General features: G+C 39.3%; 1 protein-coding gene and 1 long non-coding RNA gene across 3 annotated transcripts; one reads left to right on the forward strand and one right to left on the reverse strand.

Moving 5' to 3' along the window:
- Positions 1 to 50,368: 50,368 nt before the first annotated feature.
- LOC132399853 (uncharacterized) lies at positions 50,369 to 63,893 on the reverse strand. The gene is made up of 3 exons (XR_009514121.1): positions 63,766 to 63,893; positions 50,859 to 50,961; positions 50,369 to 50,539 (listed from the first exon to the last, which is right to left on the reverse strand). It is a non-coding gene; the product is annotated as an uncharacterized LOC132399853 (long non-coding RNA).
- On the forward strand, positions 63,787 to 109,238 carry kif3b (kinesin family member 3B). 2 transcript variants are annotated; one of them, XM_059980683.1, is made up of 9 exons: positions 63,787 to 63,885; positions 78,630 to 80,076; positions 89,476 to 89,577; positions 92,635 to 92,757; positions 95,036 to 95,154; positions 96,934 to 97,050; positions 98,454 to 98,559; positions 98,933 to 99,120; positions 106,067 to 109,238. In XM_059980683.1, exons 2-9 carry the CDS (start codon positions 78,682 to 78,684, stop codon positions 106,155 to 106,157), a joined length of 2,241 nt encoding a protein of 746 aa, XP_059836666.1. In that variant the 5' UTR covers positions 63,787 to 63,885; positions 78,630 to 78,681; the 3' UTR covers positions 106,158 to 109,238. The 2 variants fall into 2 exon arrangements, with proteins under 2 accessions (XP_059836666.1, XP_059836667.1); XM_059980684.1 differs by having other exon boundaries at positions 106,070 to 109,238.
- Positions 109,239 to 126,823: the final 17,585 nt, after the last annotated feature.

Consider the following 126,823-nt stretch of genomic DNA (forward strand, 5'->3'; position numbering starts at 1 on the left):
TGCTTATGCTTGTAAGAGATGTAGAAGATAAGTTGCAGACACGAGATTCCGCAGGTGCTGGAAATCCAGAGAGTGAGTGAGTGAGTGTGTGTGTGTGTGTATATATATATATATATATATATATATATATATATATATACACACATATATATATATATATATATATATATATATATATATATATATATATATATATATATATATATATATATACATACACACACACAATGCTGGAAGAAGTCAGCAAGTCAGGCAACATGCATAGAAAGGAATGATTGAGGGTCTTGGCCTGAAATATCGACTCCTTATTCCTTTCCATGGATGCTGAGTTTTTCCAGCGTTTTCTGTGTGTTATTCCAGATTATGAATTGATTGGTGGTTATGCTGTATTGACCTTCATTAGTCAGGGGATTTAGTTCAAGAGCCATGAGGTAATGTTGTAGCACCATAAAACCCTGGTTAGATCACACTTGGAGTATTGTGTTCAGTTCTGGTTGCCTCATTGTAGGAAGGATGTAGAGCTTTAGACAGGGTGTAGAGGAGATTTACCAGGTTGCTGGCTGGATTAAAGAACATAACTTTGGTTATGTTATAACTTAGGTTAGGTTATGACTGAGGTTGAGTCAGCTAGGGCTTTTCTCTTTGGAGCAAAGGAGGCTGAGAGGTGACTTGTTAAGAGGTGAATAAAATGATAAAAGGCATATATAGGGTGGACAAAGGTGACTTTTTCCAAGGAAGGAAATGACTAATATGAGAGGGCATAATTTTAAGGTGACTGGAGGAAAGTATACTGGGTATGTCAGAGGTGGGCTTTTTAATCACAAATAGTCATGGGTGTGTGAAAGCACTGCCAGGGTAGTGGTCAAGGCAGATACACAAGGGACATTTAGATGATTCTCAGATAGGGACATGGATGAAAGATAAATGGAGGCTCAATGGGAAGGAAGGGTTAGACAGATCTTGGAATAGGTCGCTGGGAACCATTTCTTCCTTTGCCCTTCTTACTAACTGATATTTTATATTGGCTCTTTCTGATTTTTCTTTCTTGACAATAACAATTAACACATTTAATATGATTTCAGGAAGAATGATATAAAATACACATAGCTGTCCCTAAAATCAAAATGATAATTTTTGGAAAAAGCTTCTCACATAAACTGACCATCAAAGAAAAGAAATACCAGCATAACAGAGATGTATTATATAAGGGTGAACAAAGGAGATGTCACTTAATTGGATTTTCAGAAGGCATTTGATAAGATGTCACTCATGAGACAGCTTAACAAGCCAAAATCCTATGATGTTACAGGAAAGATGCATGCACAGCCGAATGGCTAACAGATAGGAGGTAGAGAGTGGGAATAAAGGAAGCCTTTTCTGGTCGGCTGCCAGTGACTAGTAGTGTTCCTCGGGGTCAGTATTGAGACAGCTACTTTTCAAGTTGTTTGTCAATGATTTGGATAAAGGAATTGATGGTCTTGTGGCCAGTTTGCTAGTGCTACAAAGATAGGTGGAGGGGTAGGTAGTGCTGAGGAAGCAATGCAATTGCAGCAGGACATAGACAAATTGGAAAAATGGGCAAAAAAGTGGCAAATGGAATACAGTGTTGGAAAATGTACAATAAATGCATTTTAGTAAAAGGAAAAATAGTGCGGGCTATTATCTAAATGGAGAGAAATTTCAAGCATCGGAGGTACAGAGGGACTTAGGAGACCTCATGCAAGACTCCCAGAAGGTGAATTTACAGGTTGTGTCTGTGGCAAAGAAGGCAAATGAAATGTTGGCATTTATTTCAAAGAGAATAGAATATAAAAGCAAGGAGATAATACTGAAGCTTTATAAGACACTAGTCAGGCTGCACTTTAAGTATTGTCAACAGTTTTGGGCCCTGTATCTCAGAAAGGATGTGTTATCATTGGAGAAAGTCCAGAGGTTCACGAGGATGATTCTGGGAATGAAGAGGGTTAACATATGAGGAGCATTTGGCAGCCTTGGGCCTGTATGCATTGAAATTTAGAAGAATTTGTGGGGATCTAATTGAAACCTACCGAAAGTGAAGAGGACTAGATAGGGTGGATGTTTCCTATGAGGGGGATATCCAGAACTCAAGGGCACAGCCTCAAGATTTAGGGGCAACCTTTTAGAACAGAGGCAAGGAGGAATTGTTTTAACCAGAGTAGTAAATCTGTGAAATGCTCTGCCACAGACTGCAGTGGAGGCCAAGTCCGTGGGTATATCTAAGTTGGAAATTGATTGTTTCCTGATCAGTCAGAGCATCAAAGGATATTGGTGATTGTAGTGATGACTTACAGTGGACTGAAAAGCTTGAGCATGTTGATATTAAGAAAGAGAGTGTGCTGGAGCTTTTGGAAAGCATCAAGTTGGATAAGTTGCCGGGACCAGGTGAGATGTACTCCAGGCTACTGTGGGAGGCAAGGGAGGAGATTGCTGAGCCTCTGGCGATGATCTTTGCATTATCAATGGGGACGGGAGAGGTTTGGAGGGTTGCGGATGTTGTTCTTTTATTCAAGAAATGGAGTAGAGATAGCCCAGGAAATTATAGATCAGTGAGTCTTACTTCAGTGGTTGGTAAGTTGATGGAGAAGATCCTGAGAAGCAGGATTTATGAACATTTGGAGAGGTGTAATATAATTAGGAATAGTCAGCATGGCTTTGTCAAGGGCAGGTCTGGCCTTACGAGCCTGATTGAATTTTTTGAGGATGTGACTAAACACATTGATGAAGAAAGAGCAGTGGATGTAGTGTATATGGATTTCAGGAAGGCATTTGATAAGGTACCCCATGCAAGGCTCATTGAGAAAGTAAGGAGGCATGGGATCCAAGGGGACATTGCTTTGTGGATCCAGAACTGGCTTTCCCACAGAAGGCAAAGAGTGGTTGTAAACGGGTCATATTCTGCATGGTGGTCGGTCAACAGTGGAGTGCCTCAGGGATCTTTTCTGAGACCCTTACTCCTTGTGATTTTTATAAATGTCCTGGATGAGAAAGTGGAGGGACGGGTTAGTAAGTTTGCTGATGACTCAAAGGTTGGAGGTGTTGTGGATAGTGTGAAGGGCTGACAGAGGTTACAGCAGGACATTGATAGGATGCAAAACTGGGCTGAGAAGTGGCAGATGGAGTTCAACCCAGATAAGTGTGAAGTGGTTCATTTTGGTAGTTCAAATATGATGGCAGAATATAGTATTAATGGTAAGACTCTTAGCAGTGCGGAGGATCAGAGAGATCTTGGGGTCTGAGTCTATAGGACAATCAAAGCAGCAGCGCAGATTGATTCTGTGGTTAAGAAGGCATACGGTGTATTGGCCTTCATGAATCTTGGAATTGAATTTAGGAACTGAGAGGTAATGTTGCAGCTATATAGGACTCTGGTCAGACCCCACTTGGAGTACTGTGCTCAGTTCTGGTCACCTCACTACAGGAAGGATGTGGAAGCCATAGAAAGGGAGCAGAGGAGATTTACGAGGATGTTGCCTGGATTGGGGAGCATGCCTTATGAGAACAGGTTGAGTGAACTTGGCCTTTTCTCCTTGGAGCGACAGAGGATGAGAGGTGACCTGACAGAGGTGTACAAGATGATGAGAGGCATTGATCATGTGGATAGTCAGAGGCTTTTTCCCAGGGCTGAAATGGTTGCCACAAGAGGACACAGGCTTAAGATGCTGGGGAGGAGGTACAGAGGAGATGTCGGGTAAGTTTTTTACGCAGAGAGTGGTGAGTGCATGGAATGGGCTGCTGGCAACAGTGGTGGAGGCAGATAGGATAGGGTTGTTTATGAGACTTTTGGATAGGTGCATGGAGCTTAGATAAATAGAGGGCTATGGGTAAGCCTAGTAATTTCTAAGGTAGGGACTTGTTCAGCACAACTTTGTGAGCCGAAGGCCTGTATTGTGCTGTAGGTTTTCTATGTTTCTATGATATGGTGAGAAGTCAGGTGTGTGGGGTTGAGTGGGATCTCGAATCAGCCATGATGGAATGGCAGAGCACATTTACTGGGCTGAATGGCCTAATTCTGCTCCTATGCTTTATGGTCTTGACACAAAAAAACAGTGAAATATCAAAGACTCTCGAGAGTAGCCCCAAACTCCTAGAAAGGAGCAACATGTGATGTCCTTCATCAACACTATCTTATGGACAGAAAGATTGGAAAGTCAGTTTTGCCAAGCATCAAAGTCATTGGATGGGCAAAGATAGGTAGCTTATTTGTACTCTCCTGATGTTATCTACTACATTCGAGACAGCATCAAGCAGTGTTCCTAGAAAGCTTCATTTTGAATCACCATTGTATGAGCTTGGATGAGCATTATGGTACTCCCAAGCAGTTGGACAATCTACACCAGGAGTGCATGAAAAGAGCCACTTTTAAACAGGGTGGTGGTCAAGATTTTGAAGGCAGAGTTCTGCGGCAGTTTTTCTGAGTAGAAGAGCGACCAATCAGCAAGAGGGATTCATTAGAAAGGGCCAATAAGAATAATTCAAGTGCAAGCAGAGCAGCCATTCTTTTAGAATGTGTCAGTGTTTAGAGTGGCTTTGGCTCATCAGGCATAGGCAAGGTTAGGTGTAAGAGAGGTATGTTGTCTTGTAAATCTCTCTCTCTCTCCCCTCCTCTTCCTTTCTCTCTCTCTCTCTCTCTCTCTCTCTCTCTCGCCCCTTATTTCTTCAGTCCTCATCTGTTAGGGCATAGCAGATTAGTGACAATAGCTCCAGGGCAGTGCTCTGTACTGTGTGTGAGATATGGGAAGTCTGGGAGACCTCCATTCTCCCAGATAAACACATCTGCACCAGCTGCATCAAGCTCCAGCTCTTGAGAGAACATGTTAAGAAACTGGAGCTGAAGCTTGTTGGGCTTTGACTCATATGGAAGAATGAGGAGGTGATAGGAGCTACATGGAGGTAGTCAACCCGAGATTGCAGGAGACAGGTAGCTGGATGACTGTCAGGAGAAAAAGAGGAAATGCACAGCCAGGGCAGAGTATACCTGTGGCCGTTCTCTCAATAATAAGATATTACTGAAGGGGACAATCTACCAAGGGGAGTCACAGGGACTGGATCTGTGGCACTGAGTCTGGTGCTGTGGTCAGAAGAGCAGAGAGGTGAAGAGGACTGCAGTGTTGATAGGAGATTCCTTAGTCAGAGGAACAGAGACAACATTCAGTGGGCAGTACAGAGACACGAAGATTGTATATTGCCTCCCTGGAGCCAGGATCTGGGATGTCTCGGATCGTGTCCATGGCCTTCTCAAGGACGAGGTGTGCATCCAGCAGTCTTGGTACAGGTTGGCACCAATGACGTGGGTAGAAAAGGTGAGGAGGTCCTGAAGAGAGATTTTAGGGAGCTGGGTAGAAAGCTGAGAAACAGGACCTCCAGGGTAGAAATCTCTGGATTGCTGCCTGTGCCAGTGAGGGTAAGAATAGGATGATTTGGTAGGTCAATGCGTGGCTGAGCAATTGGTGCATGGGGAAGGGGTTCAGATTTCTGGATCAATGGGATCTCTTCTGGGAAAGGTACAACCTATACAAAAAGCATGGCTTACACCTAAACCCAAGGGGTGGCCAATAGCCTTACAGACAGGTTGGCTAGAGTTGGTTGGGTGGGTTTAAACTAATTTGGCAGGGGTATGGGAACCGGAGTGTTAGTGTTCAAGATGAGGTTGTTGGTTTACAAACAGAGGCAATATGTAATGAGACTCCAAGCAAGGAGAGGCAGATGATAGGGCAAAATTACAGTCAACAGGATGAGTTCCAATGTAAAAGATGGACAAAATTGAGAAAGGTGAATACAGGTGTTATCCTTGAATGTGCAAAGTTTATAGAATATAGTCAATAACTTCTAGCACAGTCACAGATTGGTAAGTATGATGTTGTAGGCATCACTGAATCATGGCTGAAAGATTATACCTGTTCAAGTCAAGTCACGTCACTTTTTATTGTCATTTTGACCATAACTGCAGGTACAGTACACAGTAGAAATGAAACAATGTTTTTCAGGACCATGGTGCTACATGAAACAATACAAAAACTACAATGAACTACATAAAACAAGACAAAAACTACACTAGACTACAGACCTGCCCAGGACTGCATCAAGTACACAAAACAGTGCAGGCATTAAAATAAATAATAAAAAAGACAATAGGCACAGTAGAGGGCAATAAGTTGGTGTCAGTCCACACTCTGGGTATTGAGGAGTCTGATGGCTTGGGGGAAGAAATTGTTACGTAGACTGGTCGTGAGAGCCCTAATGCTTCAGTGCCCTTTCCCAGATGGCAGGAGGGAGAAGACTTTATATGGGGGGGGGGGTGCATGGGGTCCTTGATAATGCTGTTTGCTTTGTGGATGTAGCATGTGGTGTAAATGTAATGGCGGGAAGAGAGACCCTGATGATCTTCTCAGCTGACCTCACTATCTGCTGCAGGGTCCTGCGATCCGAGATGGTGCAATTTCCAAACCAGGCAGTGTTGCAGCTGCTCAGGATGCTCTCAATACAACCCCTACAAAATGTGGTGAGGAGGAGGAGGGGTGGGAGATGGACTTTCCTCAGACTTTGCAGAAAGTAGAGACGCTGCTGGGCTTTCTTTGCTATGGAGCTGGTGTTGAGGGACCAGGTGAGATTCTTCACCAGGTGAACACCAAGAAATCTGGTGCTCTTAACGACCTCTACGGAAGAGCCGTCGATGTTCAGTGGGGAGTGGTCGCTCCGTGCCCTCCTGAAGTCAACAACCATCTCTTTTGTTTTGTTCACATTCAGAGACAGGTTGTTGGTTCTGCACCAGTCCGTTAGCCGCTGCACCTCCTCTCTGTAAGCTGACTCGTTGTTATTGCTGATGAGACCCACTACGGTCGTGTCATTGGTGAACTTGATGATATGGTTCCAGCTGTGTGTTGCAGTACCATCGTGGGTCAGCAGAGAGAACATCAGTGGACTGAGCACACAGCCCTGGGGGGCCCCCGTGCTCAGTGTGATGATGTTGGAGATGCTGCTCCTGATCCGGACTGACTGAGGTCTCCCAGTCAGGAAGTCTAGGATCCAGTTGCAGAGGGAGGTATTCAGGCCCAGTTGGCTCAGCTTTCCAATTAGTTTCTGAGGAATGATTGTGTTGAACGCTGAACTGAAGTCTCTGAACAGCATTTGAATGTACGGGTTTTTTTTTACCTCGTTGCTTAATGTCCAAGGATACACAGTGTATCGATAAAACAAACAGGAAGACAAAGGGTGTGGCATGGTTCCGTTGGTGAAAAGCGAGATCAAATTGCTAGAATGAGGTGACATAGGATTGGAAGGTGCTGAATCATTGTGGATGGAGCTCAGAAACTACAAGGGTGAAATGAGCCTACTGTGAGTTATGTAGAATTTACAAATTACAACGGGAGATTGAAAATGCATACCAAAAGGGCAATTTTACTACAGTAAGGGGGATTTCAAAACACAAATAGATCAGGAAAATCAGTTTGGTGTGGGATTCAAAGAGGGAGGAATTTCTGGAATGCCTACGAGATGGCTTTTTAGAGCCCACTAAGGGATCAGCTATTCTGGATTGGGTGCTGTGCATTGACCCGGAATTGATTAGAGAGCTTAAGGTAAAAGCTTAACCCTTGGGGAAGTGATCATAAAATGATTGAATTCATCCTGAAATTCGAGAAAGAGAAGCTAAAGAGAGGTGTATTAGTACTACAGTGGAGTAAAGAATATTACAGAAGCATGAGAGAGCAGTTGCCCAGAATTGGTTTGCAGGGATGATGGCGGAGAGGCAATGGCTGGAATTTCTGGAAGAAATTCGGAAGGCTCAGGACATAAACATCCCAAAGAAGAAGAAGTATTCTAAAGGCAAGATGACACCGCCATGGCTAGCAAAGGAAGTCAAAGCCAACAAAGAAGTCAACAATCACCTGGGGCACATAGTATACACCCCTGGGTTCTGAAAGAGATGGCTGAAGAGATTGCAGAGGCATTAGTAGTGATCTTTCAAGAATCACTAAATTCGGGAATAGCTCCGGAAGACTGGAAAATTACAAATGTCACTCCACTCTTCAAGACGAGAGGGAGCTATAGGCCAGTTAGTCTGACCTCAGTGGTTGAGAAGATGTTGGAGACGATTGTTAAGGATGTGGTTTCAGGGTACTTGGAGGCACATGGTAAAATAGACCAAAGTCAGCATGGTTTCCTCAAAGGAAAAGCTGGCCTGACAAATCTGTTGGAAATCTTCGAAGAAATGCCAAACTGGATAGACAAAGAAGAATCAGTTGATGTTGTGTACTTGGATTTTCAGAAGGAGGTGATGTTAGGCTGTCTTTAAAGAGGGTGAACCCTCGCCAGGCAGAAGGTCCCAATGGAGTACCTGGTAAGGCTTGGAAAACCTGTGACAACCAATTGGTGAGAATATTCAAGGACATTTTCAACCTCTCACTGCTACGGCAGAAGTTCCCACTTGCTTCAAAAAGGCAACAGTTATACCAATGCCTAAGAGAATACTGTAGGCCTCCTTAATGACTATCACCCGATAGCACTCACATCTACGGTGATGAAATGCTTTGAGAGTTTGGTCGTGACTAGACTGAATTCTTGCCTCAACAAGGACCTGAACCCATTGCAATTTGCCTATCGCCACAATAGGTCAATGGCAAATGCAATCTCAATGGCTCTTCGCATGTCCTTAGACCACCTGGGCAATACAAACACCTATGTCAGGACGCTGTTCATCATTTAACACCATCATTCCCACAATCCTGATTGAGAAGTTACAGAACCTGGGCCTCTGTACCTCCCTCTGCAACTGACTTCCTAACAAGAAGACCACAATCTGTGCAAATTGGTGATAACATCGCCTCCTCACTTATATTCAGCACTGGTGCACCTCAGGGGTGCGTAGCCCACTGCTCTACTTTCTCTATACCCGTGTCTGTGTGGCTAGGCATAGCTCAAATACCATTTATAAATTTGCTGATGATACAACCAGTGTTGGTAGAATCTCAAATGGAGATAAGAGGGTGTACAGGAGGAAGATATGCCAACTAATGAAGTGGTGTTGCAGCGACAACCTTGGCCTCAACAATAGTAAGACGAAAAAGCTGATTGTGGACTTCAGGAATGCTAAGACGAAGGAACACATTACCAATCTTCATAGAGGGATCAGAAGTGAAGAGAGTTAATTCCTGGGTGTCAAGATCTCTGAGGACCTAACCTGGTCCAAACATATTGATGCAGTGTAAAGAAGGCAAGACAATGACTACTTCATTAGGAGTTTGAAGAGATTTGGTATGTCAACAAATACACACAAAAACTTCTATAGATGTACCATGGAGAGCATTCTGACAGATTGCATCACTATCTGGTATGGGGGGAGGGGGGGCTACTGCACAGGACTGAAAGAAGCTGCAGATGGTTGTAAACCTAGTCAGCTCCATCTTGGGCACTAGCCTATAAAGTACCCAGGACATCTTCAAGATCAGTGCCTCAGAAAGGCAGCATCCATTATTAAGGACCAAGGGCATGTCCTTTTCTCACTGTTAACATCAGGTAGGAGGTACAGAAGCCTGAAGGCACACACTCAGCAATTCAGGAACAGCTTCTTCCCCTCTGCCATCTGATTTCTAAATGGACATTGAACTCATGAACACTACCTGACTTTTTTAATATATATTCTGTTTTTGCACAATTTTTAATCTATTTGATATATGTATATTGTAATTGATTTACTAATTTATTTATCATTATTATTTTTTTCTTCTATATTATGTATTGCATTGAACTGCTGCTGCTAAGTTCACAAATTTCATGACACATGCTGGTGATAATAAACCTGATTCTGATTCTGACATCTTCACAGGTAAATATAATCAATTGCAAACTGAGGTCACTTGGTTCCTGTAGGTGGATTCCTGTCTACAAATTAATGATATATTTGGGATCACTTTCCTCAAAATGATATCAGATTTGCCCTAAATATTCAATGCAGTGAGGCAGAAAAAGTCCAAAAAGATAAGTTGGAACTGTAACAAGTAATTAGATATAATGATTAAATAAATATCAGGATAACAGTTGAACACGTCCAAGCCACCACAAATATTTTTCACCAAATTTAGCACCACCAGGATCATCGATGTCAAGCAGACTGTGGGTGACAACATAATCTAGCAGCTGCCAGTCTTTGACCAGGAGTGCTGCTATGGCATCTCTTAAATGCAAACATCACTCCGCACTTTAAGAAAGGAGGAAGGCAGCAGAAAGGAAATTATAGACCAATTAGCCTGACCTCAGTGTTTGGGAAGATGTTGGAGTCAATTGTTAAGGATGAGGCTATGGAGTACTCGGTGACACAGGACAAGACAGGACAAAGTCAACATGGTTTCCTCAAAGGAAAATCTTGCCTGCCTAACCTGTTGGAATGGTTTGAGGAGATTATACATAGAATAGATAAAGGTGATGCAGTAGATGTCATAAATTTGGACGTTCAGAAGGCCTTTATCAAGGTGCCACACAGGAGGCTACTCACTATATTAAGAGCCCATTACTGGCATGATTAGAGCATTGGCTGATTGGTAGGAGGCTGCGAGTAGGAATAAAAGTATCCTTTTCTGGTTGGCTGTCAGTGACTAGTGATGTTTTTCAGGGGTCAGTGTTGGGTCTGCTTCTTTTTATGCTGTATATCAGTAATTTAAGATGATGGAATATATGGCATTGTTTCCAAGTTTACAGATGGTACGAAGATTGGTGGAGAGACAGGTAGTGTTGAGGTAACAGATAGGATACAGAAGGACTTAGTCAGATTAGGAGAAAGGGAAAGAATGTGGCAAATGAAATACAATGTTGGAAAATGTATGGTCATGCATTTTGGTAGTAGAGATAAATGTGCAGTCTATTTTCTAAATGGGGAGAAAATCCAAAAATCTAGGATGCAAAAGGACTTGGGAGTCCTTATGCAGAACACCCTGAAGGTTAACATGCAGGTTGAGTTGATGGCGAGGAAGGCAAATGTCATGTTAGCGTTCATTTCAAGAGGTGTTGAATGCAAGAACAGGGATGTGATGATGAGGTTTTATAAGGCACAGGTGAGGCCTCACCTTGAGTATTGTGATCAGTTTTGGGCTCTTCATCTAAGAAAAGATGTGCTGGCACTGGAGAGGGTTCAGAGGAGGTTCACAAGGATGATTCTGGGAATGAAATATGAGGAACGTTTGATGGTTCTGGATCAGTACTTGCTGGAATTTAGAAGGAGGAGGCGGAATCTCATTGAAACCTTTCAAATATTGAAAGGCCTATTCAGAATAAAGGATGTTTTCCATGGTGGGGAATTCTAGGACAAAAGGGCACCACCTCAGGGTAGAGAAGCATCCATTTAAAACAGAAATGTGGAGAAATGTATTTAGCCAGAGGGTGGTGAATTTATGGAATTTGTTATCGTGGGCATCTGAGGAGGCCAGGTCTTTGCGAGTATTTAAGGCAGGTTCTTGATTGGACCCAACATCAAAGGTTACGGGGAGAAGGCCAGGGAGTGGGGCTAAGGAGGAGAAAAAATGATCAGCCATGATTGAATGGTGGAGCTGACTCAATGCACAGGGTAGCCAAATTCTGCTCCTACATCTTAAGGTCTTAATTGTCTTTCTGACAAAAAGAGTTTTTGTTATGACAAGGTCATGTTCCAAGAATTTTCTTAAAAGAAGGACCCCACTGGCGTTGGTCATCCCTGCTCTGGCTTTGCCAGAGAATTGTGCCTCTTTCTGTCCTAGTTTAGAAATGCAATCCTGGGTTGATCCATTAGGATGCAGACCTAGGATTTTCAAAGGTCAGAAATGAAGTCCTTCTTGGCATCATCTGTAGCTTCCAGTATTGGGGCATGTGCCAGGATAAATGTGGAGTTTTGGCTCCATATTAGAGGGAACTGAATGGTCAACAAGGTGTTACATAATTATGAAGGTGAAATGACTGAGATATTAGGCTAGCTCATTCCTGATTACTAAGCTCACTCCACAAAGAGAATATTCCTCCTGGTTTATGTGTCCAGAAGAAGATGTATACAATATCTTGTTCTTCAAGCAGGCATCTCTTTCAAATTGTGACTCCCTTAGTGCAGCAATGTGGGCATTAAAACATTTGCAGACCTGAGCTATCATGGCAGAGGGGCACTGGGATTGCCCATGAGTGTCCTGACATTCCAAGTCACAAACTTTGTGTGGTGAAGTGGAGGTTACCTGTTCACAACTTATTTTAATATGAGGTTGCTTTTGCATATCAACTACACACTTCACAGAGCAAGAGGAGCAATTTCATTTGAAGAATATCACATTCATACTCAGATATTTGATGGCACATATGTAGGTGTTACCTGTCATGTGGACACACATACAGACCTTTGACCACTGTTCCCTTCTTGGGTTCTCACCTTCTCCTTGGCTACACTCTGATCACTTTCTCCAAGCTGGGCTAAATATCCAACTTCCTTCCCAATCTCTGGTTCTGTCTTCTCTGTCCCTGACTGCCTCTTGCCACACACCTAAACACGCTGGTTTCCAATCACCTGTTCTACATGCACACTTAACCACATTAGTTCCCATTTTCCTCTGCATGAACGGTCAAGGTTTGGCTATGCAGAGAGTTAAAGATTGTGTTAAGTCATAAGTTATATATAGTGTTGCCAAAAACCTGAAAACTGAGAAAATGTCAGAATTTCCTAAAGGAGGTTTGCCATTAATAATGTATGGTACTATAGAAATGAGAATAAGCTCTTGAGAAACATAAAACAGACTACAAAAGCTTCAATAGATATGTAAAAGACTACCAAAAATAAATATGGGAATAAAGAAATGTCAGAAAATTTAAATGTTTTATGTAATTTATTTATTTTATTTTTTTACAGTTCTTGACAAAGTGCTTGTGGGTTTGATATTTCCCATGGCTAGCGTGTCTGGAGCTAATGGTCATTGCCTTGAAATAAGGTATCAGCCATTCAGGAGAACAATGAGAAGAAATCTCTTCGCCCAGATGGCAGTGAATCTTCAGAAGACTTCTCTCAAAAAGACAGTTAGGTTCATTCAATCAGGAGTGAGATTAATATATTTTTGGATCTTCCTGGACTTGGTGATACAGGATTAGTTCACAGAAGAGCCATTGAGATAAAAGATCAGTCACAATCTTACTGAATGGCAGAAAGTATAGGTGACTAAATGGTCAAGGCTTGCTTCCATCTCATTTTCTTATGTATAAAACGGAAACTGTAAAAATCAGTAAATTATGAAGGTGGACAGGAAGGAAATGTGTCCCTCTTCCTGACTTGGGAGAAAGAAAATTGTTTTCCATTTGAAATTAAATTGGGACCAATTAGCACTTTGGAAAAACATTCAATTTCAAAGTATTTTTGTCTCAAAGAATTCCCTGTTGAATTTAATGGTTAGACTTCAGGAACTGTTAACTGGCAGATATAATTGTTCTTCTCTCATTTATTTACTTTATAATTATATGCAAAATCCACAGTTACAGGGGACAGTTTGAATGCTCCTCAGTTTGAATTCTCTCATGCAGCAGGTTTTGATGTGAACCTGATAGAATCCACTTATTTTTGATGCAGTGCAGTACAGCCAACTCGACCCAAGAAATGTGTGCAAAATTGTTCTTCTCCCAGTCAGTCTTCCAGCAACGTGTCATCTTTTTCTTTGCACCTTGGCTTGCATGAATGAACTTGCTCAAAGAATCTAAACCTTTCCATTTCAGTATATTGAAAGATGATCTTTTGGCAAACCTTGATATCTCCTCCTCATATTCATTTTAAAATAAAAATATTAGTTTTATTTATCACATGTACATCGAAACATGGAGACTTACAGTGTTTGCGTTAATGACCAACTAAGTCCAAAAATGCGTTCAGGGCAGCTTGCAAGTGTTGCCATGCTTCCAGCACTAACATAGTGGCTTTATATGAATGCAAATTGTTAAGAGAGCAGACACAGTGTCACAGAATTATCACTTGGTCTATTCATAGCATTGTGGAATAACTGTGGAATCATAGTATTCGGTATATTCAAATTATACAAGAACCATAGCCAGGCTCTGATTCAGAGAATAATGGATCTTGCCTATGCAACTAGTTGTTGCAAGATCTATTTCTGATGAAAAGGAATGTGCAGGTGAAAGGCTCGAACTTACTACCCTTCCTGTATCTCCTGTATCTACTGTAAAGAGGCTATTGAGTGTATTTTACATATGTATATTAACAAGAAAATGATGTGCTTACGGGCAGTGCAACACACAGTGTTGAAATTCAGTTATATAGATGCCATGTTTGGCTTGTGTAATTAGACAGTTCATGCAAAGCACAGTTCTGTTTTACTAAATCTGTGCTATGTGTAACAGACAAACCCATTGTTCCAGTCTTGGTTCTATTTTAAATGAACTTTCACTTGTCACAGGTTTCTTGCAAGAAATGTAAAAGAATGATCTATTTGAACGGTAAAGCGTAATTTTTTGCTGAACAGTGAATTGGCACTGTTTCTTCTAATTGGTTTAATTTGAGCTAAGTGCAAAGTGTATTGAGGTGAAGTTTTTTTTATTGCCTTAAAATTCCAGGCAATGGTGAGAAAAGAGTTTACATGTTTATTGAAATGTTTATTTCAGACATTTCAAAATAGTAACATGCACTTTTCGGTAATGACTTCTAATGCCTCGATAGGTCAAACACGTTTTGTGGCTAGCAGAGGAGGTTCAGAAGTTTCAAGTTTAATTATCATTCAACCATAGATGAACATTGCCAAACAAAACAGCATTCCTCCGGTGCCAAGGTGCAATACATATTACCAACGGTATGCAGCAAACTGCACATAGCACATAGAACAAATAGCACACATGGTTACAATTTTGGAAAAACATGCAGTCAAAAAAGGAGAAAAAAATAATATAGCCCAAGTCTCTGAGTTGTCCTGGTCCAGTTTGTTCTTCAACTGAGTGAACACTAGAGGGCAGCACTGAGCGAATACCAGACGGTAGCAGCGAGTGAGCATGGGAGAGCAGTGCCAATGAGGGGGTCCAACTCCCAACTCAGTATGAAATACAGCAGCACACAGAAGCACTGGCATCTCCTTCACCAGCCACTACCATCAGATGAATCCAAGCACCGTCTCGGCACAACAGTACACAAGTCCAGGTGTCAACACAACAATGGAATGCTGTAAGACCAGCTCCATCGCTATTGAGCAACTGGTTGATGGGATAGACCTGCAGCAATTGATACTCAGTATCCAGTAGTGACCTTTGATCATAAAAGAGATGTACAGGTTGAACAAATATACCTTTTATTGGACAGGGAGTGGTGGCTGTGTCCAAGTGCACCGCCATCTTACGGGACAGACTCAGTCCCATCTCAGAAGCATATTAAACATCAGCACCAGTTACGAACAGGACGCTGGTGGTGGTGTGTTCAGCAAGCTTTGCAGCTGCTGCTTTAGTGAACCGTGAGACAGCCTCCAACAGAAGAAAGAAACACAGTATTGTCACATTTGTAACATCAGCGATTTTTAATTAATTAATATTGTCAGCAAGTAAATATTCCTTTCGGACAATTTTAACAAAAGGTGATGTTGGAAAATGGGCACAATTGAACCATTCCTTCATTATTTTCATTGCCCATTTACTGCCTTCCATAAATTTCAAGGGAAAGGATCTGTGTTTATCAATGACTTTGTTAAGACATAAGAAATAGAACAGGTATGGGTCATGCCACCCATCAAACTTGCTCAGCCTTTTAACAATCATATGGTGTCACCTAAGTCAACTTTACTTCTCTGTCCATTCCCTTCTTTTTTTCAATTTCACTTGGGTCTAATAATCTCAAACTTAAAATTCAAGATTGTTTAATGTTATTTCTAGAATACAAGTGTAAGGGGAATAAAATCATTGCTACTCCAAATCTAATGCAGCACAAACAATGCAAAACATAAGGAACACAATAATAATATAAAGAGAACACAATAAATATAAATACATAAGATAGCTCATATATACATAGATTAATAGTATGTCCATAAAGTGACGTGAGGCTGTACGTAAGGTGACTGACAGGCAACAATAAAGTAGTGGTGGAGTTAGTGAGTGAAGGTGTTGTCCAGTCCTCCTGCTTGGGGAAAATAACTGTTTTTGAGTCTGTTGGCGTGGATAGTATGTAGCCTCCTCCCAACAGGAGTGGGAGAAACAGTGCATGGGATCCTTCCTGATGTTACAGGCCCTTTTCCAGCACCTTACTGTGCTTCTGTTCCTGGTGGTGGGTAGGCTGGTGCCAGTGATGCACTGGGTAGTTTTGCCACACATCGTAGTGCCTTCCTTTCTGCCAGTGTGCAGCTTCCATTCCAGGCAGGGATGCAGTTTGTTCGGATGCTCAGTGACTGAGCATCCATTGTACATTTAGGGGCAGACATCTATGTTCTCAACAAAATAAATTGCTTCACATTTCCCTCTCTTTTACTCTCACTTAAACAGTCTCTATGTCTTTGCACCCTTGTCATCACTTACGTTCAGTTCGGCTTGGCAATGTCAGCAAACTTGACCACGTGAACCTAAGTCCCTTCATGCAAGTCAAGAGTATTGATTGAAAATGGCCGAGGCTTCTGCACTTTTCCCTGTAGCACTGAAAATTATACAGCCAGCCAACCCTGAATATGACCCATCTGTTCTCCCTCTGTTGCTTTAATTCCTCTGTGTGTCAGCTGTGGTTTGGACTTTAGCATTCAGTCTGATGCATGACTCTGAAGATCAGAATTCCACTCCGGAGACTTGAACACAAAAATCTAGACTGGCAGTCCATTACCATACTGAGAGGGTGTCTTACTGCGGGGAGTACAGTAACAGTACAATAATCCAGCTTCCGATTGTTTGGAAATCCTGATGGCCCATTTATCAAAAAGGAATGGGAGCCAGGGGTCCAGAGTATAAGATGGGGGTGCAAACTGACCCAGGAGACTGAAGAGCCACCTTGGCCAGTCGTGTGGCTGATGTCTGGGACACCAGAGGTCAGGAACACAGGCAGGTTTACAACCGAAGCCGGGATCCAGAGTTCTTGCATATTTCCTGCTCCCTTTCAGACCACTGCAAAATTTATTATACTACTGTGTAACATTTAAAAAAAGACATAGAATAGTGTTTAGTCTGGAAAGTCTCCTAGAACGGCACCACCAATGTCCTAGGGGTGTTGGATTATTGGAATATAACTGTAGCCATCTTTTTAAATAAATTGTAAAAATTATTCTCCCATCTACTATTTCCTGTGAATGTAATAGATATTGTGAAACTATTTTCTAAAATGAGATCTATGTCCAGTGTTCTGGCCTACATTACCCTCAGTCAACAGTATTAAGACAGATTATCAGGTCTTTGTTTGAGGGGTCTTAAACTGTTACATCTGTTATGGTGAAAATTCACTCCCGGTGGTAGTGCCATACTTACAAAGTATCACTGATCTAAGGTCCTGTCTTCTCTTTCTGGTGATTGTGTAAGATCTCACAGCACTATTTTGCGTAGATCTGACAGCACGATGCGCAGATCCAGGGACCCAAGTTCAATCCTGGCCTTGGGTACTGTCAGTGTGGAGGTTGCATTTTCTCTTTGTGACCACAGAAGATTTCTATTAGGTGATCCAATTTCCTCCCACATCCCAAAGATTTGCTGGTGGATTAATTGACTGCTATATATTACATCTTAGTGTAGGTGGGTGGCAAAACAAATAAAAAGAGTTGATGTCCTGTGAACAGGAATAAACTCAGTGTTACATTAGAAATAGGTAGAGGAGGAACAGGACCAATGGGATTTCTCTGTTAGGAACTTGAGGGGCTGAATGGCCTCCCTCTGCATCACAATAAATAACTTAAAAGAAATATTCATGGAAGCTCAGTTATTACTTGTTATTAACTTTACGTTTAACGATTAAGTCGTTTCCTGGCAATGGAGACATTTACACAACTGTTCAGTCAAAGCACCTCCTTGTGGTGCTTTTTGGGTTGAAAGTTTTTGGGACTCCTTGTGGCCTCTTCTGTTACCACGTTGAAGCTACTCTCAGACTGAAGGAGTAACACTTTATATTCTGTCTGGGTAGCCTCCAACCTGGTGGCATGAACATCGATCTCTCTAACTTCCAGTAATTCTTCCTTCGCCCTCTTCCCTCTTCTTCTATTCCTTATTCTGACTCCTGTTATCCTTCTCTTCCCCTCACCAGCCTATCACCTCCCCTTGGTGCCCCTCCTCCATCCCTTTCTCCCATGACCCTCTCTCCTCTCCTATCTGACCTTCTTCACCTTTTCTACCTACAGTATTACCTCCCAGCTTCCCACTTTACACCCCCCATCTACCTTTCCCCTCACTTGGCTTCACCCATCACCTCCTAACTTGTACTCTATCACCTCTCCCCCACTTTCTTGTTCGAGCTTCTTCCTCCTTCCTTTCCAGTCCTGATGACGGCTCTGAGCCCAAAATGTCAACTGTTTTCCCTTTCCAATGACGCTGCCTGACCTGCTGAGTTTCTCCAGCATTTTGTATGTGTTACTTACAAAAACACAGCGACCCAAAAACTGAGCACTCTGTTTTCCATGTGACCATTTAAACTATTTGGACAATAGCATTTTCTCTGAAGGTCGTGTTTTTATTTATTTGCACTTTGGTGCTTATTTTTCATTTGACCATGTGAGATGTTTCCTTCATTTTTTACTAATGGAGTGAAATTGGAAGAAAATAAACTGCATTATATTTCAATAAATCTCTTCCTGTTTATTTTTCCTGGTTCCCATTGCCAGAATTGTACGTTCAAACCTCATTAAAACAGAACATGTAAACAGTCATACCAATTTCACTCTGCTTCAGTTTAGGAAGTATCCTCAAATTTTTGATGAATAAATTTCCTTTGCCATTAACCATGAGAATATAGTAAAGAAGTGAATACACCGGTGGGAAATAGTTCTATTAATTGTACTCTTAATATAATTTCAATGTTGGGATATATCCCTAAAATAATCAGAATATTTGCTGCATACTTTGTGCAGAAGGTGGAAAAGCTAAAAAGTTTTTAAATTGATTCTTTAATCTACAAAGCCAAGTCCAGTTGATGACAAAATGTTGGCTGTAAAGATCAACAACTGCAGGTAAATTTCCAGAAACGATCCAACAAAACAAGTTTCATAAAATACAACTTGAGTTAAAACCAACCTATATTAATAGAGGCACACTGACAGGCTCACCATCCACACCCAGTTTTTGTTTAGTTATTGAGTGATCCTGTTGTTATCTGAGGCCAGCATATTGAGTATCCATTCATATAGAAACCACATCACCTATGGTACAGTGTCAGAGGACTGAGTTATGAGGAAAAGCTGGAATAGGGTGACTTTAGAGATATGCACACTTGTAAACAGTACAGAAGATTAGATCCAGAACAGAAACTTAGCCAGAATCAAACAGGACACACGGTCAAAGTACTTACCAACAAACTTAGCACAATTAACAAATTTTCTTGAAATTAGGAATGATTGATGTATGGAATTGGCTTTAATGTAAAACTGTACATGGGGAAAATGCAATAATCAGCAATTATTTAAGGAGCACCTTTCTGCTCTAAAAAGAAAGGACACCAGGTTATTTCAAGATGGGCAAACAAATAGTGCATTTCACAGCTGTAACCACAGCATGAACATTCCCGATCAGATGATAAATTCAATTCCACTGACTTTCAAACATTAAGAAGCAAGACTCTGCATTCCAGCACTGAGTTCCTCCAGCATTTTGTGTGTGTTGTTCTTCATTTCATATGTTTTGCCAATGAGTTGAAGTTATTTGTGAACAGAGGAACACAGAAATAAAAGCCCCTCGTGCCTAAACACCATTAAATAAGGATGATTCTTTACCTCAGCACCACCTTATCTACTGACCTCATATTCTTTGGTTTACTTTATATCCAAAAGTGATATTCAAGATCGCTGTCTTGAATATACTTAGGGAGAGAAGCTCCAAAGATTCACTACATACTATGCTGACCATTTAGTTTAAGAATATAACCCATGGTTTTAGAAAGCCTATCCAAGAGAAACATTATTGCTGTTTTACCTCTGTCAAGCCTCAAAAGAACTTAATACATTTTGTTCTTCTAAACTTCGATGAATATTGACTCTGCATGTATAAACTCTCTTCATATGACAAACCTAGTATCCCAGGAATCAATCTGGTGAACATTGGCTACACTTCTCTACCCTTCCCTGACTAGTACAAACAGTACTGCAGTCAAATTCGACATGCAATCTTCCCCCTATATAGTTGGAGCAAGACTTCTCAGATCTTGGACTTCAATCATTTGGAACTTATGGCATTACTTTCCTAATTGCTTGCTTAACTTCCATGTTAATATCCATGATTTGCATGCAAGGACATTCAAATACCTCTGAAAAGCAACAGCATTCAGTCTCCAATAACTTAAAAATGACGGTGGATTTTTTAAAAAATCTGAAATGAATGACCTGATTTTTCTAGATTCAGACTAAGAGTTTCCAACCTGACATAGTAACTCTGTTTCTTTTTCCATATATGTTGGATGAACTTCTGAAAGATTCTAGCTTTTTTATTTCAGACTTCCAATGTTTTTTGGTGTTCAATTATATCCACCTTGTTTTCCAGCTGCCATGGCTTCTCCCATTCACTTAAATTGGATAATCTCTCAGCATCTTCCTCATACCGTGAGGTAAGCACAGTAGTGTAGTGATTAGCACAATGCTTTACAATACCAGCAACCCGGGTTCAATTCCCAGTGTAAGGAGTTTGAATGTTCTTCCCATGACCACATGGATTTCCTCTGTGTGCTCTGGTTTTGTACCAGTACCATTTGGTAGCTTAATTGGTTTTTGTAAATTGTCCTATGATTAGGCTAAGATAAAATTGGGGGATTGCAGGGCATCTTGAAGGGCTGGGGGTGGGGTTGGCTATTGAGCACTGTATCTCAATAAATACATATAAGTAAATAAGCAAGATATTTATTTAATTTCTCTGCCATTTCCTTATTCCCCAATGGAATTTCTTTGGTCTCAGTCTGTGAAGGATCCACATTAAATATTGCTAGAGCAACACACACAAAATGCTGTAGGAACTCAGCAGGTCAGACAGCATCTATGGAGAGGAGTAAACAGTCTCAGCCCAAAATGTCGACTGTTCATTTTCATAGATGCTGCCTGACCTTCTGAGTTTATCCAGCATTTTGTGTGTGTTGCTCTGGATTTCCAGCTTCACCAGAATCTCTCTTGTTTAATGTTAATAATATTACATTATATTTATATATATATAAGTGTATACAATCTCTTTTTAATGTTTCTTACAAACTATCTCTGAAATTTTAGTCTTCATTTCCTTTTCAATGCCTTGAATTCTGTAATTTTACTTGTCCTCAAATTTCTAAATTAAAATCATAAGCCTTTATTCTTTCCTCAGATATTATCTTTAACTATGTTTCCCATGTATTATTGCTTTATAGGGATAAATACAAATTGTAGACTTCATAGTATCTAATTCCATTATTTACTGACCTGCTTTTTTAGTTGTTTCCCAAACATTCATTGTTATCAGAGGCTTCACTGAGGAAGAAAGAACATCAAGGTGTTAACTAATAAAAACTAAGAAATCCAAAACTTAATATGTGGTGTCAGTCATTGAATAATTCCATTGATTTAAATCGATTGAGAATGAACATTTAAGACTTTATGGCCTTGTACAAATTTCTAGTTGAAAGCTGAAAAAATTCTGAGGTCTCAAGGTAGAATACACTTATGTAATTTTGCTTCTTCCATGCAGAATTTGCAAAAATATCAGCATGTACTTAATTTTCACTACTGAAACTAATGGAAGAGATTTTCGTTGATAGGCCTTAATAAAACCTAGAGGAAAATGTGTTTCAGTTTCTATTTGAATATCCAAAATATTTACCATTTTCAGTTACACGTCACTGCATACCAAAGAATAATTTATTTCAAACAGGCCTTACTTTGCTTCTCCCTTGTTTCCTTTTTAGAAGGCTATTTTACAATTATGTCACCGACACGGGAACAGGAGTAATTCTTCAAAGAAGTTTGACTTAACGGGTTGATGTGATTAATAGTTGCATGGGAAGTGCAACAGGTTTCATCAGCGTTCGCCACCTAGAGGTTTATGGCCCATAGTACATGTAGTATGCAGATTGTTTTCCAACAGGTGGAGCAATCCTATGCATTCCGGGATGTTTGCAGATGCTTTCATCAACTGCGACATTACTTCTGACCCATCATTCTGGCACAAATTGAGAGCATTCTTGCAATCATGTTTTAATGCAATTATTCATTCAATTATTCATTTAAGTCATGGGCAGCAATTGGTTTGGTTGGAAATTTATGATGGATGTTTATTTCATTCATTTTCTGGCCTAAAACAATTTTCTATAATTAAGCTGATTTCCATACTGATACAAAATAACCAGAAAAATAATGATTAAAAGTTTATTACTTAATGTTGTAAAAACAATTTAATGTTGAGCATGTAATGCTAGAGGAACTCAATAGGTCAGGCAGCATCTGTGAAGGAAATGGACAGTTGCCATTTTGGTTCAAAGGGCTGCAGAGAGTGGAATATGATTGGAAAGGGAGCTTGGAACTAAATCTGGGAGGAGTGGAGGGAGGGGACGTAGAAGAAAGAGTATATGGGTGATAGGCATGTAGTGTCAGTGGAAGAAGGAAAAGAAGTTTAGTGATAGGGGCCGGGAGAGAGGTTGGGTTGGTGTGGAAGGAAGTGGGTAGATCAGAAGGAGAAAGAAAATGGAGGGAAAGGGACTAGATATCTTGAAGTTAGACAATCTAATATTCATGATGCTGGGTTGTAGATGACATGCTGCATCCTAGCTGGAGTCATCACAGCTTGGTATGGCAACAGTCTAACCAAGACCACAAGGAATTACAAAGACTTGTGGATATGGCTCAGTTCATCAGGGAAGCCAGTCTCCCCTGCTGGATTCTGCCTACACTTCCTGAGGCCTTAGGAAAACAGCCACATTATCGAACACCACTCCCATCCCAGTCATTTTCTCTTCTCCCCCTTCCATCAGGCAGAGGCTACCAAAGCTTGAAAACACAAATCACAAGGCTCAAGAACAGCTTCTGTCCTGTGTTACAAGACTTTTGATCAGACCGCTGGTATGATAAAGGCAACTTCTTGATCTCCCAGTGTGGCCCTTGCACCTTATTATCTACCTGCAGTGTGCCTGCCCTGCAACCGTGTAACTCCATAATCTGTATTCTGTTATTGCTTTTTGCTTTTGCACTGCTTTGACAAACTGAAGTTTTGAAATGGTCTATATGGATGGCATGCAAACAAAGTTTTTCACTGTATCTCAATAACCGTGACAATAAAAATCTTATTCCTAATATGAGGAGCCACCCCTCAAGTTTACATTGAGCCTCATGCTGTCAGTAAAGGAGGCCAATGACAGACAGGTCAGTGTGGGAGTTGAGAGAGCATTTAAAATGTTGGTTTGGAAATAGGATGTGGAAATAAAGTGATATATCCTGTATTCCTTATTCTACCTTGATACTCTACGAACTGATGGCACAAGCACTGAATTCTCTAATTTCAGCTACTTTTCTCCCCTCTCTGTTCCTCTTATCCCTCCTTCTGATTTACCCAGCAAGTCCTACACCCACCACGCTCACCTGTCAGTCCACTACTCAACTCACACTATCCTCCCTCCCACTACTGTTCCTATCACCATATCCACATCTGCCTTACTTGCTTCCATTTTCCTTTCCTATCATATTCCATTACCAGCAGCCCTTTGTTGCCTCCACCGCCCAGTCTCTGTTACTATTTCTGCTTTTCCCTTCTCCATTTGCTCAACAGCACTCCTCGCCTAGATCCACCTACCACCCTCCTGTTCTTTGTGCACACCGCCCCCCGCCCCCTTCTCCTGGCAATCTCCCTTCCATCTTTCAGTCAAGATCAGGGGTTCTCCAACCTGAAGATAACGGACCCCGCGGTCAGTGGTAGGGATCCACGGCATAAAAATGGCTGGAAATCCCCCCCCCCCCCCCAAAACACCCCCGGCCTAGGAGAAGAGTCTGAACCCAGAACTTGTGTCTCAGCAACACCGGTCCACAGGCCACATCTCTGCATCCATAGCCATCGGGAGAAAACCAAAGGAGAGAAAAGCTAGCTGACAGCTCCTTCTTCTCATAGAGAAAATATTTCCTACGCTGCTAAGTAAGGAATTTGGACAATCTTCCTCTCTGCCCACCCTCAGTAACCAAAGTACTTAAAATTCATGCACAGATGCCTGTCCATTACTGAAATGTATGGATCTATTTCTTTTCGAGTGATGACGCCCCTTTGTACTGTGTATGGACTGATAACTTACCTATGCACTTATCCGTTGTCTACACATGCGGATTCATTTGCCCTCTCTCTCTCCCTGCAATGTGAATACACCAGTTAACCTCATCTCCCGCATGCATTCTTTTATTTTAATTGATACGTAGTTGGACAGACACAACATGTGGTGACAAGTACGAAACTGAATGTTAGCGAATCTCACCAATAGCAATGACAGTTATGGGACAACAAATTTCGGAGGACGAGACTGTGAGAAGAAAGAGTTAAATAGTACAGAGAAGGCGGTCACAGATCGGAACAAAGGGTCGGGCTAGTAACTGCACAGTACACAGTGAAAGACACACAACTAGCAAAGTTAAAGTAACATGACGATAGCCTTAGTTGGGAAAATTGATGAATGTGATGATGCTAATGAGACCACGGATCATTTATAAAGAGGTTTGAATTGTATTGTAACATGAACAACAAGAATGATGAAAAGAAAACAGCCTTGCTTCTTATCTTAATGGCAGCTGAAACATACAGGTTTTTATGCAACTTAGTAACTTCAGAAAAGTGAGTAAGCAGGATGTTTGGCTAAGTTGTTACAACTTTACAAAATCACTTGAGCCCTAAACCTCTGATAATAGCTGAGAATTTTAGATTTTTACAAAAGGAACCAGTCAAATGATGAAAATGTTTTCGAATACATTGCAGAACTGTGCAAACTTTCCCAAAACTGTGACTTTAGAGATGGATTTTTGATACATTAAGATACAGGTTTGCATGTGGCATACATAGTCAATGCACTCAAAAGAGGCTACTGTCAGAAAGAGATCTAACCTTAGAACGGGCATTGAGCATTGCAGTATCGTTAGAGACTTCAGCAAAGGATGCAGCAGAACTACAGAAAAGGAGGTTAGAATGTGAAATGCACAAACTGTCCCTGAATGGTACAAAAAGCCAGAATTGTTATTGATGTAGCAAATTCTCCCATGATGCAAATGACTATGGGTTCAAAGAAAAAGATTGCAGAAAGTTTTACAGACAGTCACATAGAGAGAATGTGCAAGTCAGACAAAAAGCACAACCAAAGAGAAAAAACCACACAGAATGAAAAGACTAGAACAGACTGCTTTCTAAGCTACTGTTAGAATAAACCTCCTTGATACTAAAGACCTATGCATGTAATAAAGTGTCTTCCAAAGGCAAACTGAAATTCACATTCACAAAGTGAATGTGCTATATGGAGGCCAAACACAGCAGTTAGAGCTTTATATATTGGGAAGTGGAGAGTAAGAACTTTTCGTACATGAATGGTTGAGAAAAATCCAACTGGATTGGCACTCATTCAAAGCTCTTTACGTGTTGGCAATAGGCAATGGCAGCCCAAACGGTAGCACTAACCAAAAACTGGCACAGCTGCTTAATGCTGATGAGAAGGTGTTTGAGAAAGGGATTGGTAAACTCAAAGGCATGAAGGCCAGAATTGAACTGAATGAAGCTGCAACACCAAGATTCCATAAAACATATCCAGTGCCTTAGCACTATGTCCTAAAGTGGATGCTGAAAAACAGAGTTTGGAGGTGTCTGGTGTTCTCTCCAAGGTTTAGTGGAGCAATTGGGCCACACTCATTGTCCCAGTGATCAAGAAAGGGAAGGCTGGAGCTGTTCACATATGTGGGGACTTCAATGGGAGCATCAACCATGTGCCATGTACTGCGCAGTATCCCCTGCCATGAATAGAAGACACTTTTGTGCCTTTGACAGGTGGGGAGAGGTTTTCAAAGACTGACTTATCACAAGCCTATTGCATATGGATATTGAGAAGTCAAGCAGGAAGTTTCTCACAATCAACACTCACAAGGCACTGTTCCAGTATAATCACCTCATCTTTGGCGTTGCATCAGCTCCTGAAATTTGGCAAAGAGCAATGGACCAAGTGCTCCGAGATATCTCAGGAACACAATGATGACATCATTGTGACTGGCAAGAATGATGAAGAGCACCTCCAGAACCTTGCTCACCAGGCTGATTGAGTATGCTTTGTGCACAAAGAGAGACAAATATGAGTTTTCAAGAATGAAATCTCATATGGTGGACATGTCATTGACAAGCATGGCTTACATAAGTCACAAAAAAAGATTGAAGCAGTACTGCAGGCACAGGAGTTGTTTTGTCACACACCATGAAAGATGGATCTAAATGTCCAATTGCATTTTCTTCAAGATCACTGACGAACTCAGAACGCAACTGTGCACAGATTAGCTGAGAGGCCCTTAGTCTGGTATGGGGAATAAAGGAATTCCACCACTGCCTCTACAGCCAAAAGTTTATGCTAGTGATGGATCAGCAGACTCTTGTGTCCATTTTCAATCCCAGGAAGGGAATTCCAGTGATGAGTGCTACCCAGTTACTACGTTGGCCACTTTTCCTAGGAGCCCACTCTAATGACCAAGAGTTCAAGGGTAACAAACAACACATCATCGCTGACGGCTTGTCATGTCTTCCACTGTTGGCAAACGTAGAAGAAAAGTCTTCATTCTGTGACACAGCAGAAGTCACAGCATTAGTGGACCAGTTGCTGGTAAAAAATTTGAAATACAAAGAGAAACAAGGAATGACCTGGGTAACACACACAAAATGCTGGAGGAACTTAGCAGGCCAGGCAGCATCTATGGAAAAGAGTACTGTTTACTTCAGGACTGCAGGACCTGAGAAAACAAGACGAGGAGTAGAGTTAAATGGTGGAGGGAGGGGAGGGAGAAACAGAAGGTAGTAGGTGAAACTGGGAGCGGGAAGGGTAAAGTGAAGAGTTGTGAAATTGATCGGTGAAAGAGATACAGGGCTGGAGATGGGGAATCTAAGAAGAGAGGACAGAAGGCCATGGAAGAAAGAGAAGGGGGAAAAAGCACCAGAAGGAGGCGATAGGCATGCAAGGAGATAAGGTGAGCCAGAGTAAAGGGGATGGGGAATGGTGAGGGTGATCATTACTAAAAATTTGAGAAATTGATGTTCATGCCATCAGGTTGGAGGCTACCCAAATGGAATATAAGGTGTTGTTCCTCCAACCTGAGTGTGGCCTCATTGCAACAGTAGCAGAGGCCATGGATAGAAATATTGGAATGGGAATGGGAATGGGAAGTGGAATTAAAATGGGTGGCCACTGGGAGATCATGCCCAAAACATTGACTATACTCTTTTCCATAGATGCTGCCTGGCCTGCTGAGTTCCTCCAGCATGTTGTTTGCATTGCTTGGATTTCCAGCATCTGCAGATTTTCTCTGGTTTGTGAAGGAAAGACTTGATATTGCCAAAAGTCTATAGTATCACCATGCAAGGACAGCCTGCTCATGGTAATCCTACGTTTCCACAGTTCTCAGTGAGATGAGACCAATTGTCTGTACGTCAAAGAACGCTGATGTGTGGATTTTGTGTTCAGGTTTCCTCTAAACTGCACACCAGAGTATTAGAGAATCTGCATGAAGGATACCTGGGTACAGTCTAGATAAAGAATCTCGCCCAGACCTACATGTGATGGCCAAGAACAGATAGATTGAAAGCATGACCAAAAGCTGTTCAGCATGCCACTAAGTTCAAAATGGACCCCCACAGGCACAATTACACCCGTGGGAGTGACTTACTTCACCATGGCCTGAGGTCAACCAACTCAGAAAAAACTGTTTCTGCTCTGAAGATTATCTTTAACAGAAATGGCTTACCTGAACAAAATGTGAGTGACAACAGACTACAACAGACATCAAAAGAGTTTAGACTAGTCATGAAGAAAAATGGCATCAGACATTTCAAGTCAGCTCCTCACCAGCCGGTAACAAATGGGTTAGCTGAAGGGTTTATCCAAACCTTCAAGAAGTCCATTAAAGTGATGGGCAAGGAGGACATTTCTCTGCAGCATAAAGTGGACAACTTCCTTTTTGTGTATTGGCACTCTGTTCATGTTCATGCAATGACAAATCAAACACCTGCAAAGTTGTGCATGAGCAGGAATCTGAGATCTCACATAGACCTCCTGAAACTAGATCTATGGAGTAAAGTGCAGAATAAACAGTTCAATCAGTTGCTAAGTGAAGCAGCAAGGAGCTTCGAGGTTGGACACAAGTCCTAGTGCATGATTACCAAGAAGAAAAGTGGACACCCAGTAGGATAGCTACAAGAACTGGACCACTGATGCACACGGTGGAGGTTGGAGATTGTAGATTGAGATGTCATGTGATATGTAGTTGTACAGACACAAGAAACAGGAAATCTGGAATAGTGACTGGGGCATCCTTACAGCTTGTTATGCCTGTATCATAGTGCCAGTATGAAACTTGTAGGCAGCAGTGCTGACCCCTAGAATTGGCCTGTGCCTGCAGGTTCTTGTAGAGCTCATGCACTAGTTGGGGCTACTACTACTAAATTAGGAATGTAACAAAGGTACGATTATCATCAAAAGATTATTTACTGAAAGAAGTCAAATCCCAACCTGAGACGGTGACTTGTACAACAATGTACATTAAACTACCATTAAGCTACCTCAACCTTCATTTCTACTGACTAGTTCTCCAAAATCAGCTATGAACTATTTACATGAATAAAATTATGTCAATAGTTAATTATTTACAGATATGTAATTGTACAATTCATAAAATCATTGGTACAGCACAGGATATTTGGCAGAATACATCTGTGCTAGGTCTCTGCAATAATTTAAATCTTTGTCCTTTCTCTATAATTTCTGAATTTGTCCTCATAATATTTTAGTCTAGTTCCCAGCTAAATCTGTCTCCATCACATCTGGGTGAAATGCATTCCAGATTCTGAACACATGCTGCATAAAAAGCTTTTTTTCCCCCTCGTGGTGCTATTAATTCTCTTCCCTTTTGTTGTACAAGTTGATAGGGTGATAAAGATGGGATATGGCATTCTTGCCTTTGTTAGTCAAGGCACTGAGCTCAGGAGTCAGGAAGTTATGTTGAAGCTCTGATTAGGACACATCTGCAATCTTGCATTCATAGGAAGAATGTGGAGGCTTTCGAGAGGGTGCAGAAGAGGTTACAGGATGCTGCCGAGGTTACAGTATAAGGCACGTAAATGAAGAGAGGCTGGACAAACGGGTTATTTGCTCTAGAGCAGTAGAGTGGTTGAAGTTCATAAGATTATGAGAGGCATAAAAAGAGTGGTCAAATGGAAGCCCTTTTTCCCCAGAGTCAAAATGTTTTATACGGGAACACTATCCATTGTGACCAGGCACTTTGTTATTCTTTACAATTCTACCAGATCTCCCCTCAAGCTTCTAAACTTCTCCAAAAAAAGTTAGCCTCAGCCTCTAAGATCTATTCTTGTAATTGTAGTCCCTCAGCCAGGAAATATATCTGAAAATCATTTTTGTACCATCTCAATACCCTTCCTAAAATAACATGACAAGAACTGAACATATTATGCAGCTGAGGCCAAACCAATGGTTTATAAAATTTCAGCATGACTTCCCTGACTTAATAATCTATAGCAGTTACTTGAAAACAAACCAAAACTGCTGAGACATTGAGTACAGGAGTTGACGCTGTATGACGCACTTCCAAATAACTGAGTCCCTAGTTGAAAAAAGTATGCTCAATCCTTGTTATGAAAGCAGCAAAGATGAACAATCTTATGGTGATAAACTCATGAAGCTAAATTAACAATGCGGCAAAATATAAGTAATTATCATTCAAATTAGCATAATTAAGTGAAGGTTGTAAATAGGCAGTCAACAAAAAACCTCACCTTCTGCTCACTCCCTTTCAACTAAACTAAACTAAGACAAAGCGTGAATATGTAACAATATTCATTTGCTTCCACCACACCCCAACCCACCTGACAAATTACTATAACCCATAACAAACACTCAACACAAAATACAGTGCAAACAGACAGAAAGTAGATACGTGGCTCCTACATCTCAGCTCTCATAATTATTATCATAATAACAACTACTAAAAACAGGAGACATGAAATCTTCAAGGATAAACATCCTAACATTTACGCAAATATCTTCTTTCTTTTTTCTTCTTCTGGTCAAGTCATGTAACAGTCATCTAGGCCAGAGGCTACCAGCACTTAGCCCATTACAGAATGATCTTTACCACCACTCTCTGCCAAGTCAAACTCATGAAGCTTCTGAAACTGTAGTTCCTCAAACCTCTGCCTCCTGTAGAAGACAAATGATCTTGGTCTTGATGCACACCTGCCACACAAATCCTCTTCTGTGTGGAAAGACATGAATGACTCTTCCCACAATCCATGAGTTTCAGGGTGCTGAGCCATCAGCTATAAGCACAATGTCTCCGGGAAGGAAATTGCATTTTGTACCTGACCATTTCTGACACTCCTGTAACTGTGATAATTTCTTGACCCACCATTTTTAAAACAAGTTTTGGACCTCTAAAACAAGTATTGGACCTGCTTCCATCTACAAAGAGCATAAATGTCTTCTTTATGGAACTCTCCTGGTGGTAAGAATGGTGAAGTCTCCAGAAGCAACAGATGGTTGGGTGTTAGTGCTTCTAAATCAATGGAATTGGAGGACAGCCATTGATAACAGCCTCCACTTCACTAAGGACTGTGTGGAAACTCTCTTCATCAAGGTTCTGTACCTTCATGGTGGTATTTTGGATATTTCACACAGACCTGATTAATCTCTCCCATGTTCCTCTATGATATGAACCAGCTGTGTGTGTGTGTGTGTGGGGGGGGGGGGGTGATTAAAAATCAACTTAATTCCTTTCTGAAGGACATCACTAATCCATGAATAATTCCACCTCTCAATGGCTCCTTTCAGTTCATGCTCATCTCCAATAAAGTTTGTCACATTATCAGAGTGCAAATTACAAACCTGTCCTTGTCTTGCTATAAAACGTAAAAGTGTACTAACAGAGGAGTATGTGTCTACAGAAGGTGCCACTTCAATCTGAACAGCTAGACATGTAAATATGATCCTGTAACTCTTCACTGTACTCCTTCAAAAATTCACCTCCAAAGGTCCAAAGTAATCCACTCCTACATGTGTGTGAGGTTCATCTGGCGAGATCCTGTCCAAAGGTAGATGTGCCATGTGCGGGTATCCTGGAACTGCGTGCCACTGTCAGCAAACAACATACTTAGACAAAATTCTTCTTCGCAAACACAAGGAAATCTGCAGATGCTGGAAATTCAGGCAACACTCACAAAATGCTGGTGGAACGCAGCAGGCCATTCTTCTTATAGCTTTACTAGCACTGGGAATCCAGTATTTTTGGTGCAACCTGGATAACATCTAGTTACAGCTGCCATGTCATACCTCTTGATGTACTTTTCTGAATGATGTCTGAGATATGGAGATCCTTTGCCAGCATACGTGATGTTTAGACTCTGCAGGCATGGCTGCCCTACCAAACCATCCACCAACTCTTCAATGATTTCACACTTTCTCCCTTTTGCAAACCTTGGAATTCATCTTGAAATCTCTTTCTTTGGCAAAAAAAAGTGATCTCCATTTCAGCTTTCTGAGCTTCTCCGCTGAGAGACAACCTTAGTCAATCTGACATTTGGCCTTCCCAATCTCTCTCTCCAAAGAATACCCTTGATATTCTACATCCAAGTCAGACTGAGCAAAAGTGAAGCTCAATTGTTTCCTCTTCTGACTAAGAAACAAGAGCAGGTTCTTAAATCTAAGAATCCAGGCCACTGTCTTTCTCAAATGGGTCCAAGGTGAGAAGTGATGCATTATACACATCCATCTCCTCTTCAATCAACATGGCATTCATTGTAACACTCCTCTTCGCTTCCAGATCATCTAACAGGAGTTCTCCAGAACAATGGGATTCACAGGTCATTCCTCTTCAGCTGAAGAAGATCCTGAGGTGCTGATATGCATGTTTCATTCTTCATATTCAACGCTCCAGAGGCCACATCTGCAGGTATGCTTGAAGTGTTTACATACCTCCATAGAGATGCCTGTGAGAACTTAAGAATTTCTGAAACCCTGTTTTCAATGAAGATTCAGAACTTGGAAGTTTCATTCTTGATATACTTCAGCAAAGAAGTACTGTTAATCCAAAAAACTTAGTCATGGATCTGCATGTGAATTTCTTCCTCCACAAAGTGTCCATAAGCTTGCCATTGTAGCAGTGATGAGGTCCACACAAGGGATGGAAACTGACTTCAATGGAGCTTCCCTTGATTTTCCTATTATAAAAGCTCTGTGCACATGACAGCTTGTGTTGTGCGACAGTTGGTAGATCACTGCACCATAGCTATCTTTGCTAGCTTCTGTAACTTCTCCAAAATCCAGGGGTTTCGAACATCTAACTATCTTGAATTCTTCCAGCCAGCTTGTCCACTCACGAGCAACAAATGTTGTTGTGGTGTCATCCTGGCAAAGCCCTTTCTTGCACAGATCTTGTAGGGTCTTCTTAGCAGAGAGCACCAACAGCCCCAAGATTCCTAAAGGATCATAGATGGAAGTAACTGTGGAGAAGATCTCCCTTCTGTTGAGTGGTCAACTTTGGATTGTGATCTTAACCATGAAAGTATCAGACTGAATTAACCATTACACAACCAGTATTCTCCCCATGGAGGGAATATCTTGATCTAAATCCAAATTCTTCATGTCTTTCGCTCTTTGCTCTTCTGGTATCACATCTGGTACACTATGACTGTCGCTATCTACTTCGTGAATGGAAAGCCGCCTTTAGCACTGATGCACCATCAATAACTCTCGCAGACATGAGGCGAGAGATAGGCTTTTATTAGCTGGAAGAGAGAGAGCACTATCAGCAGCAAGAGACCATCACACAACATCCTGGAGACTGAGGGAGGAGCAGTGCCTCCAATCGTCTTTATACAGGGGTCTGTGGGAAGAGCCACAGGAGCAGTCAGCAGAGGGGCGTGTCCAGACAGGTATATGTAGTTCACCACAAGCACAAATAGATACAAGGTCATGATAGAGACACACTGCTTCTTCCTCCACTGACACTGACACAAGGCAGTCATCATCATAGAAGCAATGCAAAACCTTATCCACCGTCTCGCAGCTGAACTTGTCTTCATTGCCTTCAGTGCATTTCCTAAGAGGTAATGAAGTTGCTCCAAAGAGACATACCACCATTCTAAAGTCCACCATATCTTAGCTGAGGCAGCATCAGGCCTCCATAGAAATCTGGTGCTGGTACTTTAACTTGATGAAACAATGATTTAGTATCTGCCAAGATCACGACTGGTTCTTTTCTGAAGCAGTTTATGGCTCCAATCAGATCTGGTCCCTGTAAAAGCAGAGCATTGAGTGATATTCCCTGAAAAGTCGCTCCACAGTCAAGCACACCACAAAATTAACACAAAGTACACCGCAGATGCTGTGGTCAAATCAACACGTACAGCACGTAGTCTCCAGCCCCTTGGTATTAACATTGAATTCTCCACCTTCCGGTAATTCCCTCCCTCTCCCTTCCCCCATCCCACTTTCACTCCGCCTCCTCCTCCAGGTGCCTATCACCTCTCTCATGATTCTGCCTTCTTCTACTACCCATAGTACTTTCCCCTTACATTCCTTCTTCACCTTTCCTGCCTATCCCCTCCCTGCTTCCCTTCCCCCACCCCTAGATCTTTTCTGTGATTGGTTTTTCACCTGGCACCTACCAGCCTTCTCCTTCCCATCCTCCCCCCACCTTCTTTACAGGGCCACTGCCCCCTCCTTCTTCAGTCCTGACGAAGGGTCTCGGCCCGAAACATTGACTGCTCATTTCCAAGGATGCTGCCCAACCTGCTGAGTTTCTCCAGCGTGTTGTATAACACAAAGTTTCCCTTTGCTGGGGTGATAAAAGCCATGATGTGGAATATACCAGACTTTCCCCTCACCATGTTCCTGATCCTCTGCTGGCACTCTTTTGGAATAACCTTTGGAGATGACAGCCTTCATAAAAGCTGTGTAGTCAGTGTGAAATGGCAAACCCTTCTTAAACCTCGTCTTTAGACACTGTTCTGCAATATTCCTGTTATTTGGCGTGTTAACCTCCTTCTCTCTCAAAGGTAAACTAATCTGGATGTGGCCAATTTTGCAGAATTCGTAACCAGCTCCATGAACTTGTGGCCTTCTCTTGAAAAACCAGGTTGCTCATCTTGAATGCATTCATGTAATTCTGCCTTGACTTGCCATTGTCAAAGACCATCCAAATTCAAAACTGTGATCCTGTTAGTAATTGTCAGCTCAGATTGTGCACAGTCTCACCCATCACCATTCAGTAGTCCGTTCCCAGTTCAACCCAACATTGTTCTAATTGTATAAAGTCCATTATTAACACTGTGAATCATTTGCAATGTTTTAGGCATGTTTGCCCCTATTGTCAGCTCAATTTCTGAATCAACCTCCGGCAAATGTGCATGACTCGGGTGAGACCATCCCTGGAGATCACTCTGACATGGAATGTTCCCTCTGTGGACAAGCATACTTCCCTGCTTATAGATCTTAGGTAATTCACGATAGTTTTCACCATCTAAGCCAGTCATTTCCAATCCTGATACAATGATTCATGACCTTCTCTTGACGCATGGTGTGTATAAGAAAGTGTGTCTTTTTCCTTGTGAAGTTAAGCTTGTACATGAGGACCACCGTGCAGAACACTGCTCTACTCCTTTGATCTAGGAAAGCATAAATTACCACGGTCTTATTACCCTTCTTAGACTTCACTTGGACTGAAACTATGGGAAGTTTATGATCATGATCGACAGCCTCTGTAAGGCCATTGGATACCAGAGCACTACTCACTGTTGTGTCTGATTCTTTCATGGTTTGTTCTGACTCAATGACCTTTTCATCAGAGTGAATATGAAGTATTGTACTGGGACGCTCGCCACTGCACAGCGTGCATGAAAGACACTTCCTGTAATCCTGGCTGATGTGTCCTGCACACAAACAATCAAAGCAGACACCATTTCCTTTAGGAAGGTAATCTTCTCTCTATGAACCCTTTTCTCCAACACCCCCCCCACCCCCATCCACATCACATTCCACAGGGGTTGTATTGAGAGCATCTTGAGCAGCTGCATCACTGCCTGGTTCAGAAATTGCACCACCTCAGATCGCAAGACCCTGTAGCGGATAGTGAGGTCAGCTGAGCAGATCGTCGGGGTCCCTCTTCCCTCCATTACAGACATTTACACTACACGCTGCATCCGCAAAGCAAACAGCATTATGAAGAGCCCCACGCACCCCTCATACAATCTCTTCTCCCTCCTGCTGTCTGGGAAAAGGCACCAAAGCATTCGGGCTCTCACTACCAGATTATGTAACAGTTTCTTCCCCCAAGCCATCAGACTCCTCAATACCCAGAGCCTGGATTGACACCTTACTGCCCTCTACTGTGCCTATTGTCTTGTGTAGTTTTTTTTTCTGTGTTGTTTTTACATAGTTCAGTTTTTGTACTTTTTAATGTAGCACCATGGTCCTGAAAAACGTTGTCTCGTCTTTACTGTGTACTGTACCAGCAGTTATCGTTGAAGTGACAATAAAAAGTGACTTGACTTGAATTTAATGCAATATGTGCTCACCCTTGCAGAAAAGACAAACCCCTTTGGTCGACAAGCCCATTTCCCTTCCATTAGTTTCAGGTTCAGTTTCAGCTTTACTTCTCACAGTGGCCACAATAGTGGCAAAGCTTCCTTTAGCCTTAGAACAAAGTCGTGACTTAGTTTTGTTCATACTTTTGCTTAATGCAGGTGACGAAGCATCCTGAATATTCCAAATACCAGGTCTGTAGCAATCTTTACAATCAATAATGTCAGGGAAAGTAGTGTTAGAGTTGTGCCTTTCTTGCAGCTCAGAGACCACCATTCTTCATTTATCACTAAGCATATATGGCAATTTCTTTATGACAATCGATATATTGGCAGGCATGTTCATCTCATGCGTGTACTGCACTTCTTCCATAGCATTGCAACAGCCTCTAAGAAAAAGAATGTGTTCTTGAAGAGCTTTCACATGTTCAGACTTGATAGGTACCCAAGAAAACATCTTTTGCATCTAGACAGATGCAACTTTCTGTTCAATATCAAAATATTCCTGTTGTAAAGCCTTAGCCTTTACATATCTTTTCTTAGGGTCCACATGCTGGCAACTTCTGACGCATTATCTTGGGCAACCCCTGGTGTACCGTTCAAGGAAATAGAGGCAGTCGTTATAGCTGTCAGTCTTGGCTTCAACATTTTTTTCCAAAAGCCTTATGAATGCATGATACTGCAATGGGTCACCATCGAAGATTTGAATCTCTCATTTAGGCAAAGATTGTTGTTGTGGCAAAAAGGTTGTTATTTCATTTTAGTCCCTCATAATATCAATAGCACTATTTTGACCTCTATTGTCTGAAACAAGAGAGCTTACATGCTGAAATTGAATGTCCCGATGAGCTCTTTTGAGCCTTTGGATATCACTTAGATTCAGAGTGCCTCATTAGCACAGGTTTAGAGTAAACACCCTGAACTATCTCTTGGGAGTCTTGTCCATGTTTCACTGACATTTGAGAAACAAATTAATTGACATTGACATTGGGCATTTTGTGATGAATATAGGAACTCACATCATAGGACTATCCTGCTAGAACATTCTTAGCACTTGCTGCACTTGAAACCCTTAGCACATTAACTTTAACATTATGTGCAGCAATTTCTTCCTCCAACTTTAGCTGTTCCTTCCTCCTCTGTAGCTCCACAGCCATTAATCGTTCCTCTTCCTCCTCCAGTATATTCTTGTCCTTCAAATAACTATAGATGTGCCATTAATGCAGTTAAATCAACTTCTATTTTAATGTGTGCAGAGGAGATAGTATACGAAGAAGATTTTCTTCCTGCAGCAGAACTTTGACTGCTGACATTTGTCACACTGTAATTCAGTTTTACAATATTTTATGGGTCCTCTGCTATCTGCATTGTCACAACATGGCTTGGAATTTGAAAAACATTGTCCAATGGAAGGTGAGACACATATTAATTTGTTGCAACAACACAACCTCCATTGTAATATGCTTGGGTCAACCATTGCTTCACATCTTCTACGAATGCACTACCATAGCCATCAATGTTTGAAAAACATTCATTCTGTTTCTATGACCAGTCATGAAGAAGGGTCTCGTCCCAAAACAGTGACTATTTCCTATACTCTATAGATGCTGCTGAGTTCTTACAAAATTTTGTGTGTGTTTCTTTGGATTTCCAGCATAAGCAGATGATCTTGTTTTCATTCTGTTTTTCCCGTTCGTTCTTGGGAGGTAATGAGATTAGCATATGATGTTGCTTAGCAACAGGTTCACAGAGATTAGTCAAGCCCTCAAGACGAGATTGCACTTGTAAGACATTTTCCTTATTTTCCATTATATTCTTAATAGGTGATATTAACCCTTTAATTTTGTTCACATTTGTTTTATACTTCTTTTGAAGACTTTCAATTCTATCTGCGAAATCCTTAACTTCTCTTTTGCAAGCCCTAACTTCAGAGCCGCTGACATCAGTTCCATGCTTCTATTCACTCATGTTACTTTCTCCTTATTGTGTAACTCATTATTAACTGTTTGTTCCTCAGAGTACCTTCTTAAATGCACCAGCAATATTCCGTTCAGCAAACGTAGGCAACAAACAAGCTGTCCACGCATCCATAGCACATAAACCAGGCCAAGCAAACAGAATTTAATTCAAATATCAGCAACCGGAAAAGTATTTCAACACTTCGATAAAACAAAGTGACAAACCCTCAGGCTAACACCATATGATCGAGCAATGGTCTCCAATGGAGAGGCAGCACTAACCATTCAAAACAAATTTGTGGTTCAAACCACAAATACACAGAATGAATCAACAAAAGGTCACAGATAATCCTACCACAAGCTGCTCCAGTTTCGCCAAGAGGCCTGTGGCAATCCTTTGCCATAGACTGATGTTCATTTGGTATAACTATTTCTTTTTTGTTGACAAAATGTAGTGATTACTTCAAAACCAACCAAAGCTACTGAGAGACTGAGTACAGGAGTTGACACTGTATGATGTGCATGCAAATAATGAGTTCCAAGTTGAAAAAAGTACATTTGGTTCATTATTACAAAACCAGCAGAGACAAACAATCTTATAGTGATAAAGAAACTAACAAGACTAAATTAGCGATAAAGTAAAATAAGAGTAATTAATGTTCAAATTAGCGTAATTAAGTAAAGATTGTAAATAAGCAATTAACAAAAAAATCATCAATAGCTCATTCTCAAATAAACTAAATTAAGACAAAGCATGAATATGTGACTATACTTATTTGCTTCTGTCACTCTCCAATCCATGTGACAAATGATGGTAACCCATAATAAAAATGCACAGCACAAAATACATTATAGATAGACAGAAAGTAGATACATGGTTCCTACATACTCTGCCTCTTTTGATAATCCCAGTTCCATGTATGCTTTCCTGAAAGATTCAGTAACTTGCCCATATTCCTTGTTCCCAAGTGCCTCCGCTCCCACAGGCTTTTTAAATTGTTTTACTCCATAGTGCTCCTCCTCATAATATGCACCACGGGTGCCCTCACCCACATCTCTTCCATTTCACACACGTCTGCCCTCACCCCTTCCTCCCACCACCCTACCAGGGAAAGGGTTTTTCTTGCCCTCACCTACCACCCTACCAGCCTAAGTGTCAAGCACATTATTCTCCATAACTTCAGCCTATCTCCAACAGGATACCACCAGCAAACACATCTTTCCCTCTCTCCCCTCCCCGCACTTCCTGCTTTCCGCAGTGATCGCTCCCTATGCAACTCCTTAAAGCATTCGTCCCTCCCCTCTTAACTGTCTCCTGGTATGCTTCCTTGCAAGCGGAACAAGTGCTACACCTCTTCCTTCGCTGCCATTCGGGGCCCCAAACAGTCCTTCAGGTGAGGCGATACTTCACCTATGGGTCTGTCGGGGTCATATACTGTATCTGGTGCTCCCAGTGTGGCTCCTGAATATCGGTGAGACTCAATTTAGATTGGGAGACCACTTTGCTGAGCACCTACATTCCGTCCACCAGGAAAAGCGGGATCTTCCAGTAGCTACCCATTTTAATTCTCCTTCCCATTCCAATTCCAACATGTCAGTCCAAGGCCTCCTCTACTGCCGCAATGAGGCCACAGTCAGGTTGGAGGAACAACACCTTATATTCCGTCTGGGTAGCCTCCAACCTGATGGTATGAACATCAATCTATGTAATGGCCCCGCCACCCCTCTTCTTCACACTCCTCATTCCCATTTCGCTCATTTACCTTATCTCCTTACCTGCCCACAACCTCCCTCTGGTGCTCCTCGTCCTTCCCTTTCTTCCATGGTCTTCTGTCTTCAGCTGTCAGATACCCCTCTTCTCCAGTCCTTTATCTCTTTCACCAATCAACTCCCCAGCTCTTCACTTCACCCCTTCTCCCTCTCGCATTTCACCTATCACCTCCCACCTGTATCTCTTCCTTAATTCCCACCAGCTTCTCACTCTAACCTCTCATATTTTTTCTCCAGTCCTGATGAAGGTTCTTGGCCCAAGATGTCAATGGTGTACCCCTTTTCCATGGTTGCTGGCTGGCCTGCTGAGTTCCTCCAGCATTTTGAATGTGTAGCTTGGATTTCCAGCATCTGCAGATTTTCTCCAGTTTATGGTTGAAATTAAAACAATTTGTATTTGATTATTTACTTCTTCAATGAGAGTATATTTTATACCGTATCTCAAATTTTTGGGTAGTGATTTGCAAATTCTGTAAGGGCAAATTTTCACTGCCTGGGAAGCCATAATGCAGGCATCATCTGTACTTTACATTTAATGTATCTGCCATTATTACAGTTTATCTGCTAATGCTGACTGCCCAGTTCACTGCACAGATGCAAGAGGTACTGCAGGTGCTGGAAATCTAGGGCAATACACAGAATATGCTGGATGAGCTCAGCAAATCAGGCAGCATTTATGGATGGGAATAAACAGTTGACGTTTCATTGACTGTTCATTCAATCCACAGATGCTGAGCTCCTCCTGCACATTGTGTGTACCTCTCCACAGATGCTGCTTGCCCTGCTGAGTTCCTTCATCATCTTGTTTGTTTCACTGCCACGTGACTGCTGTTTCTACCAGCTTATTTATATTTTGTTGCAATTTATTAGGATCCTTTTTGCAGTTCACAATACTGCCAAGTTTTGTATCATCCACAATTAGCTAATTATTTATACAGACATGTACACACAGTTATAAATCTAACCAAATGTATATTTAGTCTCTTAGTCTTGTGAACCATTATAGTGTGAGGCATACTTGACATCTGTGGAGTATCCACTTCAGGCATTGGTAATTCCTGTAATCACTTCTCCTGACAGGGTTCATATACATCTGATCTCACACATTGTACCGTGGGTGTAATCTTAACATAATCATTTCAATAATTATTTATAACTTTAAATAGTTATAATTATCAGAAAAACTATAGATTTTTCATTTTCTAAACTTCAATAATTAACATTAAACTTAATACTGTTAATACTATAAGATAGATAACTAATGGTGATGGTATAACCATTATTTTTAAATTTTGTTTTGGTTGGCTGCTTATCTGTCTGGAGCAGAGGCATCTTTCTTTCTTCTTTCCTGTTCTCCTTTTTAAGGCACATGGTCATCTCTTCTGGAATCTCTGGATTATCTTCAATGCTCTCAGTTATACCATGACCGCTTTTAGCTTCTTTTATTGGACTCCCGGTTAAACTGCATCAGACAAACATCAATCAGTCCATTCTTCATTCTGTTACTCACAGGATCTTCAGAACTTGTAAACTGCCTCCACATGGTAACGTAGTCCACCCTTAATCCTTGAACTTTGTTTGATTTAAAGTGCTGGACAACTCAATTAACAATAAAAAATCTTTTCAATGCTGAATTCTTTCCCAAAATTCTCACACCCCAAACATCTGCAGGAACATCATCTGTGCCAGATGTAAATGTAATTACCTCATCAGGCCATTTGCCTTCTTTTCAGACTTCGGATTCATGTAAGGGCACAAAGATCATCTTGAAAGTCCTGTGAATCAACTCTCTCAAACTGTTTAGATTATATGTTCTTTCTTGTTAGAGGATTATAAATATAACCATAACCCAAAAAAAAGCTAAGTCTGTCCAAATGATACTCAGCATGATAAACTAATGTTCATATAGGGAATCCCTCCTGGTTTACTTTCCTAGCCCATTTATTACCTTTCCTTGCAGATTGATACTGTTCTGTGAAGATAGTTTAGTAACTTCTGTAGATAATCTCCACATCATGATGCAATAATCATTTCCATTGCTAACCTGCAATGAAGTAGGCATTTCTTTCTGACAGACAGCCCAACAGCCAGCACTGCAAATTCCTGGATTTTGGAATATCCCACCAGTATTCTGTATATATCATAATAAGAGTATTCTTTGCTGATATTCCCAATTTGCATTGTCAATACACTTCTGGGAATATCACAATCCCAAAATTCAATATGGGATTTTGCCATGACTCTGGCTGTAGATTGATTCTGTACATGCATTGATTGAAGATCTGGTTTACCTTGATCAAGAAAAGCCTCATGTTTCACTGGTGATGCCACTTTTTAGCCTAAGCTTTGTGGTCCACTTTAGTTTAATTGCCATTTACGGTGCTGTCAATGTACAGTATTGTTGTCTGTATCTCACCTGCTCTCATAAAGAAAACCACCTAATCACTGTTCAGCAATATTATGCTCTCAGTTATACCATGACTAAAATGGACTGTGATTTATTTTGCAATCGTGTTTTCTTGTAAAAATTGTGTATTTTCACTATGGATGCCCAGTCCCTAAACAGTTCCATTCCCCCGTTCAGGAAGGCCTTAATAACTAGTTGCCTTTGAACAGTCCATGTTCAAAGCCTACAGTATATTGGTAAGGCTCCAAAACTTTTTCTCTGCTATATTGACAACTTCATTGGTGCTGATTTCTGCACCCATCTGAGCTTCTCAATTTCATCAACTTTCCCTCCAACATCTACCCTGCCCTCAAATTTACTTGGTTTATCCCTGGCACTTTTCTCCCCTTTCTCTGTCTCTCTGTCTCCATCTCTGGAGACATACTATCCATTGACATATTTTACATACATACTGATGCTCACAGTTATCTTGACTTTTCTGACTCTGTCACTTGTAAAAATGTTATTCCCTTTTCACAGTTCCCCAGTCCCTGCTGCATCTTTTACCAGGATGAGGTTTTACATTCTGGAACATCTGAGGTGTCTTTTTCTTTCAAAGAACGGAGTTTTTCTTACGCTAAAATCAATGCTGCCATCTCCCACAGCTTCTCCATTTTCCACACATCTGCTCTCAACCCATCCTCCCATTGTTATAAGAGGGTTAGAGTTCCCCTGTCCTTACCTAACACCAGTTTTCCTATCCAGGGCATCATTCTCTGTATCTTTTGCCATTTCTAACAGGATCCTACCACTAAGCACATCTTTCCCTCCTCCGCCACCCTCCACCATCTATCTGCTTTCCACAGGGATCACTCCCCTACGCGACTCCTTCGTTCACTCAACCCTCCCCACTGATTTCCCTCCTGGCATTTTTCCCTGCAAGTGCTACAAGTGCCACACCTGCCTCTTCACCTCCTCCCTCACCTCTATTCACAGCCCAAAACAGTCCTTCCAGGCGAGGCAGTACTTCACCTGCGAGTCTGTCGGGGTCACCTATTGCATCCAATATTCCCAGAGCAGCCTCCTATACATTCATGAGACCCAACAGAGATTGGGGGATCACTTTGTCAAGAATCTTTGCTCTGTACACTGAAAAAAGGCAGAATCTCCCAATGGTCACCAATTTCATTTTGACTCTCCTTTCCCATTCCAACATGTCTAATCATACCCTCCTGTACTACCAAAATGAGGCCAAACTTTGGTTGAAGGAGCAACTTCTCATATTCCATCTGGGTAGCCTCCAACCTGATGACATGAACATCAATTCCTTTATCTTCTGGTAATTTCCCCCTTTCCCTCTTTATCCTTTTTTTTCCATTCCCTATTCTAGTTACCCTCTCGCATGCCCATTACCTTCTCCAGGTTTCTCTCCTCCTTCCCTTTCTTCCATGGTCCAGTTCTCTCCTATTAGATTCCTTCTTTACTTCAGCCCTTCAACTCTTCCACCTATCACTTCCCAGCTTCTTACTTCATTCCCTTCCCCACCTGCCCTCCTTCTCCCTCACCTGGTCTGATCTATCACCTGCCAACTTGAACTCCTTCCCTTCTGCCCTCCCCCCCCCCCTCCATTCTGGCTTTGTTCCCCATCCTTTCCAGTCTCATAGTCTTGTTGTAGGGACTTGGCTGAAACGTCAACTGTTTATTGCTCTCCAGAGATGCAGGTTGACTTGCTGAATTGCTCCACCATGTTTTGTGTGTTGCTCAAGATTTCCAGCTTCATGTGTTCATTATTTGTTGAATTTATGTTTTTTTCCCTTATAAATGCTGTTCGTGTGATTCTCTGCACCTGTGAATCTGCCAGAAGTAATTTTTTCATTGGACCTATACATACATGTGCTTGTGAATCTGACAATAAATGAACTTAACTCTGACCTGTCCTCCTAAGTTATCTTTCCTTTTGTTGACACAAGTAACAGAACTGTGTCCATTGACGATTCATTGCCCTTGACTACTGTATCAGAGAGTACTGCCTTGACTACTGCCTATGACTTGGGTCTGGCAATGTTTGTGATCTATAGAGTTCTTGGTGACTCTGAACCCCACACATTCAGTCATCAGTTTCATTGAAGCCAGTGCTTCATGCAGTATGAATGGATTGTGGGCCTCTTCTTGACACTTCACAACAGCCTCTTCAAATTCAAGTTCAAGTTTAATTGTCATTCAACCATACACAAGAATACAGCCAAATAAAACAGCATTGCTTTGGGGCCAAGGCATACGGTACAGTACCAACAGTCACATGGCACATATATTTATGATAGCAAAAAATATGCAGTTAAAAAAATTAAAAACTATAATACAGCCTATGTTCCTAAGTATCATAGAAATCTACAGCATTTTACAGACCTTTTGGTCCACAATGTTGTGCCTACTCTAAAAACTGCCTAGAATTTCCCTACCGCATAGCCCTCTATTTTACTAAGCTCCATGTAACGATCTAAGTCTCTAAAAAGACCCTATTGTATCCATTTCTAACACCTTCACTGGCTGTGCATTCCATGTACCCACCACTCTCTGTGTGAAAAACTTACCTCTGACATTCCCCTTGTACCTACTTCCAAGCACCTTAATACTGTGCTCCTCAAATTAACCATTTCAGCCCTGGGAAAAAAAGCCTCTGGCTATCCACACATATCATGGCCTGTAGATATTATCCAAGAGCCACGTTTCTGCAAGAACACTTTTCTTCTATAGTGCTACACTCAAGTATTACGCAGGGACAGACTTCACAGTATTAAACCTGACAGATCTATGCCCATAAATATTGCTTCTAAGCTTGGATATGGAGCTGAACGTGAACTTGACTCTGGAAGATTAGACCAATCCAAGATGGTCGCAATGCAATTTGTATCACTTGTTCCAAACACAGATAGATTTGGTTGGGATCTTATCAGGCTTTGGCTTTTGGGAGAAATCTGCAGACAGACAGACAGTGGGCAAAGTGAAAACCTACCTTGGGTCTACAGCCACAGGTTCTGTACTGCTCCTTTTATTGCCAAGTACTGTTAGCAAACATACAACAGGGGCAATTTGTATGATAAGCTGTCAGACAAGACACAAGCAGACCTGCCAGGAGTGTGTTGATGATCGTGATGGACCCATTCCACAGCATTTAGCGCAACGGCCTATTTAGGTTCCCACGTATTTGCCAATATGTTTCACCACATTATCCAACTAATTTAATACCAATAAATAGAATGTCATGGTGCAGAAACAAGCCATATTTCTTCTGCATTTTGAAACCTGCATCTCATTAGCATTATAATCTTTCCAGTGTATATCTTCTGGAATTTGTACAGACATACTTCCCAGCTGTAATAAATCAAAATAACAAAATTATACTAAATTGCATGAATTGTGCTCCAAAATTTTCACATAAGTTCAAACATGGCTATTGATGGAAATGTGGGATTAGTATTTAATAAAGTATTCAATGATGATTTGATTGAGAAAAAAGAGACTCAATTTTTTGGTTCTTTGAAGACTCAAGAATGTCCCTAAGCATTTTACAGCAGTGGAGTATTTTGGAAGTATAGTTACTGCTGTTAGGTAGGAAATAGTTTGCATGCACAACACTGTGTGATAGCGATCAAATAACCTGTTTTAGTATTGTTGGTTAAGGATTAATCTTTGGCCAGGGTACTGTGAATAATTCAGAATAAAACCTTGCTGTTTTTGCTGTAAACACTCAGTTCTGGTGAAAGGTCTTTGACCTGAACCATTAACTTTATTTCTTTTTCCACAGATGCTTTTTGACCTAATGATTGTTTCCAACATTTTCTGTTCCACTTCAGATTCCTAGCATCTATGGTCCTTTGATTTTCAATTACAGAGGATAATTGCTCTAATCTCCTTCAAAATAGTCCTTCTCTCTCCAAACTGAGGAGGGAAACAAAGGTGTTGCCTTTATATCTCACCAGAAAGAAAGTACTTGCAAGTCTGCTGGAGTGCACTGTTTTGTGAGCCAAAATATTTCTGCTCAAGTCTTCTCTTACTCTGACTGTCCTTCAGCAGCAGGAATCACTTGCTTGCAACCTAGTTCTCTGGCTTCTCGGATGATTAATGAGGTCAATGTGGACTTTATGATTCATTGGTGATACAAGTATTCCAACAAAAATCAACCTCCGGTTATGATCAGAAGCAAAAACATTAACATACCTAGAAAGTTTAAGTTTTAGTAATAAGCATATATTGTATTTGGGGAGAAAATTTCCAGAGTTTGACAGACCTTTCTTTTAATGAAAATTAAATTGAATGAAAATTAAACACTTACTTTTATCATCATATGATTTGCTATAAAATTAAAGGAATTGTTTGTGAAGCATATCAGCTCATACCCTTGCAATGTTATAACAGGAATGGTATCAGATGACACCATATCACACAAACATGTACTTTCCTGATGCCATTAGTGAAAGGATGATGCAAGAAATACCTGATATCTAATTCCTAAAAATCCAAGGAAAATGAAAACAACCCAACAGGTTATCTTTCATCTTCTACCTTCTTCACTTCCTAACAACTGAATTTCTGTCCTGAAGAACCAGATCCTTTTCTTTGAGCCTCATTTTTGTTGGATAATCCTACATTTTTTAATTTATAAAATTTGATCTACCAACAACAATATGACATATTGCCTTTCAAAAAGAAAGACTTGCATTGCCAAGCCGATTAAATTAATTCATTCCATAAGTCCCTAACTAGATCGTTATTAGATATCTGATTGCAACATTATACTTTGGCTCAATTCTATCCTGTTTCAATTTAGTCCTTTTAATAGTATTACAGTACAGTGGAGGATGCTGCATGTAAGATAAAAGCATAATTATAATCAAAGGTCCCAAAAAAAAGTTTACTGACGTAAGATTCCAAAGAATCACTAACAGTACACACTTGTGGTTTAAGAAGCTATAGATATATATAAAATATAAAATTCTGAAGAGGCACACAATTGTGTTTTGAGAAGCTCTATTATTCAGATTATATCTGACTTGAAGGATACCTATCTAATCATTGTTCAGGTATTAGAAAGTTAATTAATGGCAAAGTTTAACAATTTAAAAAGCAGGTGACAGTTCTGCTTTTCTGCCAGATATGCTGATCTAGATGACTTCAGCCATGAGCATTTACAATTGTCTGGCTCTGATATAGAGAGTCATACTGCATGGAGTCCTTGCCCACCATCAAGCACTCCTTTACTCTAATCCTACACTAATATCCTATTTTATTGTCCAAACACTCCCAGGTTTCTACCACTCACCCTTGTACTATGGGAAATTTACAAAGGCTGATGAACCAACCAGCACATCTTTTGGATATGAAAGAAAATCACAAGAAACCCACAGGAAGAATATACAAGCTCAGTAACTGAAAATCAAAGAGCCACAGATACCAGAAGCCTGAAGTAAAAACAGAAAATATTTGAAACTATCAGCAGGTCAGACAGAATTTGTGGAAAAAAAATTAAAGTTAATGTTTCAAGTTGAAGAAGATTAAAACAAAACTGAATGTTTCCAGCAGAAACTGATTGGTTGTATTAGGAATTATCCTCAAACCCTGGCCAATGGTTAATCGTTAACCAACATCACTAAAATAGACTATTTGATCATTATCATGTGATGATTTCCTACATCAACACACTCACAAAGTATTAGAGGAATTCCACAAGTCAGCCTTCTTCAGAGGAAGGTTCTCAGTCTGAAACATCAACTGTTTACTCTTTTCCATAGATGCTGCCTGAGTTCCTCCAGCACTTTGTATGTGCTGCTCTCAATTTTCAGTATCTGCAGACTTTCTCATGTTTGTGTATTTCCTAAATAGCAGCAGTAACTGTACATCCATTGGCACTAAAGTGCTTTGGGGCATCCTGCAGTCAGAGAAGATCTTGATTAATCAGCATTTTTCCCCCTCTTTCAATTGGATTGTCATTGGATGCTTTATTAAATGCAAATCCTGCATTCCATGTTTACAGTTACAGTATGTAAGAAAATTGGACCTTCATTATTTGCAATGATTAGAAGTTACATGGATAGGAAGGGAGTAGACAGATGAAGGCCTAATGTGAGCAAATGGGATTGACATGGGAAAGCTGAAGAGCTGTATTCCACATCACTCCACACAGATGGTATTAGATGTCAAGACTGAACACTGTTTTCTAAAGCTTTGAGGCAACAGTTCCACAAGTTGTGACTGTCGGCCATGCAGTGATGAGGAACACTATAGCTTAATCACTCATCCTTTTTACACAGTTGACTCCAGTTTCTACTTTGAAAGAAAATTTCAAGGTAGATATATAAAATAAGTGTTAGAGAACTGGTTGCAATGGTGGATCTTGAGGAAAACATATATCGTGCAAAATAGAAACCAAGGTAATGTATTTACAATTATGTTCTTAAAATAGATGGGAAAATGTCATGAGCAGCAGTAGAAAATTCTATGTGCTGCAGTTAAATAAGACAAAATATTAAATTATATTAAAATTCATGCATAGGCAGTGTGTAAAATTGATTAATATCTTCTCTGGTTTTCATTCATAGTTTGTAATGATGATGGAGTAAATTTTCTTGAAATTAAATGCTTTGCAAACGTGAGTGCTTGAAATTAAGAGGCTAGAGATTTCTGTCAGTGATATTAGTGAACAAGATTTTGAATCAGTTATTATGAAATTCCTCTATTCCCTTAAAATAAATGGGTTATGACTTTTTGGATGACAGATGTTGGGTACTTGAAGAAATTCCTTGAAGCACATCCATCAGTTGGTTTTGCTAATAATATTTTGCATTCCTATTTCAAATGATAGATTAACAACAACTCTCTCTGCTAAACCTGATAGCTTTAATGTTGTAAATCTCTGGAAGATATGATTATTTACTTTACGCACAAGCCAAATAAAACAAACAAAGAAATCACCTATCACTCATCCCATATATTATGAAAAAGAGTTTGACTTTGTCAAATAAACAGATAACTATCAATACTAATGGTGAATTTATTTGTATTTCACTTTCTGCACATCCGTCTAGAACTACTTTAAACTAGATGTTCATTTTCTTATACATAATGGAGGTTAATGGAATTCTGTTTACTTTTTACAGAAGATCTCACTTCTTTGAAAGGGACATGGAAGACAAAACATAAAAACATAGAGGCATTCACTCACATGTCTGAATTATTATTAGAACCTATTTATGTAATGACATATGGAAAAGAAGAATATTCTACATAGTAGCTCAGCAGAATGTGTTGGAATAACTTATGGGATTTGACACATTACAATTTACTGCAGGTTTTCTAAATAACTTTATTTCCTCCACACATTTTAAGGCATTGCATATAATGATTTAATTTCATTTGGGCTTCCCCATTTAATTGCAGATGGACAGCATTATTTTGATGTGTTAGAAAGCCAGAGGACATTGTTTTACTTTCACCATTTGATTGACATGGTAAAGTTACTCAGAAAAATTATTGATCACGTATATCCATTATGAATGTGGAATAAATTAGAATGTAGGCTCATTCGTTATTTCTTGGTATTATAGTTCATTTTCTGATCAATGCTTTCCAATTGCTATTGCCTATTTTGCCATCTCTAGAACAATAGCTTTATCCCATAATGGCATTATCTTTTACTAAACAGTAAAATGAAGGATATTAGGGCACTAATTAATTATAATGTTGATTGAATTTGTAAAGGGGGTTTCTATATACTAAGGGGGTTAGTCTATATACTAATTGGTCTACTGTAATGCAGAGTTCTCTTTGGGAAAAAAAATAGGCAAGGATAAAGACAACAAATCAAGGTGAAGCTTATATATCATTAAGAGGACAGGGCCATAATGCAGCAAAATAATTAAGCAGCTTGATGAGAAGAGGGAAGACATGAGTTGATTACTGATTTGTTTTTACTATTGCAGAGAAAATAATGTGAATTAAACGGGTCTCTTGTCCACTGTGACATCCTTTGGGAAAGTTCTCCTGGATTGGACATTCTCACTATAACCACCATCCAGCTCTCATCCCAGACCTGTAATTAAAATACCTCAGCATGTACAGTTCAAAGGTCAAAGTAAATTTATTATCAAACTACATATATGTCACCATGTACTACTCTGAGATTTATTTTCATGCATGCATTCATAGTGGAACAAAAACTGACAAGCAACCAATGAGCAAAAGAAGGAAAACTGCAAATCCACAAAAAAAAAGTTATACTGAGAAAATGAGTCATAGAGTCCTTTTAAGAGAGTCCATAGGTTGCATTCAATGCTTAGCTGGAGTGAAGCTTTTAGCACATCTAACTATACCAATAGTTCTTTCCCGAACAATCCTAGCCTGCTTGTCATAAACTCTTAAGTGGCAGGAAAATTGTTTTTCCATGAACTCATTTGTTGTTGTATTCATGAGGCTATATTTATTGTATTAATGAGGCTATAATATGTTCCAAGGTTTCCTGAGTGGAGAAGAAATAGCTACAATTAATGACAAGTTAACTTCCAAAAAGATTTCCAATTATCAGACACTATTTGGTAACAGAAATATGTCACACACACTCATACTTCTTAGCCTCAACAGAAATTCATTCACATTCGTGGATTGGGTCATCAATCACTATGAATCATGATTATCAATATACAAGGTGCAATCCAACTTAAAATTGTCTTTAGAGGTCAATATAAAAGATCCAATAGCACAGTTTGAAGTGAGAAATAGTACTTTTCGAACCAACATTTATATCTTTGTGTGTCATAAGTAGGTATCTCCCAAGTTACCTGAATAGTATTTGTATGCTCATCTCAGTATCAGGTTTATTATCACCGCCATGTGTTGTGAAATTTGTTGACTTAGCAGCAGCAGTTCAATGCAATATATAATCTAAAAGAAAGAGAAAAAATATGTAAATCAATTACAATATACAAATATTAAATAGATTAAAATCATGTAAAAAAACAGAAATAATATATATTTAAAAAGTGTGGTAGTGTTCACAGGTTCAATGGCCATTAGGAATCAAGTGGCAGAGGGGAAGAAGCTATTCTTGAATTGCTGAGTGTGTGCATTCTGGCTTCGGTACCTCCTACCTGATGGTAACAGTGAGAAAGGTCATGCCCTGGGAGATGCAGCCTGTCAACATGCTTTCCATGGTACATCTATAGAAGTTTTTGAGTGTATTTGTTGACATACCAAATCTCTTCAAACTCCTAATGAAGTATATTTGCTGTCTTGCCTTCTCTATAACTGCATCAATATGTTGGGACCAGGTTAGATGCTCAGAGATCTTGACATCCAGGAACTTGAAACTGCTCACTCTCTCCACTTCTGATCCCTCTATGAGGATTGGTATGTATTCCTTCATCTTATCCTTCCGGAATAAGCTCTTTCATCTTACTGACGTTGCGTGCCAGGCTGTTGCTGCAACACCACTCCACTAGTGGACATATCTCACTCCTGTATGCCCTCTAGTCACCACCTGAGATTCTACCAACAATGGTTGTATCACCAGCAAATTTATAGATGGTATTTGAGCTATGCCTAGCCACACAGTCATGGGTATAGAGAGAGTAGAGCAGTGGACTAAGCACATACACCCTGAAGTGCGGCGGTGTTGATCATCAGTGAGGAGAAGATGGTATCATCAATCCGCACAGTTTGTGGTCTTCCGGTTAGGACAGGGGTCGGCAACGTTTACCACTGAAAGAGCCAATATGGACCCATTTCCCTCAGAAAAGAAAACACTGGGAGCCACAAAACCCGTTTGACATTTAAAATGAAATAACACTGCATACAACGTTTTTTTTTGCCTTTATGCTATGTATAAACAAACTATAATGTGTTGCATTTATGAAATTGATGAACTCCTGCAGAGAAAACGAAATTACGTTTCTGCATGCAACAAAAACATTTTGAACTCCGAAAAAAAGACGTTGGGTTGAAGGTTACTCCATAGTTAGCCTACCTTGGATCGAAGAATTAAAAGAAAGCGCGCACTGGTGGGTGTCAGGCATTGGCAGTGGTGATGTATATTAATAGCGATAAAAAACACGTTGTAGCGGTGTGCTACACGCAGCACTAAAATAAAGACACTGCAGTCAAAGGTAACTTTATTCAAACTAACCAGCCTTGCTTTAAAGCCTCCCTCAACCCGTCCTCGTGGGCGCGGATGCTCCAAAAGACACATACTCACAAACCCCCGAAGGCTATCTCCCTTAGCCGGAACGGTGGCTAATTGTGAGCCAGTTCGGATGTGCCAGGAAATGGGGTCTCCACAACGTTTTTAGATTGTACAAGATCACCATAATCTTCAAATTTCGAATTACATTTCAAAAACTAACAAACCACGGGGAGCCGCAGCACAGAGATGAAAGAGTTGCATGCGGCTCCGGGGCCGTGGGTTGCCGACCCCTGTGTTAAGAAGTCAAGGTTCCAATTGCCGAGGGAGGTACAGAGGCCCTGGTTCTGTAACTTCTCAATCAGGATTGTGGGATGGTATTGAATGATGAGCTATAGTCGATGAACAGCATCCTGACATAGGTGTTTGTATTGCCCAGGTGGTCTGAAGCCTTGTAAAGAGCCATTGAGATTGCATCTGCCATTGACCTATTGTGGTGATAGGCAAACTGCAATGGGTCCAGGTCCTTGCTGAGACAGGAGTTCAGTTTTGTGATGACCAACCTCTCAAAGCATTTTATCACTGTCAATGTGAGCACTACTGGGCAACAGTCATTAAGGCAGCTCACATTATTTTTCTTAGGCACTGGTATAATTGTTGCCTTTTTGAAGCAAACGGGAATTTCTGCCTGTAGCAGTGAGAGGTTGAAAATGTTCTTAAATACTCCTGCCAGTTGGTTGGCACAGGTTTTCAGAGACTTACTAGGTACTCCATCGGGACCTTCTGCCTTGTGAGGGTTCACCCTCTTTAAAGACAGCCTAACATCGGCCTCTGAGATGCAGGTCACATGGTCATCAGGTGCAGCAGGGATCTTCACAGTTGTGGTTGTATTCTCCCTTTCAAAGCGGGCATAGAAGGTGTAGTGTTCATCTGGTAGTGAAGCATCACTGCCATTCATGCTATTGGGTTTCGTTGTAGGAAGTAATGTTTTTCAAACCCTGCCAGTGTTATTGTACATCCAATGTACCTTGTTCAAAATTGTCTCTTCACCCTTGAAATAATCTTCCGCAAATCATACCTGATTTTCTGGTACAGACCTGGGTTGCCAGACTTAAATGCTACAGATCTAGCCTTCAGAGACGATGTACCTCCTGGTTCATCCACAGTTTTTGGTTTGGGAATGTACAGTAAGTCTTTGCAGGCACACATTCATCCACACAGGTTTTAATGAAGTCAGTAACAGCTACAGCATACTCATCCAGATTCGAAGCTGAATCCCCGAATACAGTCCAGTACACTGATTCAAAGTAATCCTGAAAGCACTCCTGTGGTTCTCTTGTTCGTACCTTTTTGGTTCTCATAATTGGTGCTGCTGTCTTCAGTCTGTGCCTATACTCAGGGAGTAGAAGTACAGCTGGGTGATCAGACTTCCTGAAGTGAGGGCATGGAATAGCACGGTAGGCACTTTTGATGGTGGTGTAACAGTGGTCTAGTGTGTTGTTTCCTCTGGTATTGCAACTGATCTGTTGATAGTAATTGCTTAGTGATTTTTTTTCAGACTAGCCTGCTTCTACATTTAGTTTAGAACAGTAAATTAATTTTTAAGTACTTAATTGGCTATTCAATGCTTTGGGATATTGAAAGCACAAAAACTCTACAAATTCTCTCTATCTGTCTGGGATTAACAATTCATAAATGACTTCTCTGTGAACTTCCCTTTAGGCTACAAATTTTTACTGTTAAAATTTTTACTGTTAAAATTAACAAGCAAAATTAAGGAACAAATAGGAAAATCCATATTTCTGTAATGGTTTCTAAGAATAAATATTAAGAGGATATTTCTATTGTTTGGTTAATTAATTAACACAGTGAATAATTTGAAATATAAGGTGGCAGGTTTGAAAACCATTTGTGTGAACAGATTTGGGATATATTATTGAAGGTGTTTTATGAAGCTCAACTAATCCACATTGGAATGCAGAGCTTTTTGAAGGTGTTTGCCAGTGTACCTAGCAACCTTCTGCAGAGGATGTTTGTAAAGATTAACTGGAGTGCTCAGGTAGAGTACATAATGTGTTGACTGGACGTATGGAAATCTAACCAATATTATTGTCAAGTTAGTCACTTCCACTAACCAGAAGACCACCTGTATGTGGAACAGATATGAGCAAACAAGTGTAGGGTATCTCAAAAAGAAAAAAATAAAGAAAGCAAATTAATATTTTAATAACACTGTCAGTGATAAAATTGATGTTCTGAACTGTCGATCTGATGTAAGGAAGGTAAAATTTATTTGGTTTTATATTCAACCAAGAACATTAGGAATGCCCCGATGCCATTAACTGGAAGAATGTTATGACTGATCAGAGAAGACAAAAATATGTATTTATGTAGTATTCTTAATATGGAAAGCCCTTCCAAGATGTTAAAAAACAAGAAATAATATGGAATAATGTGCTGAAATGTTATGCCAAATGACCGAGAGCTTGGTTAATGAAGTGATTTCGAAGGAGAATCTGAAGGGAGGTAAAAGAAGTTGATGTGAATGAGCTTTAGAAGGGGATGACAGAGCTTCAGGTTTTGATGTGGCTGCCAACAGGGAAAGGCTAGAACTAGAGGAATGCAGACATCTCGGAGAGTTGTTAGACTCAAAGAAATAATGAAAAGAGAGATGTGTGAGACCATGGAAACACCTGAAAACAAAAAGAAGTATTTTCAAAAAGTGGCTTAACTAGGAGCCAGAGGAGGTCAGAGAGCAGAGGGCAAATGAATACATGGATTTGATGTATTAAGATATGGCCAACAAGGTCTTACATAGTCTCTCATTGAAAGGGAGTAAAATGAAGGAGTGTATTAGAAAGAGATATAGATCCTGGGTTCAGCAACAGATGAGTTAAGACAGGCGTGATGTTTGATAGTGATTCAGAAGTAGAAAATGATAACATCCCTAATGTTTTAGATATTATTCCTGAAACTCATATTTGGATGAAATATGATTCCAAGGTTGCCAGAACTTATGTTTTGCTTCAGACATTTGTGAGGGGGAGGAATAGAGTCAGTAGAGGTTGTATGATGTCAGTGGTAGGAATTGAAAACAATGGCTTTGTGCGCTAAGACCCACAATAGGGAACCCCAGTCGTGTATAGATTGGACAGCAGGCTCTTCAGCCTCAACTGGTTCAAGGCCAAGAGCAAAGTTAGCACTGCCACTGTCACCATCACAGTACTTTCAATGTATCCGGAATGCCTTTACCAAGGCATACAGGGCCCGGAGTCTTGGCTTGAATATAAAAAGAGACACAGACCCTATATTAGCCACTGCCCAGACAGCTTCACAATAGTCCGTTGGAAGAGATTTCTGCTTGTTCGGAGTTGGATCTCAACAAAATAGTCTAACGAGTTGGGATGGTCAAACAATGAGGTAGATTTGGATATCCATATACAAGTGGGAAATGATACAATGTTTTAGGATGATTGTGGCAATGCCAAACAAAAAAGGAAGGAATTAAAAATATTCCCTTTTGTTGATTTGAATGTGGGGCCAGGGTAAAGGACAGAGCAAAATATAATTTTATAGGAATAGGAACCGAAGCAGTTGCAAATGATTTTCAGACTTTGACCAGTTATCTCAGAATAGAATATGGTCTCACAGCTCAAAAACAATGGAGGAGTCTTGGAAATGAATAAAAGCTGCAGGCAGACTAAGAAGGATAATAAAAGATAGGTTTCTTTAATAATGCTCAAATAATTTGTTGTGGGGCTTTTTAAGACAAGTTGCATTGTTATTGTGGTGAAAAAAAGAGTCTGAATAAAGGAATTTAAATGTGGAATGAAGGTTCTGATGAAACATCTTCAACCTGAAATGTTAACTCTGTACTCTTTTCACAGCTGCTACCTGATCTGCTGAATGTTTGTTTGAATCAAAATAGAGCTCCAACAAAGGAGAAAATTGAGGTGTGACAACATTTCAAGAGAGAGAGCTTGGAAATGGGCTGTACATACAAAAACAGAGAGATTAGATGTTGGTTGATATGAGGGGTGATGACAGCATTCTTGAAAGAGAGAAGACTGAATCAGAGAGAAAAGAAAGATCTGTTAGTAATAGGAAGTGACAAACGTCAGGTAGGGAGATTGAGTAGTCAGTAATTTAGGGTCAAGTAAGCTGAAGATGACACTCAATGATGTGACTAATTCTAAGAAGGATGAGGGGAGACTGGAAATAAACTAGAGAAGGATACAAGTTGAGGGCGGGGCATGAAAGAGGCATGAAGTGCCTTCAAAGCCATGAGGAAGGGAAAGAAAGAAAAGTAGGAGCGGTTGATTTGATAGTGAAATTGTTCATGTTGGAGTTAAGGATGGAAAGCACTGGAAACAAGATTACTTCTCTAAATATGGTTAAATTAAATATAAAATGAAAAGAGTTTGCAACTAAATCATGATCATTGCTACTAATTTATTAAATGCTGCTGAGTTTACACTTTGAGATCTACCTTGGTACATTGTACAGAAACCTTTCCTGAGGAAGTTATGGTCCAAGTTTCAGCTCAACCATTTTGCATATCACAAGAATGAATTTTTCTTTCACCCATGGAAATGGGTAGTGGAAATATATTAGAACAGTACAGGCCCTTCAGCCCACAATGTTGTGCTGAACCAATAAAATTTATAATCAAATGATTAACTAAGCTAATCTCTTCTGCCTGCACAATGTACATATTATTCCATTCTCCTTTCATTCATATACCCATCTAAACATCTCTTAAAAGTCCCTAATGATTTCCTCACTTGTAGATCCCAGTCAGTTTGGATTAAGGAAAACCATCTCCTCCACAGTCTCCATCAGCACAGGAGTACCAGAGGGATGTGTACTTATCCCCCTGCTCTACTCATTTTACACCTATGACTGTGTGGCTATGTACAGCTCCAACACCATATACAAGTTTGCCGATGTCACCACTGTTGTGGGTTGCATTAAAGGGGGTGATGAATCAGTATACCGGAGGGAGAATGAAAACTTGGCAGAGTGGTGTAACAACAACAACCTCTCACTCAAAGTCAATGAGACCAAGGAACTGATTGTAGACTTCAAGAGAGGGAAGCCAGAGGTTTATAAGGCAGTAATCATCAGAGGATCAGAGGTGGAGGGGGTCAGTAATATTAAATTCCTGGGTGTCACGATCTCAGAGGATCTGTCCTGGACCTATCATACAAGTATTATTGTGAAGAAAGCATGACTTCCTCAGGAGTCTGTGTAGGTTTGGAAAATCTTTAAGAACGTGGCAAACTTCTATAGAGTGGTGGAAAGTGTGCTGACTGGCTATATTACAGCATGATAAGGGAACACCAATGCCTTTGAGTGGAAAATCCTACAAAAGGTAATGGATTCGGCCCAGGTCATCACAGGTAAAACCCTCCCAACCATTGAGCACATTGACATGAAACATTGCTGTAGAAAAGCAGCATCCATCATCAAAGATCCTCCCACTCAGGCCATGCTCTTTTCTCACTGCTGCCATCAGTTAGAAGGTACAAGAGCCCCAGGGCTCACACCACCAGGTTCAAGAACAGTTAATATTCCTCAACCATCAGGCTCTTGAACAAAAGGACATAGCTGCACTCTTTTAAGAACTCTATTATATTGTTATATTGATGGATGTTATATTGTTATTACATGCTCGTTATTTATTGTTATTTATTTATATCTTTATTTGCACAGTTTGTTTACAGTTTACTGTTACTGTTCTATAGATCTGTTAAGTATACCCACAGGAAAAGAATCTCAAGGTAGAAAATGGTGACATGTATGTACTCTGATAATAAATTTTACTTTGAACTTTATTGTTTCTGCCTGTTCCACCACCTTAGACTGCACATTCCAGGCATCCTCCACCATTTCTGTAAAAAACCTGCCCCTTACAACTCCCTTGAAATTACCCCTTCTCATCTTAAATGCATGCTCTCTGGTACTTGACATTTCAACCCTTGGAACATATACTGTCTGTCTAGTCTGTCTGTGTCTTTCATAATCTTATAAACCCTATCAGCTCTCCCGTCAGCCTCTGTCGCTCCAAAGAAAAGAACCAAAGTTTGTCCAACCTCTTATCTGATCTCCAATCCAAGCTACATCCTGTAAACCCCTTCTGCACCCTCTCCAATGTCTTGACATCCTCCTTATAATTGGGCGGGGGGAACCAAAATTCAAAGCAATACTGCAGATGTGGCCTAACAAGAGTTTTATAAAGCTGCAGCATAATTTCCTGACCTTAGATATCAATGCCTCAATTAATAAAGCAAGCATGCTATATGACTGCTTAGCCACTTTCAGGGAGTTATGACCTTAGACTCCAAGATCCCCCTGCTCATCAACACTTCTAAGGGTCATGCCCTTAACAGTATTCTGTCTCTTTACATTTAACCTACCAAGGGGCAACACTTCATATTTGGGCAGGCTAAACTCTATCTGCCTTTTTTCTGCCCATATCGGCAATTGATCTATATCCCACTGTATTATTCATCTGCCTTCCATGTTATGTGCAACGTCACCAATCTTCATATCATCTGCAAACTTACCAACTCACACATCTACATTTTTATGGACAAGCCAGTTCTGAATTCAAATGGCCAATTTATACTGAACCCATGCATCTTAATCTTCTAGATGATCTTCCATGAGGGACCTTGTCAAACACCTTAAAAAATTCATGCAGACATACTTTGAGATTATCATGGTTTCTCTCTCTCTAGCCCTATCTTACATAATCATCTTTTCCTACCTTCTATGCAAGACTCAACATTTCATGATTGGTATAGAAAGGCATTAGGCACTTTGAAAATCTCTTCATAGATAATTGTTCTGCAACTTTTCAACAACTGTTTGCAAAGTTTAATCTACCTAATACCCATTTCTTTAGATACCTTCAAATTAGACATTTCATTAACCCTGTATTATCTAATTTTCCTGAGATGCCCGAGAAAAATGTTGTGGACCTGTTTCTTTGTATTAATCCATTGGGTAAAGGCTTAATATCTTTTATTCGTGGTAAGTTAGTGACCCTTTGATAAAATTAGGACTGCTTGGGAGCAGGACTTAACTATTTCTTTATCTGACGCGGTCTGAGACTGAATTCTTAAGTCAGTTAAGTTACTTCAACCTCTTTTATGTGCCCACCACTGTCTTTTAAAGTTTAAGGTTGTACATCGGGCTCACATGTCTAAAACTAAATTGTTGCAGTTTTATCCTGACATTAGTCCTGTTTGTGACAAGTGTAAAAGGGGCGCGGCTTCTTTTATCCATATGTACTGAGTTTGTCCTAGTCTAGAGAAATTTTGGAGTGAAGTTTTTTTATCTTTATCCCATTTTCTTAATTGCCACTTAGAACCTAATCCTCTGATTGCCCTTTTTGGTACCTTGGGTGAAGCAGACATGCATTTGAGCCTGACTAAACATCGAACGTTATCTTTTGCCTCTCTTTCGGCTAGATGCTTAGTTCTCCTTAGGTGGAGAGCTGTTGTCCCACCCACTCATGCTCAATGGCTTAATGATATTATGTCCTGTTTAGACCTTGAAGAAATTCATTATTCACTTCTGAAACTGACTGTAAAAGCTTTTAAAGATACGTGAAAAGAAAAAGATTGGTCAAGACAAATGTAGGTCCCTTACAATCAGAAACATGTGAATTGATCATAGGGAACAAAGACATGGCAGACCAATTGAATAACTACTTTGGTTCTGTCTTCAGTAGAGAGGACATAAATAATCTTCCGGAAATAGTAAAGGACCAAAGGTCTAGTGAGATGGAGGAACTGAGGGAAATACATGTTAGTAGGGAAGTGGTATTAGGTAGATTGAAGGGATTAAAGGCAGATAAATCCCCAGGGCCAGAGGGTCTGCATCCCAGAGTGCTTAAGGAAGTAGCCCAAGAAATAGTGGATGCATTAGTGATAATTTTTCAAAACTCCTTATTTTCTGGATTAGTTCCTGAGGATTGGAGGGTGGCTAATGTAACCCCACGTTTTAAAAAAGGAGGGAGAGAGAAACCGGGAAATTATAGACCGGTTAGTCTAACATCGGTGGTGAGGAAAATGCTAGAGTCGATTATCAAAGATGTGATAACAGCACATTTGGAAAGAGGTGAAATCATCGGACAAAGTCAGCATGGATTTGTGAAAGGAAAATCATGTCTGACGAATCTTATAGAATTTTTTGAGGATGTAACTAGTAGAGTGAATAGGGGAGAGCCAGTGGATGTGGTATATTTAGATTTTCAAAAGGCTTTTGACAAGGTCCCACATGGGAGATTAGCGTGCAAACTTAAAACACTCGGTATTGGGGGTATGGTATTGATGTGGATAGAGAATTGTTTGGCAGACAGGAAGCAAAGAGTGGGAGTAAACGGGACCTTTTCAGAATGGCAGGCAGTGACTAGTGGGGTATCGCAAGGCTCAGTGCTGGGACCCCAGTTGTTTACAATATATATTAATGATTTAGATGAGGGAATTAAATGCAGCATCTCCAAGTTAGCGGATGACACGAAGCTGAGCGGCGGTGTTAGCTGTGCGGAGGATGCTAAGAGGATGCAGGGTGACTTGGATAGGTTAGGTGAGTGGGTAAATTCATGGAAGATGCAATTTAATGTGGACAAATGTGAGGTTATCCACTTCGGTTGCAAGAACAGGGAAACAGATTATTATCTGAACAGTGGCCGATTAGGAAAAGGGGAGATGTAACGAGACCTGAGTGTCATTGTACACCAGTCATTGAAGGTGGGCATGCAGGTACAGCAGGCAGTGAAAAAGGCAAATGGTATGTTGGCATTCATAGCAAAAGGATTTGAGTACAGGAGCAGGGAGGTTCTACTGCAGTTGTACAAGGCCTATTCTAGGTGAGACTGCACCTAGAATATTGTGTGCAGTTTTGGTCCCCTAATCTGAGGAAAGACATTCTTGCCATAGAGGGAGTACAGAGAAGGTTCACCAGATTGATTCCTGGGATGGCTGGACTTTCAAATAAAGAAATACTGGATCGACTAGGCTTATACTCACTGGAATTTAGAAGATTGAGGGGGGATCTTATTGAAACGTATAACATTCTAAAGGGATTGGACAGGCTAGATGCAGGAAGATTGTTTCTGATGTTGGGGAAGTCCAGAACGAGGGGTCACAGTTTAAGGATAAAGGGGAAGCCTTTTAGGACCGAGATGAGGAAAAACTTCTCCACACAGAGAGTGAGTGAATCTGTGGAATTCTCTGCCACAGGAAACAGTTGAGGCCAGTTCATTGGTTATATTTAAGAGGAAGTTAGATATGGCCCTTGTGGCTAAAGGGATCAGGGGGTATGGAGAGAAAGCAGGTACAGGGTTCTGAGTTGGATGATCAGCCATGATCATACTGAATGGCGGTGCAGGCTCGAAGGGCCAGATGGCCTACTCCTGCACCTATTTTCTATGTTTCTATGAATTTGGACATAAAATTTCAAAAGGTGCAGGGACCTTTTCTTGAATACTTTCATAACTCCCCTTTAGATTAAGTTTATTCTTTTTAATCCCTTACTTTCAGCTTTTTTTCTTCTCTGTAAGTTTTATGGTTTATTTTTGATGGAAATTACATTATAGTTTTGGTAGTAGGCATTATTATTCTTTTTAAAATTTATATTTACAGCTCTGTGGGGTCGAATGCTCCATTTAATTTTTTTTTACATATTGTAATGCTTGGCCTGGAGTTCCATAGAGGGAGGGTGGGGAGGATACTAACTTTATATGATTTTATTCTGGGTGCCATTTCCTCATTGTTATGAATTATATAATTGATATGCTTATTTTGCACTGTATTCATCTTCACTTTGTTGTTGGGTTTTTTGTTTGTAGAAATGCATAACAAAATTAATTTTAAAAATTCATGCAGTCAACATTCACAGCTCTACCTTCATCAATCACCCTCATCATTTTGACAAGACATGAATTTTGCCCCACACAAAGCTATGCTGGCTCTCCCTAATTATGCCATGGTTTTCCAAATGTTCATAAATCCTATCCATGAAAATCCTCTCCAGTAACTTCTGATGTGAGATTCAGCCATCTATACTTTCCAGGATTTTTCTCTGATTCTCTTCAAAATTAGAAATAGTTCAGGGCCACCACGTGAAAAGTAACGATGACAAGATAAGGATCCTTGAATAACAAAGTATATTGAAAGTTTTATCAGGATTTGCATAAATGGGCAAAAAGATGAGCAAGGACATGTAGGCCAAGCGGCCCATTTCTGCACTGTACAACACAGTAACTATGACTTAAAGGCAGACTGTTTCTTGTTTAGTTTAGAAAGAGGCACATTTCAAACAATATTTTTACAAAATGGAGATGTCACTTAAGTTTTATTCTCTTTTTTTGTTTTTTTTCTCAATTTATAATTAGTATATTTTGTTTTGATGGGTAAGCATAACACTGGCTCTCCCTTCATTGATGCTGGTTGTGCTGTAAACTGACCTGTAAACAGCCATACAATATGGAAACAGGACCTTCAACTGAATCTACAGATGCTGGCCCTCAAATGCCTGTCCATATCCTCATCCATCCTCATGCCCTCAGTATGGTGTTTCTAGTGTCCACCTAAATACTCTGTTTCCACCAGTTCCTCAGGTAGTGAGTTCAACTACCCTCTGGATAAAACTGAGACACAAAAGATTCTGCAGATACTGGAAATCTTCAGCAACATGCACAAACTGCTAATGAAGGGTCTCAGCCAAAAGAGTTGACTGTTTATTCTCCTCCGTAGATGTTGCCTGAATCAGAATCGAGTTTAATATTACCAGCATATGTTGTGAAATTTGTTGTCTTTGTAGTAGCAGTACAATGCAATGCATAATTAATAAACAAAACGTAATATATACAAGTATATATATTAAATAGTTAAATTAAGTAAAAAATAGAAATAAAAAAGTAGTGAGGTAGCGTTCATAGGTTCAACGCCCATTCAGAAATCGGATGGCAGAGAGGGGGGAGAAGCTCTTCCTGAATCGTTCAGTGTGTGCCTTCAGGCTTCTGTACCAAGGCATGACCTGGTGGCCCGTAATGACGGATGCCACCTTTCTGAAGCATCGCTCCTTGAAGATCTCCTGGATACAACGGAGATTAGCGCGCATGATGGAGCCAACTAGGTCGATAGCACTCACTCACCCCACGCCCCCACCATATCAGACGGTGATGCAGTACATCTGTAGAAATTTGCAAGAAGAAACATGCTGATTTTCTCCAGTATTTTGTGTCTGTTGCTCTGGTTAAAAACTGCCTTCCTCAAATCTCTTCTGAATTTTATACCTTTTATCTTAAACTTGTGCCCTCTTATTGGGAGGATAGTTTCTCGCTATCTACCTACCTAAGCCCTTCTGCTTTGTTTATTTCCAGCACTTCTACAAGTGGGGGCCTTTACAAAGACATTTTCGCTTCATCTTATGAAACGCTTTCCCTGTCTAAAACAAAGAGTCGTTTGCTTTTGACACAAGAGACAATTTGATCGGATGGCTTTACCCGACAGCGACCAACTCCAGTTCCAGTCAGACTCCTGTCCTTAGTTTACCTCCGATTCAGTTCCAGCTCCGGACTTTCCTTCTCATCCGGGCCAGCGTTGCCAGCCCCGTGTTTCCTGCGCTAATGGCTGACCGCATTTGAGGGAACAGGTAGAGCTGCAGATAAACAGGTAGACCTTCTTTCTCGGTCGGTGCGAGGTCCCGTTGAGTTGCAAAGGCTTCCGTAGCCCGGGCGGTTGCAGCGGCTGTTGTGTGAGTGGCTGGTGGCGGCTCCCGCGGACTGGTCGAGCGCCTTGTTTTGCCGTTGCTAGGCCGCTTATGATGGAGAGCTCAGGTGGACGCGGGCAGTGGCCGGCGCCCACTGCAGGCCCGCCCTCAGTGGGTCGGGTAGTGGTGAAGGGGCTCCAACCGTGTCTGGGAGGGTGGTCGACCTGGGAGCGATGGCGACTCGGGATTGGGTTGGTCCGGCGGTGATCGCGGCCAGAAGGTGGAATGGGGGTGGTTCCATACTGAGGGAGAGACACCACCTGAGATCCTGACCCGGGAGAGAATGGACAATGAAGAGAGAGGGAGGTTGTAGGTGTCGGAGTAGTGCAGGAGTGACAGAGGACTGAGGCTGGATGAAGATGACTTAATTTTTTGCTCGCGGTTTTGTTGATGGTCAATGGGGTCGTTGAAAACTAAGGAGGAATTTTTTTATTGTTGGTTGGGGAAAGAAGAAAGTAATTAGGCTTGAAGTGTTGACAAAAGAGGAGCTGGAGAGACTTGGGAATGGTGAGTGTCTTTTTCTGCCCCCCCCCCCCCCCATTTTAGTTAGTCGGTTTCTATGAATTCTAAGCTCTTGCTTAGAATTTTTTTTGATTTAACGCATATTTCTTTAGTTTACAACCATCATGTTTACGTTATTTAAATATGTCATGATGATATTTAAGTAACTTGAAGGATCTCCGGCACTTAGCCATTGTGTACGGATGCTTAATACTCCAGAAGCAAGATCAGTTGGTTTGTCATGAGTTTAATTCTCTTAAGTAGTAAATAATTGATTTAAACTGTGGCTTAATTTTTAAGTGAAATTAAGCCATGAGGGAATTGGGAAATGACTTTCTACAAGCAATGCAGCTATTTCTGTAGGGAACAAAAGTGACCCTTTTTTTTTGAAAGTCATATCTGCCAGTGTATGACTTTGGTGACAACCTACCTCACAACTTGACTGTTTCCAGAGTAATGTGAAGCTAGATTCATAGCTCACTAAAAGACATTCACCAACTGAATATCAAATATGGTACACTTGTCAATTATACTTTCCAAAACTGAAATTGAATCTCAAATGTGTTCAGTTGACGCTGATGCAAGTGAATGTCTTTCCTTTGTTGCCGAGTTTGTCTTAGTCATAGTACCTACAGATATTTAACCTATCCAGAAATCGCAGGTGCTGGCCATAGTACATTAGCAAGATGTAATCAGCTGAATGTTTGTTATGTGTACATTTCTCATTATGTTATCAAAACTGCTTTGTAGGATTTTGGTTAGGTTTGTTACAATTTTAAGGGTAACATAAGCAGTGAATTAAAATTTCAACAACAACAGCTTGTATACATGTATTTTTACTGTGCAAATAGATGCACCCATTTCTTGTGTTCTGAAGAATAGCAGCCACGTTAATAAAGACATTGTATCATGCTATTAGGAATAATCTATTCAATTTATTTAATGTATAATGGATCCTGGTAAACTGGACACTGGGACCAGTCCATTTTGACCCAATTAAGTGGTTGCCCCAGTTAGACAAACTTTCATGGAAATAGTTATTGTATATACAAAGGCAAAGTACCATTTAACTGAATAACAAATTGTGCATTTAAATGAAATGCAGAACAAATTAGAACACTGATATTAATACTACAGTACCATAAAGCTGTGTATTCATTCCCTAATAGTTATCGACAGAGGAATTCATCCAGTGTACGCTACTGTGTTCTTTTGATTGACTGTAAATGAACAAAATCAGTGCAGACACCTAGAGCAGATAATGGACTACCTTCATCAGAATCAGAATCAGACTTTAATCGCCAAGTACCTGTGCACATACAAGGAATTTACTTCCGGCAGATGTTGTCTCTCTGCTCATAACAATAATAATGATAAATATGAATGAAAATATAGATTATACATACAGGTAGTGCAATCTAAGTAATAGTTAGCCGACAGTTAACTGGCAGTTAACTGTTCAGCAAAGTGACCGCAGTAGGGAAAAAACTTCACCAGTGCCTATTAGTCTTAGTCATACATTGTTTTCAACAACTGCATCCTCCAAATCTTCATTTTCATTGTAGCATTCAAGGTGATTGTCAATACTTTCAAAATTCTTCATTGTTCCTAACTTGTTGCAGGAGTGGAATTGTTTTACTTTTATTCCTGGCCATTTCTGGCATCTCCATGACTCCAGCATTGAAACTGCAGTGAGCAAAAAAGTTCTGAATTGTCTCCTTATTTCCTGTCAACTATCAGCAACAAAAATCACTTTTTTTGAACAGAAACACACACAACTGATGCTATTTCAAAACTGTTCACTCTAAGCACAGTGTAGTATTTAATGGCCATACAATTACATGCAACTGACAACAGTTGAAAACTGGCCGAAATCTCCTGTCCTAGTTAAGTGACAGTGTGTCCCAAATAAATGAAAGGAGTCACATCTATTTTCTCAATAAAAATGTTCTTTAAGAGTTGACCCAAATAAGAGGCTGCCCTGATTAAATGATGGCATAATTAACTGAAATCCACGGGACTTCAATAAAGAAATTATTTAGAAACTCAATAAAAAGGCTTTGTAATTTTAATTCCATACAGTGAAAATAAGATTTTATTGTTAAACTTCTGATTGGTGCAACAAAGCAGATAGACAGCAAATTCTCTCATCCATTTTAATAACTTGAATAGCAATCCCTGCAATAGGGCTTTTTGAGTAATATAAATTCAGCCTTGGAGAACTCAGAAATTGCTACCCAGAAGATTTGTTGTACGGAATAATACTCACTCTCACTGAACTTATCTGGGGAAAAAATAAATACATATTTGCTTGAATGTTGTTTCTTAATGCATGCACAGAAGAAATGGGAGAACATTTGTGTTGGAGGTGTAAAGAAAGGCTTTTCTTTATCAAAAATCATGATAAGTAAACCCCTTCTCTATACTCCCAACAGAAATCCATAACGTGGGGATTATCTGTAGTTGGTTCTGTAACAATCAGCAATATAAACACAAAATCCACAGTCCATTTCTTTTGAATTTGTTGTATTTTGCAGATTTCAGGCGATTTATTTTGAGTAAATTCCTATCCCTTATGAATACAGTATATTTGAGATGCTGGATACGTTTATAGTCTGATCCGTTTTCTTTATTATCTCTTGTTCACATGCACCAAAAATATGGTCTGGATGTTCCGATGTTTTGTAAGTTTTAGTCTGTCCTTCTTTTAGAAGCTGAGAGGAAACGTTGCAGCTATATAGGACACTGGTCAGACTCCACTTGGAGTACTGTGCTCAGTTCTGGTTGCATCAGTACAGGAAGGATGTGAAAACCATAGCAAGGGTGCAGAGGAGATTTACAAGGGTGTTGCCTGGATTGGGGAACATGCCTTATGAAAACAGGTTGAGTGAACTCGGCTGTTTCTCCTTGGAGCGACAGAGAATGAGAGGTGACCTGATAGAAGTGTATAAGATGATGAGAGGCATTGATTATGTGGATAGTCAGAGGCTTTTTCCCAGGGCTGAAATGGCTGCCACAAGAGGGCATAGGTTTAAGGTGCTTGGGAGTTGGTACAGAGGAGATGTCAGGGTTAAGTTATTTACGCAGAGAGTGGTGAGTGCGTGGAATGGGCTGCTGGCGACGGTGGTGGAGGCGGATACGATAGGGTCTTTTAAGAGACTTTTGGATAGGTACATGGAGCTTAGAAAAATAGAGGGCTATGGATAACCCTAATAATTTCTAAGGTAGGGACATGTTTGGCAGAACTTTGATGGCCGAAGGGCCTGTATTGTGCTGTAGGTTTTCTATGTTTCTTTTAGTTTTTCTCCCACCCTCATTTATGACTAGAAATTATTTTCTGTGATGGTTTGAGCAATTTAATTTAAAGAAATATAATAGCTCTAGTGTTTAATTTCTTCAGTCTGTAAATACATATATACATAAAGGCATAGCAAGAGGGCCAGAAATATCATGAAGGATCCTACCCACCCTTCTCATTGACTGTTTATCCCATTCCCATCAGGGAATATTTGTCCCATTGACATCATGCCAGAACCATCAGATTCAAAATCAGTTACTTACCCCAAGCTGTAAGGCTCTACCCACTACACCCACCACCACTACTTCCTGTCAGTCACCTTATGTGCAGACACTCCTGTGCCTTATGGACATACAATCTATCTATGTAGTTAGCCTATCTTAAGTATTTATGTTTACTGTGTTTTATTATTGTGTTTTTCATCTTATTGTGTTTTTTGTGCTGCCTCGGATCTAGACTAACAATTATTTTGTTTGCCTTTACACTTGTGTAATGTAAATGACATTAAACAATCTTGAATCTTAGAACATGATTCAGTGTCATGTGGATGGTAGAAATGTATTTTGAAGTATATATTGAGTTCTGCTTGAATATGTCTCAAGTGTCTGTCTACAGCTCAAACATTTAAATTAAGTTTAAGTTAAGAATAGGAGAAGATACCATCCCATTCTCCCCTTTATAGGAGAACATAAGAAATGTAATTTCTTGGGGCTGCTCCTCCCTTCAAAATGATGATGGTTGATTTTTCACCCCAGTGCTGCTCTTGATCTCAGTCCCTGAACTCCACAGCCATCCTGAGAGGTCAAGTACAGAGTTTCCTTGTATTTTGGATAAAGATACTACTTTTTAGCTGGTTCTGATGTTTTTATAATCTGTTACAATTTGTGAGACAAACCTAGCATGGCAGACTACAAATTTAGTAAGAAAAACTGAATCAAAATGACTGAAAATGGCTAGTTCTGATCCGGACAGAAAGAGCAAGTTACACTAAGTTAAAGAAAGCAGTTGGATTCTGAAAGCTGTAGTGTAGAAGATGAGGTATTGCTCCTCAACCTTGTGTTGGGTCTGTCTTTTATATAGTTGAAACCCCTTTTTACTGGGTGCCTGTAGAGGTGTGGCTTGGTAGTTCCTCTCTAACAGCCACCAGACTCAGCAATGGGAAAACCACCTTTCTCAGACTCTACGTCTAGAGTTGATATGACATGGTTCCCACCAAAACTGGGAAGTTGGGATGTCTCACCCACTTGAACCTCAATCTGTGAATATTGTGTAACTACTGCCCCCATGCAATCACCTGTGAGCAAGAAATTACACACTGTGCACTGCAAATAACTATAAAGAAAGTATATTTATGATTGTTAACTTAATCAAACCATTAGTAAAAAAAGGGAAAAAACAAAATAGCCCATCATCATTAAAACAGTCAAATGTGCACAAGTTGGAGTAAAAATTTTCCAAAAGCTGACGTGACTCGTACTCACGGCGCCATCTATTCACCAATCATTGGTAGGGTTTCCCCTCTTGGACTCCATCAGATTGAAACCTACAGTCGGTTCTCTTGAGCTCTTCTCTCTCCATCTCCCGCCGATAAGACCTCGACCCACCTTAGTGTCTGTCAGAAAACCTCTCCACCCAGCGTTCTCCAGAACCTTCTCCCAATTCTACAGTCCTGATTGGATGACACAACTTTTCTAAGCATGAACATCACAGCCCCTTATCTTTACCAGTAACCCAAACACTACCAGCAGAACACACTGCTTTTACAGAAAGCCATTGAATGAAATACCCTACAACATTAGCAGTAAAATTTTAACCAGGGTGTTACATAGAGAAATGTGTTGAGGTATAGTATAGTACAGCACAGTACAGACCCTTCAGCCCATAAAGATGTGCCAATCTTTTATCCTACTCTAAGATCAATCTAACATTTCTCTCCCACATAGCTCTCCAATGTTTTTTCATCCATGTGCTTATCTCAGAGACCCTTAAATGTCGTTAATGTGTTTGTCTCTACTATAGTGACAGTGCATTCCACACACTTACTGTGTTTAAAAAAAAAACGAACTACTTCAGACATCCCCTTATACTTACTTTCTTCCAGTCACTGTAAAATTATGACCTCTTGTATTAGCCACTTCCACCCTGGGAAAGGGGTACTGGCTGATCACTATTTCTATGCCTCTTATCATCTTACACACCTCTGTCAATTCATCTCTCACCCTCCATTGCTCCACTGAAAACAGCCCTAGCTCAATCAACCTTTCCTCATAAGATATTTGCTTTAATTCAGGTGGCATCTGGTAAATCTCCTCTGGACTTTCTCTAAAGCTTCCACATCCTTCCTTTAATGATGTTAACAGTACAAGTTGAATGTCTTAGCAAAATCCATATACACCATGTCCATTGCTTTACCTTCATCAATTTGTTTTGTCATTACCTCGAAGAATTCAATCAGGCTCATGAAGCAGTATCTGCTCTGCTCAAAACCATGCTCACTATCTCTCATCAGATGATATTTCCCCAAATGTTTGTAAAGCTTGACCCTAAGAACCTTCTCCAATAATTTGCCCAACATTGATGTAAGACTCTGGTCTATACTTTCCCAGGATTACCTCTATTACCTTTCTTAACAAAGGAGTAACATTTGCCAACCTCCAATCTTCTGGTTCTACTCCTGTGGTCAGCGAGGATGCACAGATTATCACCAAAAGCGCAGCAATCTCTTCCTTTGTTTCCCGGAGTATATTTCCATCCAGCCCCTGGGACTTACCTATCCTAATGTTTTTCAAAAGTTCCAGCACATCCTTGTTCTTAACACTGACATTTTGTAGCATATTCTACACTGTCCTCACATTCATCAAGGTCCCTCACACTGGTGAATACTGAAGCATAGTATTCATTAAGGACTTCCCCGAGTCCAGGCTCATATTTCCTCTTTTATCCCTGATCGGTCCCAAGTTCACTCTGGTCATCCTCCTGTGCCTCACATTTGTTTAGTATGCCTTGTGGTTTTTCTTAATCCTCCTCATCATGGCCTTCTCTTGTTCGCTTCTAGGTCTTCGTAGTCCCTTCTTAAGCTCCTTCCTGCCTGCCTTTTAACTCTCAGGCACTCTGTCTGATCCTTACTTTGTAAACCTTAACAAGCAAGAGAAAATCTGCAGATGCTGGAAATCCAAGCAACACACAACATGCTGGCGAAAAAGCTGAGGTAGCATTAATGGAAAAGAGTATAGTTGATGTTTTGGGCCAAGGTTCCTAATGAAGGGTCTCAGCCCGAAACATCAACTCTTTTCCATAGATACTGCCTGTCCTGTTGAGTCCTTCCAGCATTTTCTGTGTGTGTCGTAAACCTTCTTACCTTAGTATACTTCCTTCTTCCTCTTGGCTAGTTTATCCACTTCTCTTGTCAAGTGTGGTTCCTTTGCCCTACCATTCTTTCCCAGTATCACTGGGACAAACCTATCCAGAACCCCGTGCAAGTAGAATGGTAAATTAAAGTGACAGACAACTGTAGCCAGGTACTGTGCAAAGTGATTGCTTAATCTGTGTTTGGCTTCTACATTGTAGAGGTTGCATTGAGAACACTGAATGTAGTACACCAGAAGTGCAAGTGAATCGGTGCTTCACCTATAAGGACTTTTGGTCACCGGATGATAAGAAGGAAAAAAGTGAAAGGGCAGGTGCTGTCTTATGTTGAGGTGTTTGATACTTGGTTCTATCTATCTCAGCCCAGAGAAATATCACCCTTACATCTTCACTGTAAATCCTTGTAAGAATTTTGAAAATATCAATGAGAGAGAACAACCTTCTCCTTGTTATCTTGAGGAGCGTTCATTCCACAATGGAAAAAGAACAGCACTTTTGAAATGAAAACTTGTTTTGGAGGCCTCATAAACTAAATTAGTAAACAGATTAATTTGTCCAAATCAAATTTGAAGGTTTCTGTGTGCTCAACCAGTCTCCCATAAGTGCCCATTGCACTGAAAATTTCCTCAAGAAAGCTGGTTGTCACCTGTTTATTACTTCCTATCATAAAATCACACAGAAATGGCATGAGCTATGTGACAAGCCTGACAAGTTAGTTCAAAATTTTGATTTTAACATTCAGAAATGATCTGGTGTTCTTACTTTTTGATAAATATTTTAAACTTTAAAATTAAAACTATTAGAAAATAAATATATTTGACTCAAAAGAATGTAGTTAACCAAGTACAGAAATTTTCTACTTTACGGTGTTTAATTTATGAATTTCTGCTGAAACATCATTGAGGCTTTGGAGTGCATGTCTTTGATTTACGAAGATGTTTTTGCTATAATGAATTGAATACCTTTCTCATTATATATACAGTTTTATGTGAATTCTTAGAATGCATTTTGCTAGCTGTCTTGATTTAGAAAATGTTGTACAGTATTACAAAATATCTCAGGAACACAATTCTTTCATAGATCAGGTAATGGCTTAACCTCTGTCATTGATATGGGTGCCACAGTAGCATGGTGCTATTACAGCTCAGGGCCTCACAGTTCAATTCTGGTGTCTTAAGGAGTCTTTTTTATGCCCTCCCCGCATGTTTTCCCTAGGTGCTCCAGTTTTTCCACAGTCCAAAGATGTACCGGTTAGTAGGTTAATTGATCATTGTAAATTGTCCCGTGATTAGGTCAAGTTTAATCAGGATTGCTGGAAGAGCCAACTCTGTGCTGTATCACTAAATGAATAGATATTCTTCAATTAAAAATAGGGTCTTCTTTTCCCACGACTGGTCTACACTTGTGGGTTATTCATAAATGTGAAACTGAGAAGTCCAGTATGGGAGCATTGTTACAAAGTTCATGGTGATCAGCTCAATTGAAGTTCAGCAACATGTGTTTGAGCAAGAGTTATGAAGGTAAATATTAGCAGTTCTGTGCAGAATTCTAGCATATCTGAAAAATATTTGGCCATTGTAGAAATGTACTTGGAACACAGCAGGCCAGGCAGCATCTATAAGGAGAAGCACTGCCAAAGGGTCTCGGCCTAAAACGTCGACAGTGCTTCTCCTTATAGATGCTGCCCGGCCTGCTGTGTTCCACCAGCATTTTGTGTGTGTTGTGTGAATTTCCAGCATCTGCAGATTTCCTCGTGTTTGCTGTAGAAATGTACTTACTTTGTTTGGCAAAATGCTCAAAATTTACTGAGTAAATTAATCATTAGGGGTTCAGCCACTGGTCTGGGCAAGAAAGAGACTTCCACCCTTTGGTGTTGACTGACTCCAGCAAGAAGCTGTGTGTATGTTTGAAAATGGCTCTTGTCATTGTTGCATTGCCTTACTGGGTCATTAAAATATTAACACTTCATCTGGTCTCTGAGGTAGAGAAGGATAGCCGGATTCAAGGAAGCACCTCTTGTGTGAATCTATACTTTCTGGACATGATGTGAGAAATTTAGATTGGAGAAGTAAGAACATATTTTCTCGCTGACAATTAGATATATTTATTTTAGTGAATAAATGTAAAGCTTGCAATGTTTAATAGTCTCCTATGAAAGTGGAAGAGTAATAAAGAGAAATGGGAAGGGCTTGAAACACTTTGCAAATTGAGTGATCTGAATCCCTGGAACAATCTTGTTTGTAAAAGGAATGGTTGGGCTGATTATGGCTTCAAGTTATTTGAAGGATTCAGGTTATTGCAACCCATAGAAGGAAAGAATAGTAATAACATTAGAGGTTTGCTACAACCACCTGACAATAGCACAATGAAATTGCAGTTTCCTCACTGGTTTAGCCAAAATATATTTGTTTAATATCTGAATTGATTTATGGACATGAATAAATATAATATCCATAAATAAATATTATTGCATGCTTAATTTAAAGAAAAATGAAGTATATCATGTTGATTTATTGAATGGAATTTATGTTGTTAGGGTTCTGAAAGAAATCATTCCAGAACTCGTACAGACCACAAGGAGATGAGGTAGATTAGAACTATTTCGGCTTATTTGTTGGAATAGTAAAACAGAAGTTGAATTCAGTCACAAGAAAGCAACTGAAGTATATAAATTTGATTTTATTAATAAAATATTTCAGTGGAAATGTCTCAAGAACATTAGGGTACTTAATTTAACAACTCAGCTAATTTACTAACGTTGTGCAAGAAAGGAAACCAATTTACCTGACCTCTCTGGATTTTAAGTGATTTAAATCTCACATCAATATTTTATATATGATATGTGAATGGTGCTAGTAAAGCTAACACTTACTGTGATTCTTTTATTACTCTTGAGAAAATAGTGGGGAGCTAACTTCTTGAATTAGGGCAGTTCTTGAGCTATTTACAAGATGTGTTTGACTCGGGAAGTCCTATATTTGGTTAACTTGTATTTAATGAAAGAAAAGGGTTATATTTCCAAGACAGGATAGTGTGTCACTCAGAGGCAAATTTGCAGCTTGTGGTCACATGCCTTTGACCTTTAAGTGGACAAGATCATGGTTTTGTGAAGAGCTAACCCTTTCGGTTATTGAAGTGCATTTTAAGATCATGGACATCGAACCATGGGTTTGGAGAGAGATGAAAGGATTGAATGTAGTGTATGTTAAACAAATGGAGAGTTTTGTCTTTGTTGCTGAACTTCTTAAGCATTGTTGGTGCCATACTCATCCAGGAAGGATGGAAAGAATTTGTGAACAAATTTCACTACATATGCTAGGGATATTAATTCTGATTCTGAATATTTCCTGGCTGTCCATTAAGTCACAAACTTTGGAGAGTTTGGAGGCGAGTCACAAGCTGCAGGATGTCTTGCAACAGATATTCACATAGCCATGGTATTTATACGGCTGGTTCAATTCCATGGGGCCTTTAGGGTAGAAGATTCAGAGTGTTAATGGTGTTGAATGTCAATGGTAGGAAGCTTAATCTCAGATGTGGTCATTATCTGTTTTACCCCAGTCCTGACTCTTACCCTATGTTGATTATTAATGCCCTCTGGAGTTACTTATAGTTAGAAGTACAGCCAGAAATAAAACTTAGAATAGTATTAAGCTGCCTTGGCATTGAAGAAGGTCACAATGACCCCGGACAATTGGTTCTGCAAGGTTGGGAGAGTTGTAATACCTTTCAGTGCTTCTTCCATATAAAGCAACAGTTTGGGATGAGTAAAACTGCAAATATTAGCCTGAAAGGGCAGCACAATGGAAAACAAAATGTTAGTGTAACTGCCTCAGTTTCCTCACTCATCCCAAAGTTGTGTTTGGAAATTGATAAATCATTCCAAATTACATAGAAGCAAAGGGGAAGGTGATGGCTGTGTATCAGAGAAAGTAAGTTGCAGTGGTACAGAGGAATAAGGAGAGAAGAATGGGGCTGATGGGATTGCTCCTTTGAGTACCATCCGACACTTAATAGGGGAAATGGCCTCTTACCTCAATGTTAGCATAAGTCTGTATTCCACACTCTGATACTGTAACAAAAGAAAACATGCTGAAGTATTTGGCAAAGCTGGGGGCATCAAAGGGGAGAGAGCAAAGTTAAAGTTTCAGGTTGATGAAATTTCATGAGAACTATAATTTTGTACCATCTGAGTATGTTGTGATCCTTGACTTGAGTATATGGAATATATTGAATTTGAATGGGGCTAGGTGTTGCATTTTGGTTGATTTGTCCTGAATATCCATTACAACTGATTTGATGTTGAATCATAATTGTGAACGGTATTTGGACGTTTTATTCAAAGACCTATCAGGTTGCTGTGTGTCTTAGGCAGTAGCTAATTTAGGCAATAGATGACATGTGTTACAGGATGGCCAGGATAGAGTTGCCATCCCTGAGATTGCTTCTTTGGGACTTAATATAGCCAACCAATGTTCATGTCATAACGTTTTCTTGGAATGGCATGTCTCTTATGTTCTTTCAGCAACCATTTCTGATTTTCTGGCTGCAGCTACTTGTCACTTCCAATCCTCTTGGCCAAGTAGCTCTAACTAATATGACTTTTCTGTGGGATTGGGTCTTGTCATTAAAACTTACTTGTGCTGGAAAAATGGGATGGCAGTATATGGTCCAATGAAAGGTTTGCCATTGCGTTTTACCAAAAGGAATGCCAGGTAACTGTCACTTCAGCTAAGGTAGGGAAGGGATTTATTAGAAAATTAGTTCCACCTCTGGATCACTGAGTTACCAATTACAGGAAGAGTGAATGGCTTCATTCTGTCAATATCATTAGATATAATCACACTAGAGGTAAGTTGATGTGTTAAATTTTAGATTAATTAGATTCTAATATTTGATAAATGTATTTTACTCAACCAGAATAGCTGATCTGCAGAACCAGATCTTTAAAAGGCTGTGCTTCAAGAAGGCAGCATCCATCATTAAGGACCCTACCATCTAGGAAATGCCATCTTCTCATTACTACCGTGGAGAAGGAGGCGGAGGAGCCCATACTCAACGTCTTAGGAAACACTTATTCTCTGCCATCTGATTTCTGAACAGTCCATGACACATGAACATACCTCTTTTGTACTATGCATTTATTTTTATTGTAACTTTTAGTAATTTGATATTCTTGCACTGTACTGCTGCCACAAAGCAACACATTTCTGATTCTAGTATTGATATTCAAAGAAATCTGGGTGCCTTTGTAAATTGGTACCCTCAAATGCACTCCCAAAATGAGATCACTAATGGAATCAGCATTACAATGAGTCACTCTCAATATATATAGAAATGTTTTACTGACAGCGCTGTTGTGTAACATGCTGCTGTACTGGCAGCTTGAGACCAAGAACCGTGTCCTACCCACTGCTATATGCTGCTGTACCAGAAATCTGTTGTGAATCAATCTGTGGAATCGGTGGGTTCAGCATGGCAGGACTGCCTGTGAGGATGCAGTTGAACCTTGGCCAAAATAGTATATGTGGACCATTGCTTGAGATTGACAACATCTGTTACATGGAAGGCAATGAGTACATCAGACATAGCAGTAGAATTAAGCCATTCAGCCCATTGAGTCTGCATCACTGTTCCATCGTGGCTGAGTTATTATCCTTTTCAACACAATGCCTCTGCCTTCCCCTTGTAGCCTTTGATGCCCTTACTAATTAAGAACCTATCACCCTCTTCTGCTTTAAGTGTACCCAATAACTTGGCAATGAATTCCATCAATTCACCACCCTCTGGCTAAAGAAATTTCTCGTCATCTTTGTTCTAAAGGGATGTCTTTTTTATTTTGAGGCTGTGCCCTCTGGTCCTTTCTCACTAAAAGAAACATCCTCTCCGCGTCTACTCTATTTAGGTTTCAGTAAGATCCCCTTCATTCTTCTAAACTCCAGTGAGAATACGTCCAGAACCATCAAACGTTCCTCGTGGTAACCTTTTCATCCTTGGAATCATTCTTGTGAACTTTCTCTGGACCCTCTTCAATGCCAGCAATTTTTTTCTTTGATAATGCTCACATGCAGCGTGTGTGTGTGTGTATATACGTATACAGACATATGTGAGCACTTGAAGCCCAGATTTTTTTAGTTAAATCTCTATCATGCAAGAATCTGGTTTATTATCACTGGCCTATGCTGTGAATTTTTTTATTTTTACTGTAGCAGTACAGTGGAAAGAGATAAAATTACTCTAAATTACAAAATAGTGCAAATAAAGAATAATAAGGTAGTGTCCATGGGATCAAGGGCCATTCAGAAATATGGTGGAAGGGATGAAGCTGCTTCTGAATTATTGAGTGGTGTGGACTTTCAGGCTCCTGTGTCTTTTCCCGAATGGTAGTAATGCGAAGAGGACATAACAGGTGGTGAGGGTCCTTAGTGTGGATACAATCTTCTTGAAATGATGCATCTTGTAGATGTCCTCTATCAGGTAGTGCTGCTCTCTCATTTTCTCTTTGTTTGGTTCCCTATCCAAAGATTTTTCCACTTTACGTAATTCAGTGTTAATAGTGTACAGCTACACTAGGAAAGCAGACAACACAGCTTTCATCACAGCTGATCAGTGGTAATGAAGGGGATTGTATAATCTGTGCAGTCTGTGTTCAAGTGGAGTAGCCATTCTCATTTTGAAATAATGACCTGCACAAACCTTCCTTGCCAGGGTGTTGCTCTAGGCCTCACATCTCAGCGGTAATTTATTGCTGGGTGAGAGCCAGTGGAGGGCAGGTGTCCAAAACAAATTCTCAGGATTGCAGTTCACAGCCCAAGCAGATGTTTTAAGTACAAAGGAGAATATGTACCTGTGAGGACTGGAGAACCAAGAGTGCTATAACAAGTACTGAGAGGTAGCACTCAACTTGGTACAAATGTTCATGCAGCTGAGTCTTTATGTAAGTGAGGAATTGAGAAAGTTCTTCATGCAGAATGTGTTGAATCTTTGGAATTTTTAATCCTTGAATGCTGTGGAAGCTTGGGGTTCAAGTTCATTGAGAACAGATTCAACAAATTTCTGGAAATAGTAGTGGTTGGGTGATGGGCAAGAGTACAGCAAAATGTTTAAACCCTGCTCCACCGTATGTCAAGTTCAAAGCTGATTATCTCCAAGGGCCAAATGGTTTATTCCTACTACTGTTTATTATTTGTGCAAGTGTTTGTATGCATCTGAATCCAGGTGTTGTATGAATGTTATCCTAATATCTCCACTGTTACAAAGGTTGGTCTAAACTTTATATCTATTTCATATGCCCGCCATTTGGTCAACAGTAGTAAAGATGAGGAATAAAATGATAGTTATGCCCTTGTATCAGGAATTTAAAAGTTTTAGGTTCTACAACTTAAATATGTATGTGGGCAAAATCAGGTCATAATGAAGCATTTTATTGAGTTTTCCCACTGTTTTCTGTATGAGATTCATATGTGCTAAATCTCTTTACAGGTGCTCATTGTCAAGGACAATTCTTGGAACTTGAATTTTTCCACATCACACAATGTCGAAGTTAAAAAGTTCTGAATCAGTGAAGGTGGTTGTGCGATGCAGGCCAATGAATGAGAAGGAAGTTTCAGGTGGCTACGAAAGAATTGTTCACATAGATGTAAAACTGGGTCAGATTGTAGTGAAAAATCCCAAAAGCAGTCCAAGTGAATTACCTAAGACGTTTACATTTGATGCTGTGTATGATCACAATTCTAAACAAGTAGAATTGTATGATGAGACTTTTCGACCTCTTGTGGAATCAGTTCTGTTGGGTTTCAACGGGACAATTTTTGCTTATGGACAAACAGGAACTGGGAAAACTTATACCATGGAGGGAATCCGTTCAGATCCAGAAAGAAGAGGTGTTATCCCAAATTCCTTTGAACACATATTCACACATATATCTCGTTCACAAAATCAGCAGTATTTGGTTAGGGCATCATATTTGGAGATTTACCAGGAGGAAATAAAAGATTTGCTAGCAAAAGATCAAACTAAGAGACTGGAGCTTAAGGAAAGACCAGACACAGGTGTTTATGTCAAAGACCTGTCATCTTTTGTAACAAAAAATGTGAAAGAAATTGAACATGTCATGAATGTTGGCAATCAAAATCGATCTGTTGGTGCCACAAACATGAATGAACACAGCTCGCGTTCCCATGCCATCTTTGTTATAACAGTTGAGTGTAGTGAAGTTGGACTTGATGGCGAGAACCATATTCGTGTTGGAAAGTTGAATTTAGTAGATCTTGCTGGCAGTGAACGACAGGCTAAAACTGGAGCCCAAGGAGACCGGTTAAAAGAAGCAACAAAGATTAACCTTTCTCTCTCAGCATTGGGTAATGTGATATCTGCACTTGTGGATGGTAAAAGCACTCACATTCCCTACAGGGATTCAAAGCTAACTCGGTTACTTCAGGACTCATTGGGAGGGAATGCCAAAACTGTAATGGTTGCAAATATTGGTCCTGCGTCTTATAACTGTGAAGAGACTCTTACAACACTAAGATATGCAAATCGTGCAAAGAACATTAAGAATAAGCCTCGAGTAAATGAAGATCCCAAAGATGCACTTTTGAGGGAGTTCCAAGAAGAGATAGCTCGGCTGAAAGCTCAGCTGGAGAAACGAGGTGTGGGGAAGCGAAAGAAGAAGAATCGCAAGAGGCAGGGAGGTGAAGGGGAGGACGATACAGAGGAAGATGATGGAGAAGATGATGAAGGGATTAAAAATGAACCTGAATATTGGAGGGCCCAGCAGGAAAAGCTGGAGAGAGAGAAGCGAGCCATTTTAGATGACCATAGCTTAGTGGCTGAAGAAAAACAGAAGTTACTGCGTGAAAAGGAGAAAAAGATGGGAGATGTGCGGAGGGAGAGGGAAGCCTCTGAGGCACTTGCTACCAAGATTAAGGTACAGTAATGAATTATTGCACGAGTTTTTTTTTGTTTGAAACCACTCTTTTTCATAAATAATATTTTGAAACTACTAAAAGCCTAGTTAAAATTTAATAAAGCAAGCAGATGACATAATGTTGCAATCTCAGTGCAATGTTGTTCGGCATATATTGGGTTCAAAACAGCTTTATAAATAACGTGCTTTGAAAAGAATGGATGATGACACCTCTCTCTCAGCAGGTTATTGAGAAAAGGAGTCAGTATATTGATTATTTTTTTCACTCTCATTGTAAATAGGCCTCAAGTCAGATATCACATTGTGATTAGTTTTACATAGTCGATCTACATAATGTGCTAATGAAAATTTTACTTCTAAACATTTTTTCTAAGAAAGCATTATATACCCATAGGCATACCACCAAGCTATTTTTTTCTGCCTTAAATTTCTACAGCACTTCGCAGTCTTGCTGAACTACATAATGAAAATAAAAATGTTTTATGTATATACTAGATGTGGAATAATTAGTCAATGATGAAGATTGCTGCAAGTGTCTTTGGATGGCTGAACTAACACCTTCATTTATTAGTTAATCTAATCAAATAGGAAGTGGTATCTTAAGGATAATAAATTCCTGACTCTTAAGGAATGCATTTAGTATAAACATGGTCTTTACTGGGATGTTTACTTGGGAGCTTCACCAGTTTTATTTAAACAAAAGATCTTAATGGCCAATTATTTGAGAGACTTTATAGCATTTGAACCTGATGGTTAGTTTCAAATGTTCATGTTATTTTGGAACAGGTCAACAGTTTAACTCCCATTTTGTGTAGCTGAATTTAAATTCAATTGTCCATTTTAGATGTTTCCTGCACAAACCTTAAAGGCAAGCTTTAGGATGTTTATGGTGTGGAAAGGAGTACCATTATCTCCACTTGTGTATTTTTCAATTTCATGACAATATGTAATGTAGATTTCATTAAATAATATATGAATCAGTACTACTAAAGGGACTGGCAAACCTCCACAATAATTTCTTCTGGAAAAATTGCACCAGAAACTTCAATGTTTTTTTAAATTATAAATGGCTTTGGTTTGTTTTGGTCTGCTGTGCATTTCCAACGTAATAACATTAGAATAGTTCAGCACAGGAACAGGCCCTTCAGCCCATGATGTTGTGCTGAACTAATTAAGCTAATGACATCGAATCCCTTTTTAGACTGCAAGACATAGGAGCAGAATTAAGCCATCCGGCCCATTAAGTTTGCTCCGCCATTCAATCTTGGCTGATCCTTTCTTTTCCTCCTTTTAACACCAGTTCCCAGCCTTTTCTCCGTAACCCTTGATGTCATGTCCAATTAAGAACCTATTAATCTCTGCCTTATCTATACCCAGTGACCTGGCCTCCACAGCTGCATGTGGCAACAAATTCCACAAATTCACTACCCTTTGACTGAAGAAATTTCTCTGTATCTCTGTTTTAAAAGGGTGCCCCTCTATCCTGAGGCAATGCCCTCTTGTACTAGGCTCTCCCTCCATGGGAAACATCCCTTCCACATCTACTCTGTCTAGGCCTTCCAACATTCGAAAGGTTTCAATGATCTGAATTCCAGTGAGTACGGACCCAGAGCCATTGAACGTTCCTTGTATAATAACCCTTTTATTCCTGGAATCATCCTTGTGAATCTCCTCTGGACCCCCTCCAATGCCAGCATATCTCTTCTAAGATGAAGGGCCCAAAACTGTTCACAATACTCAAGTTGAGGCCTCACCAGTGTCTTTTAAAGCCTCAGCATCACATCCTTGCTCTTGTATTCTAGCCCTCTTGAAATGAATGCTAACATGGCATTTGCCTTCCTCACCACTGATTCAACCTGCAAGTTAGCCTTCAGGGTGTTCTGCACATGGACTCCCAAGTACCTCTGCATCTCAGATTATTGGATTTTCTCCCCGTTTAGAAAATAGTCCGCACATTTCTATTACCAAAGTGCATGACCATGCATTTTCCAACATGGTATTTCATTTGCCACTTTCTTGCCCATTCTCCGAATCTGTCTAAGTCCTTCTGCATCCTACTTGTTCCCTCAATGCTACCTGCCCCTCCACCAATCTTGATATCATCTGCAAACTTACCAACAAAGCCAACTGTTCCATCATCTAAATCGTTTATGTAGTTATATACAGCAAAAGACAAAGTGGATCCAACACCAAACCCTGCAGAGCACCACTAGTCACTGGCAACCAACCAGAAAAGGATCCTTTTATTCTCACTCTGTGCCTCCTACCAATCAGCCAATGCTCTAACCATGTTAGTAACTTTCCTGTAATACCATGGGCTCTCAACTTGGTAAGCAGTCTCATGTGTGGCACTTTGTCAAAGGTCTTCTAGAAGTCCAGATATACAACATCCACTGCATCCCCTTTATCTATCCTACTTGTAATCTCCTCAAAGAATTCAACAGGCAGGATTTTCCCTGAAGGAAACCATGCTGACTTTGTACTATCTTGTCCTGTGTCACCAAGTACTCCCATCACCTCATCCTTAACAGTTAACTCTAACATCTTCACAATCACTAAGATTAGGGTAACTGGTCTATAATTTTCTTTCTGCTGCCTCCCTCCTTTCTTAAAGAGTGGAGTAACATTTGCAATTTTCCGGTCCTCTGGCAGAGTCCAATGATTTTTGAAAGGTCATTTCTAATGCCACCACAATCTCTAACACTACCTCTTTCAGAACTCTGGAGTGCAATTCCTTTGGTCCGGGTGACTTATGTAATTTTGGGTCTTTCAGCTTTTTGAGTACCTTCTCTTTTGTAACTGCACCCACTTCTCTTCCTTCACACACTACAACATCAAGCAAACTGCTGGTGTCTTCCACAGTGAAGACTGACGCAAAATACTCATTTAGCTATCTCCTTGTCCCCCATTATTATTTCTCCTGCCTCATTTTCTAGTGGTCCTACATCCACTCTCATTTCTCTTTTATTTTTTTACATATTTGAAAAAACTTTTACTATCCACTTTGATATTATTTGCTAACTTGCTTTCATATTTCATCTTTTCCCTTCTAATGATAATTTTAGTTCTCTGCAGGTTTTTAAAAACTTTTCAATCCTTCATCTTTCCACGAATTTTTGCTTTGTTGTATGCTCTTTCTTTTGCTTTTACAATAGCTTTGACTTCCATTGTCAGCCATGGTTATATTATGTTACCATTTGAGTATTTCTTCACTTTTGGAATACACATGTCCTGCACCTTGCTCATTTTTCCCAGAAACACACCATTGCTGCTCTGCTGACATCCCTGCCAGCAGCTCCTTCCAATTTACTTTGGCCAACTCCTCTCTCATACTACACAAAAATACAACTGCAGATGCTGTAGATCAAAGAATACGTACACAACGCTGGAAGAACTCAGCAGGACAGGGAGCATCTGTGAGAAAAGAGTAGCCAAAGTTTCGGGCTGAGACCCTTCATCAGAAATGGGGGGGAAGAGAGGGCCAAAGCCCAGTAATAGAGATAGGGGAGGGGGAAGGGCTAGAGGCACCAGGTGGAAAACCAATCAGAGGAAAGATAAAGGGGGAGGGGAAGGGGATAAGCATGAAAGAACTGTAGAGATAAAGAAGCAGAAAGTTGAAAGGGGAGAGGCAGAGAGGGACCTGGGATAGGGGGAGTGGGAGGGAATTACCAGAAATTGGAGAATTCAATGTTCATACCACCAGGCTGGAGGCTACCCAGACAGTAGGTGAGGTGTTGCTGCTCCAACCTGAGTTTGGCCTCATCATGGCAGTATATGGATATGGACATATCTAGATGGGAGTGAGAGGCAGAGTTGAAGTGGGTGGCAACCGGGAGGTCCTGTCTATTGTGACGGACGGAGCGTAGGTGCTTGACGAAGCGGTCCCCCAGTCTGCGTCAGGTCTCGCCGATGTAGAGGAGGCTGCAGCTCCTACGCTTCATCCATCACAATTGACAGGACCTCCCGGTTGCCACCCACTTCAACTCTGCCTCTCACTCCCATCTAGATATGTCCATACATGGCCTCCTCTACTGCCATGATGAGGCCAAACTCAGGTTGGAGGAGCAACACCTCATCTACCGTCTGGGTAGCCTCCAGCCTGGTGGTATGAACATTGAATTCTCCAATTTCCGGTAATTCCCTCCCCCTCTCCCTTCCCCTATCCCAGGTCCCTCTCTGCCTCTCTCCCCTTTCAACTTTCTGCTTCCTTATCTCTAAAGTTCTTTCATGCTTATCCCCTCCCCTTCCCCCCTTTATCTTTCCTCTGATTGGTTTTCTACCTGGCACCTCTAGGCCCTACCCCCTCCCCTATCTCTGTTACTGGGCTTCGGCCCTCTCTTTCCCCCCCATTCCCGATGAAGGGTCTCGGCCCGAAATGTTGGCTACTCTTTTCTCACGGATGCTGCCTGACCTGCTGAGTTCTCCCAGCTTTGCGTACGTATCCTCTCTCATACTACTGTAATTTCCCTTACTCCACTGGTTCCGAAGGATTGTTTTACCTTGAGCTCCCTAATTGCCTCCAGTTCCTTACATATCACATAATCCAGTATAGCTAATCCCCTAGTAGGCTCAACAACAAATTACTCTAAAAAACTATCTCGTACGGATTCAACAAACTGGCTCTCTTGAGATCCATTACCAACCTGATTTTTCCCAATTGACCTGCATGTTAAAATCTCCCATGACCCCCCGTAACACTGCCCTTTTGACTCACCTTTTCTATTTCCTGTTGTATCCTGTGGTCCACCTCCCAGCCACTGTTGGGAGGCCTGTACATAACTGCCATCAACGTCCTTTTACCCTTGTAGTTTCTGAACTCAACCCACAAGGATTCAACATCTTCTGATCCTGTGTCACATCTTTCTACTGATTTGTTGCCACTCTTTACCAGTGGAGCCACACCACCCTCTCTACCTACCTTCCTATCACTCCAATATAACGTGTAACTGTGGACATTCAGCTCCCAACTATAACCATCCTTCAGCCACAATTCAGTGATGGCCACAACATCATACCCAGCAATCTGAAATATTGCAGCAAGATCATCCGCCTTATTTCTTATACTGCTCTCATTTAGATACAACATTTTGAGTACCTGTATTTGCTATCCTTTCTGATTTTGCATCTGTAATGATTTGATACTCAGCCTGTTGGCTGCAACTAAGTCCCATCACCTGCCTGCCTTTGCTGACAATCTGACTGCATGCTATCTTTACTTTTTTTTTAACCATCCATCCTATCCTGAGTCCCTTCACTATGGTCCCACCCTGTGCCAAGTTAGTTTAAATCCTCTGCTAAAGCTCTAACAAATCTGCCCATGAGAATATTGGTTCCCCTTGGGTTCAAGTGCAACCCGTCCCTTTTTGAACAGGTCATACCTCCCCCAGAAGAGATCCCGATTATCCAAGAACTCTGCCCCCTACACCAGCTTTTCAGCCACACATTTATTTGCCAAATCATCCTGTTTCTACCCTCAGTGGCAAGTGACACAGACAGCAATCCAGAAATTACTACCCAGAGGTCTTGCTTCTCAGCTTTCTACCTAGCTCTCTGAATTCTCTTTTCAGGACTTCATTGCTTTTCCTTCCCATGTCATTGGTACCAATATCTACCAGGACATCTGGCTGGTCACCCTTCCTCTTTAAAATGTCATGGACATGATCTGAGACATTCCTAACCCTGGCACCTAGGAGGCAACATACCATCTGAGTGTCCCATTCACACCCACAAGATGTGTTCCCCTCACTATTGAGTCCCCTATCACTACTGTTCCCTTCTTCTCTACAGACCCATGCTGAGTGCCTGTAACCCAGTCGCTGTGACATTCTCCCAGGAGGTCATCCCCAACAAAAGTATCCAAAGTGGTATACTTGTTTTTGAGGGGAATGGCCACAGGGGTGCTCTGCTCTAACTGCCTTTCCATCTCTCCTGACAGACCCAGCTACTCGCCTCCTGCAACTTTGGGGTGACTACCTCCTTCTAACTTCGATCAATTATATCCTCGCTCTCCCGTACAAGCTGAAGGTCATCTAGTTGCTGCTCCAGATCCCTATCATGGTCTTCAAGGAGCTGCAGCCAGTTGCACTTCACGTAGGTGTTCTTGCACATGGTCCATTCTCTGCATATTCCATGTGCAATCTGAGAGCCTCTTAAGCATCTCCATTGTATCTGCCTTCACCTCCCCATTTGGCAGCATATTCCAGGTACCCACCACACTGTGTTCAAGAACAGAATTGCTTCACATAGCTCCTTTGAACTTCCCCCTCCCCCTCTCACTTTAAATGCATGCCCTCAAGCTTTAGGCATTTTGGCCCTGAGGGAAAGATGCAGCCATCTACTTCATGCTTCTTATAATCTTATGAATTTCTATCAGGTCTCCTTTCAGCCTTCACCACTCCAGAGAGAACAACCTAAGTTTGTCCAACTTTGCCTTAGCACATTCGTTTTGATCCTGGCAGCATCTTGGTAAATCTCTTGTGCAAAGCCTGCACCCGCATTCCCTCTGAGCCGCACAAGTGCACAATCACACAGTAACTAATGCTCCCACACATAGAGCCTTTGCTGTCGCACAGCTGGAATGAAGACAGACGAGAACAAGTTTACGAAACATGATAGATTTTCTTTTTACTTTATTTCATTGTACCTTTCAAGTAATAAATAAAATCAAAATTGTTATTTCTCAGTTTTCATTCTAATTAGTCATAGAATGTATATTCCAAAAAAAAGTTAAAGTGCCGGTCTGTTTACAGCCTTGTAAAAATTTCCTGCTCAAAGCAATGGTTGATCCACGCAGCTGTAACAAAAATTAACAATTCTAGGAATCACTGGCCTTTATCTCTTTCCTGCTACCAGAATTAAATGCAGTACTCCAGGTATGGCCAACTCGAGTTTTAAAGAAAACTGAAAGGTAACTTCCTAAACTTAGTGCGTTGACTAATAAAGGCAAGTATGCCATACACTTTTTTTAACGTCCTCTTGGCTTGCATGGCCACTTTCAGGGAGCTGTGGGCTTGGACCCCAAGATCGCACTGCATATCAACAATGTAATGGGTTTTGCTATTAACTATATATTTTCCCATTACATTTGATCTCACAAAGTGCAAAACCTCACATTTCACTTAAATGTTCATGTGATTATTGAATGTTAGGGATCAGTAATTAAATGCTGGCACAGCCTGTAGAGCCTACACCGCTTGAATGGAAAAAAAAATTGTATCTGTGCTTCTGACAAACAAAATCTGCAGATCCAAAGCAACACACACAAAATGCTGGAGGAACTCAGCAGGCCAGGCAGCATCTATGGAAAAGAGTACAGTTGACGCTTTGGGCCAAGACCCTTCATTTGGACTAGCCTGCTGAGTCCCTCCAGCATTTTGTGAGCTGTACTTGTGTTTCTTTTTTCTCTGCCTAATTAAGTCCCTTCAATAAGATTTCAATTTCTCATCACTGTATTAAGTATGGAAACTGATCCAAGACACATGGCATTTTGTTCACAATGATGGTATTTGTCATGCAATCCCCCATTTCTCTTGATCTTTCTGATAATTTTGCCTAATAATTACTTTATATTTTTCTCAGATTCTTGACCTGTGTACTACAATCTGCAAGTTCTCTTTCTACCTGATTTTCTTACTTCAAAAGATATGGTTTGGAAATCTGTCATGTGCATATATTGTTCATATGATATGTGGGTTTTTTTCCTCTTTATCTGCTCAGTGGTTATGGTCTTTTCTTTAAAATTGGGTTCATCGGGCTTCTTTCTTTGTGGCTGCCTGTAAGCAAACAAATCTTAAGGTATTATGTATGCATTCTTTGATATTTATACTTTGATATGGGTGAGGGGATAGCATCATTGTGTTCAATGAGTAATGATTTGGAGATCTGGGAAATCTAAATTCAGTCAACTTAAATAAAATTGGTTTTTAAAAAGTACACTGGGATTACAGTAAAATCCTAGCTAGTTCGTTAATATCTTGGAGGAAATCTTTCCTTAACTGGTCAAGATCTAAAGTGATAAGTGGTTGACATTTAATTGCAAGGGAAAATAGGATGTTAGGGATTCTGTTCAAGAAAAAATTTGGATGGGCGATAAGTGTTGATCTTTCTGATGATGCTCCCTTCTGTGAATGAACGTAAGTAAATACCAGAGTAATTTTAAAAGTGGTGCATCCTCCACTTGCAGATGTAGTGAGTAAGGCATGAATTCATTATATATGTATGTTCAATGGAAAATTATTTTTAAATAGATCATTGTGGACGGCACATAACGCGAAGACAACGATCCCATCACCTTTTCTCAATTCTGTTTACCCTTATAATAATAAGAATGGACATTGTGAAGGGGATTGCCTGGGTTTCCTTTGGGTGCCTTAGTTTGTTCCCACAGTATAAAGACAAACTGGTTAGTAGATTAATCAGTCATTATAAATTTGTAGATTAACTGATCATTATAAATTTTCCTGTGATTCGGTTAGTTTTAAATTGGTGGGTTGCTGGGCAGTGTGGCTCATTGGACTGGCAGGGCCTGTTGTGTGCTGTATCTCTGAAGAAGTAAATAAAAATCTGCAGCTGGAGACAACACTTCGAGGAAATGAGTAAGTAGAAAATGTGTTTGAGTAAATGTTAACATTTGGAAAGTGCACTGTCAAAGTATTAAGATAATTTGTAAGCTCTTGAGAAATGATAAGAAAAATGAGGACACAAATAGACGAACCACAAAGTAACCACAATCATGTTAGCTAAATATCCCAAATTGATTTTCTTAATGCTACTGAATATATTGCTCTCTCATTACAAAGCTGTGTGCCAATTGCTTTTGGTCTTGTTGGCGGGCTAGGAAATCTACAAAATTTAAAATTTAAGAATTAGAGGATTAATTCCTCTCTTGCTTAAGGTGAAAAACAAGTAGTTTAAATGTGTTGTGGTTTCATCACAGATTGTAATGAAAATTAAGCAAATATATTCAATTAAAATATAGCGATTCTATCTACTAAACTATTTTCTTAAAAAATAACTTAATGATATACACTGAATTGCAATAATCATTTCTAATGACAGAGGGTTCTTTTCGTGAGTTGGAGTTGCAGCTGACTAAATGATGTAGAAAAGTTGATTAGAGCTGAACTCAACATTACTTTGTGGGACCATTTAAATCTTAAAAATTTATATTCAGCACAATTAGGATGAAAGCTTTACAGTGTTAACCAAACATATTAAAATACTTTAGAATTACTTTAAGATTGCAGGCAAATACATGATTGTTATTTACTTTCATTTTACTTGTATTATAAAGTATAACTATTTTGGGTATTTAATAAGTAGTAATCATCTCAAAAAAATTTGTCAATGTCTTAAATGATTCCATATGTTAAGTAATTGAATTACAATCTGATTTACCAGGCTATGGAAAGCAAGCTTCTAGTTGGAGGGAAAAATATTGTTGATCACACAAATGAACAGCAGAAGGTTCTGGAACAGAGACGTCAAGAAATTGCAGAGCAGGTAACTCTGGAAATTGAACAGAAAATACAAAATATTTTGAAGTTACAGGTGGAGTAGATATTGGCATAAAGGGTTCTAAGTTACTTCAATATTTTTACGCAACAATAATATATAAGATTATCCTTTCATTGACTTGCAGCATTCTGTTTTTCCCAGTTGTAGATTTTATTGTATTACTGCTTGCTTAGAAGAAGTTAAATAGTCTAAAATTGGATTTTTATAATTGTGGTAGAATTGGTGTGAGTCATGATTTACTGTGTAGGCCTCCGTTAGTCTCGATAGACCACGGAATTACGCCTTGGAAAGTTTCCTGGGCGCAAGCCGGAGCAAGGTTTTTTTATATGGAAGACCAGCAGTTGCCCAAGCTGCAAGTCTCCCCTCTCCACGACACTGATGTTGTCCAAGGGAAGGGCATTAGCATGATTTACTAGATTATACAAAACAAACAGTATTGCATAGTATAGGAATATCATTGATAAGCTGAACCAAAAATGCACCTATCTTATCTGATCTTTTATGAGCTACAGATTGATCATCAGTGCATTGCCCTCGTGAAACTGAGCTACTTGAAATAACATAACACATTTATGTTTTAAATAAGGCATATTGTGTGTCAATAATTTTCAATCATTATCGGGTTTTTATAATTTTTGAAAATCACATGCTTGGCAAGATTGCATCATGGTCAGAAGGCAAGTCGGATCATTGCTTTAAAAGAAATTTTCTGTTAATAAAATAAAATTGTTCTGTTATGACAGAGGTAGACTGAAGCAGCCAATTGGCTCCTTTCAAAGTTGATCATTTCCAGCAGTGAGTTGATCTTGCGTTTCCTCCAAGTAAGGTTGCTCATTGTTCTTTCTTCGCTTACCCAAAGTACACTCTAGCACACAACCTAAGTTGCTAATAAATGCTGACATTTGTGATTTAATAACAAAATGGTGTTGGGGTTGTTTGGTCAAAAGATTTGCAGTGGATTCTTTATTTGTCTAAAGATAGCAATTTTTTTATTTGATTTTTTTAAAGATAATTACATAGAATAGGATAATTCTATTGGGGGACGTCACGTGATGACGTAGGATCAAGACGTGGAAATCCAGCTCTCCCGTAAAAAAAAAAATAGTAAAATAACATTTGTGAAGAAAAGTTAGTAAATACTTTCTAAAAATTATTTATAAATTACTCGGGACTATCTTTAGATGTGCCTCCTAAACAGAAACAGAAGAGAACTACCACTTTGAAGACAGCACGAGTTGAGAAAGAAAAAGGGCCAACCACTATGATGGAGCCCCGTACTCAGGTTGGACCTCTTCTCAGCAAAATACACTTCGCCTTCGATGGTGCAGAACAGGAAACTGCGGCAACATCAACAGTCTCTAAGAAGAAGCAGCAGGAACTGCACATGTGTGAAGCAGGCATGCACAAACAGGTGCAAACAAAACTACAAGTTCCAGCTGTGATTGAAAATGAACCAGAAGTAGAATCAGATTCTCTGGACAACACAGCTGAGGAAAAAGAGGAAGAAGAAGAACCGGAAGACATCAAAAATGGAGGACTTTCTGGAGACATAAGAGAAGTCCTGATACAAATAATGTATGAATTAAAAGCAATAAAGATTACGCTTGATAAGGTTGTGAAAAAACAGGAGAAAACGGATAAGTAAGTTAAAAAGCTGGAACAAATAACGGGAGACACCATTGAAAGAGTGGACAAGATGGAAAATAATATCCTTGCCTGAACATCAGAAAGAAAACTGTTGTTGGGAAAAGTGGATGTGCTTGAAAATTTTAGCAGACGAAACAATATTAACACAAAAATACAACTGCAGATGCTGTGAATACGTACATAACAATGGAAGAACCCAGCAGGTCAGGCAGCATCCATGAGAAAAGAGTAGCCAACGTTTCGGGCCGAGACCCTTCATCAGGAAACAATATTAAGATTGTTGGTCTTAAAGAAGGTATAGAGGGAGAAGATCCAATAAAATTCTTTCAAAAATGGATCCCGGAGATTTTGGAAATGGAAGAGGGAAGTCAGTTAATTGAAATCGAAAGGGCTCATAGAGCTTTAAGACCAAAACCCCAACACGATTAAAGATTGCATTTTGAAAAACATTTTATCAATCATGTCATTACTCAAGTGAAGTAATTACAGAAATATTATTTTCTAATTAAGATTTTACCCATCTGCCTGAGATCTGTCAACTGGCAAGCAATCTGAACTCACTGGTCACTTCTCCTTTGAATACAATTTTTCTTAAACTGCTGCCTCCTTGTGAGAGTTCAAAGCAGAAGCCTAATATGGCGCTGGACATCTTTGAATGCAAGTGAGCAGCTCTGCCACATAATAGTGAGGCATTCTATCCATTTTATATTTTGAATGTGAAACTGATTTTCACATTCAAAATGTTGGGCCATTGTTCAAAACACAATTTTTTTTAAAAATAGCTTTTTATTCAATAAATGAATCATAAAGAATGCCGACACTTAAAAGCAGCAAATTTAAATGAATGATTTCATCATTTGAATTTTTGTGGACCAAAGAGCTAAAAAAAAATCTTCACTCCCCAATGAAAAATACTTTGTTGCAGTACGAGACCCTTAATTAACAATGAACTGAAACTGAAGTCCAGAGCTTTCTGCTCCATTAGTTTATGTTGTGATTTAATGTCAAATTCACTACACTCCTTTTAAGTAGAGGGTGGTGGGGATATGGAGCAAGCTGCCAGAGGAAGTTGTTGAGGCAGGTACAATAACACTATTTAGAGGACATTTGGACGCGTATCTGAATTGGAAAGGTTTAGAGAGAGATGGACCAAGTGTGAGCTAATGGAGCAAACGTAGATGGGCATCTTGGTCGGTGTGGAGAAGTTGGGGCAAAAGGCCTGTTTCCATGCTATATTATTCCATAACTCTAAGCACCTAGTTTAAAACAAAAATTATGCATTAAATCAATGATAGAAATGCAGTCATATTGAATAAAGATTTGCATGTAAATTGAAAATTGTAATAATGGTTAAAAGTTCTGTAATGCTTTCCATGCTAACGTTTTTGTTTGAAGAAACGACGTGAGCGTGAGATGCAGCAGCAAATGGAGACTCAAGATGAGGAGACTCTGGAGTTAAAGGAGACATTCAGTTCCCTCCAGCAAGAAGTAGATTTTAAGACTAAGAAGCTAAAGAAGGTAATGTAGCTGTCAAAGTCATGTAACTTATTACTTTTAAGATGCACAATTAAATAATGTCAAACCAAGCACAAAAAATTTTAAAATATTTAAAAACAATGCATTAAGGTTTGGAAATATGCTGCAAGCCTGTCAGAAACAGTGAAAAGTAAAAGTTAATATTTTAGCTTTTTCACTGTTAAAAATGTAAATGTTGAAATACAAGTCGGCAACTGGGCCTTAGCAAAATAACAAAATCAAAATGGTAAATCATGAAAATAGAATTTGGTGATACTATTTGTGTTGGTATACCAACACACAACTGAGCAATGAGAGGCAATTTAGTTAATCTGATTATCTCACCCCACCTGCAAATCATGATAATTTATGAAAATATGACATAGTTCTCCTTGCAAGAGTATATGTTATTCATTCAGAAGGTCTTTGGAGAAGATGATAGTCATTGAGATCACCATGTCAGATTCATCTGACCTCAGTTGAAACTTGTGATAGGTATAAAATAAAGTTTTCTTTCTATTAATTAGAACCTAAGAAACAGGAACTGGAATTGGTTACTCAGCTTCTCAAGCCTGATCTGCTATTTTAGAAATATCATGAATAACACTCTTTCTCTCACAATTTCCTACTGCTTCAAATGTTTTTCATTCTGTGTCTTAAATATATTAATTGACTCTGCCTCCACAGCTCTTTGGAGGGGTGAATCTTTGAGGAAATAAATTACTCCTTGATGTGAAACTGCACTCTAGTAGCAGATGACCTGATTAGTGAAGACATGATCATTCACCTTGTTAATCCCTCATAAAATCTTCCCTTCCAATCGGATCACTTCCCACTAAATATTCCAATAAGTATAGACCAACCTAATCAATATGAACACTCCTTGATTACAAGAATTAATCTGTGATCTGCCTCTGCATTGCCCCCAGGTAAATAAATGATGTGATTAAGAGTAGAATTCATCTCTTTGGTGTGGACTCATCTGAATCCTGTGAAGTTTTATTAACAATTTCTTCATTTCTGTACTCCTTGTCATTAAGCCAATATTGCATTAACCTTCCTAATTCCTGCTTTTCTTTGTGCTTTATGTACCAAAGAATGAAAATGGGACTACACTACCCAAGGAGGCTGTTGGTTTTCAGGCACTGAGAAAGCATTTAAGAAATATTTAGATGGACATTAGATTTTGTATGTCAGAATGGGTATTAAAAAAGAGGCACAACATTGCAAATGCTGGAATTTGGAGCAAAAATCATACTGCTAGAGGAACTCAGCAGGTCATACAGCATCTGTGGAGGCAAAGAGATGGGCACAAAATAGACCACCTGCTTTTGTGAGCTTGTATGCTCCAATGATGTCATTGTCCATTTCAAACTCCAGTTGGAGATTTTACTAAGCTTTGCAAGGGCATAGAATGTACTCTGGGGTCCTGTGTGCTTTGGTAGCATTAATAGCTGTAATCTGGAGGACTTGGGTATCAGACTGAGCCTGTGGTAAGAGAAAATGCCACAGGGTGGCAGTCTGATTTTTATCTCATCCAAGGCAATCTGCCTTTTGTGAATGTAGACTTAATTTAGCTAGATTGACTACCATTCATTCATATTGGAGGCAAAGTATTGTTCTCCCATAAGGGTGACCATCCATTTGGCTGGAAAAAGTAGATTCAGCATGGATTTACCTGTTCAAAACTGGACATCAATGAGACAGTGTAGATCATAGCTGTATTGCACCATAATTTGTAAATTTGTTGAGGTATAACTTGAAGTTTTAGGTGGTGATTGTCTTATGCCACCCAACTAACTATGAGTGCAGTGAGCATGCAAAGAACACGATTCAATGTACTTTATAATGAAATGCCATCCTGATGCAATTGAAATTTGAAAGTACTCTAAATGGTGGAAGGAACACACGAGTGCTGAAGACTAAATTGTATACTAATTGTTTCCTTCAATTTAGTGCTGTTGTGTTTCCTGTTTATGATTATTTTTACTATTTTTCTTCTGTACCTGAATTTGCAATAATCAAATAGTTAATCACAATGTCAGAAAATTAATCTGATAATTGTGCTCTTGTGATATTTTATAGCGTTTTTAAGTAGCAATGTTTCATAAATTTGATATTCTATGCTCATGACCTACTCACAGAAGAGCTGATCTTTTGTAAATCTTAACTAGTTTAAACTATTTGTTTTATTTTTAATGCAACTTTACTCAGTCATTGCTCTTAAACTACTTAATTGAACATAAAGCTCTTGGATACATAATTGAAGTCTTTTTATCAGCTATATGCTAAGCTTCAGGCAGTAAAGGCCGAAATTGATGACCTGCAAGCAGAACACATTAAAGAACGGCAACAGTTGGAACAAACTCAGAATGAACTCACAAGGGAACTCAAACTGAAGTAAGTACCCTGCCTTGGAGGAGAAATAAATATGAGTGTAACAAAATAACAACTCATTGGTTTAAGTTCTTGCAAAATATCATAGTGGCCTGTATAGATTAATTATCATTATGCTTTAATTTGTGGTGAAGAAAATAAACTGATGTGTAGAAACTGAAATGCAATATTCTTGTTTGTGATAGCTTTTGCATTTGTTTAACTTATTGTTAAAAGGAACAATCAGGAAAAGTCCTGACAAAGGGTCTCGGCCCGAAACGTCGACAGTACTTCTCCTTGGCCTGCTGTGCTCCACCAGTGTTTTGTGTGTGTTGTAGGAAAAATCAATGTTTTCTTTAGAAGAAAGCAAACTTTGTAATTATCTTAACAAAAACAATTATTAATTGCTCACTTCTCTCTAATAAGAGTCAGAGAATTAACGGTAATTAATGATTTAATGTAGTGAAAAAGATTAGCTGACAAATAATTTAATAATTTTTTGCAAGAAGCAATTACAAAAAAAATACTCAAACCACCAAATTTTTTTTTTTGCAAAGAGAAAATAAGAAATTTTGGGTATTGGAAATATGAAATAAAAGGGAACACTTAGCAGATCAGTTGCATGCATTGGACAAGAGCTAACATTTAAGATAATCAATCGTAAACACAAAGTATACTGCAGATGCTGTGGACAAAGCAACACATACAACACTCTGGAGGAACTCAGCAGGTCGAGCAGCATCCGTGGAAACAAGCAGTCAATGTCTCGGCCCAAACTGTTGACTGCTTGTTTCCACGGATGCTGCTCGGCCGGCTGAGTTCCTCCAGCATGTTGTACATGTTGCTCAGATCAAAAATCCTTGGTCAGAATTTTTAAAGAGAAAGGCAAGTGTCGTGTTGCACAGAAGATGGGCAAACAGTTGGTTTAGGACAAAAGGAAACATCTGTGACAGGATAAGACTGGTGTTACTGTGAGCAGGAAGAGGTTTTCAAGTTAATGAGGGAAGTTAGAATCTAATAATCTGAAGAAAGAAGTGTAAAATACTACAAAATGCAAGCTGTGCTACTTGCCCAACAGGTCAAGCTATTCTGATGGAGAGAGAAAGCTGGGCCATTATCACAGTTCAAAGGCTATCTATAAATTTGATGGTAACATAACTGTTGTGGGCACAATTTGAGATGTTAATGAGCAGGCGTATTGGAGTAAGATAAGATCAGCTGATTAAATAAGACCAAAGATTTGATTGTGGACTTCAGGAAGGGAGAAGTCAAGGGAACACACACCAGTCCTCAAAGAAGGCATAACAGTGGTTATATTTCTTTAGGAGTTTGAGAAGACTTGGTATGTCACCAAAAATTCTCACAAATGTACCATGAAGAGCAATTTAACGATTGTGTCACTGTCTACTATGGAGGGGCCATTGCTCAGGATTGGAAGAAGCTGCAGAAAGTTGTACACTCAGCCTGCTCCATCATGGGCACTAGCTGTCTTTTTCTGCAACTTTGGTTTGTTCTTTCCCAGTTCTAATGAAGGATCAATAACCAGAAATAGTAATACAATTTCTCCTACCGTGGATGCTGCCTGATCTATTAAGTATTTAAAATGTCTTTTGCTTTTATTTTCTTCTGTCATTGGTGAAGGCCTTGTTATCAAGAAGTCTATCGAACAGCATTCCTACAAGGCACTGTAATATCTAAATTTGTTTTGTTGCTTAAAAATAATCTACTTATTTAAGCTTGACTTGAAAAATATCTTTAATATAGATTTCAACAAAAACATCTGACCGTTTATTTCATCCTAAGGCACCTTATAATTGAGAACTTCATACCTTTGGAAGAAAAGAATAAAATAATGAACAGAGCTTGTTTTGATGATGAAGAGGACCAATGGAAGACCCAACCTATCACACGAATTGAAGGGTGTGGTACATTTCTTATAATCATTTACATTCATTTGATGCTGACGGTGTGAGCTAGTGTATTAAGCCAATGTTAATGTTTTATGTAAGCCTCTGCCTATCTTGCATCAATAAGTTTTAAAGGAATTTCTATTTGTTTAGCTTCCTTCAAAAATTTCAGTTTACTTTTAAAGGCATTTACTTTTGAATTTACACTGGTAATTGCCTTGCCTATTTGAATCCTAATTCCATCTTTTAAAATTTCTTTGGATCTCTTCTCTCCTCGTCATTTTAGTCTCATGGTAATAATGAGAGTTGATTGTCTCAATTCGTATATAATTTTTGATTTTGTTGTTTATCCAAATAATAATCATTGCCCTCTGTAATTTCAGTACTCTATTTGAGTTAGTAAATGTTTTTTAAAACATTCACTTAACTTGGTCATGTTCTCAGCTTTCATTTCAGAATACTCAATGTTCTCTTTATTATTTCCGATTGATTGGCTGTTTCTTCATGACCTCGTTACTAAATATCTTATATCTTCGAACGGTGTCCCTTTAGCTATTTAATTTTTATTCATTTTTATTTTATATTTGAATCATTTATTTTTTTAACCACCTTTTCTATCTTTCCAGACTCCTTAATCACTCACTGCTGTTTAATAGGGAAGATCTTCCACTGGCCAGTCAAACTGGGCTGTTTCTTCTAGGTTGGTCCGGGGCACAGCCCTAATAGGGGATGTACTTGTATTCAAGGCAATACTGAGAAGGTCCTTTGTTGATTCTTAGAATAGAGGGCTTGCCTCTGGGAAAAGGTTGAATCTATACTCAATGGAGTTTAGAAGCAAAGATGATCAAATTGAAATAAAATACTCTGTGAGGTATTTACACAGTAGATGATGAGAGGATGGTGAAAATTGTCAAGACAGAAATAGATGATGTCAGGTCACCAAATATTATGGGGATCAAGCAGAGAGACAAAATCAGATTGGCTGCATCCAGCTAAATAACAGAGTAGGCTGATAGGGCTTCATTCTTGCTCCATTTCTCGTGTTTTTGAATTGATTTCCCCTTGTGACAAGCATCCAGTTCTTAAATAATCACTAATGGTATTATCATTTGATGCTTAGTACAATTTGAAAAATTGCAGTTTCACAAGATCTGTAACATTTATCATCGATTGTGGAATGAACCAGACAAAATAATCTATGATAATTGCATTCTACTTTTAGTTTTTAATATTCAGTCACCATATCAATGGCCTAATGAGCAAATAAATCAACGCCCCTATTGTTCTAAAAGTGTAAATTTTAATCTTACTGAAATATGCCATAAGAAATGCACATTGCAGTAAATTGAAACAATGTACAATAGTGAAATGTCTCTATCCTCAAATACTTGATTATTTTTGCTTCATGCCTTCAAGAAATCAGCAGATGATGAAACGACCTGTATCAGCAATTGGATACAAGCGGCCACTTAGCAGCTATGCAAAAATGGCTCTGATATCAAGATCAGACCCTAGGTACAGGGTAAGTAAATTGTTGCTGCTGAAATTTTGCTTAATCAAAGCCAACTTGCTGGGGCACTGAACAGTTTGGGTTGCATTTGTAGAAAGAGAAACCAGAGTTAATGGAGACCCTCAACAGACCTGAAAAAGAGGGCTGCACATCAGTTTTAAATTGCTGAGATGATTGGAGAAGGACAATTTGAACAAAAGCAATACTCTGATTAGGCAAAGCTAGGTTTGCATTATATATGTTTGTGAAAGTGACCTGAAAATATTGAAATGCACAAAATTGATCTGCAAGACATTTTATCAGGCATATCTGATGCTTCATAGAATAACTTGAAAACACAATCTTAAGATCTGTGGTTGATTTATGGTTTGTTTTGTATGTTCAGGCTGAAAACATCTTACTATTAGAACTGGACATGCCCAGCCGAACTACGCGGGATTATGAGGGACCTGCCATTGCTCCAAAGGTACAGGCTGCACTGGAAGCGGCCCTGCAGGATGAAGATGAGATTCAAGTAGATGCCTCTACCTTTGACCCTCTTAGAAGTGGCAGTGGTAGAAAATCTAAATCCAGGTAACTATGGCATAAATTTTCATTCAAAGTATTCAAAGTGGATAAATATTTTTCTCATTATAAAAACTCAAGAAAGCAGGAATTGGCCATCTGGTCCCTTGTGTTGCCTGGCCAATTAATACGATTACCACTATGAAAAGAAAACTGGTTGCCCTCAACCGCATCTCTTCAATTATGCTCATGTCCGCCCTCACCCCATCCTCCCACCACCCTACCAGGGATAGGGTTCCTCACCTACCACCCACCCCACCAGCACATAATTCTCTGTAACTTCTGCCATCTCCAAATGGATCCCAAGCACATCTTTCCCTCCACCCCCACCCCACCACTTTCTGCTTTCAGCAAGGATTGCTTCCTATATGACTCCCTTGCCCATTCATCCTTCCCCACTGATCACCCTCCTAGCACTTATCCTTGCAAGCAGAACAACTGCTACACCTCCTCCCTCACTACCATTCAGGGTCCCAAACATTCCTTCCAGTGAGGCAGCACATCACCTTTGAGTTGGAGTCATCTACTGTATCCGGTGCTCCTGGTGTGGCCTCCTGATGTGGATTGGGAGGCCGCTTTGCCGAACACCAATGCTTCATCTGCCAGTTGAAGTGGGATCTCCTGTTGGCTGCCTATTTTAATTCCACTTCCTGTACCCATCCTCACATGTCAGTCTAAGGCTTCCTTAACTGTCAAAATGAGGCCACACTCGGATTGGAGGAACAACACCTTGTATTCCATCTGATTAGCCTCCAACCTGATGGCATGAACATTGATTTCTCAAACTTCCAGTAATGCACCCCTCCTTCATCATTCTCCATTCCCATTTCCCTCTGCCCCCTGATCTCCTTAATCACCACCCTCTTGTTCTTCTCCCCCTTTTCTTTCTTCCATGGCCTTCTGCCCTCTCCTATCAGATTTCTCCTTCAGTCCTGTATCTCTTCCACCAATCAACTTCCCAGATCTTTACTTCAACCCCCCCACCCCCCTAGTTTCACCTGTCACCTTGTGGTTCTTCCCTCTCCAACTTTCTTATTCTGACTCCTCATCTTTTTTCACAATCTTGATGAAGGGTCTCAACCAGAAGCATCAACTGTTTACACTTTTCCATAGATGCTACCTGGCCTGTTGAATTCCTCCAGCATTTTGTGTATGTTGTTCGAATTTCCAGCATCTTTAGATTTTTCTCTTGTTTGTGGGTGCAAATCCTGTAATATTTTTGTAATCAATTCTTATTCATTTTCAAAAAGCCTTGAATAAATTTGCATTAACCACAAATTTACAACAAGATTGCAATGCTGTGGAAAAAAAAATGCTTGTTTCATATATTAAGGGGCCTCTGATTTTTTTTCACTTGAAAGTGATGCTTTCCCCTGACTCAGCCTGTTTTATGAAACATTGCCAACTTAGCTATAGTTACTGAAACTTCAGTTCTGCAGAACCTTCTTAGATCCTTGTTCTGTGCTCAAACGGTCTTTATTTCAGTTTTAAAATATTCTGCTCTCAAAGGTTCTAAAACCTTGCTTCATAGATTATTCTTGAAGTGAGAGAATTACTTTGAAAGGAATTTTAGGTTCTGTTCATAAGTACAGATTTCCTCCCGCTATCTGAAAGTAGAGCGTTCCTATGAAACCTTTCATAAGCCGAAATGGTGTAAAGCAAAGAAGCAATTACTATTAATTTATACGGGAAAAATTTTTGAGTGTTCCCAGACCCAAAAAGTAACCTACCAAATAACACATAAAACCTAAAATAACACTAACATATAGTAAAAGCAGGAATGATGCTGGCTAAAAGAGACCACTTTGCTGCTAGAACATCGTTACATAGTAACGTAGTAACATAGTAACATCGGCAGCTTTCAAGATTCTTTCTGTCTGCGTGTAAATAATACGAATAGTGGACACAGGCAAGTTCAATGCTTGCACAATGTCTTTATTTTGTTCACCACAATCAAAACACTTAATTACGTCCAGTTTTACGCTAAGTGGCTTTTCTGATACCTTAGGACACATCTTGCCAATGGATGCACAAAATAAATCGAGATAAAGCACAGATGCTCACAGACACAGTTCAAAGCTATGGCGGCTTGATGCAGAGATGCTGAGTGTAGTTCCAGAGGAATGCACTTGGTGGCGCCATTCTCGCTGCTCGGGGTGCTCTCTGCCTCTATACAGTAATGGCTCGCTGCAAAACAAAAACGCAGAACGTTAGTTTCGCTTTTCGCCTTTTTTCGTAAAAGCGAAAACAGGTACTAATGTAGGTCTTTCATAAAAGCAAAGTGGCATAAAATGAACTTTCGAAAAGCAGGGGATACCTGTACGAATTTTTAAAACAAAATGCTTCTGCACCAGAAGTAAATCATTCAGATCTATATTATTAATTAAGCTTAATGATCTGATCTGTGGCATCATATGAATGCCTCTAGGCAATAATACAGGAGTAAACTAGCCTGTAATTTATGCCAGAGATCAATACCTGTTCATGTACTGTACATTTAAATGCAGCATCATCCAAATACTCACCATCCCAAACTCTTTCCTAATTTTAAAAGTTTCTTTCTCCACAAATCAGAAAGATAGGCCAGGGAATACCTTTTGCTTCAGTATCCATTAGTGTTGTTCTCAAAATAGCTAGCCACAAAGGCTTGGGTAGAGTGGTTGATCCTTTATTTCAAATCTTTTCATTGTGAAATATTTTGTGGAGCAAGTTGAGGATTGGAAACCACCCACTGAGGAAAGCAACAAAACATCGTCTTTACCTGTTAGTTATGAGCAAGAAGGGAATTTTAAAAAACTTGCACATGGAAAATTAAAATGAAATACTACCCTACAGAAAAATGAAAGTTGCTAATTTATTTATAACGGTAATTCCTTGCATGCTGTCTCCTTAACATTGCATAACTATCACCAGCTGCTCTAGGGAAATATAGAGCAGCTATAAAAAATTCAGTTTTTTGTTGCACTGTGATGACTTCATGATGCAGAAGTTTACTGGTTTTGAAATAAAATTCACATGGAGCCATTTGAAATCATTTATCATGATATATAATTTTTCAGAATGTGGTTTAGTTTTATAGCATTGTTTGCTTATAACTTGTATTTCATTGACGTAGTTGCTGTTGCATGAATGAAGACACCAGAAAAAAGTATTGGTAGATATGAAGCAGCTTCTTTAGTCGACAAAATAACAGCTTGAGGCTCTTTCGGTCAAAAGATCTGGCTGGCCCATGCTACCCAGTATTTCATGTGCTAAACATCAAAGGACAATTCCATATTTACAGTGCATCCACAATCTTTCTTTGGAACAACACACAAACTTCATACCTCCCAATTTGCACCCACACTACAGACAACTAAATTAATTTTAATCGACATTGTCTGGTCTGTGACTCAAGGCTTTTAGGAACCTGTGCATCTTAAATTAATTCTCCAATGTATATTTGAATCTGGAGGCTAGTGGCCGAAGTCAGTTACATTAATTGCTACATGTGCTAGATGCAAAAATCACTCCAACAATAGTAATGCCATATCATTAAATTATTTGTTTATAATGTGCCTCATTGAAGAGGTGCTACATAAAGAAAAGGTAGCAAGTTTTTTTTTTGATCTTGGTATTATACTTTGGGCTGTTTGATTATGAGCACAAGAAGTGCATGCTGTTTTTTGCGCTTTTGATTCATAAACTTATTTATATTATACATCTGGAAATATGAGCACAATGTTTAATATAATTTGAAGTAGTTATATTATCTCAGGTAAAGTTATAATGTAGATGTTATTTTGGGTCATAAGTACTGCATAGTAAATTTTCATGTAGTTTTAACACTGCTGTTAAGAGTACTGTCCTTGATCATTTAGAATATTGGAACACATTTTTAAAGAAACTTAACAATTTTCTCACAATTGTAATATGCATACAAGCAGATTGTGGCAGTAGCTTGTTACTAATTGGTTATTCTTGATGCATTTATCGAGGGAAGTAAAGTGGTGACTTAATTACTAATGATTTTTCTCACAAATGGAACCAAATCCTAATCAAATTTGTTAATTAAATGACTCCAGTTGCCTATCCTTATCTGTCCACTGAGCAGTGAGTATAGTAAAGAACTACTATATAGCAGTTAAAAGATACTGACACTGATTCTTTTCATGTCATGACATCTCTCCTGGATTTCTGGATTTTACAGCAGCACTGGGTTGTGTTGGGCAATCTCAGTGATGATTTGGCTTACCTGCTCGATTTAATTATGTTGTTGCTGCATTTGTTATCAATATTTTCAGTGTTCCACAGGGATCAGGGTTGGGTTCACTTCTTTTCGCGTTATAAGTTGATTTGGATGATGGCCAAGTTTGCAGATGATACAAAGATAGGTAGAAGGGCAGACAGAACTTTCCTGAAATGCCTGCGAAAAATGCTATGGACCTATTTCTTTCCATGAATCCACTAGGTAAAGGCTTAATATCAATCATCCGAGATAAACTCGCAGCCTTACGACGGGCCCCCATGGATAAAATCAAAATGGCCTGGGAGCAGGATTTAAATATCTCCTTATCTGAGGAGAGCTGGGATTCAGTTCTCAAATCGGTTAACTCAACCTCTCTTTGTGCTCGCCACTGCCTTTTACAGTTTAAGATTGTTCATAGAGCCCATTTGTCTAAATCTAAACTATCTCAATTCTACCCTAGCGTTAGTCCGCTCTGTGATAAATGCAAGAGTGGCGTGGCCTCTCTCATCCATATGTACTGGTTCTGTCCTAGCTTGGAGAAATTCTGGAAAGATGTCTTCACTACGTTATCGTGTATTCTGAATCAGCACCTAGAACCAAACCCCTTAATTGCTCTGTTTGGTTTTTGGGGCAAGACAGATTTATGTCTCGGACCGACCAAATGCCGAATATTATCCTTTGCCTCTCTCCTGGCTAGACACTTGATCCTCCTCAGATGGAGAGATGTTGCCCCGCCCACTCATGCTCAATGGCTTAACGACATCATGGCCTGTTTGGACCTCGAAAAAATTCATTATTCAGTTCTCAATTCAGATCTAAAGTTCCATAAGGTCTGGGGACCTTTTATCAAGTACTTTCATAACCTTCCTCTTGACTAGGGTTTTTTTTTTCTTTTCGGTCCCTTGCTTTCAGCTCCTTTTTTTTTCTGGTAGAAGGCATTATTACCCTCTGTTGCTGAGTGTATTCACAGTCTGGGAGTTTGGCTGTCCTGACTTATACTCTCTATATTGTGTTGTGGTTGGTCTGGAGTTGCTGTTGTTTTTTTCTTGTGTTGTGGGGCTTGGTGGGGACACTAAGCTTACTTGTCTTTAATTCAGGTGCTTTTTTTTTGCTAAATTCTCTTCCTTTGTAGCATATTGTTATTGTATGCTTAATTTTGCACTGTTTTAATGTTCCTCATTGGGATTTGGGGTTTTTAATTTGTAAAATGTTTTGAAAAACTAATTATAAAAAAAAAAGGGCAGACAGTGTTGAGGCAGGAGGTCTGCAGAAAGACTTGGATTAGGAGTATGGGCAAAGAAGTGGCAGATGAAATACAGTGGAGGGAAGTGCAAGGTCATGGGCTTTGAAGGAATAAAGGCATGGACTGTTTTCTAAGTGGGGAGAAAATTGTGAAATCAGAGGTGCAAATGGACCTTGGGTTGGACCCTAAAGGTTAAGTTGCACATTGAGTTAGTGGTAATGATGGCAAATGCAATGTTAGCATTCTTTTGAGTGGACTAGAGCAAGGATGTAATCCTGAGGTTTCCTAAAGCATTGGTCAGACTGTACTTGGAGTGCTGTGAGCAGCTCTGTGCCCCTTATTTAAGAAATGATGTATAAAAACACAAACACGAGGAAATCTGCAGATGCTAGAAATTCAAGCAACACACACAAAATGCTAGTAAAACTCAGCAGGCCCAGACGAAGGGTCTGGGCCTGAAACATCGACTATACTTCTTCCTATAGATGCTGCCTGGCCTGCTGTGTTCCACAGCATTTTGTATGTGTTGTAAGAAATTATGTGCTGTCATTGGAGGGTGCGCAGAGGGGGTTTATGAGAATGATGCAGGGAATGAAAGGGTTAATGTATGTGCAATGTTTTACAGTTCTGGACCTGTATTCGCTGGGTTTAAAATACTGAGTGAGCGATCTCATTGAACCTGATCAAATATTGCAAGGTCTAGATAGAGTGGATGTAGGGAAGTCCTGGACCAGAGGGCACAGCCTCAGAATTGAGGGTTGTCTCTTTAGAACAAAAATGAGGAGAAATTTCATTAGACCAGAGGGTATTTGGAAATCCTTGCCACAAATGGCTGTGTAGGCCAAGTCATTGAGTATATTTAAAGGTGTGGTTGATGCGTCCTTGGTTAGTAAGGGTGTCAAGGTTTACAGAAGGCTAGAGAATGGTACTGAGAGGGACAGTAGATCAGCTGAAATGGAATAGTGAAGCAGACTTGATGGGTCAAATACCTTAATTCCATTCCTTTGACTAATGGTGCTATGGTTGCATCTATTATTGTTGTGAATAGAAATCACAACAGCTTGTATTTTACAGTTGTTTTTTAAATGATAAAATGTTTTAAAGGACTTCTTTTAAATATAACTAAATAAATCAGAGGCATCTAAAGAGATGCTGGGCCCAGTGGCCAAAATCTTGCTAAAAGAGGGCAGTTTTAAGCTGCACCTGGAATAGAAAATTTAGAGAAATGGAGAATTTCACTTAGAATTCTTGACTTTAAAGCTTTTGTAGCTCAATGATGAGTCAGATTTGAAGAAGCACACATCTGAAAAAAAAATCTTACAATATTAAAGAAAACCTCAAAGTTTGAAGTATTTTAAGTCTGGCTTAGATATTTCACTCCATGGGTTTATGGGCATACCTTCAGATTTCTTTGTGGGGTTAATAGCACATTGTTAAGAACTTGTTTAACATAATGTACTAAAATTATTTCTCCATTTCTTCAGCAGGCCTAAAACTGGGAAGAAAATGGGTCCTTCTTCACCTGGGTCTGGAACCCAGCTCTACCCACAGTCTCGTGGCCTTGTTCCCAAATAATTTTGTTCTCAAGAAGATTATATAATTTGCCAGCCGGGAAACAGCAAGAAGAGATGAGTAAGCTTCATCTCCAGGTCTCATTTGCATCTGGCCTTTTGCAGATCAGAAGTATTATTTCAGTTGAAATTAAAGTTATATTTGTATTTTTTTTAGCGTGAACCATTCCATTTTTAGACAAATACTGCACTTGCTCTATACCCAATTTAATTTGACAAAATTGTCTGTTTCACAAAATAATCAAAGTGGATAGTGCCACTGCTTGCTGCTATGGAAACACATTATCTGATTATATATATCTATCAAAAGAATACCTCACATTTTATGAGGAAGCTTGTTGTATTTAAATATTTCTTAAAACTGATGAATAACTTTGTCTTTAATTTATTAGGTTTTCTTGTTGAAAAGCAGAATGTAGATAGAACAGATTTGAACATTTGTTACTATATAGTTGATATTTTTCATACACATTTTTATTAATGTTTAATGTTAAGTACTAATGATTTCTTTTCAGGACTGTTAAATAACAGCTTCCCAGTGGTCTGTCAAAATAATACATGGTTGGTAATAGTTGTGTACTTGGATTTGGCTATTAAACATCCACCTAAATTTTATTAATATAGCTCAGCCTTGTATAAAGATCGCAGTTTCTCTAAAATATGTTTTAAGAAGTACAAATTTCAAACTTTTAAACAAACTGTAAACATTGCAGCTGATTTCAGCAGTGGAGATGCCATTACAGAGTAAATATGCTTCAACTTTCTAGAAACTCCTGGTATGATATCTAAACTATTCAAATGTGGGTTCTGACTATGAATATTATTTGTAAATCAACATAAAACTTGAAATAAAATGTAGACAGTCCAATTTTAAATTGCCAAGTCAGTGTCTGGCTTAAAATCTAGCTGGGACAAAATGTATCATGCTATGATCACTTCTCTGCTTGTTGAAACGTGATGTTGTTGCATAATTACACATTTTGTCTTGTTCCATCAAATATTGTTGTGCAGAAAATTACTGATATTACTCAAAAGTATAAATTGCTGTGAAAATGTATGTTGCAAATTTTGCGTTTGAGCCTGTTAACACCGTGCCTTTTTTTGATAAAGTTGCTGATCAGGATGTAGCTGATTATCTACATGCAAGTTATTAGTGAAGATTTTTAATACAGATGAAACTTTACAAAATACCCCTGTGAAACATGCAACAGTTTGTGTTTTGAGATTGTTTTAGTTGGCATCTTTTGCATTTTGAAGTTTTAGAATTGAAATAGTTGATTGGTTTGAAGGCGCATTCTCCAAATAAGTCCATATCGTAGGTCCAATTTAAAAGTAACATTAAAAAATTGCAATGTGAAATGAGACAATTAACGGTTTAATAGTGCACTGAGGCAATTAGTGCTATTAAACCATATTTAACATGAAAAGGATGTGTTTAAATTTCTACTTGTGGCAGGACTCCTGGAGAGAAAAGCCTTTTGAATTGTTTTCTCCATTAAAATAGTTGTACTCATTTTGAAGTGTATATTAGAGATATTTAAAATTTAATATGACTTTTGACTGGTTTGTCACCATCTTGGTCTTTTTTGACCATCTTGTATTAATTATTTTTCTTTCATCAGGAAGTTAATGTAGCCCAGCTACATGTCCCCATGATGTGTAGTTTCCTCCTTATATATTTGATTCCAAGTTTCAACTTGAAAATGTGGGCCTCCTTATGCGCAGCGCAAAATGGCACATTACAGTCATGGTCAGGGTATGTGGAGAAAGTAGGCGTTTATTTTCCTTTGTGATTCAAATGCTGAAATCACTAGCTGAATCTAGACATTTAAAATTTTATTTGGCACTGATTCCAATGCCTTTAAAATCTTATTTGAGCATTTCAGTAGTTCATTATTTTACAAACCTCTTAAGAAAACTGCATTGAAATATATTCGTAACTTTAGAGGATTTTGTATGTGTGATTACTGTTCCATTAATTTTTTGTGTTTTGACTTTACAAAGTCAGCCTCAATGCAAAAGGCATTATTTATATAGAGAAGCAGAACTGGATGTGGTCGAGGAGAGGAGGTTATGTTTGAATAAATAATGGAAAGAAGGGGAGAACAACCTTGTGCAGCTCAAATCATATTTTTATCTGTGTTTCAACTTGCAGTAAGGCAGATGTTTATGTGACCAAATTATCATCTTAAATAATTCTAATGAAACTTGTTTTCTGTTCTGTGTTTATTTAAAATGTTAGCATAGGCAATTACAATTAATTGGAAGATGATTAATATTTCTGAAATGCTTATTACCATTTACACTGCTAACATCGTACAAAAAAGCATGAGGCATTAGTGAATCAGTGGTATAACATAACACTAATGTTTTGATAATGTTCATTTAATTCTAAACTGCAAACACTATGATTAAATTTAAAGAGATTTGAGTTAGTAAATACTCAAGTCATTAAACTGTCATTCTTATTTCCTGCTGGTAAGAATTCCACATTCACAGCAACTTCTATTTTCTGATTCTCTTAGAACTTTTGTCTCTGGCTACATTCTGTGTGAATAAATAGTATGCTTGTTACACATGGTTTCAAAATCCTCAGTATTGACTTCCAGCCTATCAAGGTTTTTTTTTGGTTTACCTCAAAATTATGTAGGCTGTTCCAGAAATATCCATTTAAGTTAGAATAAGATAATTATAATATTAGATGCAAGAAGTAGTCCTTGAATATTGAAGCAAAAATAAATGGCCATAATATTTGTAAGCACTGCACTTTTGACAAAATTTCATTCTAATACTGATTTCCCATGTTAACATAATTCTGCAGGAAGGCAAATTTTTATGAAATGCACATAAGACACAACAAAATCCTGAAGTGAAATGTATAACGATTTTAAAAGAAATATTCATACAGTGCAGAATTTTGAGTACCAAATTTCTACATTTAAATTATCTTTGCATCTTTTCATTATGTATTTGTTGAAATTTTAAAAGCTTCCATTCTGTTTGTAAATGTATAATTACAACATGCCATGTAAATGACCTGTAATAAACTTTCTGAAACAATTGCAACTTAATCTTGAATTTATCTTGTTATCTTGAATTTACTTGAATTTAAATTTTATTCAATGAGGGGAAACCTGAGGACCTACATAATTGTAAATTAAGGTCTTCACAATAGATACTTAGGACTAAGTAGACATGGCTCCTTTAACCCTTTGTGTAGATTAGCTAGGTACTGTATCATTTACTATGTACTGTATAGATACTTCAGTAATTTTGTGCCTATGAATAGTTTAACATAAACATTTGCATAAATGTAGTCATTGGAAAATAAAAATATAAATTTCTCAAGTGAACAACATAGGTTTTGCCCACCTCAGCTCAGTAATTAAGTCTTGACTTTTATAGTATATTTATTTTCATCAGATGTGGCTGTATTTCCCATTTGTAATTCCTTGTGTCATTTCAGCTTATGAATTTATTATGCCCCAAGCTGAAATGTCTTTGGATACTTTCTGGACCAGATTTTAACCATCTTTAAAAAAAAAAATCAAGTGCTATAATGACAATTCTCTTGAAGACTCATAATGTTTGTCACCTACTATTACTTGCTAGGATCTGGATTTGAATGTAATTGCTTCTCCAAAAGTACATCTGTATGTGCAAAGATAGTTTTGAATAGATGAACATGCTGTAATATTTCTATCCCCAAAGGAGCTGATAGGCAGTTTAGATCATAAAATTTTCTAAACAGGATGTTACTGGAGGGCAAATATGTTTACTCTGAGGTAACCTGATTGTACTATTCCTTCGTAACAGCCTGGACTTTCGGATCAATGCGTATGTTTCACTGATTGCAACTGATTTTAATGATGAAAGATCTCCAAAATATCTTGTCCACTTTATGTTTACCATTAAAAATTGCACTCGATTTAATTTGATAAACTAGGTCTTATTTGGTAATATGTTTTGAGTATTCAAAATCCATATTAATAAACTAAGTCCCATTTTCATGTATTCCAACATTAGGATCTTCAACACATCCTGATCAACAATTATTTATTGCATTGCTGTTTGGGGGTGTCATTTGAACAATTTGGTTACCATATTTCTGCAAATGTCAACAATAATAACATTTTAAGAAATAACTTGTCAGTGCAACTTTTTTGATAAATTTCTTGTATCTCAAGCTGTGTTCCCTTGAAATATTCACCTGCCATTCTTACCCAAGCAGAGCAGAATCTGGTCATTTTATTTTTCATTAGCTGCTCTTGTTTTCCCCTTTATATCAGTTGTGACTGCAAGGTCAATGAAGCTTACCTGGTTTTTTTTGAGATTTTTATTCCTCAGTTGAACTGAACTGGATTATTCATTCATCTCATTGATGTTGGTTGAACTTCACTGGATGAAAATTTTATAAAATCGAAAATAATATTTATATGATAACGTCACTGAGTTACATAATGCAAGCTTCAATATGGTCTGTGATTTTCTGCCCTGATTTATTTGAGATCTCAACAAACTGCCTATATCTGCTTAACGTTCCTTGTTTTTCTTTCTGACCTAGAAGGGCCTTAACCCATATCTTCCATATGACTGAAGATTCTGAGGCCGTTGTTAAATTATCATAGGTTGGAGAGAAATATTAAATGATGAGGATGGATTCCACAAAGCAGTATTGTATTCTTGAATTATGTTTAGGTGTCAGTTTTCATACTGTGAAAGGGTCAGATAAGATTACTGGGGGAAAACAAACATTTCAATTGGTTGAGAATTTTAAAGCCAAGGCTAGTTTTAAAACATATAAAAAGTCAAAAACACTCGTGTGCAGAATTTTGTTTTGGAATTTCTACAAATGAAATTGATGCAGACACTTGTTAATCATAAAATTTGAAGATCAAATATTTGGTCATTACCAGTGAGGTAGTAAAGATATATGGAGTTTAGCATCTGAAGACATATGAGCTTAAAGGCTAAGTAACCTAATATTTAGGTATTCCAGAATTATTTTAAGCTGATTTAATTTCCTTTAAAAAATACCATTCTCAATACTTCAGCCTGGCGAAAGCTTTGTAGCGTAACTTGCAGCAGAAGCTGGATCATAAGTTTTTAAAAAGTAGTCAATAAATTTGTCATAGATTGTGGAAGAGAGGAGTACTGGGAAATGGCATAGAAGAATGGTTGAAGCCAGCACAGATTTGTCATAGCCCTCTAAAATATGGGGGCAAGCTTGAAGGGCGTGAGCCAATGCTGCTCCTGTGTTCATGTGTTTAGTAGTTGGAAAGTCATGCCTCATTGCCATTTAACCTATTTTACAATGAATTTTATTCATGCACTTGCTTTCTCCATTGTCACACAGCTCAGTCAGGGTCATGCTACACTTCCAGCATAAAGATGCTATCAAAATCATGAACAATTTTCATTGTGACCACGTTGCATTAACTCTCTATTCCGCTTGTGTGCTGCCTTTGATGTGATCCTTCTCTAAAGCCTCTCCATAGTTTCAGTGTACTGTGATTACCACTGATTTGTCTTTAATATTTTGCACTGATAATTCAGGAGTTCTCCAAAGTCATATTCTTGGCTACCGCAGTCAAATCAAAATGTTATTGAAATGTCAAGTTTTACATATGCATCAACTCCACACATGATTGAAGTCTTCCTGCTACTTCAGGCAAAGGACCAAAGTGCATTGGATTGTGGTTCAAACTAATATGATTACTTAATATAAAAGATGAGAATGTCAGAGAAGATTTGAGATGCTCTTTTCTGGGGAAAAGTAATGGGTAGAAACATGCACAAAATGCTGGAGGGACTCAGTAGATCAGGCAGCATCTATGGAGCAAAATATACAGTTGACATCTCATCCAAAACATTGACTGTTTATTCCTTTCCACAAATCTTCTGGATCTCTTGAGTTTATGGATAATGGATAGCAATTAGCAAGATCTTTAGTTTGGAAGGTACTGTGCATTTGAAAGTCATTGAGAATGGGATCAAGTTCAACCAAAGGTTTGCTTCTGGTGATTCATGACTCGAGGAGGAAGGGACTATAGGCCATGCTGGTATGGTGCAGAGCTGGATTCTAAAGTGAAGAAAAGGTGATTGATTATTTGTGCATTCTATGAGATTTTACACAATATTTGTAAGATGAATTAAATGGTGAAGAAAGCTGAGGTAAACTTGTGATCTGGAATACCCTTTGTTTGAAATAAGTACAGTCTTTTCAGTAGCCTCATGCAGTTTCTTGGTCCACCATCCCAGGACCATTATAAGTATTGCTCGACCCACAGATTTCTTCCAGCATTTTATGTTTCATTCCATTTTCCAGCATCTGCGGTCTCCTGTGTCTCCATCTTCAAGGCTTTTAATGCTAAAAGAACCATGACTTAGTAAGAATGAACAACTAAACAAAATTGATAGATAAAGCTGGAAGCCTGAAACATAATATTAGCATACCCCAGGCAGCATAAGATACTAAAAATAAGCATAGAACACCCATAATGAATATAGTACATTATTAAATGCCTTATAAATTAAGGCTATCAAGAAATTATTTAATAAAGACTTGATCAGATGTTGTTTATCCTTGAGATCAAACAATTTTAAATTTTAAAAACTATCCTGGAAAAGCAGTACAATATTTACAAAGTGTTTAAAGAAAATGGCATTTCTTTCTTTTTTTAAAAAAAATATAACTGTCTGGAACTAATTATTTCAGGGAGAGGCAGCAGGAAAACCTACATAACAGGAACTTAATTTCAAAATAGATTTATAAAGGAACTATCATAGAAAAGGCTTTTACCTACCTTGATGATGTTAAAGTGAAATCTCCTTCGGATTTGGAAATCCCAGAAAGTACAGTTATGGAAAAACTCTGCAAATGAGACAAAAAGCTATCACATCCAGGATACAGAATGAAACCAGATAATGTAGATTTTAAAAACCTTTAAATATTTACAATGAATATGCAGTGAAATTGACAAGATATTGAGTATGTTTTGACACATATTATTGCTCAGTAAATGATTCTTACAGTTTGCACCAGGATCAGAAATTAGACTGTACAATTAACAGAATAAATTAGGTTAGTAATGTAGTTTGATAGGCAATTGTAATTGCATTAAGCAAAACAATTAGAAAATGGGATTAAACAATGTAGATAAAAAAAACAGTAGATTTCAAAAGGAAACCAGGTACATTTGTAAGCAGCTCTTCAACTTAAAAGATGATGATCTTAGCAATACAGAGAGCGTAAGTCAACAATAATAATGCTGAAATTATATTCTGTGCTTAGCATATTCAAAGTGTATAACTCAAGTCACTGAACTATGATCCAGAAAGAAAGACAAAGTCAAAGGCTTAGGACTTGTTGAGGTTCTTAAAGTATTAAACGGTACAGACTTGCTGATTTACATTTCATTCAAATGTCCAGTGGTGCAAGAGAACATTACATTAATGCAAGGCATTTTAAAATGTGCTGGAAAAAATCTTTTAAGCACATGATGATTATTTGACTTAAATGTCACTGAATGTAGTGGATTTTAAAGTTTAATTGGATGCAAGGCTAGATAATTTGGTTCACTGCAGATATGTACTCAATGAACCAATAATTTCTGCTTCTTCCTCAGTTCATTTATATTCTGGAGCTTCTTAGCATTCTACAACATTTAGCCTCGACTATCCACCAACCCACACTCCCCCTCCCTGGTCCCCTTGCATGTTTTGATTATTTTAAGAAGGGAAATCACAATACTTTTTGTTCTTAAGTGTTGTCATTGTTGAACTCTAATCTGTAACTACTCTTTAAAATCATGCAGTGAACTACTTTTTAAAGTTGAGTTTATTGTTATATGCACAAATGCAATGAAAAGCTGGCTTCCAGCAGAATCACAGGCACATGGGATCATACAAACAGCATTCACAAATAAAAACAAATTGTACACAATTTTATCAACATTTCTGTAACTTTGTTCTGAATTAGCATTTATTTGGAATTTTAAGATATCATTGCAACACCATACTGGGATGCATCTGGTTTGCAAATTCCAATCATGGGCAGTTAATCATCTCAGGGCAGCAATATTGCTGTAGGTGTTCCTTTGGGTATTTGCCTACACTCATGTGTATGTATGGAGGGTGTTATGTGGTAATTAAGTAATACTCTACTGTTCTCAAACACTCATAATGAAACAGTCCATGTCTGCATCTTGTAAGGCATGGGAATGTCCATGACTAAGTAGATCGATGGGAATTGGCATTCTCACCAGGCAAAGTGCAAGTAATGATCATCCTATGGTATGGAAACACCGATGCCCAAGAACAGTGAAGTGTGCAAGACTTACTGGATACAGCCCTGGCTACGCAAGGAAAGCTCTTCTCACCATCGAGGATATCTACAAGGAATGCTGCCACACGAAAGCAGCATCCGTCATCAAGAACCCCCAACATCCAGACCCTGCTTTCTTCTCACTCTGCCATTGGGATGGAGGTTCAAGAGCCTTGTTACATGCCACCTGGTTCAGGAACAGTTATTACATTTCGCCCATCACTCCTAAACCAGCGTGGATAACTTCACTCACCTCAACACCGAACTGATTCCACCACCGGAGAATTCACTTTCAAGTACTTTACAACTCTTGTTCTCAGTATTATTTATTTATTGTATTGCACAGTGGTTGTCAGTCTTTGTGTGCAGTTTCTCATTGATTCTATTGTATTTCTAGTTTTCTATTGTGAATGCCTGCAAGAAAATGAATCTGAGGGCAGTATATGATAACATATCCGTACTTTGATAATAAATTTACTTTGAACTTTGATTCCAACAAGCCAGTCCAATCATCTACCTTGACATTCTGTGGTATCACTATTGCAGAAAGCTGCAACGTCCATGTACTGGGACTCACCATTAAACAGAAATCTCCAGACCAGCCAAATAAAAGCTGTGAATGCAAGAGCAGACCAGAGACTGTTGCTGAAGCAAGATGTCTCGCAACAAATGACTCAGTCCACGACTCCAAGCCTTGTCCTTTATCTGCAAACTGTAAATCAGGACTGTGATGGAATATTCTCCATGTATCTGGATGACTGTCACTACAACAACAGGAATTTTCACCATTCAGGATAAAATTCACTTGATTGATACCCAATCATCATGTACCATTTCCAACAAGCATTGTAATGGCTTACCAGGGCTTTTTTGATAGCACTTCCCAAATTAGTGATCTCTATACCTAGAAAAACAAAAGCAGGAAGCATTTGTTTAAATGTAACACTGCCATCTTGGTATTCTCCTCAAAGTCTTGAAATTTATTTCTTTGCTGTCACTGGTCCTAAATGATGGACCTAACCTGGTACCAACCTATCGATGCAGCTATAAAGAAAGCAGGACAGTGACTATACTTCATTAGGAGTTTGAAGAGATTTGATGTGTTAACAAAAACACTGAAAACTTCTATAGATGTACCGTGGAAAGCATTGTGACAGGCTGCATCACTGTCTGCTATGGGGGGAGAGGGTGGTTACTGCACAAGACCAAAAGAAGCTGCAGAGGGTTGTAAATTTAGTCAGTTTCACCTTTTGTGCTAGGCTACAAAGTACCCAGGACACCTTCAAGGAGTGGTGTCTCTGAAAGGCAACGGCCATTATTAAGGACCTCCAGCACCCAGGGTATGCCCTTTTCTCATTGTTACCATCAGGTAGGAGGTATAGAAGCCTGAAGGCACATACTCAGCAATTCAGGAACAGCTTCTTCCCCTCTGCCATCTGATTCCTAAATGAACTTTGAACCTGTGAACACTACCTCACTTTTTAAAAATATACATTATTTCTCTTTTTGCACTAATTTTAATCTATTCAATATACATATACTGTAATTGGTTTATTTATTTCTTCTATATTATGTATTACATTGAACTGCTTGCTGCTGCTAAGTTAACAAATTTCACATCACATGCCAGTGTTAATAAGCCTGATTCTGATGATGGTATTGGTCAATCTGTGAGAGCTTTCTCAATGCAAGGATCATAGCAGTTCAATAAGTGGCTTACCATCACCTTCTGATAATTAATTCAAGTTGGAAATAAAAGTTGGTCTTATAAACAATAAAACCTTTTGGCAAGTATAGTGGATTCCATTTAATTTGACCATCAATTAATAGGGACAGCCATTTATTTGGGACAACTCTTAAAGAACAAAAATTGATTGAAAAAATAACCAGTATTCCCTTTGTTTATTTGGGACACTATGCCACCTAAATGGGACAGGAGACTGCTGCCTAACAGCTTCCAACTTGCATCAGTCGCATGAACTTGTGTGGCCTGTAAGACACTACACAGTGCTTAGAGCAAACGGTTTTTAAATAGCATCAGTTATGTATATTTCTGTTTTTTTTAAGTGATTTTTGTCACTGATAGTTGGTGAGAAATAAGCACTAAAACAATTAAAGTTTTTAAAGTGGAAAAGAAAAGCACTGGGGCAGTTCCACCCTCTCGACCTTGTAAGTCCGGTTCCAGTGGTACAAGTACACGTTACAACCGAGGTCTTCCTTGGTTGTAGTGAATAACCTTGACTTCTGTGCTTCCATATAGTGTTGCAGAACTGCCTTCCTGGCCGTTGGATTTCACTGTAGATCTCATTTGCCCAGTCTGCCAGAGATGACTATGCATGCTAGGACAGGCATGTCCCTACCTCACCTAGTACGAGACCCAGTGGCTAGCCTCATTTGATTTAGCCCACTTGTTGAAATGGTGTACCAGGCAGTGGCTGCTGACACATGCAAACAGCCACTAGGAGCCCCAGGTGTGAGCCAAGTGCCCAGTAAGGACCAACAGTAATATTCAAGATGATGATATCTTCAAATTCCTCATAATTATTAACTTGTTGAAATCGTTTCATTTTTCACTCCTGGCCATTTCTGCTACTTACAAGTCTGAATGCTTGAAACCGCAGTGAGCAAAACAGTTCTGAATCACCTAACTGCTATCTTTCACCAACAGTGAGAAAATCACTGCTTTTTGAACACAAACACACACAACTGATGCTTTTTAAAAGCTAACACGAGGAAATCTGCAGATGCTGGAAATTCAAACAACACACACAAAATGCTGGTGGAACACAGCAGGCCAGGCAGCATCGAGTCCTGACGAAGGGTCTCAGCCCAAAACGTTGACAGTGCTTCTCCTTATAGATGCTGTCTGGCCTGCTGTGTTCCACCAGCATTTTGTGTGTGTGGCTTTTTAAAAACTGTTTGCTCTAAGCATGGTGTAGTGTTTAATGGCCACACAAGCACACGTGACTGACACTTGTTAGAAATTGTTCTACAACAGTCTACTGAACCAATTAGGTGGCACGATGTCCCAAGTAAATAAAGTCCTGGCTATTTTCTCAATTAATTTTTGTTCTTTAAGCGTTGTTCCAAATAAGTGGCTGCCCTGATTAATTGATCACCCAATTAACAGGAATCCACTTTACATAATCTGTTACTCAGTTAAATGGTAGTTTGTCTTTTTTTATATACCCTTTTAACTATTTACATGAAACTTCAGCTAATTGGGCTAAAATGTACCAGTCCTGGTGTGGCTCAATTAACTGGAATGCACTATATATTATCAAGAACTGCAATGCAACTGAGATAAAACATTTTTGATAATTCATTACTAAGTTCTTTTATGAACAATGCCAGCATGGGGCAGCTTTTAAAAAAGAAGGCTCAATTCAAATCTGTGATATTGTTTGGAAATGCAGTCAATCATTTGACTGAAACAAAATAATTCCTTACATGCTGGAGTTAGTGAACAATGGTGCATATTATCAGTGTTTTCAAAACTGAAATTCAAAGTTCAAAATTTACTTTGAACTTTGATTTGTAGATTTAAAAATTAAAATAATCCAAAATCACCATAAATTTGAGAATCAAATCAAATAAATCATTCTTAGTATATTAATCAATATTATGTGTTAAAACTCTGATGAAGCTAATTGGAGTATCACTCAGTTAAAGTTGATGGCAAAAAGGTAGCTGAATATTAAGCTCAATATGGACACTGTATTCTAGTCTATTAACAACACTTCCACCACTGGTCGGTGACAAACTCTTCTCCACTCACAGACACAGGTTATCATTCTCGTTCACCCTACTATTCCCAGACTGGAGTTAGCATTCTCCTTAAAATAAAGAGCATGTTTTCAATGCTATCAACCAGCCAGTAGGGGAAGCTGCAGCTGTAACAAGTTAAACAGCATTAGGGGAGGGTTTTTTTCAGTCAACACAGTGATAAGAAAGTTGGTTTGTGTAGCAAGGATTTTCCAAAAGATAAAGCAGATGTATCCACGTTGTCAGCTATTTTAATTGGATAAGTTGTCCTTTACATCTCAAAATTATGACTTCTGATGTAATTAATTAGTTCAAGAATGTACCTGGTGAATGTGGATGACTAGATAATGTAACTGAGTAGAAGTTCAGTAAGAGAAAAAATATGATAGTTTGCTTTCAACCTCCTGAGGGCAGCAAGGTCACAGAGAAAGTAATAACATTTACATTCATTATTCAAAGGCCAGCAGCTGATCATGTTTCTGCGGAGCCAACTGTCAAGGCATAGTGTTTGAAATAGAGAAAGCTGACCCAAGGACAATCCTGTATGATGAAAGATTTACAGAGCGCAGAATCATTACACTGTCATGTGTGATAATTACCTCAATGACCAAGTAGTTACTTGTATTGTGTAGCATATACCAGTGTTGAATTTCTTTAATGAAAAGACTTTTAATGCCATGTCTTTCAGAAACTGGAAAAATGGAAGCACCTATATTCTCCCAGCACAAGAGAGCAATTTATGGGAAACAGTGATGAAATCAAGGGATAATTAAGGGGCAAAAGAGGGTTAAGAATTGAATGTGACAGAAAAGTTTTGGGAAAAGCCAGAAATAGGGAAGTAATAAAAGTAAATTTGTGGATTATTTTAAATAGAACAAGTAAATCATTTCTGACCTATTGTTTCAAATAACAAATTAAGGAATAGAGCTGAGAAAGATGGGCACTAAAAATAATGGAATCAGATGAGAGCTGTAGTAATGCAATATAACTCCTTTCTATTTGATTATCTTCATTTCCAAAGATAACCCTGGTTTCTCTTCTCTATTGAAAACTGTCCGCATAAATTCATCGAGTTTATTTCTTTCACTCACATCTCCTACAACAATGAGTGGCTCTGTTGCTACAAAGATTTAGACCATTCAGTCAGCTTCCTGTGCCCATCTTGCATTACGCCACTAAATTTCTGTCAACATGGTTCACATTCTTGCTTTAGCCTAGCTCATCCTCCTCTTTCTGACCCTATCATGCTCAGATTTGTCATCACACACATATTAAATTTGTTTCTTCCAGACTGCCTCTAACGTTTGTTGATGTGGATGATTCCCGCTCTTCCACAATCCTCTAATCAGTTTCAAATTTATCATCATTACCTCATCAAAAAATCTCTTGACATTTACCCTTTCTAGCATTCAAAGCTACAACCCCTTCTTTAGTAGCCTCCACACCTTTAGTGTGTAGGTGTTTCCCAAATCCATTCCCAAATTTCCAAAATACCACGTTTGAATCTCTTTGCTCTGGTTTCTGGCTTCACTACATTAGCAAAGTGGTCATTATTGAAGTTCCAGGTAGCATTCTGTTTGATTCTGACAATGGTAACCTTCCACCTTACTGACCTGATAACATTGACACTGGTGATCACACTAACTTTCACCATTGCCTCACTTACATCATCCATTTGGATGGGATTTCATTTACCTTGCTCCATTCCAGACAAATAATCAATCTGAATGGCTTCTTTAGTTTATGTTCCATTATCTCTGGAGACCCTGTGGATATATTAACATGCTGCCTCTCAGCAACTGCTTGCAATCCACAATGTTAGATGTTGGGCAGGTAAGGAAATAAGGTGAGAGAGGGAAACAGGAATGGTGTAGGAGGGGGAGGCAATTACTGGAAGTTTGAGAAATTGATGTTCATGCCATCAGTTTGGAAGCTGAACATCAATTTCTCGAACTTCTGATAATTTCCATCCTCCCCTCTCCTTCACCATTCCCCGTCTCTCTCTCTCTCTCTCCCCTTATTTCCTTACCTGTTCGTCACCTTCCTCTGGTGCTGCTCCTTACCTTTCCTCCATGGGCTTCTATCCTCTCTGTTGTGCCTGTGTACAACTACATATCATTTGAATAAAAACATGCACACGGGTGATGGCTTTAACTGGTGTATTAATGTTACAGCAGGAGAGAGAGGTTTGTCTGAAGCTGATAGACCACAGACATTGCTGGAGAAGATTATGAAGTTCAAAGTTGCTTATTGTGGACACGTTACGTGGAGAGATGACATCTCATCAGACTTGCTATATGGAAAGGTGGAGGGAAAGAAAGGAAGAGGAAGGCAAAGAACAACGTGGCTGGATAACATCAAAGATTGGACCAAGCTGGACAAGACTAGGGATGTTGTGGACAAGTGTCGGGACAGAGCAGCGTGGAGGGAAATTGCCCGCCAACTGGAAATTCCAGATGTGACCTAACGACGAAGAGAGAGAGAACAATGCATATGCGTAGACAACAGATCAATACATAGTGCTGGGTGGGGAGTTATTGTTCTAAAAGAAATAGATCCATACATCACATTTCCTCCACCTTTAGATTAATGTGACATAAAACTGTGTATGTACAAAGCATTCAATTTCCCTCTCATAAACCCATATTCCAAATAAGCATGCTTTCACAGTAACAGTCCATTACTGACTTCACAGATCTAAAGGTTCAGTCCTTTGGGTGGTGTTCTGTTTCTTTCTGGACCTGTGGAGTGGTATCAGGTTTGGTAGGTGTTTTGTCTAAGACAGCGTTCTTGGCTTCCAGTGCCCCACATTACTGTCAGTGACATCATTCCTGAGAGGTAAGTCCAGTGACTGTAATGTGTCCATCTGTTGAATACAATCGACTAAGGTATGTTCTTCAGTTGCACATCCTGTTTCTGATCCACATGACATCTCAATGTCTAATCTCCAATATCCACTGTGTACATCAGTGGTCCAGTTCTTGTAGCTATCCTACTGGGTGTCCACTTGTCTTCTCAGTAATCACACGCTAGGACTTCCTGGCCAATTTCGAAGCTCCTTGCTGATTCACTTGGCAACTGGCTGCACTGTTTACTCTGCACTTGTCTATAGGTCTGGTTTCAGGAGGTCTATGTGAGATCTCAGACTCCTGCTCATGAACAGCATTGAAGGTATTTGATTTGTTGTCACATGAATAAAATACACAAAAAGGAAGCTATCCACATCGTGCTTGTTAAATCTCACTTTTGTCCCGTAACTGTTGGTGCAGTTGGTGATATTCTCTGACATTCAGGTCCGTCCTCATCACCAATTTGTTGTGCCTGTGCACAACTACATATCATTTAAATAAAAGCATGCACGTGGGAGATGGCTTTAACAGTGAGAGAGAGAGAGAGAGAGAACAATCTGCGTGTGCAGACAACTGATCAATACGTAGTGCTAAGTGGGGGGGGGGGGTGGTGGGAGTCGTTGCTCTAAAGGAAATAGATCCATACAAATCCTTACATTGCACACTCCTTTCAGTCTCTACCTCCTCTAGCTCTTTATCTCTTTCATCAAATCAACTTTCCAGCTCTTCATCCATCTGGCTCTCCTGGTTTAACCTATCACCTACCACCGTGTACTTTTCCTCCCTTCTCCCCTCCTTACTCTGACCCCTCATTTAGTCATAATGAAAGGTCTCGGCCTGAAAAGCCAACTGTACTCTTTTCCATCGATGCTGCCTGTCCTGCTGAGTTCCTCCAGCATTTTGTGTGAGTTGCTTTGGATTTCCAGCATCTGCAGACTTTCTCGTGTTTTGTGTGTATACCTAGCCAGCTTTCAGTCAGAAAAAGTGGCCTCATTTCTAAGCAGGACTTTCATTTCCCCTCTCAGTGTTTCTCTGAAGTAAAACACCCCTAAATAAACTCAGCCAGCACCAGTTGGGTGGCCATGTTGTTTGCATGCCTCACATCAGACTTCCAAAACAGATATCGCTTGCAAAGATCTGTCACAGATGGAGATTACCATCTGAACAGAGGATATTCTCATCCTTGAAAAGAGACAGCATGCCTACCTAGTTAAGGAAATCCTTGGCCTATGATCATTCTAAATGGAAAAGCAGCTTTCAGAATGGTATTGAGAACCTGAATTCATGCATGAGAAACACACAGAGGACAATCATAAATGGAGAAAGTATTGCATCACCTCCCAGACAACCCAGCCTGTGGCAGAGTAGGTCTTACTTCAACCATCATTTCCTCAGAACCTACAGAAACAGGAGTCGAAGCAAATCATTGGCAATGCCACAGAAATACCTATGAAGTAAAAGGCATCTAATTTTGACTTCTTCAGTGCTCCCCTGGAAAGCTTCTCATCATGTATCGGATGTGAAGTGAAGCTCACTCAAATCTCTGTTTCCAATTGCCTGGCTTGTGCCAAGTTCCTTTCACCTCTATTATCCCTATCCTCACTAATTTAAATCATTTAGAGTACAGCTCAGAGCTAAGAAATGGGCTTACCCCTATCATACTCCACATCAGTCCCAATCAATAAGGAGCGAGAGCTAATAGGTCCGAGAAATCAATAACTGAATCAACCTAGTTTATTCTCCAAGCTGTTGCTGATAAAGCAGCATTGGCAGGGACCACATGATGTAGCATCCTATCTTTCAGCCTTAGAAAGGAATGTTCTGGGGAAGGCAGCCAAAATATAAAGAAAAATAATTGAGCTGAGAGATTTCTTTTTCTTTTAAGCCCCATTTCATATTTGTTCACATCATTTACTCATCCTTAAATCTTTTGAATTCAAACTAAACACAGCTTTTTCTAAAGTACAAAGGGAACCCAGGGCACCACCTGTAAAGTAGAAATAGGAAATGAATGTTCAGACATGTTGGGAATAATAGGGCATATGACTAAAAGCAGTTAAAGGTTGTTTTAAGGAGCATCTTCAAAGGAGAAAGAGAGGCAAATTGGTTTTAATGAATATTAGGTACTTTGCAGCGGAGGGCTTGGCTGATGAGGGCTTGAGAGCAGGAATTCCAAGATTGAAGATGCTTCCTGATGTTCAACTACCTTGATCTCAATGTTGAGTGTTGACTCATTTCTGCTCACTTTTCAGCCACCATGAAAGGCAGAAAAAGAAGCATGCCTTAAAGAGATTCAACCCAGCAGGAAGTTTTGAAACCTTTGCTTCCATTTATATAAATCCAAATATATAAGATTAATTTGACCGTGAACTGTCTAGTGGAGATTAGAATTGAATTGCTACAGTGTAACAGAGAATAGTGTAGGTGGAACACATCAGGAAATTGTTTCAGTTTTCTTCCATTAATTCTCATGGGCTAATAATTTTTATTCTGTCGTCAAACTAGTGCACTAATCTGAGTAACCCATGTTACAATCACTACCACCACATACAATTAAAGACAACTCAATATAAAATTCTTAAACTTCAGGCTTTTGAAAATCTTCCGTTTGCTCTTTCTCTGACAGTCCATCAAAAATCAAGCAAGAATTATGAGAACGGTTTATTAAATTTAAGGTGCAATGAACTGGCACATTATTGCACTGAGCTACTCTCTACGGAAATGCTAACATTTATCTCCAGTTTCCCATGAAAAAAATTGTCAAAGTCTACTGATAAAAAATTGCAAAGCTTTAATATATTTTCTGTGTTATCGTCATATATCAGCAATTTGTACTGTTTTATTTCAGACAGGTGCTGACTCTACTGAACAATGAGCGGCTTAATGTTCATGTTTTAAGCATTTTCTTATTTCATGTAGTTATGATCTACACTTTTCACATTAGTTGGTCTGCATCTTTCCTGCTTGTCATTTCAATGCAACTCATTAGTGACTTAAATAACTATTAAAACAGTAAATCAGTTATCATTACTATTCCAAAGGTAGAGTGGCATTGAGAGTTATTCCTCAATCGACAAATAAATCTATCTGTGTTTTCCTATCCTATGGCACTTTCTGTGAAACTGCTGACGTACTGATTAATGTTAGGTCTTTTACAAAACTGATTTATTAATTCAAGCCACTAGGTCATCAAATTTATCTTGAGCTTTCATTGTGATTTTGAATTAAATAATGGCCAATCATAGAAAATTGGAACTGCATCTTTTCCCACATTGCCATAATTCTGACCAATCTCCTTACCAGCAAAATGTGTCATTCCAGCAGTAACATCATTAGAGAGGAAGAATTTAAAGATGCTAATCTCATTTTACTATACAGATCATTCTAATACTTACAACCAACTTGCCCAATGTTCAAAGGCACTGAAAATACTCATTTATCAGATAAACAGGGGAAAATACTTACACTACATGTAAAACTTTTATCTTCTGCTAGCAATTGAATGTGTGGCAACTACCCAATAAAACCAAACAGAATTGAAAATGAATTTCCATGAGATAAAAAAAAGAATACCAAGATTTGACATAAAAATTCCAGTAAAGTAGTAACACAGAATACCTAAAGCATGTGATGGAATTTAATACATATTATAAAAATGTGGAAAGATAAGTCATACTCATACATGTAAGTGATTAGAAACAAAAGTAACAGGTATTCCAGTTATTTTATACAGTATGTCATGATGGGTAAGAGATTTATAGCAAAAGATAAAATTCATTGTTATCCTGGCCTTGTGCTCCTTAGCCCTAATATTTAAAGCAAACTACATGTTAAAGGCATCATAAGGTAAAAAAGTTGGAAGAGCTCTTTTTTTAAATTAATATTAATTTACAAAATATGAGCATTGCTTGAAAAGGCAGCATTTATTAAACATCTCCGTCTTGTTGAACCACTGCAGTATATGTAATGAAAATACACGTTGTAGATAGCTAGGCAGGTAGTATGTTCTGTGGTCTTAACGAACTAATAATTAAAGTGTTTTCGAGTGATGACACTGTTTACAGACAGGAGCCCGAAGATGCTTCTGTTGCTGAGAGCAGTTGAAGAAGTCTTGTCATGTTACTACAGGCAAAGATGATGAGCAAGTGCTGGAGGGGGTGACTGTTCAAGGTGGTCAACTGGAAGATAGTCAACTGTCTTACTTTGTCCTTGAATATTATTTTGTTGTTGAAGCTACCCTTATCCAGCCATGATAATCACAAATATGTCTCATTATCAATTTTTGATTTGCAGATGGAAGAAATGTCATTATCGTCACATGTAGAAGCATAACATTACTTGCTGGTTATCAAATCCAGCCTGAATTGTGTCCAGGTCCTGCTTCATGCCAGAAAGCCCACTTCATTGCAATACTGTGCAATCATCAGCGAACATGCTCCAAGTGATAATTAGCAATATCACAAGCTACTGATGCATATCATCAGCTTATAGATGATTTCTGAATATCAGACTGGAAAATAGGTGAAATTTGGAAATCAGAAAATAATAAAGAAACTGTAATCTTGGTCTTGTTATTCATCTATTTAATTATTTAAAATATGTGTTGTTATTTTAAGTGCATGTGACAATTTGAGAATTTTGGAGCCCTTGCTCTGAGATCTAGATTAGGGTTAATTTAATTTGCAGTAAGAAAAGCAGCAGGCCAGTTCTGCAAGCTATTATTGGTATAAAGGAAAACATTGCAGTGCTGCGTATGAGCAGTCACTACACCAATAGGAATAAAGGGTAAGCTGTTAGGAGATCCAAAGCATTTTAAAGATGTTTATGACGTACTGCATTGAATAGCTACTTGTGGAGGTCCAGTCAGCAAATAGAGGTGATATTTAAAGGTGACCTTGCCAAAACAAAGTCTTGATCTTCCTTTAATGGATTCCCTTTCCTTCTTCAACAATTCCTTCTCTATTAAGTGTTAATGACATAGCCAGGCCCACAGATTTTGCAACCAATAGAGCATCAAAATTGTGTTTTCATCGTAGGTGATTCTCAGGCCAGGTGACTGATTGGTAGCTCATGAGCAACACACACAAAACATCGGAGCAACTCAGCAATTCAGGCAGCATCCATGGAGGGCAATAAACAGTTGACATTTCAGGCCGAGAACCTTCAGACTCATGTGCTGGTGAAGTTTTGTGATTCGCTGTGGTCCTCCAGCATAACGTGTGTGTTCTTCAAAATTTCCACTGTAAGACATAGGAGCAGAATTTGGCCATTCAGCCCATTGAGGCCACTCTGCCATTCAATCATTGCTGATTTACTATTTCTCTCAATCCAGTTCTCCTGTCTTCTGCCTGTAACCTTTGATGCCTTGACTAATCATAAAACTATTAACCTCTGCTTTAAATATACCCAATGAGTTGTCCTCTCCAGCTGCCTGTTGCAATGAATTCTACAGATTCATAACCTCTGATAAAGAAATTTCTCCTCATCGCTGTCCTAAGTGGACATATCTTTATTCTGAGACAGTGCCTTTCAGTCAGGATCAGAATCAGGTTTATTATCACCAGCGTGTGACGTGAAATTTGTTAACTTAGCAGCAGCAGTTCAATGCAATTCGTAATCTAGCAGAGAGAGAAAAAATAATAATAATAAATAAAATAAAACATAATAATAAATAAACAAGTAAATCAATTGTGTGTATTAAATAGATTATTAAAAAGTGTGCAAAAACAG

Source organism: Hypanus sabinus, chromosome 9, assembly GCF_030144855.1.
Source record: "Hypanus sabinus isolate sHypSab1 chromosome 9, sHypSab1.hap1, whole genome shotgun sequence".
Classification (NCBI taxonomy): Eukaryota; Metazoa; Chordata; class Chondrichthyes; order Myliobatiformes; family Dasyatidae; genus Hypanus; species Hypanus sabinus.

Coding starts and splice junctions, on each gene's coding strand:
- kif3b (XM_059980683.1), top strand. CDS start 78,682: ATGTCGAAGTTAAAAAGTTCTGAATCAGTGAAGGTGGTTGTGCGATGC. Junction 98,560..98,932: donor GATCAGACCCTAGGTACAGG/GTAAGTAAATTG, acceptor TTGTATGTTCAG/GCTGAAAACATCTTACTATT. Junction 99,121..106,066: donor GGTAGAAAATCTAAATCCAG/GTAACTATGGCA, acceptor CCATTTCTTCAG/CAGGCCTAAAACTGGGAAGA.